The 121,896-nt window shown below is 41.3% G+C and overlaps 1 protein-coding gene, 1 long non-coding RNA gene and 1 other non-coding gene across 13 annotated transcripts; 1 reads left to right on the top strand and 2 right to left on the bottom strand.

Moving 5' to 3' along the window:
* Positions 1 to 1,683: 1,683 nt before the first annotated feature.
* Positions 1,684 to 110,489, top strand: LOC125748000 (uncharacterized). Of its 11 annotated transcripts, XM_049023755.1 has the most exons (12): positions 60,649 to 60,701; positions 63,959 to 64,007; positions 67,880 to 68,364; positions 70,118 to 70,219; positions 106,179 to 106,212; positions 107,950 to 108,021; positions 108,111 to 108,227; positions 108,331 to 108,557; positions 108,675 to 108,834; positions 108,929 to 109,032; positions 109,486 to 109,552; positions 110,369 to 110,489. In XM_049023755.1, exons 2-12 carry the CDS (start codon positions 64,004 to 64,006, stop codon positions 110,380 to 110,382), a joined length of 1,386 nt encoding a protein of 461 aa, XP_048879712.1. In that variant the 5' UTR covers positions 60,649 to 60,701; positions 63,959 to 64,003; the 3' UTR covers positions 110,383 to 110,489. The 11 variants fall into 11 exon arrangements, with proteins under 11 accessions (XP_048879710.1, XP_048879708.1, XP_048879713.1 ...); XM_049023753.1 differs by lacking the exons at positions 60,649 to 60,701; positions 63,959 to 64,007; positions 67,880 to 68,364 and adding exons at positions 1,684 to 1,936; positions 6,062 to 6,546 and having other exon boundaries at positions 108,150 to 108,227; XM_049023751.1 differs by lacking the exons at positions 60,649 to 60,701; positions 63,959 to 64,007; positions 67,880 to 68,364 and adding exons at positions 1,684 to 1,936; positions 6,062 to 6,546.
* Positions 29,781 to 29,863, bottom strand: trnal-uaa (transfer RNA leucine (anticodon UAA)). Its single transcript has one exon. It is a non-coding gene; the product is annotated as a tRNA-Leu (tRNA).
* On the bottom strand, positions 99,140 to 107,997 carry LOC125748026 (uncharacterized). Its single transcript, XR_007399436.1, has 3 exons — positions 107,888 to 107,997; positions 105,493 to 105,567; positions 99,140 to 100,871 (listed from the first exon to the last, which is right to left on the bottom strand). It is a non-coding gene; the product is annotated as an uncharacterized LOC125748026 (long non-coding RNA).
* Positions 110,490 to 121,896: the final 11,407 nt, after the last annotated feature.

Raw genomic sequence — 121,896 nt, 5'->3', positions numbered from 1 at the left:
AGGTCATGAGAGTCAAAGCCTCACCGTGGAGACACAGGATGTTAGGGTTATCTTCTTCTGAAGATACGCTGGAAACCAACCAGTCTCTGAACACAGAACAACACAGACAGCTGTGATGACTTTTTACTTGCTGCAAGGGAAGTCTGGTCTCGACCTTGAGGTGTTAGCCTCTCAGCCTGACACAGCCAACTTCAAAGGAGGAACTCCCCTCGCAGTGTCTTTTATTGAGGCACATAACCAGGATATGCAAATAACATTCAACATTGTTTATCACCATGTATGGGGTGGAAATATTCAAATAACACTTAAGACGTGTTATTGCTAAATTAAGATCAAGCTGCTGCAGGGTGTCATTTCTAAGAAATGGCATCTAGCAAAATGACAATAAAAAAAGTACATATTTCTCTAACATAGGGCACCAAGCTCAGGCATATGGCCCAACAGCAGCAGGGCAGTGTGAAGCTCTCGTATCCATAGAAACCTAGAAACGATGAGGAACATCGGTCACCATGGCAACACTCCTAACTTTTAAAATGTTGATTATTGAAACAACATCAATATAATTGCAAAAAGTGCCATAAGAACAGAATGTTGGTCACGTACGTATATTATTCCGAAAAAGTTGCAAAATTAAATAATTATCAAAGAAATCTTTCAATGACCCCTTTACAGAAATTCTTCTTTTCAATTATTGTCCCCCGGTATAAAACCAATTGGATACAGATCCTGTCTGAGCAGCAAGTTCACACTCTTACCTCCTGCCTTTGACTCCTGTGAGTTCACACTCAGAAGATGCTCTTTTATACCCGTCTGATTCCATGATGACATTCCTACTTCCTACTTGTTTGTATGACATACAGCTTATTCTACAAAATGTTACTGCCTAAAATATGTATACAGCACCTACATTGTAATTGTTTAGCTCACTTCAGTCCGTGTGCCAGTGTTCCTCAAATTCTGCTTTGAAGTCCAGCTAAAGGGATGGTCAGTCAGAGACTCCTGTTTCGCCACATGGTGTGCTCCACCACGTATTGCTGATTATTACGACTTCATTCCTTATTTAAAATTCATGCATTAATTCCTTAATGTTTAGAAAAGATCAACAATACGTGGTTGAATATGTGGGAGAAGCAGGAGATTGAGGTTTATGGAGATTCTTGAGAAGTCCACACACCTGCAAGGGAGTCATTATTAGATGGATTTACCCTTCAAAACTGATGACATCACTATGCCAAATAACAGGTGCATAGCTGAACAGCGTATTAACTGTCTGAAAAGGAAGTTCAAAAATAATAAGCCCTACCAGGAGAAGTACACAGCATTTCTCTCACAGATGATTGACAGCGGATATAGTGCCTAAAGACCAATTGGAGAAACTTCTTCTTGATTTGATAAAATAAATATAATGTTCACAGTAAGGAAAATTGTACACACACGCACACACACACACACACACACACACACACACACACACACACATATTTATATTTATAAATAAATAAATAAATATATAGTATATAGTATAAAATAAGGTAAATGTACAATTTTCCTAATTTATTAATACGTATACTTAATACGTATACTTATACATAAACGTAACTACAGGTAAATGCATTAATTGCGTATGAAAACTGAACTTTTATTTTGACGCAGTAAGTGAGAATATCAACCGGAAGTCTCTCCCTTTTTCTTGCCAGCTTCACACTGCTTGCTTAGACGCTGGTACGCTACAATCAAGATATAAAAATGACAAGATTGCAGAATTTAAACGCTTATTTAACTGAGCGTTTAATGGTGGCAGCTCGAGACATACTAGAAGTAGTGGGAAATACGATTTCGGAGTACCAGAAAGAAACTGCTCGAACGATTAAAGAAAACGAGGAACTCCGACGGAGGCTTCGGGAGATCGGGGTCCAAGCAAATCTTGAATTTTTTGGTAAGTAAATTATTCTAATTGTATTTAAATAAGCACTGGGAGAAGACGAAGCCAAACGCAAAAGTGGTTAGTTCTAGTAGACGCTATGGAAAGGACAGATTATAATAATAATTATTATTATTATTTATTGATCTTGTCGTTACTGTTTTATGTCTTTTAAAACTTATTCATCATGGAGGAAGGTGGACTGCAAGCTTATTTTCTCACTAAAGTTAGTTACTTCGCCTAATGCCACGGAAAAGTTAGGGCAGGCCCTGCATGGCTTCTCAGTTTTGCGCTGTTGAATATTTGCACTGAAGGTTAAATAAAATCCCTTCGCTTGATTATTTGACGTTAGTCGTATCGGTTCTGAGAATTGTGCTGCAATAATCAACATAATATTATTTTGTTCTGGTCCTTGAAAATGTGTATACTTGCATTCTGTTATGAATACACTGGCTAAACTTCGCAGGCATAAATATAATATTCGCAATATTTTGTAAATAGTTTTCCTTTAAGCTTAAAAAAACTGCTATGAATTACCTATACACATATTAAAATAGGTGATTTGAAGTTTGCTATCCAAATATCCTAAGCTACCATATCCAACTCAGCAAATATGGCCCTTTGGGGCCCGTGTGGGGCCACTGCGGGCAGCCCGCTGTGGGCCCCATTACCAGCGTGAAATGCGGGGCATGTGTGTTTTGGGGCCAATGTGAGGCCATTGTGGGCTGCCCACACTAAGCAGAGTGGACCCCATTGGGGCCCATTGTGGGCCCACAGTATGCCCACACTCTGGGTTGACCTACACATACACGCCCTGCATTTTTTGGCCTGCTGGATGCTAAATTAAGCCAAGTTAACTTGCCAGGCTGGTCTGTCTTTATGAAAGAATACCAGAATACCATCATGCCTTTATTTTCTAGTGTGATCTGAAAACACAAAACTTGTATACTGTATTTTCTAGTCACAAAATATTCTGTAATTTGGCCTTTACAATTAAATTCAAGATTTGATTTTGTTCCCTTTCTTAGGGTCTAATTGCATATGAACATTACATACTGTACCTATGACTGCTCTGCAGACCAGCATCTCCCTAAAGGCCATCTTCTGGCCAGAGTCCTGCCAGCACAACGACTGGGCCAGTGGGGTGGTTAGCAAACGCACAAGGATGCGTCTTGTGTAGGCAGATGGGTTGGGACCCCCAATTGTTGCCAGATACTTTACCTAAATTGAGGTATTAGTGTATTCACAAGACAGCAGCAAACTATAATGGAAAATGTAATAAACTTGTATATAATAAACATAATATATGCGTACTGTACAATAAAGTTAGCTAGAGAAAAGAAAATATTAAGAAAATCATAAGAGAAATTACTGTACAGATACCTTTTACGTCGTCTACAAGATGAAGCGTGCCTTTGAGCCCCTACATCAATATTGTTTTATGTGATTCGAAACACTGTAGGTAGATGTAATACATATGACCAACACCAGACATCAAAAATAAAAAGATGATGTGAAAAAAATGAATTTACTGGTGAGACGAACTGCTTGTGCGGAGATGATTAGTTTCGTTTAATTTTAGAAAGTGTCTTTTCAATAAATTTACAGGAACATATATGCTTCAGGTAGCCTAAATCATTACCTCTGCGCATTAATGTAGATGCGCATTTATAAAGGAATGTTTAATACTATATCTTACTTTATATTTAAGTACAGCCAGCGCAGGGCGGGGAATGTGTCCCCAATGACAACACAAAATAAATGGCAGAGCCAGAATAGTCTCTGACAGGATTGTTTTCTAACCCACAGCCAAAATGAGACGCAGTTTTAGATGATAATTGTGAGGATTCGCGGTGAGCGGGTAAGGCGAATGGGCAGGCAGGCGGGCAGGAAGCAGGCAAAATAAGGGAAAACTGGGGATTTATTGGGGAAACAGAGACCAGAAAACATCTGACATCGACTAACATCAATGACGGCCAAAAACCAAGGCAAGACATGGACTGAAATAGACAAGACTGGGCGAAAATAATCGGACACAGCTGGGCAAGATCATGGAAGCACACGTGGATAATCAGGGGGCGTGGCACACACGAGGAGCAGACGAGCCGGGCGTGACAGTAGATTAATAATTATTATTATTATCATTATTGTTACTAATTTATTCATGATAATCATCAATAATAAGAATTATTTATCTTGCTGTTGATAATAATAAAGTATTATTAATTAATTTTATTAATCACTAATAATAATTAATAATTATTTGCCTTGGTGACTGTGTGCGTTTCTAACTAAAAAGGGACTGTCAAACAAAACTGCTGCAGGCCCTGCATGGGCTTAATCACAGGGGGCCTGTGTGGGTTTAACCGACATGGGGGCCCCAAGGGGCAAAATTGCTGCAGGTCCTGCATGGGCTTACTCACAGGGGGCCTGTGTATGTTTAACCTACATGGAGGCCCCAAGGGGCAAAACTGCTGTGGGCCCAACGTCGGATTAGTGTGGGTTTGCCCTGCCCACACTGGCCCACAGTAAACCCACACCTGCCCATGCAGGGCCCAAATGGGCATGTTTGCTGGGTCACTCTTGATCGAGTTCAAATTTATTAAAAAATTTGCGAAACACTCGCAAACCAAGTTACTCGCAATCCAATGTTTGACTGTGTCACTAAACAAAACGGTGGTTTGTACACTGCAAAGTATCGATGGCGTACGACGGCGGTACTACTGCTATGCAGGAGCACTGAAGGGAAAACACACAGGAGCTATTCTGGATGACGGGCGGCCGGCACAGGCAAAACCCACCCTAATTGTTGCATGTTTATGTTTATTAAATTGCCATTAATATAGAGAGCTTCTTAGTATCTTTTGTCCTTGCAGTTTTTAAAACATCCTTAACAAATAAAAATGACTATATTACCAAATTAACGAGTCGGACTTTAATCGGCAAAAAGTACCGCCACTCCACCATCTTTTTACCTAGTTAAACCACAATATCTCCTATTGTAAAAGATGTGGCTGCTGTGCTGTGCCTTTGTTCACCGCCACTTCAGTACTTACTGCTTCCATTATTAACCAAAGCAGAAGCATGTGATGCTCCGCTAACCTAATTAAATAAACATGAAGATACGCTGAATTTATGCAGATTACATTACCATTTAAGGGAATCACCGTACGCGTCTCATTAATATTTTAGGGACACTGCTAATCTGCTTATGGAGCTGTGGGCGAAAATAATGTCGGTATAGTGCTGAAAAGCCGGCATCCATTATCTGAAGCCCTGCAATGACAAAATTAAATGGTAAATTTGAGTAGGAAAATTAATCATTTAGATTAATCGTCCAATCTGTAAAATAGTCGATAGATTAATCAATAAAAAAATAGTCGTCCACCTATATTGTTTGCCTCACTTCTATGTAACTTTGGACACAAGTGTCTTCTAAATAAATAAGACTAAATGCATCTTTGGTCTCCAGGTCACTGCAAAAACTGGCCTAGGGCCTCCTTATGATTAAAGCTGTTGGTCAAACTATTTCTCACTTTATGCGTGCTAATATTATGATACTTTCTGGATAATTCACACTAGTATATGGTATATGATGGTGTTAAAAATGTATGTTATGTAGGCTGCTGTAAACTCTGGAATCAAATAGAACCTAAATGGACTCATAGGTGTGGAAGTTGAGCACTAGGGAAATGGGGAAGAGTCCAAAAAATTACCCTTCATTTATTGACACCACTGTCGCTGGCCGATATGTGGCTGCATGCACATTAGGTTTCAAGTATGCCACGCATGCTCCAACAGTTAACAGCGCATTCACAGTACATTTTGTTTTTGTGGCATTAACCTATACTATATTGCCAAAAGTATTGCGACACCTGCCTTTACACACACATGAACTTTAATGACATCCCATTCTTAATACATAGGATATAATAGGGAGTTGGCTCACCCTTTTGCAGCTATAGCAGCTACAACTCTTCTGGGAAGGATGTACACAGGGTTTATGAGTGTGTTTATGAGAATTTTTGCCCATTCTTTGACCTCCCCAGAATGTATGGCTATGGCTATGCCATACTTACAGGATTGATTCATTGCAGAAGTATAAATCAGCCTTTATTATGTGCTCTCTCTCTTCTACAGATAGTGGCCACCCTGTAGCTCCCCCTGTCTCCATTGGATCGGCTCCTCAGAGTCCACAACCCCATAAGCCACAGTGTAACTCCGGCCTGGAGGAGGACAGGGAACCTCCGCAGACTGACATTAAGCAGGAATTCCTCGAGCAGCATGAGAGCAAACCAGAGCAGGGAGCCGTGGACCTGAACAAGCAGGCATCAGCCCTCACGTGTGCCGAAAATCCTTCTGAACACAGGATCCTCCAACCCTCACTTCCTTTTGAGGAGAAGACTGAAGAAGTGGGGTGTCTTCCTCTCATGTTACCGGACCAGATTAAGTCTGAGCTGGATGAACTGGATTACAATATACAAAAACAATCCATTGCCTCACAGCCACTAAACAGAGTAAATAATAACAGTAATACTGCTGAAAGTAAGAACTGTGCAGAAAGGAAATGGATGGACCGTGGTGGAGTAATGGCAGAGCCTAATGAACAGGACTCCAGTAGAGAAGTGAGTATAGTTTCCTGTCTCAGATGTGGCAGAACTTTCAGTAAGTTGACTGATCTCAAACTGCATTTGTTGGTTCACGAAAGTGAGAGACACTATATCTGCTCTACATGTGGGGAGAGTTTTAAAAAACAAGCGCAGTTAAAACTGCATGAGGGAACTCACTCAGGAAAAGAAAAAAACTGCTGCAGCGTGTGTGGGAAATCCTTTGCCTATTTGGGGAAACTGAAAGCACACCTGCGGATTCACACTGGAGAAAAACTCTTCGGATGCACAGTTTGTGGAAAACGATTCACCCAGTCAGGACACATGAAAGAACATCTGCGAATCCACACAGGGGAGAAACCGTTTGGCTGCCCTTACTGCGGGAAGCGCTTTATTCAGTCAAGTCAGTTTAAAAGACATCTAGCTATTCACACTCGTTAGTGACAGTAGGGTATTTGTTTGGGGCCCATTATTCCACCTCTGACTTTGCTGTGCTGGTCAACCCATTAGGAGAGATATACAGCCACCTCGGGTGCCATCTTCTGAGGGGACAAAAGAACATTTCATGGTAGCCATGTGGAACATGGTGCACACATGTTTGTGCGCATGTATCCTTATATGGTGAGATGACAATAACGAATGTTTAATCTTGTATGTGCCGGCTTTCTTCTGGCGGACACCTGCTGATCAGTTTTTTTTCTTTTTCTGAGTGATTAAAGCATATTGAATGTTAACGTGATTGGTTGGGAGTGTTGCATCACATGATGAACTTTATGTATCAAGAAAATAGAAGTGTGGGAAATCTTTGAGGTGTGGAATATGGGTTGTCACGGCTTCTCGCGTTTTCTTGCATTGCTTTCTAAGCCTCTCAAACTCTCCTCATGCTGTTGGCTAATTTTGAGTGAATTCTTTGACAGCAATCTGAGACAAACAAATTTCATGATTAGGTTGTAGCTTCTTAGATGGTAAATTTTAATCAATTTGCTCCTGTAAAATCCAGTCAATCCTACAATGTGCTTTGTATTATGTACTCAATGCTGCCAGTGTCTTTCTTTGCAGGTATAAAAGGCCAGGTGTTGTAAAATATTTGCTGACAATGGGGGCTCAGCCCCTGTATATATGGTAGGAAAGCTGCCGGTTTGAACCCTGGCTTTGGCAGAATTGTCACATGTCTGTGGACCCTGGAGCAAGGCCCTTAACCCCCAGCACCGGGGGGACTGTACACTGTGCTTTGACCCCCCCCCCCCCAAGCTTAATCTCACCAATGTGTATATAACTCATGAAGAGCAAGCTGAGATAGGCAAAAAGAGTTTTTCTCCTTGGGGTTTAATAAAGTATCACTACTGTGTTTACACTTACAGATTGTGTGTGTGTGCGTGCGCATGCGTGTGTGTGTGTGTGTGTGTGTATAAATGGTGTGAGTGCCTTTTGACGGGTTGGCACCCCACCCTGAGTTAGTCCTTGTCTTGCACCCGTAATGGCCAGGATAGGCTCTGCGCCTCCACAATCCTGTAGAGGACAAGCCGGTATGGATGGATGAACTTATGCCCTGTGCTGCCTGGAATAAGCTGCAGGTCCTCGGATCAGGTTAGGCAGTGGGAAGAGCGATAGAATGGTGCTGCAGTGGGTACCACTATTCCATTGTTATGTACAGTTATTGTTTCAGACATGTCCAAAGCAACATGTAGGTTCTAGGCCTGTCTAGGTCTACTGGTCTAGTGTCAAGAACTGTCTTATAAACTCTAGAGGTGTCCCTTGAGCGTCATTCTTCAGAGTCCGCAAAAGATGTCACCGTAACGGATAAATTTAACTTAATTTTAATTGTGATCCGTATTTAGTTTCACAAATTTTCCATGTACACTGACTATTTTCAAATCAAGTCTTGTGTTTTGTTTTAGTTGAGATTTTGTCAGTTTAACTCGGGTTTAATTTTAGTCTTTTTTTAGTCATATTTTTTTCAAATAGGTTAATGATACTGAAATGGATTTTGCTGCAGGTTACTTCTCCTGACTGTGGGGTCAGTCCAAGCCAAATCAAGCAGGGGCTCCATGGGCATCATTCCTGATTTTGATGAAAACTTGGTATTTTGATCATTATAGAGAAGTTTCTGTTTCTGGTTCACTTTTTTCGGATTTTGACCCCAAGCTGTGGGGTCACCACCACACCTACATCCAATATTCTTCTATATTTTTGTTATTTGAGGAAGATACTGTAAGCAGATGCAAAATCATTCTAAATAACCAATTATTTATTAACCACTGAATTTTCAGTGTTCTCTATAAGGATCAAAATACCAAGTTTTCATCAAAATCAGGAATGATGCCCATGGAACTTTTCTGGACATTGGTTGATTTGACACGGACTGACCCTGTGTAAATTCCCTTGAGAAGCAAGTGTACTGTATACATAAGCACACGTTACACATAAGCACACGTTACACATAAGCACACTTTACACATAAGCACACATTACACATAAGCATACTGTTTACATAAGCACACCTTATACATAAGCACACCTTACGCATAAGCATATTTTGCAGCCTGCAGAGGCCCTGTGTACAGTGTAGTGTCCCCCTCTCACTTTCCTTCACATTGCGCAGGCGCGCGGCGGCACATCGTAAACAAATACGTCTGCAGTGTGGAACTTTTATAGTCTGTAAGGGTGATGTAATGTTTGCATCCTGCGACACACGCAATGACAAAATACCTCGCAGGGGAAGATCGTTAAAATGCTTCAACACAACGAATTTAATACGACATTTAAAGAACAAACACTTGGCGGAATATGGTGAGTTTTCAAGGCTCACTGCAGAGAATGAAAAGACACCCGGAGCAGCAACAGTCAGACGGCACTTGAAGCAGCCTACACGTGCCAACACTCGTCCGTATGAGCCATGGTCAGAAGGCTAAGCAAATAACCCAAAAAATAATTGAAGTCATTGGGCTAGATGACCAGCCTTTCTTAGTGGTGGAAGACACCGGGTTCCGCCGACTGCTCTCTCACTTGGAGCCCCGCTAAGTTTTACCGGGACGTAAGTATTTCACAGACATAGCCCTGCCAGACCTCCACCAGACAGTGTACTCCCACATCGAACGTCTCCTTAAACAAGGTGCCTCATCCTCTGTAAGTTTCACGAGTGATATATGGAGTTCAGACGCCAGTCCTGTGTCGATGCTAAATTTATCAGCTCACTGGATTGATGCAGATTTTCAATTTCATAAAGCTGTTCTGAATGCCCAGGAGTTTTCTGGCTCCCATACTGAATGAATGAATGAATGAATGAATGAATGAATGAATGAAACCTTTATTGCCCCATTGGGGAATTTGTCTTGCAGTTAGGAGCCATAAATAACATAGAGCAACACTTAGGCATACAAACAAACCTAGCAATACATAAACTGACAAATAATTAAAGACATGCAATATAAAATGTATATAATTTAGAATGGAGGTGCCTGTCTGAATTCCACTTGTTTAGCAACTGAATGCTCCTGGGCACAAAAGATGTAATAGCTCTATTTGTTTTTGCATGTTTGCAATGTTGTGAGATATATTTGACTTTCTGCACTATTTATCCTGTTGAGAGCCTTAATGGTTTCAATCTGTTAAAGATTGTGTTATTGATAGCAGGTAAATTTAAGTGTTTTTCAGTTGTCCTTTTGACTGAATAGTTGCTGCATTGTGTCTGCAGGTTTCTGGATTTTTTCTCTTAAAGTAAAACATGTTTTTGTCTAAATTAAGGTGATTCTATGGTTCCTGTTTTTCCACATCACGTAGCCAGTAGCACTCATCATAACTAAATTGAAAAATTTACAGTCAGTCAATGTGATCAACAGTGATCGGCACTCATTGGTGATCGGTATCGGAATCGGCAGCAAGCATCCCTAGTTCTGATTTTAAGTTAAATTATTGACTGGGTTGTCTGTTTAATAATGGAAACTGTAGATGTGTTCTTAGTGTTTCATCTTTATTGTCTGCACAAGGTGTTACTGGGCAGGTTAAACTGAACATAACTGTAATTCTTTTTCAGTTGCAACCTGCCACTAATTTTTGAGATCTCAGTCTATACCTTCTTTCAGCATAGGGGGAGTGATGCTTTTGTGGTCCAAGATAATACAGTTATGGAGTTTTTCATTTATTTTTCAAATACGTAGGTGTGTGACATCCCAGTGGTTGGTGGATCGCAGCATGTCCTTTGTACGTCATTAATAGCGATGGTGGAGGAAAGACCCGCCTTCGCATCAAATGCTGCACAGGTACTGATGCTAAAACATTCAAAAATGTATATTCTGCATTAGTATTTGCAGTCCTTTCAGTATTTGTCAGTACAGGTTGTCTCCTCAAAGTAACCGAACACTGTATTATACATCGTACTTAATCACAGGAAATCTTTTACTTTTAGTTAATTCCATGAGAAACACAGTGAACAATGACGGATAGATGCAGTATTGTGTTCAGGGGCATAGTTAGGGATGAGTGGTCTTTACTATGGGGGCCGATGGCAAACAAATATAATATGAAAAGCTATTCATGACTTAATCCAATAAATACACATTTACTGGGGTGGGGTGGGGTGGGCAAAAAAACCTATTAAATAAGCCTAACGACGCCCCCGACTCTGTGTGTTCTCCTCAGTATGAAACCAGTTTAAACCATATAAATCTAAAACTGACAGACATAAAAACACTTATGAAGAAGAGTGCAGAGCAGAATTTGACCTCTTTGTCACTATGATCTTCTCATTTCAGTTGGACTTCCAGGCATCTGTAGCTCATGCATTAATCAATGCAGGTTCCATTGAGACGCACAAAAGAGAGAAACCCAGAGCAACCCCAGCAGCTCTGAAACGAAGACGTGTGTCTAAGGTGCCCCCTGAGATGAGATTCGGCCCTGGAAACCACTGGCCTCGGCTTACCGAAGCGAAAAATGCAAACAGGTGTCATGATCGCGCATGCAGACGAAAAACAAAGTATGTCTGCATGCAGTGTCTTGTTGCTTTGTGTCCTGGTTGCTTTGCCAATTTTCATAAAAGATAAAACCCATGTCCAGGAAGACCGACAAAGACACTGTTGCTGAATTTTGTTTGAAAGGATTATTTGGCAACATGAGGACATTTTTTTTCTTCCATTTTTTAAATGAAACATATGTTACATTTACAAACTTATGTAAAGTTTACAGAACAAACAGTAACTTCAACTCCTCAGTGAATGTAAGGTTATATTTTTATGTAGCAAATGGCAGTATATGTTAAAATGTTAAAATACTTGTTTTATAGCATGAAAATCAAGTTTGTTCATGGTTACAACGTAATAGATTCTATTCTGGTCATTAGTCTCTGAATAATGTTATTAATAGGATGTTATTAATACTCTGAAGGACAACATGCATTTGAGTGTTCAACGTAGCAGAGTGGATGTGTGAATTTTTTTTTTTGAAAATCCATGTCTACAAAATTAAGTGCTATTCATAAGTATTATCGAACCTTTAATAATTTATAAAATTTCACTGCAAACTGTTTTATGCCTGTTCAGTGGTATTCACGAAAGTTCAAAAACTCTGGTATGGATTTGGATGATCTGGGGATGCGTCATTTGGATTCAAGGGTGTAGATTTGGATATTGTGGGAGTACTGTTTGCATTTAGGGGGGGCGGGGGGTTTGGGGCTCATTTGGCCCCTTTCAACGCTGAAAACAAACTGTCACTCATGTTTGGATTTAAAGATGAATGATTCTACATTGGAATGTCATTTTACAGTGTATGTTTAAAGTTTTTGTTGATTTTTCCGCCAGTCGTCACAATTACGGTGCTATCGATACTACTTTGGTGTTATATAATAGTATTGAGATTTAAATTTCTTTACACTCTAATTGTTTTATTTCTAACCATGAGATTTCCTGGTGGTTTGGGTGAATCCAACTGTAGATATACCATAGATGATTTGCCAAGTAATAATTTAAAAAATTTGCTGCTTCTATTGCTCCTTGTTACGCCCTGATCGTGCTGTTCCTCCCATGTGCCACACCCCCTCATTTACTTCATGCGGAATCCTCCTGGTTATCAGCTGTATCTAGTCTTATCTAATTGATTCTGTGTATTTAAGTGCTTTCTTGTGAGTCTTTCCCCAGCCTGGTCATTAAAGCCACAACTTCGCTTGTTCTCCATGGTCCTGGTTGTGGTTACTCTTCCCTCTGGACTGCCATGGCTGTTTCCCTGCCCTGCACCAATGAATGCATGACACTCCTTGAGTTTTGTTTCCATAACATGACCAGTTTGATTCTGGGTGGTTTTTTTTCAGTAGAATTTGCTTATTATGGAATTTAGTGGCTTGAACCATTTAGTGGAAAGCTTAGTTGGACTCATTGTGAAAAAGTAATTGATTTTTGGTGTTGGGTAGACTGAGGCATCGCAGGAGCAGAGAGAGACAGAGACTCGCTTGCCGAGGAGAACACGCTCTTTATTAGCAGTTCTGAAAAAGACTACGTGAGGCACCCAACGAGCACCGAACCCATTACAGACAGGAAACGCAAGGTTGTCAGACGCCGGACTGCAAAATGTACACATGGTGGTAAGCTAATTACGCATGAGGATTGGGCCGAGTACACACAACACACGGGCGAACACACGCATGACAATAGGGAAATGTAACCATTAACAACAACAATACAACAAACATTATTTACAACTTGCACGTGAGGCATGCTGGGACATCCATCCGTCCATCCATCTTCCAAACCGCTTATCCTACTGGGTCGCAGGGGGGTCCGGAGCCTATCCCGGAAGCAATGGGCACAAGGCAGGGAACAACCCAGGATGGCGGGCCAGCCCATCGCAGGGCACACTCACACACCATTCACTCACACATGCACACCTACAGGCAATTTAGCAAGTACAATTAGCCTCAGCATGTTTTTGGACTGTGGGGGGGGGACCGGAGTACCCGGAGGAAACCCCACGACGACATGGGGAGAACATGCAAACTCCACACACATGTAACCCAGGCGGAGACTCGAACCCGGGTCCCAGAGGTGTGAGGCAACAGTGCTAACCACTGCACCACCATGCCACCGCATGCTGGGACAATACATTTTTACAATAGATTGATTTTTACAATAGATCTTTATAATTGCTATTCTGCAAGTTAAGAAAAGGGGTAAGTATTGTGATCAAGTGCCATTACAGACTGTTTTGGAAGGGAGGGTGGTTAATTGACGAAGACTCCTGCACTCACATACCTGGAGATAATGAGACTGATAATGAGACTGAGGTTTTAATGGGGGGAAGACTCATGTTTAGGGGGATATGCCAGAGAGAGAAACAGGTTGCAGGCCGCTGGGTTCGGATAAAGAGTAGACGAACACCAGCGGAATTACCCCAACTGCTTGCCGCTTATATTGGGCGTACGCATTGGGACCTGCTCTTCAGCGAGACAATGGCTGCGAAGGCATTGTGTACATTTTGGAAGTACGTTTTTTATCACGTGTATTTCCATGGTCAAGATAGTTTACACTACAGTAAATATTGCTTTCTTATATTTGCCGTGCGGTGATGAGCTTGAAAGGTTGCGATCTCAAATCAATAAACCAAACTAATTTCACGTGTGCTGTGCTGTTTCATCAGACCCCCTTAGTGTATGCGGGGGAATTGTGTGCTGCGAGGCAGTCAACGTTAACCCATTGTTTTATGAACTAATTAACAATACTTTATTATTTATTGCTTCAGTTTGCCTGATTCTGAGTGGAGTGTTCTAACCTACCGGACCAGACCGGGATATAATTAAAGGTAGTCTTAGCCTAACCTGTTGTTCACCGAGGTTCCAATATCGCCCTCTAGTGGCAAGTAAATATTTATTACCGTATATCCAGCAGTTTAAGTTGTCTTCTATTGTTATTAATGGAGTAAAATTTAGGTGAAACAACTGAGAGCCTGGAGGAAATATTTATGCCCAGGTACTTAATGTGACCAGTGGGAATAGGAAGAGGCTGGTTTTGAGCTGCAGTATTCCAGTATTCACCTCATATGGGGAAAAATGTTGATTTTGCCGTAATTAGTTTCTCTCAGTTCTCTTCCTTTTGCTGTTCAAAATTTGCTAAAATTGCTCTGTCTTTCATTATTGGTTTTTGTTCCGATGCGATGAACTCGGTGAAATGTTTCTATTTATAGTGTCCAGCGGTAGTTTCAGGGCTGACGATCAGGGCTGACGTTCGGGTATACCGGAGTAGATCAAACTATCACGCATACTATGGCATTGTAAGCCGGGGATTGTCTCTTTCGTTATTTTATTTTCGTTAGTGAGATTGACTTGCGCAGATAATATTTTGACTTTGTTTTAGTTCGTTTTCTTTCTAAAGCATTTCAATCTGAATTCGAGATTGGATTTCAGGTCTGAGTGTAGTAATTCCAGAACTGAATAAATCGAATCCAATCGAACAAAAGTATATACGTGGCCAACTGTCGCGGTGTTTTACACATTTTTCACCGTTTTCGGACACAGGATGTATAACCATAGCTAAGAAGAGAAATTAATATCGGTAGAAGGAAACCATGTGAGGTTTTATTTACGAAATTCAAAATTAGTACATTTTCACAAAAATGCATATTAAATATTAATTTTCCGGGACAGTCAACTAGGTGCCAACCCTAGTTATAAGAGAAAAGTATGCAGTTGAAGTATATATTCCGATATGGACATTGATGGTGAAAGTATGAACGATGTCTGGGAAGTGTGCGTTTCTACGCATGCTTATTGTAAGAAATGCTTTCAGATTGACAGCTGCTTCTTTTTCAAGGAGTGTTTTTTTATTAACAACAAACGCCGTATTTGCTGGCGTCAAGCCGATTCTGAGTACTCAAATGCTTTTTAAATGAGGAAAACACGTTTTTCTCTTTCTTCAAAAGTATGTAATTTGTTAAATTAAATTGATAATTGTAAAATTAATTCAATTAAATCATTTAAGAAGTCAGTGAGGTATTTGGTGTGCTAGCGGTAGAATCCAAAAATACCCTGGCATATTGGATGGTTGCTGCAAATACTGGAGTGTGTCTAGTATTAATAGTAATATATATTTTATATATTATTGGATGAGGACACGGTATCTGACCACTCTTACAAAGAACACGACTTCTGTGAGTTTGGCTTATAATATAAGGAGCATGTAAACATGCTAGGCAACAGTGCCACCTACTGTGACACCATTCTGCCCCATGGCTAGTCTTATTGTTCTAGTAACTTGTATTAACAATAAAATGCTAATGTTTTTGTATGTTTGTGTATAACATAATTTAACTGACAAACACTTCTCGGGTAAAGAGATTTGGTGAGAAATTTAATGGTAGTCTTTGGAAGACTTTGGCATTATGGAGTAGCTTACATCTGCTGTAAGGTAAGCCAAATCAAAATGGTAGCTTACCTAATTCGCCAATAAACTCTCATTCTAATCCTGAAAATCTTTAAAAGGTTGTAATTTCCATTAAATGGGGTAATATCACGTTGTGAACTTACTTATGCCTGTGTGCCTAATTTTTGAAAAGGTCTGCGTTTTGAGAAGCGTCATTATCAGTGATAATGTGCCCTCTACTGGTCATAACCATAAATAATAAGTTTAGTTTCAGAAAATCAGATATGCGTTAAAATGGTCTGTATCCTAAATTAGCACTGAGCAATACAAATGCAATAGAAAACTAAAGCTTGATGAACGTTTAATTTAATTTGAAGTTAAAATGTCCGCTCGTGTTTAATACGGTTAGTATTAAAACGGCATCTGTTTTTTTTTTTTTTATAATCGTTCCTTTTCAAGATTAGCTAGTGTATATATTTAAAATTATTTTACCGCCACTAGTTTGCATGAGCTCTGTAAACGCTTTCTGGTCCAATCATACAGATTTTTTTTATCTCTTGCAGTTTAAATCAATCGTATAATACTAAATCTCTTGGAGATGTTATATCCTCACATGGCTTCTCCTACCACTGCTATGCCGATGACACTCAACTCATCCTCTCCTTCCCTCCCTCAGACACTCATGTCTCCCTGCATGCTTGGTAGACATCTTATCCTGGATGACCGCTCACCAGCTAAAACTCAACACTAGTAAAACTGAGCTGCTTTACATCCCGGCTGACTCATCCCCCCTCCAGGACCTTGCGATCTCCTTTGACAACTCCCTGATCCGTCCTTCGGGTTCTGCTCGCAACCTTGGAGTTACCATGGATGATCGGTTGTCCTTTTCCTCACATATCGCCAGTCTTTCTCGCACTTGTCGGTTTCTCCTCTTTAACATCAGGAGGATACGTCCAATTCTTTCCACTCAGGCTACCCAGGTACTCGTCCAGTCCCTCGTCATGTCACGCCTGGACTACTGCAACTGGCTTCTAGCGGGTTTACCACTGCGCGCCATCTGTCCCCTCCAACTGATTCAGAATGCAGCTGCTCGACTTGTTTTCAACCTTCCCAAGTTCTCCCACACCACTCCTTTGCTACGCTCTCTCCACTGGCTTCCTGTAGCTGCCCGCATCAAATTCAAAACACTGATGCTCGCATACAAAGCCAAAAAGGGTCTGGGCCCATCCTACCTAAAAGACCTCATCACACCCCGCACTGCACCACGATCTCTCCGATCCTCCAGCACTGCTCGACTGGTCCCACCACCCCTCAAGGCACAAGGATGACACACATCTCGGCTCTTCTCTGTCCTGGCCCCTAGTTGGTGGAATGAACTCCCCAGAGAGAGATGCAATACCGCTTTTGTCAAAATGACAGGTCGGGTCAAAGGTCACGTTCAAAAGTTCAGTGGGCGGAGCTTATGTTGTGGTGGGTTGAGGTTGGTTGTGTAACTGACGCAATAGCATGTGGATTTAATTATTTATTTAAATATTTTTTTTTCTTCTTCCCCGGGGGTTGGTTGTGTAACTGATGCAATGGTATTTGGATTTAATTATTTATTTATTATTTTAAATTATTGTGGCTTAGGGGGCATGGGTTGGTTGTGTTAGTGATGCAATGGTATTTGGATTTAATTATTTATTATTTTAAATGCTTATTTTAAATGTTTATTATTTTAAAATGATATTGAGGAGAGTGCTTATGAGTGTGTATTATTTTAAAAATGATATTGATGAGAGTGCTTATGAGCGTGTGTTATTTGAATAAGTTATTATTATTATTTTGTGGGGCGCGGCCGGGAGTGAGCGTGGCTGGGTTACCTGATGGAGCGCGAGCGTACGGTGTGCGGTAGCGTGGTAAGGTCCCCGGGCTTCGGAGAATCAGCAAAGGACTTATTCACATACTGGTGCGGTAGCGCGGAAAGGTCCGCACGGCTTTGGATAATCCTCGGAGAGAGCGATGCGGGAGAGCTGAGAGGCGTGCTGCTGCGCGAGTCTGAGAGAAACTGTGAGAGACTGTGGGATAAAATGGTAAAGTTGGAGCAAAGAATGAGAGGAGGAGGTGCAGGGTCTATCGTCCAATAAAAACGCTCGGCGCTAGTTTTGACCGTGTGTTTTTTCCTCAAGCGAGCGTTTGTATCACATCGGCGTATGGCGCCAATTTGTAAAGGTCATAAGTCGAGACATACATCGAGTCTGTCAATTTGTCCGGCAGTAAATTCTGCAGGGCCGTGCCACCTGGCCATCGAGGCGCCCCCCTACCCGGCCACGCGGGTCATACATCGAGTCTGACACTTTTGCCCTCCAGTAAATTCTGTTTAAAGTTTTGTTTTCACATACGTCCCAAATTACAGATAATTTTCTTACACAGGCACGAGTAGCATCATCAAGGCCGTACCACCTGGTCATACATCAAGTCTGACAATTTGCCCGCCAGTAAATTCTGTTTATAGTTTTGTTTGTCATACATGACCGTGCAGATATGGGGTGACAGAGACAATTAAATTGTATTACGTCGAGCGGGGGGGGCTTTTCCTCCTCCTAGAGGCACAACGCCTTACCAAAGTTTGTACCAGCCAAAGAACCACAAGTTTCATCGAGACCTTACCCGGTAAGTATATTATTTCTTTTATTCCTGTTATAAAAATGCTATTCAATTAAAAAATAACATTCTAATAATAGGTATTCTCTTTTTTTTTTCTATGTATGAGAGAGAGAGAGAGAGAGAGAGAGAGAGAGAGACTGCGCCGACCGGTCAAGAGAAAATCTGCGAGAGAATCAACAGGTATGGACGGAGCAACACCCCCAGCGGCTATACCCGAAGCCTTATTAAATGAAATAGCCATTATCAACAATGCTAATAATGAAAATGATGCGGATTACTCTGCTCAACACGACTCGCCACCAGCGGCGTCTGCTGAAACACTGGCCCAGGACCCCTGTTTTCTCCCATCCTTAGAGACATTAACAAGCATGTTAAATGAAAGGGGTTCTGAAGCAGAAGCGGGGCTACCCCCCACCGACGAGGTCGCATGGTCCCCCGCGGATTCTGAATTGTGGGAGGCCTTGTCAGACGTTGAATTTCTTCTCGATGCTGAGGAGATTGAAAATGAATTTGGGCTGGGACAATTTGAAAATGTTCAACAGGAAGGTGGCGGTGCCGTCGGTGACGTGGATCCCCAGCCTGACGGGGTCCTTCATCGCCGCAGATTCAATAACGTACAGATTAGGCGGATTCTAAATATCCCGCGACCTAGAAACGAAGGCAATTTCCGCGAGTACTATGAAAATGTAATCGAGGGGTTTCAAAATATTGTGAATGAGGCGATTCCTTACGCCGTATGGGGAGCCTATATACAGGTCACCCTGCGCGCTGACTTTTTAAACGACGAGCTGTCGCAAATTGTACGGTATGGGGTGGGGGAGCTGACAGACTTGCAGCAGCTGCTGGATCGCCTGGTACAGTCTAATCAAGAGATTTTAAACGATTCCAACCTAGAAGTAATCGTAGACGTAATAAATATCCCACGCGGCGGTGCGAACAAACGTAAACTACAGACCATGTTAGCTTCAGAAATAATTTCTAAAAAAGCCAGACACATGTTTATCATTAATAACAACACCAACGCGTGTTTCGCCATAAACTTGGCGCACCTGCTGGACGAAAACTTTACTGTTGCCGAGGCTGAAAAGCTCGGCCTGGAGTTACAGGAGAAAGCGGGATTCACCCCCGATCACGCAGTCGCTTTGAATGACATTATCAATTTCGAGAAAATCATTGATTGCAAAGCAGTGGTGTATTATCAACAACCTTATTCAAACAATCTCCAAATTTACCAGACACCCACGCCTAGCGACGGTAGACGGGCGGTGTATTTCTTTTTACACAATCAGCATTTTTACGGCATTAAAAGCGTAAAGGGCTTCTTAGGCGTGGGGTACGTTTGCCCGAGCTGTTTCAAAGGGTACGATTCGCCTCACTCTCATCAATGCGAAAAATTTTGTAGCGTCTGTCAGACTAATTGCAGAGAAGGTGAAAGCACACCGGCGATACTATGTGAGCGTTGTAATTTCAGATGTTTAAATGACACCTGCTTTGAGCGCCACCGTACGCCTAGAGTCTGCCCAGTTAGGGGGGAGCTCGCTACCCCCTGTGACAAGTTCAGAAAATGCAAAGCCTGCGGGCTCAGATACTACCTCACTCCCGAGAACCCAAAACCGCACTCGTGTAAAGCGGAAAAATGTAATATCTGCGACGCTAAACTCCACACGGCCGTGTCAGACATATCCACCCCACATCTCTGCTATCTAAATCCACCCGAGAAGCCTAACATAGGGGAACGGGCCGAAAGGGGTGAGGGGCGTAAAAAGGCCACCGAATATGTGTTTTTTGACTTTGAAACATCTCAGAGGTCGGGTACCCATATCCCGGTGTACGTCTGCGCCATCTCCGATCAGAACGAGACAATGACCGCCGAGGGGCCCAACTGCGCGCTACAGTTTCTCAGACATTTCAGGGCGCCCTGTTATAGAGGCGTCTGTTTCATTAGTCACTACGGTAAGGCATTCGATAATTACATCATACTGAACGCGATGGTGAAGGAAGGCGTGGAACCGCGTGTGGTATCGCAGGGGAATAAAATCATTCTCATCCTGGACAGCCTGTTTGAGCAGAGGTACATCGACAGTCACTCCTTTCTAAGCATGCCGTTGAGAAAAATCCCCGATGCGATGGGATGCTCGACTCAGATGCGAAAAGGCTATTTTCCGCATCATTTCACAGACGTGGAAAACTTTAGTTACGTGGGACCCTACCCCCCTCCCGATCAATTTGGGCCCGATCAAATGTCCACCAAAGAACGCGACAAGTTTTATCAATGGTACGACGCTGTAAAGCACCAGACCTTTAATTTTCACAAAGAGATGATCGCTTACTGTAAGAACGATGTGGAGATTCTGAGAGAGGGCTGCTTGCGCTTCCTGCGGGAGTTTAAAACGCTCACGGGTTGCGATCCCTTCTCCGCGGCCACCATCGCTTCGGCCGCGTTGCTAGTTTACAGGACAAATTTCCTGCCCAGAGATACGATTGCGATCCCGGATGTATGGGATTACAGGAGGCAATACAAAAGTTATTCGAGCGTGTCCATCCAGTGGCTGGAATTCATCGGGCGCGCGCGCGGCATCGAAATTCGACACGCGCTGCGCGGGGGTGAAGTGAGTGTGGGGCGCTTTCACTTAGACGGATACGCCGAGATTGAGGGGGAGAAATGGGCTTTCGAGTTTCTAGGCTGTCAGTTTCACGGCTGTCCTACCTGCAACAACGAACACGATATCTGCCCCCTGACCCGCGAGAGCTTCGGTGCCCTGTACGTTAAAACAAGGGAAAAACTCGAGTCGTTGCGCCAAGAGTTTAATATGAACGTGGAATCCATCTGGGAACACGAATGGGCTCACGCTAAAACTCACGACCCACAGGTACAGCGTTTCCTGTCAGACTTTGAGCCCCCTGAGCCCCTAAGGCCGCGAGAAGCGCTGTTTGGGGGTCGGACGTCGGCCATTCGCCTGCGTTACGACGTCACGGGGCAAGAGCGCGTCCGCTACGTGGATTTCACGTCGCTGTACCCGTACACTCTGGCTAAATGTGAATTCCCCGTGGGGCACCCGGAAATCATTCATTCGAATTTTAAGCCTCTGAATGAATACTTTGGCCTGATCAAAGCCACGGTCAACACCCCGCGCGAGCTGTTTTTCCCCGTCCTACCCAGCAGACTGCCAAATGGGAAACTGGTGTTTACACTGTGCAGGACGTGCGCGATCGAGAACAGACAGGAGGGGGCGTGCGGGCATTCCGACGCAGAGCGGGCATTGACAGGCGTGTGGGTATCTGCGGAGCTCAATCTGGCTTTAGACAGGGGGTACTCGCTCGTTAAAATTCACGAAGTGTGGCATTTTCCCCAGACCAGCGGCGACCTGTTTAGAGATTACATTAAAACCTTTCTCAAAGTGAAGCAGCAGGCTTCGGGCTACCCCGACGACGCGACCGATGACGTGGGTCGCAGGGAGTACATAAAAAACTATCTCGAGCGTGAGGGGATCGAATTGGAGCCCGATCAGATAGTGTCTAATGAAGGGAAGCGGCAAGTGTCCAAACTTCTGCTTAACTTTCTGTGGGGTAAACTGGCGCAGAGGAGCAACATGCTCCAGATATGTATAGTGTCTGACCCGGGGGAATTTTTTTATTTTTTCTGCTCGGACCTGTACGAGATTTCCAGCTTCGCGTTTGTCAACGACGAGGTCGCCCTCATCCGCTGGCGTTTCAAGTCTTCCTACAAAGTGCCGCCGGGAAAGACTAACATATTCATAGCGTGTCAAACTACCGCGTGGGGTCGGTTGACGCTTTACAAAGAACTGGAAAGATTGGGGCGGAGGGTGCTGTATCACGACACCGACAGCATCGTGTACATAAGCAGGCCTGGTGAATATGACCCGACCTTAGGCAATTACCTGGGCGAGCTGACGTCCGAATTAGCCCCCGACGAATACATTGCTTCGTGGGGTGCGCTGGGACCAAAAAGTTACTGTTACCGACTCAACAACGGGAAAACACAAATGAAATGTAAGGGTATAACTCTAAATTACGAAACCTGTCAAAAGGTAAACTTTGACAGTATGATCGGATTGATTGAAAACTACATCGGAGGTTGTAGGAATAACCCCGCTATAATGACGCAGTACAACAAAATCGAACGCGACATGAAAAGCTTTCGCCTGTTTAATAGGCCTCTAGATAAAAAGGTCAGGGTCGTCTACGACAAACGCAGATTGCTGGCTAGCGGGGAAACTCTGCCTTTTGGTTACTGAAATGTAAAACTAGCAGCATCGCAAAAGGGCTTTTAAAGTTTTTTCTAAAAATCAAAGATGTTCATTTGTTTTAAAATGAAAAGTTTTTTTCAAAGATGTTTTTTAAAATCAAAGTAAGATGTACAAATGTTTTAAACTGAGAAATGTTCCTAGTAAGATGTTTTTAAAAATGAAAAGTTTTTTACAAAGATGTTTTCTAAAAATCAAAGATGTTTTTAAAATGATCATAGTATGATGTTTTTAAAATGTTCATAGTAAGATGTTTTTAAAAATGAAAAGTTTTTTCCAAAGATGTTTTTTAAAATCAAAGATGTTTTAAGATGTTTTTAAAATGTTCCTAGTAAGATGTTTTTTATTTTCAAACTTGTGTACTGAAATGTTTTGTACATTTATCACAAGAGTTTTTATTAAAAACTTACCCATGCACTCTGTGTCTGTGAAAGCTGACACCCCTCCAGCAGTGGTTTGCACGTGTGTGTGTGTGTGTGTGTCCTCGGAAAGATTTAAAAGATTAGGGCAGTATTTACCGTTTCGTCAGTGTGTTTTTTTTTTTTTTTTTGCAAAATGATGGGTAGCGGCGTGAGAGAGGTCGACTTTGATCACCGTTTAGAACTCCCGTTTACGGCTATAATCGCAGGGGCAAGTTCTTCGGGGAAAACCTATTTCACTAAAGAAATGCTTTTAAATCAGAGTCACTGTTTCATAGGGGGCCCCGTTAAAAAAATTGTGTGGTGTTTCGCTTCCCATCAGCCGCTTTATGATGAACTACGCGATCGGATCAGCGAAATTGAATTTATACAAGGGCTTCCCAAAAGCTGGGAGGATGAGGAGTGCTTCCCCTCAGGCTCCTTGATAATCAACGATGATTTGATGGACAGCGCGTCCGAAAACAAACTCGTGGCAGAAGCTTTCACGAGGTTCAGACATCACCGTCAAATCTCGGTCATCTACCTGGTGCAGAACGTATTTCACCAGGGCAAGTACAGCAGGACTATAGCCCTAAATACGACTTATTATTGTCTGTTTAAGAATGTGCGAGACAGAATGCAAATCAAAGTTTTAGCTCAGCAAATGTTTCCTTGGCAGAAAAAGTTTTTTCTAGATGCCTACCATGAGGCCACAGGGCCCGCGCACGGCTATTTATTGGTCGATTTGAGAGCCACGTGCCCAGAAGAGTTCCGACTCAGGACCGGATTATTACCGGGGTCGTTACCCATCGTCTTTCTACCGGCGAGCCATTGATTTATCACTACTAAGCTATGTCCGAACATCTCAGGAAACACCTGCCGACCCTTAAAGTTTTACAGAGGACGAGGGGGGTGAAACGTAAAAAGATTCTTACGGCTGACCCATCTAACGACATAATTTTGGCTCTCTCCGAAATCTGTCTCAATCTCATAAGAGGTCGCATACCTTTAACCGTAGCTCAATTTACCAAACTCAAGAAACAGAAAAGATTGATTAAACTTTTCGCATGTAAGAAAAACAGCGTCGCTAGGAAACGCGTGGCAATTCTTCAAAAAGGAGGATTCTTATTACCGCTCTTATCAGTGGCTCTGCCATTCGTTACAAGCCTGTTTGCCGGTAAGACGGCTAACTAGCCTTTTCCAGCAACATGAGCCAAGTCAAGAAAATGTTTATGCTCAGCCCCCAGCAACTGCGTACGCTGACCCAGAGGGCGACCCCGCATACCATCGGGGAATCGGCCCTGGGTGAACTCGAACACCAGATGCAGGGTTTAATAAATCAGCCGGCTATGCATCTGGATGAAAAAGTGAAGAGATACAACCAATTGCTACAGAGGTATCTGAATCTAGCCCGAAAAGAGGAAAATCAGGGGCGAGAAATTGTCCTTACAGAGCGGAAAGAAAAAACGGGGGAGGAGGAGGAGGGGAGACAGCCTGATGGCGGCGGCGCGACTGGGGACAAATCTGTACAGGAAGTTATCCAGCAAGTGGCGCCTAGGGCTAGAAAGAACGTGGGGTACATCTTGCATAAACTGCTCGATTCCGACGGGGCGGTACGTTGGACCCAGTCGGGTGAACTCATCATCAGAGATAGACCCATTAAAGGTTCCCATATTTTAGATTTGATGAAAACTTTATCGCAGCCTAAATCCCACGCCGGCGGATATCCTAAAGGCTGGGAACCCTTTTTAAACGTGATATCAGAATTAAACATCCCCCTCACGAGCGTGGGTAACATCCAAGCCAGGAAAGCCCTAAGTCATCTTAAAGATTACGGCGGAAGGGATCCCCCGCCTCCCTCCTCCCCTCCTGTGAAACAGAACCTCGGGAGACGTAGAAAACGTATTGTTGACGACTCACCACCACCGCTTGAGGGAACCCCTCACACACCGCGCGATTCCTCCCCAGAATATCGTTTATGGCCTTTAAAGGGTACTCCTTATGCTCCGTGGATAGATTACAACGATTAAGTGTTTTATATACGTGTGTGAAAAAGAATTAAAACGCCTGTAACGCGTCGGTTAATAAAATGTAAAATTTATTGAATAAAGGGTGTCACGTTTTTATTTTTTCCCCAACATGAATCTAACAAGCATAACAATCTTTAAATAGTTTTAACGAACATACATTTTGCGGCTTTGAAAGTTTATCGGCATTAACACGGCTAATACACTTGTGATATTTCTTGATAAACTCGGATACTAGAGCGTCGTTTTTCCTCAAGTCGTCAGAGTACAACATCATAGTCTCTTGAAATGAAAGTCCCTTGAAGCGCTGGTAGAGGAAAAAGGCGACGTGGGCCCCGCACGTGGAAGAAAAGTCATGTTGAACTTGACGCGTATTATACCTTATTTCGGTAGCGTGCCTCCCCAAGAAGCTCATAAAACTCTTTGGGTAGTAAGGGGAATCGGGGGGATAACCGTAAGAATCAAAGAAGGAGGCTTTACCCTCTTGGGGCTCCAAAATTATCCCGATCCAGTGTTCACCCTCTCTATTCTGGTCATGCGTGTTTGCGACCAGAAAAGCGGGCCTGGTCTCTATGCGGGTGGGTAATAAATCGCTAGGCCACACGCCTCCAAAAGCATCCCCCAGCAGGGGCCGTAAAACGCATTCCAGCTGGTGAGTGTTCATGATGATGATGATTAAAAGTCCACCAAAACCTGTCTCTTGGCGTTTATTTCAATCACGCTGTCGAAGCAGGCGTAGACGATGAGACTCATGGTTCGAGGTAGTGGGGCTCTGAACCTTAAATCCAGACGGCACGTGCCGCTGATGGCGGGTGACAGGGCACCGCCGTCCAGCTCGTCGTCTCGGGAGAGATTGAGAGCAAATAGCGAGTATCCGTTTTCAAAATCCTCGCGGTTGATGCATAAGGGCGAATCCTTTAAATGCCTGTTTGTAGCCAGGAAAAGGTTGTAAAACTCTCTGACCGACTGCCTCGCTCTAAAATCGGGCTGGAACGGTTTGCTGGGTATGTGTCGCCCGTTGACTGAGAGGCTCAGAAATTCCAGGTCACAATGCTGAAACCTGAACGGGTTTCTGTTTCGCGTGCCCACGAACGCGGCGTGGTCCACGATCCCCAAAACGATGTAGCGCGGTAAGTTGCCCAGGAAGAGGTTGTCCTGCGGGCAAACCCGCGATTGTGCGGGCAGCGTATAATTTTTAACGACTACCCTGCTTATAGGGTACAGGGCGTTTGCTTTCATGAGAGCGGCCGAGTGACCCAGTGACACCGCCGGGGAGACCTCCACTTTTTTCACAAACAGGCTGGCCCTCAGTATTTTCAGCTCGTAATCGGTGTCATTTCTACACATGAGACTAAAGTCGCTTTTAGCCTTTACAAACTTTAAGCGTATATCCACGTTGTTTAACAGCATTCGTTCGCTGAAAAAAATATCGGCGTGTATAGGACCCATCAGAGAAAACTCCTGAGAGTTTCTACAGAAGGCGGCTCGCTTCTGTAACCCCACGTTGGGGCCCTGCGCTGAGACGTCCACGCTATCCAAGTCGCCCCCGACGTCTTTGTACCAGAGCCCTGCCGAAAACTGACTCTCTAGCGTATCCGTAGAAAAATTGAGCAGGGTCTCTATGACTGACCTATAGGGGTGCGTGGCCGACGAAGAACTGATCAGGACGTCGTTCAGACTCACATCCAGCTGGGAGAATATGCTGTTTAGCGGGTACTGTATAATACCGCAGGGGTCGGCGTCAACCAGGGGGGCTCCATCGGCCCTAACGATCTTGAGCCTTAGATATAGCAGTGTAGAGTTGAGGTCCACATAGAAATTGCCCGACCCCGGTATTAGGAAATCCAAAACATCCTGATCGGTAATGGAATTTAATGGGTTGATTTCTACATAATTGGTCTGATCTATGGATAATTGCGTCATAGGGGCCGCAAACAGGTCCAATTCAGATTTGGTACATTCAGCCGAGAGCCGGTGAGCTAGAGCCATTCTTGTTTACGCTGCGTTTTCTCTCTCTTAAAATATGTCCCCGGGGGGTTTCCTGTTTCTCTTGGCGGATGGAGACTTGGGAATCCTGACGCCTCTGCCAGATTTTTTTTTCTTTTTTTTTTTATGACCTTGCAGCAGGGCTAGAGGTGCTTGGGCTCTCTTTCTACTCCCCCTCCGAGAGAGGAACAGCAGACCCGACCCTTCCTGCTTGGGGTCACCTGTGTTTGTAAAACGGCCGCTGACTACAGAGCTGACTAGATCCGATCCTATTCCTTTGACCGCCGATTTCAAATGAGGTTTCGCTATATCGACCCCACGCTTAAGAAAGGGTAAAACGAATCTAAAAGCCCTACTGAGCATGGAGCCCAAGCCACGCCCGTACATCACTGGGCCCCCCGCAAAACCGGGGAGCCCATGTCCCGCCTGACTGGTGTAATACATAATAAATCTCTGAGGATTGTGGTACGCCATGCTCCCCCAACACCTGCGCTTTCTCTTGTTTTGTTTTTTAAACGGGCCGAAAGTGCAGTTTGACGATCGTTTTTCCGTAGGAGAAATTAATCAGAGTATTCTGATCGTTCTTTATCTCGATATGCAAATTCTGCAGGCTCTGCTTGTTCACCGGTACGTACTGCAGCTTGTGGAACGGCAAAGTGACTACGTCGCCGAACGCACCGTCTATTTTAATGGTTCTGAGGAGCGGGACTACAAATTCCCCCACGTGCTGCGGTTCCACGATGTTACAGTAGACGTACATATTGTAGAATCCCGCGTGAATGTCGCCCGGGTAGGGTGAGGTCGACCCGCTACCTCCTCCTAGGTTATACCAGTGACCCGGCTCAAAGCCCAGCATGTAGGCCAGAGTAGGTTTAAATTGGATCTTGTATTTATGGTTTCCCGTCATATTAACCCTTCGTGTAATCTCGCTGTATGAGAAGGAAACTTCGGTACCTAATTTTTTTAACGTAGCGTTGATTTCTGTCACAATCTGTTTCAGAGATTCATAATAGCCCACTTTAATTTTCCGAGGAAAAAGGTAAGGTAGGTCCACTAAAGGATCGGCCGCCTCCGTATCCCGCAATTCAAAAGTATTTTCCGGGTGTGTAACATTTCGCCACGTGTAACAATACATGATTTCAGCCAGAGCTACTTCGTAAGGCCCCCGTAGCTCTATAGGTCGCGAGAGCATCACGGTGTAATCCGAACTCTGGTTATCGGGGAAGATGGAGAGACAAGAGTTTGACAGTAGCGTGAGGTAAAAAGAGGGGCGGGCGTCCATTTTCTTTTTTTTTTTCTTTTTTTCTCTTTTTTAAAAAATTAAACCTGTATCAAGTCCGACCGCGGTATCCACGAATCGAACCTCGAGGGCCAACCCTGCCAATGTACTAAAATCCACTTTTTCCCCTTTCTGTCGGTCTTTGAGCCTATAACCTTCTCGACCTTGAACGCGCATCTCGGAGATATTTTGACTTTCTGCAGCTCCGCTTCATAGAATGTTCCCTCGAGTATTTCACCGCTCACGTCCCTCAATTTATACACCGGTGGGGATCTGGGTACACGTTCGCATATGACAAAGTACTCGTCCGTAAATGTCTGCTCGTACTTTTTGTCAAATATCTGACTGTGCTTGGAGACTCTCACAGTGTCCCCTATGTTAAACTTAAAACGTGGCCGTGTGCTTTTTTTCTTCGGGGGACCGTATAGATTATCAAATACTAGATGAGCATTATCGGGCCTGACCTCGGCAGGTTTCATTTTAATAGCGCTGTGAAATGACTGGTTGTACCCCTTTATTAGATCGTCCAACACGTCCACATATCGCCGGGTGTTTTTAGCCGTAAAGTACCTGTACATCCTCTCTTTTAACGTTCGATTAAATCTCTCTACGATGGAAGCTTTAAGTTCACTAGCCGTAGTGAAATGGGTGATTTTATGAGTTTTTAAAAGTTTCTGAAAAGTCCCATTTAAAAACTCCTTACCGGCATCCGTCTGTAGCTTGAGGGGGACGCCCCCCTCGGTTAAAATAGAATCAAAGGCCTGGGTTACAGCCGCCCCAGTCTTGTTTCTTAACGCGCGAGCATAGGCTTTTTTAGAAAAAACATCAATCACCGTAAGGAGGTATTTTAACCCGTCGTTGTACGTGGCCAGCCCTTGCATGTCGCATAAATCGGCCTGCCACTGATACATGGCTCTCGGAACAAACACTCTGTTCCTGGGGAAATTCTTTTTAACCGGTTTATGTAAAGTATAACTGTCTTGCATAGACAGCCAGTCTCTGATGTCATCAGCAGCCACTTTTTTCCCCGTATCTTGCTGCACGGCTCTCTGCAGTCTGGAGACACCTCCGTATGACCCCGGTTGGCTGGGGTCATAGTACGAACTGCTCAAGACGCGAGCTGTAGTCTTGGCAACAGACATGCTTTTCACACACTGAGTGGGGGGAGAGCGGGGTGCGGCGTTTTATAGCTGACTGTGGATGGGGGTTGTTAAGAGACTGAGTGAACATCAGTGAAATTTTGTGTGTTTTTTCTACATTTAACCCATATTGTGTAGTTTGTTTTTTAATTATTATTATTTTACAAAAGAGTTTAGCTGGGGTGGGGATCGAACCCACGCGGACATACGTCCATTGGATCTTAAGTCCAACGCCTTAACCACTCGGCCACCCTGCTCAGCATTTTTACCTGTAATTTACAAAGACTATTACAACGGTATTCAAGTTTTAATTTTTTTTTTATTTTTGCAATTAGTGCATCTGCTTACGCCCCCGACTCTCCTTAAACATCGCTTGGTAGTAACCAGACTTTTCTTGAATCATCTGCATCCAAATCACAAACGGTATTCTCAGGCCAAAACAGTCGCATTTAGGCCACTGCCATATATTCACCATTCTCTTGTCCAGCTCCCCGGTCGCGTCCCACTTCATAATGGTGGTACGCTGTTTACGAGCATCTCTATAGTGCATCTCCATTCTTCCAGTCTCGACCTCAAGGTCGGTGCTCTCCTCCATCATCGGGGTAACGACAGTCTTCAAGTTTCCCCATTCCGTTTCGGAAAAAGTCACCAGATACGGGTCGTCTTTCGGGGGGTCTGGGCCGTCTCCGGTGACCTGAAAGACGCGCAGTTCCTCCGCAACGTTGTCAAAGAGGCAGACCAGTTTATTCCCGTTGGGCAGCTCCCAGATAGCCCTCGGGTCTTCCGACGGTCGCATCATAGGTACCCGTCTACGTGCCGTATGAATCTTCCTGGGAGCCCCCGGAGGCTGCATAATGGCCTCCTGCTCCTGTTGAGTCTTAGAAGGTGAGGTTGAATCTTTCATTTCGGAAGTCCCAGACATGTCTGTATTTTTTGAAAAGATAGAGTTGGCCCTGCAGCGCGAAGCTCCCTATATTCTACACGGCCTGCTCGTGGGGGCGTGGTACGGATGAAGATGATGCCTCTAGGAGGAGGAAAAGGCCCCCCGCTCGACGTAATACAATTTAATTGTCTCTGTCACCCCATATCTGCACGGTCATGTATGACAAACAAAACTATAAACAGAATTTACTGGCGGGCAAATTGTCAGACTTGATGTATGACCAGGTGGTACGGCCTTGATGATGCTACTCGTGCCTGTGTAAGAAAATTATCTGTAATTTGGGACGTATGTGAAAACAAAACTTTAAACAGAATTTACTGGAGGACAAAGTGTCAGACTCGATGTATGGCCCGCGTGGCCGGGTAGGGGGGGGCGCCTCGATGGCCAGGTGGCACGGCCCTGCAGAATTTACTGGCGGACAAATTGACAGACTCGATGTATGTCTCGACTTATGACCTTTACAAATTGGCGCCATACGCCGATGTGATACAAACGCTTGCGTGAGGAAAAAACACACGGTCAAAACTAGCGCCGAGCGTTTTTATTGGACGATAGACCCTGCACCTCCTCCTCTCATTGCTCCAACTTTACCATTTTATCCCACAGTCTCTCACAGTTTCTCTCAGACTCGCGCAGCAGCACGCCTCTCAGCTCTCCCGCATCGCTCTCTCCGAGGATTATCCAAAGCCGTGCGGACCTTTCCGCGCTACCGCACCAGTATGTGAATAAGTCCTTTGCTGATTCTCCGAAGCCCGGGGACCTTACCACGCTACCGCACACCGTACGCTCGCGCTCCATCAGGTAACCCAGCCCCGCTCACTCCCGCCCGCGCCCCACAAAATAATAATAATAATAACTTATTCAAATAACACACGCTCATAAGCACTCTCATCAATATCATTTTTAAAATAATACACACTCATAAGCACTCTCCTCAATATCATTTTAAAATAATAAACATTTAAAATAAGCATTTAAAATAATAAATAATTAAATCCAAATACCATTGCATCACTAACACAACCAACCCATGCCCCCTAAGCCACAATCATTTAAAATAATAAATAAATAATTAAATCCAAATACCATTGCATCAGTTACACAACCAACCCCCGGGGAAGAAGAAAAAAAAAAAAATTTTAATAAATAATTAAATCCACATGCTATTGCGTCAGTTACACAACCAAGCTCAACCCACCACAACATAAGCTCCGCCCACTGAACTTTTGAACGTGACCTTTGACCCGACCTGTCATTTTGACAAAAGCGGTATTGCATCTCTCTCTGGCGTCTGCCAAATACTGTAAATATATATGTGTTTGTTAATAACATGTCTATGCTGTCTGCACTGCAAACTTAATGTCTGTATATGTCTGCACTTCAGAAGTGATCACTGCAATTTCGTCACTGCAATTTCGTTGTGCAAGTAGCATCGGTGCTCCAGTACAAAGACAATAAAAGGCTTTCTATTTCTATCTCTATTTTAATTCTCCCTCTACACAAATGACCTCAGAGGACCTATCTGTTAAGCTCCTGAAGTTTACAGATGACATGATGGTCATCGGCCTCATCAGGGACAGTGATGAGTCTGCATACAGACCGGAGGCCGAGCAGCTGGCCCTCTGGGGTGGTCAGAACAACTTGGAGATCAACACATTTAAAACGGTGGGGATGATAGACTTCTGGAAGTGCCCCCCAGTACTGCCCCCCCTCACCCTACGCAACAGCACTGCGTCTACAATGGAAACCTTCAGGTTTCTGGGATCCACAATCCCCCAGGACGTAAAGTGGGCGGCCGACACAGACACAGTTGTCAAAAAGGCCCAGCAGAGGAGGTACCTCCTGCACCAGCTCAGGAAGTCCAACCTGCCTCAGGAGCTGCTGACCCAGTTCTACTCTGCAATAATCCAGGCTGTTCGCTGCAGTACAAACAGGACAGGAACAGACTACAAGGGACAGTCAGCCAACTTCAGACAACTTATCTGGCAGTGCCTCATGAATCGGCGAATGACATCACATGACCTTCAAAAGGAACGGGAAGCGTTAAGCGCAGTTGTGAAGTGCACTGCTAGGACAGTTCATATCTGGCTCCTAGAAGCAGGACTGACGTCCCATAAAGCAAGGAAGAAGCCCTTCTTTAATGAGAAGCAGGGAAGAACCAGGCTACAGTTTGCAAAAAATATATATTATTCACAGACGCACACCCATATGTAGAGAAATGAGTGAAACTCATTTTTCCATGGCTGTATATAATAACCAGCATCTTTACACTACGCACCTGTAAGGAAAAGTAGTGATGATGTCCCAATGTTCTTGGTTGATCGTTTGAATACAGACAGTGTTACAGATGCAGCCACCTCAATTTTCCCCTCCAAGCTGGCTGCCTGCCAAAACCCAGCCAAGGGGAGCAACCCCCCTCACCACTTACTATTCACTTGCAGGGTGTTACCAAATAAGGCAGAAGAGTAATATGTACTTTTGCACATAAAAGAAAGGCAGAAAGAAAAAATACACTGAAGGATTATTTTATTTTATAAAGTACTGAAAAATACAGCATGATAAGTTTCATTGTCATATACCACACTGTCCCTCATTGCTCGACAGTATCAGTCTTATTACTTTGTTTGGGCCTGTAATTATTGTATTGCACACATCTTGGGTCCGCCTCATCTCTAAAAGGGGAAGTAAAATTAGAATTTTGTCTAAATATAAGAATTTTACTTGCTTGGATTTTCATTTTTTGCAGAGGAGCTACAATACCTGATTTCAGGTAAATCACTTAAGCTTTCATTCCATCATCAGGGGGGGGATCTCGTTATAGTCAAGGTCCCACCCAGAACCCAGCAGGGACCAGTCATGGACCAGCCAAGGACCAGCCAAGGCCCCATCATGGAAACAGGGGAAAATTGAAGTGGCTACATCTGTAGCAATTCATGATCATGGGGGAAGTCTGGGAGGGAATGGATGTTCCAGTCGCCACCACTAGGGTGATAAGGAAGATAATTCAACTGACAGTGGCCAGAGAAGTGGCTGAGCAGCCATTTGCTCTCATGAGGAATCTCCGTCCTGTCCTGTCCTGTCCCGTCCTGTCCCGTCCCGTCCTGTCCTGTCCTGTCCTGTCCTGTCCTGTCCTGTCCCGTCCTGTCCTGTCCTGTCCTGTCCTGTCTCGTCTCGTCTCGTCCTTGTCTCAGGATCCTCACACTCCAGGAGGTCACTCTTTTTATGCAAATTCACATCACCTACACACAGCACCTTGTTGGTGAGGAACTTTTGGAGTATAAAGGGGGGTGAAGAACTGTCCTTAATTTGTATTTCAGCTGCCTTTCAGTACCCGGTGCATGTATACACTGTATTACATTATATTATTCTTACTGTTCAATAAACCACCGTTTTCCTGAAATTGTGGAGACTCTGCAAGTAGATTCCTTACAAACCTTTGCACTATGGCTCTCTGGCTTAAGTCTCTTCTGTGTATATTGTATCTAATTGTTTGTTTTTTGTAGTCCTGTTTTCTGCTGTGTCATGTTTAAATATACTGAGAGCAACGAAACACCAGAGAGAAATTGCATGTATGTGTCGAAATACTCGGCCAGTAAAGCTGATTCTGTTTGCCCTACCAGAAAGAACAGGACAATAGACCTCATGTGTGCTAATGGGTGACATGCATGTACTGCCACCCCATTCCTCCACTGGGGAATTCTGATCATAATCTGCCAGCCAATAGGTTTGTCACTATAGCATGCCCAGCAAGCACCCCCACACCTCCCCCATCGGACTTATGTTCTCCCATTCTTTTGGTCTTATGCATAGAGGTTTTTTTTTGTACGTGTAAGATGCTGGATACTTAATTTTCCCTCGGGATCAATAAAGTATCTAATGTAGTCTAGTCTAGTGTAGTCTAATCTAATGTTATCTAATCTAATTATTGTCAGTTTTGGAGAAAGAGCCAGGCTTTCCACCCCAACTCTGCACACACTATGAATTACGAGACAACACACTTTAAAGTTTTACTTGCACAAGGGTAACCACACTCTCTGCAGGATGAGCTACAAAGGAATGTGCTACAAAGGGTGGTCCCCCTTGGCCCCTTTATTTATAGTCAGTAGGGGAGGTGCAGGGGTCTTCTTACAAAGAAGATAAGTGGTGGTCAGTTGGTGGTCAACTTTTGAACACGTACTCAGGATACATGCAAGCTGAATGCTATGATTAATATAATCTAAAGTATGAGGTTAGAGGAAAACAAAATAATACATATACATGGTTACACTCATTGCTGATTATACAGAAATGATAACAAATGATTAATAACAATTTCTTCAACCTAACAGTCCCTCCTGTTTATCATGACAGTATGATGAGAAACATCAGTATTGTACAAATTGCAAAAATACTTTCAGCACAACCGTCATTCAGATCACATCATCATCATTATTAAGAGGGCTAGGCAAGGTTAGTAAATCCATTCGTTCTTCTGCAGCGTATAGCAGAAAAACAGAACTAAAAGTGTGTTGTATCATGGAACGGAGGAAGGGTAGAATACAAATGAAACAACAACAAAAGAGTAATAATGTAGCAAGAATGGGGAGTGAGAACTTTAACAGCAACTGCCACCAGGACCCGGTGAGAAACCAGTCCAACCATGAGGGACCGGCATGGGGATCCAGGGACATGATTTTCTGAAGTTCTCGCAGACGGTCCAAGGCTGCAATATCGGGAATATATGTACAGCAGGTATTATTCAAAAGCACGCACACACCACCTTGTGCAGCAGTAAGCATGTCTAAAACCATTCTATTCTGAATGACCATCTGTTTAATATCATCTATCTCTTCATTCTGTTGCTCATTTATTATGATGGAGTTATTTATGAACAGCCCCAAACGATAATCAATAGTTTCTAATCGTAACATATTCTTTGCTGTTCCTACCCAGGGAAAAAGAGACATTAATACTTTCTGGTCTGTAGACCAATGTTTAAACTCCTGGGGAACATCTGAACCCCAGACATTGTCATGAGGACGGAGAGGGGCGGTAGTGATGGTGGACCGGCGCCTGTGGATAAGTGCCGTGGATGACAGTGACACCAAGAAAGTATGATCTGACACAAAGATTGGAGCCCACACACCATACCAGTTATAGGGCAAAACAAAGTATGCGCCGGGTCCACACGACCAAGCCACTCCTTGCACCCAGTAGGTGCCATTACTACATCCACTAATGTTTAGCGGGGCACCTTCTCCATACCTTCTCATGGGGTATTTCCCAATGAGATGGGTGCCGTTTGATTGTTTATAACACATTGAATGATTAAAAGTTTTAGGGTCTTGGTTTAGATGGACAGATAAAGGAAAATATACGTTTGACACCTTAATAGCAAAATCAATCCAAAATTGTGTATCACATGCGCCGTTGTCCAAACCAGCAGTGTATGGATCTGTGTCACTAATCTTTATGTTTGCATGCTGATACCCCACACCTGCAAAGGAAGCTGCACATTTGGCTTGTGACTTATTCATAGGTTTCCCATATATAGTTAATCCATCGGCATGAGATGGCATATGAGTACAGACATAACAGTTAGTTAAATTGTCTTTCTTTGTTGTATCATAAACATAACGGTACCAGTAGTTTTGTAGGAAAGGATGGGTCTCATTTGTGGAGATAGGCCTCAGGTGGGAGCCGTCATGTGTCCATCTAGGTGGGCGAAACACCTGCTCTGGTGAGTGCAGAAGCAGACCAACAATTCCCATAAAGAGAATTACACCGAGAGTCACCTTACCGCATCCCCACCCAATCAGAGCCATTCTAAATGGAGTGCAGATCAGCTGTTTTCTTCACCGGGTTGAGACGTCAGTATCCTATTGATTGCTGCGCCTTTGTAGCGGACTTCCACTGCTACTCCGGAGGTGAAGAGGTCTCTGATACGGGCTTACAGTGACTCTTATGTATCCAGGAAGGTCGTTCTGCTATCTTCACAGCTGTTGGTGTTGTGAGGAGGACTTGATAAGATCCGTCCCACCGAGGAGTGCTCCACTCCTTTCGCAACAGGACCTTGACCAGGATCCAATTTCCTGGCTGCAGATTATCCTGCTGATTAGAAACAGAATTTACTGGCAGACTACTGGGGTTATGTTTTTGTTGTGATGATAATAGCTTACGCATCCAATTAGCCAACGTATTTTCTCTGTCTGCTTTCCCTATATCACTCATTTCGGTTGCTAAGGAAAACGGTCTACCATACACTATTTCAAAAGGTGTCAATCCTGCAGGAGTGGGAGTTATTCTCATCTATAATTTTACTAGGGACAAACATTCTGGCCACGGCCTTTTTGTCTCTTCCACTGTCTTTCTGAGCCTTGTTTTAATGGTGCCATTAGTTCTTTCCACTAAGCCTGCACTCTGAGGGTGATAAGCACAATGATTTTTGATCGTAAACCCGAGTGCTTGTGAGCAGAGGGACATGGTCTGATTTACAAAATGAGTCCCATTGTCTGATCTTATAATATGAGGTATGCCATAGGTAGGGAAATAATGGCCTACCAAACATTTTGCAACGGTCATTGCATCACAGTGTTTTACAGGGTATATCACTACCCATTTAGAGAAAGTATCGATAATGACTAGACAATACTTCTTTCCTTGTGACCAAGATAATTCAATAAAATCCATATGTACAACTTGAAATGGGTACTCAGCTGCGGGAAACTGGCCACGTTTTGGCCTTATGTTGCCCTGTGCATTATATTTACAGCAAATTAAGCACGCTCGACAAAATTGTTTTGCATAATCAGAAAAATTAATAGTATAAAAGTATTGTTGGATAATATGTACCATCCCTCCTGTTGAGACATGAGTATTTCCATGGCTCACTAAGGCAGCTGTTTTATATAAATTTTTTGGTAGGATGGGCTTGTCATTCATATAGTAAACTTTCCCTTGCTGTATTGCTCCTTTCTTGATCCAACTCTATTTCTGTTTTAGGAGCATGAGTCTGTGCATCACATAGTACATCACTGTCTATTAACAAGACATCTGTCAGAGTTAAGGTAGGCTGTTTTTGTGCAGAGCTTTTCGCTGTCATGTCCGCAAAACTGTTTCCTTTAGCCATTGCAGAAGCATCAGTTTGGTGTGCTTTACATTTGCATATTGCAAGGCAAGTTGGTAATTGCACAACATCTAACAACCTAAGTAGTAAGTTTGTATGAGTTAGAGATGTTCCTTGCGATGTCTTGAATCCTCTATTTTTCCACACTCTTGCATGGTGATGAACAGCTCCAAACACATATTGACTATCAGTGTATATAGTAAGTGTTTTTGAAGAGCTCGCATCCCCTAATTACAGCATAGAGTTCAGCCGCTTGTGCTGAACAAGCAGGGGGGAGTGCATTGGCCTCTAACACTTCAGTAGATGTACCTACAGCATATCCGACCTTGTTCTTCCCCATGTCATTTTTTGATGCTGATCCATCTACAAAAACAACCGTTGAGTCTGGTATTGGGGTCTGTAAAATATCTGCTCTGGGTTTAGTTTGTTCTTCCACAACTGCTTTACACGAATGTGGTTCTCCATCTTCCGTTCCGTTCCGTTTGCGTCAACACATAGGGTAAATGGTTGTTGATAATCTGGTAAGGCAAGTATCACATTTGTTTGTAGCATCATTTTTAAGTTTGTGAATGCCAATTCTCCTTTTTCCACTGAATTCTATCTTTTAAGGCCATGTCCTTTCCATAAATTAGGGTTTGCAGAGGTTGAACGAGTGCGGCATAATCAGGTAGCCATTCTCTGCAATAATTACAAAGTCCTAGGAAGGACATCATTTGTTGCTTAGTCTTTGGCTTTGGTGCCTCTTATATTGCCTGTTTTCTAGTTTCTAATAATGATCGGCCTTGTTGGGAGAGCTTGTGTCCAAGGTATGTTACTTCCTCTCTGCAATATTGTAACTTTTGTTTTGATGCTTTATGTCCTGTATCTTACAAATTCTGTAACACTAACAGTGTGGCTTTTTTGCAATGTTGTTTTGTATCTGAAGCAATTAATATATCATCTACATACAGTAGCACTTGGCTATGGGGTGGTATTTTACAGGAACTTATTGAATACCGTAGTGCCATTGTATATACATGTGGACTTTCTGAAAACCCTTGAGGGAGTCTAGTGTATGTGTATTTATGTCCTTTGTAAGTGAAACCAAATAAGTGTTGTGAATCAGGATGTAGTGGTACTGAGAAAAAGGCATTACTCAGATCCACTACTGAAAAATACTTCTTGTCAGGGGACAAGGAATTGAGCAAAAGGTGTGGGTTAGGCACAACTGGTGCAGCATGTTGTACTATTTCATTTACTGGCCTTAAGTCCTGCACCATTCTCCATTTCCCAGTGTTTCCCTTCTGCACAGGAAAGATAGGGGTGTTGCAATCACACTAATACCCATTTGTATCATCAGATCTCTTCCTAACAGATTGACTGGACATGAAGGGCTTATTAGCACCTGGGCATGACATTCTAACTCTGTTTCCTCATCTTTTATACTAACTGGATTTGTCAATTGATGACTTTCGGCTTGGCCTCCTGCAGTTTGTATATTTATGGAGGACGAGGAAAAGGTGACCCTTGGGGGGCTAGTGGTTAACACTGTTCTACAGGCTCCTGTATCGCATAGGCATTCATATATTTTTCCATTTATAATAAGCCTTTGTTTTGGCAGTTCTTCAAGTTGTTTTAGTGCTAGCAGCTGGCAAACTGCTTGCAAATCTATCTCTTCTGTCTCATCCTGTTTTTGCAGCTTATCTGGCTCCTTTGATGGTTCACAGACTAATTGTCACTGACTCTCTGTAGAATTTGGGTTGTCAATGGCCTTGGTTCTACATTGTCTGGCTAAGTGCCCAAGTTTTCCGCATGTCCAGCAAGTGATATCTTGCTGTAATAAATTTCGCTGATTGCTTCTAAAAAAAAAAGCACCTCTCCCCCTTCCTCGGCCTCGTGACCTTCTTCTGAACCCTCCCCTCCCCGGAGGATTCATGCGTCTGATTTCTGTTTTTGTGCTGTATGGGCGAGTTGGGCATATTCTAGAGCTTGCTGTACTGAACCAGTATTCTGATGTACCCAATGTTTATCTATGTATCTCTTCAGTTCAGGTTTTAGCCCTGTGATGAACGCACGTTTTAACTGTTGCTGATAAACTCCTCCATTTTCCTCATTATAAGGAATTCCTGAATTCCCTCTAAACACCACTCTCATCCTATCCATAAAATCCTCTGGCTCTTCTCCATCTTTTTGCTTACATTGCGCAATTCTGCCATGATCTGCTCGTCTCATAAACACTATCTCTATCCTTCCATGTAATTGCTGCATACTCTGCTTTCTACGTATATCTCTTAACTTACTTTGTTCCAACCAATCATCTGAATACTTATATTCCTTCTTCCTTTCCTCCAATTTTAAATTGGAGTTTTACATCTCCTTGTAATTTTAGGATATCCGGAGTGTGGAGTTTCCCTTCAAATCCATGTTTTTTCCTCCACCTCCGATTACTTATTTGTCCTGAACCTGGTTTATATCCTTCCATGAACTTTTCATCTCCCTCTAGATCAATCTGTTTACTCTGATTCTTTCCCATTTTTTTCATCTCCGTACTACACAGGTCCTGGGTGGAATTTCACTGGTACGAGATATGTGGGAGGACCCCAATACGGCCTTCTACTGCAAGGTGTTCGTGCAGCGGTATCGGTTTTCTGGGATGAAACCCGTCCTTGATCCCTCAATCACCAGTACTTCTTTCCCACCTGGCAAAATAAGAAATGGACTGACAGAAGCAACTCTAAGCCTCTATAATAGTCTTAGTCCAACCATTCACACAATACATGCATGTTCATACTTCGCTTAATTACGGCTAAGCCTAACCCGCTTAATTACGGCTAAGCCTAACCCAGTTAATTACGGCTAACCTTAACCAACGTCAATTGACCCGGTTATTTCACTGAATAACCTTGTTGTCTCACCTATCCCGTGTGCCTGTGTTCCGCCACCGAGGTCCGTCAGACATCACCAGAATCTGAATCTCAATAAAGATAAGAAGCCACAATCAACATTGTATAAACAAGATTATATAATTAGAAAAAGGGGATACGATGTTTTGTAAAGTTTGGTTATATTTTATCAAAACATTCATACTTTACTAGTCCTTTTCTGGACTATTATTAAAACAATATACACGAAAGAGAAAAGCTTGAAAACATTTACCAGGACTCTTTCCTGGAGATAATATCTTTATGATGAAGTCGTGTCTTGATAGTGGTGGACATTTAACAGAGTGACTGTTTTCTATACTGTAATACCTTGATTTTCAAACATAGTTTGAAAATAATTCCTTCCTTTAAATTATGGAAAATCCAAATGAGAATCAGAATTAACTTTTGTTACCTTATCTGGGTTTGCAATATGAAGTGATGAAAATGTCAGTGATGATTTCAATCAAAACGTGTTAATGCTACGGTTAAATTGCACAGTTAACGTGACAAGAATCACGTTCGGGCAAATAGAAACAGAAGTAATAAGATTTTTTTTCGCAATGATGTCAGGAAACTTCGGTTCTGACTCGAAGCAGGTTATCAGTATTTCCGGGCCGCACAAGAAAACTTAACGCTATCGGCCCATCTAACAAGCATGGCACAGTCATCAAGGAGATGCTATTGCAACAACAACAACAAATTTATTTTTATATAGCGCATTATCACAACATTACATTGTCTCAAAGCGCTTTACAGTATCCTCACCCAAAGCCCCCAGTGAGTAAGCCATAGGCGACAGTGGCAAGGAAAAACTCCCTAGAAGGAAGAAACCTTGAGGTGGACCAGACTCAAAGGGGGAGCCGGCAAGGATAGTCAAATAGAGAGAGTGCAGTGTTCCTTGGTGTTCTAACAGCAATGAAAAACATCCGTATTTGAGTTTCCATGATTTCCCTGTTCATGAAAAAATACGTGCTCTTTAGGTGAGGGCGATCAAAAGAGATGAGGGACCAACTTTCAATATTCTTCGTGGGATCACCTACGTGTGTAGTCGGCACTTTGCCCCAAAAGATATACATACGTACATCAGCCAGTGTACGACTTTGGATAAAAAAAGGGCAGTTCAGTCTAGATTCCACTGGAATGACCAGGGTATACTAATTATTTTATTACAGTTTCCTTTTCCATCCATCCATTATCGATCAATCTAAATATTTATTTTACATTTTCTTTTTAATACAGTTTCCATTCATACATATAAAACATCCAGGTATTGATTTTTGACAGCAATAACTTGACCTGTATAATACATAAATCATTTGAGATATTTACGGGACTGAAAATGTATCATTTATGCCTCCTGATGCAATGGCAAAGGATCGTGACTATACTTTCCATCCTTGTCCAGGTAAGCATTATATAATAAAATACGTTAAGGAATTACATACATATATAAATTTCAATTTATTAGTATTCAGAGTGGCTGTACTTGCTTGTTTAGTCTGGAACGTTTCGTTAGGGGAAGTACTTCTGCAATGTTTAACATGTTATAGCTGTATTCGTGGCAGATGCACCAGAGACCAGGTGAACGCTAAAGTACCTTTTCTTAAATTGATTAGCGTTGAGCTTTCTTGTATGCCAACTTCCAGATGCAGCTCTAGGGTAAACCGGAAATAAAGGCAAGTGCTGAAGTTACCTGACGTCACGTACGCCTGTTATAAGAGGGGAAAACGTCGTTCTTTTTGTCAGTCAACATTTGTTGTAAGTTGGTGTACTACGCACAAACTTTAACAATGACAGTAATGCATACTTTGAATGCTTATTTGACCGAGCGCTTAACGCTGGCCGCTCGAGAGATACTAGAAGTTGTGGGAAATACGATTTTGGAGTACCAGGAGGAAACTAGTCGACTGTTGAGGGATAACGAAGAGCTTCGGCAGAGGCTCCGAGAGATCGAGGCAAAAGATCTAATGTCGGGTGAGTACATTATTTTAATAGCATTTAATTGAGTTTTCTTGGGGATGACGAAGCCTAGAACTCAATAGATTGTCTCTTACGTTTGATATTGAACGCAGACTGCACACACAAACATTTATTGCATTTATTTCAAGTACTTTACAAAAACTAAAACCATTTCCAGGCGGGGAGGGGGGCTCTCTGTTTTATTTCAGTCGGACGCGTAACAGCACAAAGGTGACTAATATCACAATATCGTTCAGTTCTGTAACGATAGTCTTTACCCTCACCCCTTTCTGTGTAAAGTTAGTTTGGCTCTGCAGTCATTCACTCTCCACGTCATTACTTACAACTTTGCAGACCGAGCAATGCAAAATGTATTCACCACTCCAAACTCAGCTGGCTATAATATGTAAATCGGAGAAAATATAATTGTGCGAAGACCTGGGAAGGTGTGGTGACGATTTAATACAAAAAGCACACGAAAGATTTAGGAATCCTAATAAACCTTGAAGCCTACATCCAATCTCGGACGCCGAAGAAAACTCCGAAAAGCATACCATTTTGACTTGAGTAGGGAATGAGATGGAGGAAGATGTGAATTATGCGGTTAAGATATCGCAGAAGTGCTTGATGGACCGCCTCATTCACATATAGCTAAAGAAATATCTAAATGAGAAATATTTACCCATAAATAATTTATATTTACCAAAGTATTATCATTATATGTTAAGACATGAAAATGTGAATTACCCACGAGCTGCAGGTTCTCTGATCTAGACTATTGAATGTACATTCTTTACCTACATGCTTTCAATTTTGCGTTCATGTCATTTTTACTGGCACATTTCACTAATATTAATAAAGCATGGACATAAGTTTAATCAAAATGTGCAATAAATATGATCTGTGCACATTTCAAAACTTCTCTGTCACTGGCCCACTTGGCACTGACATGCATTCTGATATTAATCATGTAAGATGCCGCTTGCGGATAATGAGTACATGCGTACTTAGCTGATCTTCTTGTGTGGGTGTTGAGCAGGCGGTCTTTCCCTGTGGTCCAGGACACATTTACCTTCATACTACTATAAAGATGTGGCCATATATGTCCCAGACCACCTCAGAATGTGGTTTGAGCGATTTGGATCTCGATGCATTTTTGGTGCGTTCTCACCTGTATTTAGCACTGTTCACTTGTGATCGGATCACCCAGGACACGTTAGTACCACTACCAGGTGTGAACACAGCAAAAATTATAATATAAATAGTAATATAGTTAAAATCCTACACTGTACATTTGCAATTGCATTGTGAAGTGATTTTGCACATCTCTAATAATTAAGGTTTTCTGTTAAATCATCTCTCTTTCTCTACAGATAGCAACTATCCTGTTATTCTCTCTGTCTTCAGTGGAGCTGCTTCTCCCAGTCAACAACTCCATGAGCCACAGTATAATTCCGGCCTGGAGGAGGACAGGGAACCTCCGCAGACTGACATTAAGCAGGAATTCCTCGGGCAGCATGAGAGCAAACCAGAGCAGGGAGTCGTGGACCTGAACAAGCAGGCATCAGCCCTCACGTGTGCCGAAAACCCTTCTGAACACAGGATCCTCCAACCCTCACTTCCTTTTGAGGAGAAGACTGAAGAAGTGGGGTGTCTTCCTCTCATGTTACCGGACCAGATTAAGTCTGAGCTGGATGAACTGGATTACAATATACAAAAACAATCCATTGCCTCACAGCCAGTAAACAGAGTAAATAATAACAGTAATACTGCTGAAAGTAAAAACTGTGCAGAAAGGAAATGGATGGACCGTGGTGGAGTAATGGCAGAGCCTAATGAACAGGACTCCAGTAGAGAAGTGAGTATAGTTTCCTGTTCCTGGTGAAGAGCATGTGCTGATTCACAGATTGAGGCATCTAGCTATTCACACTCGTAAGTGACAGCAGAGCATTTGTTTGGGGCCCATTACTCCACCTCTGATATTAAAAGGTCTGTTGTTATTAATTGTCCCAGGTAGCAATGAATTACCGCTAAAGCAACTACATTTTTTCCTCATCTACTGCTGTCATTCCATTTCACCATTAAATGACATTGGAATTAAATGTTGTTTTTGTCCATTTTGAGCCAGTTCTCTTCATAAGCATTGACAGTTTCAAGGTTTGCTAGTTGAGAGGACTGTGGAATTTAGGTCTGGTAGATAATCTGCAGCTATCACTTATTTCTGATTATATAGAGCTTGTGTCAAATTAAGTTATGCAAATTAAGATCAAAGATGCTTGTAGCAATGCATGATTGATGTTTAATTCACCAATGGAAACTGGAGGCGTGTTCTTAGCGATTCATCTCCATTTAGTGGTCGCACCAGATCTCAGGCAGGTTAAACTGAACATAATTGTGATTCTTTTTTAGGTCCCACAAATGTTTATATCTTCTTTAAGCACAGGGGGAGTGAACCGCACAACAGTTATGGTGGTGTTTTCATTTCAAATACCTAGGTGTGTGACATCCCAGTGGGTGGTGGATCGCAGCATCTCCCTTGTACCTCATTAAGAGCTGAAAAGGGTGACAAACCAACCATCACATCAAAGGCTGCACAGGTAACGATATAAAATTTTTAAAAAAATGTATATTGTGCACTTTTATTTTTAGTCTTTTCGGTATTTGTCAGCATAGGAACGTTGTAATAGTGTTGAGCAGTGCCATCTCTGTGCAGCAATAGTAATGTAATAAGTAAATATAGTGCAAAGATGATATACACTGTGCAAAAAAAGTACACGGTACACAAATGGGATCCCCTGAACGTCCAAAGATTAGCATATTATAAATTATGTATAGAAAATAATAAATTAGTGATGGTATTTGTGTGTTGCCAAAATACTTTGAAGTTTGTGAATCGGCGACTGCTAGCTACATGCAAACAATATGTTGAGAAAATGGGTGGTACTGCAAATGGCCCATACACACTGAAAGCAAAATGATTTTGAGCTGCCATGTGTAAGTTATGAGAATATTGATAATTGTATGGTTCTTCAAATGTTATGCTGAAGCAAATGAAAGTGACTAAAAGCTGGGAGACTGTTTTCTGACTGGGTATGTGAACTGCAGTGGGAAATGCGGAGACAACGGTGTATTCAAGGGTAATTACAAGTATCATGCTTATTTTTGGGCTGCAGCAACTAATCAGTAATGAGTGTAATAACAGTTGACAATGAATTTTGTCATTGGTTGCATTATTCCAGTTTGCTGCATAAATTGATGTGCATTCCTAGGAAATAAAAAAAAAAAATGGTCTAAGCCCAAAATTGCAAAATATTACAATAAAATACTATTTTAATTGTGGGGGACCAAGCAGGCCAGGTGTAAGGGCACTGGAAAGTTTTTGAAGAACAAGATTTTTTTAATTACAAATGTTTGCACAAATAACACAGAAATGAACTTAGTTTGATTTTGTTCTGAACTTATCAAAAATAAACTTAAGTTGTTTGATTTCTCGTGTCAGCTTAACTGACAAACTCGCTAAAATGGACTAACTCCTCAACAGGACAAGGGGGTGTGTATATACCCACAAAGACAATCAGACAAAAGGGGGAGAAATATTAAACGATTAACCAAATGTCAAAATTATACCACCACTACACGACCAATTCAATATCATTACAAATCCAAAATAAATCTAAACATTAAAGAAAGAAATTAAAACCCAGCTTCCCCCACAACATACCACTAGCGTGAGGTGGTCCAATTTCCTGTTCCTGGAGGACTTAGCTTTTACCTTACTGCCACATTTTACCCCCCTGGCCAGGGCTTTCCCAAACGGTAAACACAAAAGGTAAGGAACTAAATAAACTGACTTAATGTGTACAAAATAAATGACAGTGCAAAAAAATCTAAATGTGCACACCTTTATCCAGAAACTTATGCAATTAGAAGTGTTAATAAAATAATACTAATAGACAAGTGCCAAAATGCATCAATTTAATAACTATTGTAATATCTAAAAATTACGATGCAGTGAGTAAAACGGAGAGTATGCTTTAATACTGTGTAACTGGTAGAGCAGCCGTCACAGTAATCTTCATAACGAATCGTGGCTCAGATAATTAGCAACCATTTGCATCACTTTTTGATGCTGCAGTGAAGTGTTTGAGGAGAGAGCTGGAAATACATACTCTTCTTGTAGAGGATAAAAAAAATACATGCAGTTTGGTTAAGAATACTGTTCAAATTCGCAAGGTTTTGTAAATATGTATTTATAGAATGCATTATTACAGAAACCGAAGTCACATCCATTTTTACATATAATTTTGCAAGCCTTGTCATTTACCATACCCACTAAAATCCCTTACAAAGTAATATTCCTCAAGTTACATTATTCACAGGAGTCTGGAATCACAAAATCTTTTCTCAGGAAGACAGTGTTTAAAGGTAAGTTGTATAATGCATCAAGAAGCACAATACAATTTTTCTTTGTAGTACAAAAAAAAAACGTACATAAATGCACTAAAAGGGTTTCGTTCCTTTGTCAGTTGTTGTATGGAGTTCAATCATTTAAAATGTTCCTAAAAAGGAAACCTATTCACAAGGTCTTTAATAAGACAAAAGTATTTAAATCAATTAAGCGATGGAATAATAGCTGCAGCCCTAGTTACCTGTTCGTTACTAGTTATGTAATGGAGGTCAAACGTGATGTACATTACAATGCTGATTGCACATATTGGAAATCTGAAGTCAGTTTCAAATATAGTGAGTGTTGGTTTCATTTTCATACTGAGGAGGAGGAACAGTAATATGTTGATTTTGCTTTTTAAAATATTGTCCCATTTTTTTTTTTTTGGTGGACGCATATGATAGTTGGCAAGTTTTTCTTTTTATGGCCTTTTACAAGGAACCTGTCCAATGACAGCTGCTTTTGCCTTCTTTTCGATTTTGCGAAATGTGGATATTGCTTTGTTGTTAAACAGTTTCATCACTCGCACTGCTGTGACCTTATTCGGGTGGTGCTTTTCTGCAAAATTTTGACTATACGAGTGAGGCACGCTAACAGACCGAGCATGGGAAATGATTACCCACAATCCCGCAGCAAGAGAGAGGGCGAGAGAGGAACCATCGGCTCAGTTGTGATTATGTGATGTTGGGCAGACAAAGCGTATACACAATACTCATATTGCAAGACCTCACTCGTTTTATCAAGTTAAAATGTATAAAATTTTTGCTCGTCTTGCAAAACACTCGCAAACCAAGTTAGAGAGTATAAGGATACCGGTTCTTTCAAAAAGATTTATGACATAAAGGTTGGGGGCGTGGTTGTGGTGGTACGATGTGATGTCATGGGAGAGGGATTTAATTATTTATTATTATTTTTCATTTATTAAAAATTATTTAATTTATTTTAAAAATTATATTTTTTTTATATTGAGGAGAGTGTGGGGTTTTTTTGTCGGGCGCCGCTGGGGGCTGAGCGGGGTGGGTTACCTGATGGAGTGTGAGCGTACGGTGTGCGGTACTGTGGTAAGGTCCCCAGGCTTTGGAGAATCCGCAAAGGACTGAGAGAGCGATGCTGTGTGTTTGGTGCGCTACTGCGGTAAGGTCCCCATGGCTTTGGATAATCCGCGGAGATAGCGATGCCAGAGAGCTGAGAGCCGTGCCACTGCGCGAGTCTGATGCCGGATAGCTGAGAGCCGTGCCGCTGCGCGAGTCTGATGCCGGAGAGCTGAGAGCCGTGCCGCTGCGCGAGTCTGATGCCGGATAGCTGAGAGCCGTGCCGCTGCGCGAGTCTGATGCCGGATAGCTGAGAGCCGTGCCGCTGCGCGAGTCTGATGCCGGAGAGCTGAGAGCCGTGCCGCTGCGCGAGTCTGATGCCGGAGAGCTGAGAGCCGTGCCGCTGCGCGAGTCTGATGCCGGAGAGCTGAGAGGACTCTGAGAGAATGAGACTCTGGGAGAAAATGATAAAGTTGGAGCAAAGAATGAGAGGAGGCGGAGGGTCTGACGTCCAATAAAAACGCTTGGCGGTAGTTTTGACCGTGTATGTGTTTTTCCTCACGCAAGCGTTTGTATTACATCAGCGTATGGGGCTGCACTTTTGTACATCGCGGTAGGTCATCCGGGTCATCTCTAATAACTTGGGCCCACACATCAAGTCGGACATTTTGTTTCCCAGTAAATTCTGTTTGAAGTTTTGTTTTTCATATATGACCGCGCACAAGTACAGAATTTTATTACGTCGAGCGGGGGGGTTTTCCTCCTATGGTAAAGAGGCACGAGTATCATCATCAACGCCTTACCCTACGTGCCATGCGGGCCATACATCAAGTTGGACATATTGTCTCCCAGTAAATTTCTGTTTGAAGTTTTGTTTTTCATGTATGACCGCGCACAAGTACAGATATGGGTTAAAAGAGAAACGCGGCAACGAACATAATCCATCCGCAGATTATTTTATGTCAAGCGGGGGGGGGGGGGGGGGGCGGGTTTCCTCCTATGGGAAAGAGGCACGAGTATCATCGACGCCTTACCCTACGTGCCACCCAAAGAGGTTTATCGTCGCCTTACCCAGTGAGTATATTATTTCTTTTATTCGTGTGATAAAAACGCTATTCAATTAAAAAATAACATTCTAATAATAGGTATTCTCTTTTTTTTTTCTATGTACAAGAGAGAGACTGCGCTGACCGGTCAAGAGAGAATCTACAAGAGACCTGAATCAGCAGGTATGGACGGAGCAACACCACCACCGGCTATACCCGAAGCCTTATTAAATGAAATAGACATTATCAACGACGCTAATAATGAAAATGATGCGGATTACTCTGCTCAACACGACTCGCCTCCCGCGGCGTCTGATGAAACAGTGGCCCCCCCGGATTCTGAATTGTGGGAGGCTTTGTCAGACGCAGAATTTCTTCTCGATGCTGAGGAGATTGAAAATGAATTGGGGCTGGGACAATTTGAAAATGTTGAACGGGAAGGTGGCGCTGGTGTCGGTGATGTGGACCCCCAGCCTGACGGGGTCGTTCATCGCCGCAGATTCAATAACGTACAGATTAGGCGGATTCTCAATATCCCGCAACCTAGAAACGAAGGCAATTTCCGCGAGTACTATGAAAATGTAATCGAGGGGTTTCAAAATATTGTGAATGAGGCAATACCTTACGCCGCATGGGGAGCTTATATACAGGTCACCCTGCGCGGTGACTTTTTAAACGACGAGCTGTCGCAAATTGTACGGTATGGGGAGGGGGAGCTGACAGACTTGCAGCAACTGCTGGATCGCCTGGTGCAGTCTAATCAAGAGATTTTAAACGATTCCAACCTAGAAGTAATCGTAGACGTAATAAATATCCCACGTGGCGGCGGGAACAAACGTAAACTACAGACCATGTTAGCTTCAGAAATAATTTCTAAAAAAGCCAGACACATGTTTATCATTAATAACAACACCAACGCGTGTTTCGCCATAAACTTGGCGCATCTGCTGCACGAAAACTTCACTGACGCCGAGGGTGAAAAGCTCGGCCTAGAGTTACAGGAGAAAGCGGGATTCACCCCCAACCACGCCGTTGCTTTGAATGACATTATCAATTTCGAGAAAATCATTGATTGCAAAGCAGTGGTGTATTATCAGCAACCTTATTCAAACAATCTCCAAATTTACCAGACACCCACACCTATCGACAGTAGACGGGTGGTGTATTTCTTTTTACACAATCAGCATTTTTACGGCATTAAAAGCATAAAGGGGTTCTTAGGGGTGGGCTACGTTTGCGCGAACTGTTTCAAAGGGTATGACTTGCCTCACAGTCATCGCTGCGAAACATTATGCAACGTCTGTCACACTAATTGTAGAGGTGAAAGCACATCTTCGATACTGTGTGAGCGGTGTAATTTCAGATGCTCAAATGACACGTGCTTTGAGCGTCACCGTACACCGAGGGTCTGCCCAGTTAGGGGGGAGCTTGCTAGCCCCTGTGACAAGTTCAGAAAATGCGAAGCTTGCGGGCTCAGATACTACCAAAGTCCCAAGAACCCAAAACCGCACACGTGTAAAGCAGTAAAATGTAATATCTGCGATGCTAAACTCCGCACAACCGAGTCAGACATATCCACCCCACATCTCTGCTATCTAAATCCACCCGAGAAGCCTAACAGAGGGGAACGGGCCAAAAGGGGTGAGGACGGTAAAAAGGCCCCCGAATATGTGTTTTTTGACTTTGAAACATCTCTGAGCTCGGGTACCCATATCCCGGTTTACGTCTGCGCCATCTCCGATCAGAATGAGACAATGACCGCCGAGGGGCCCGACTGCGCGCTACAGTTTCTCAGACATTTCAGGGCGCCCTTCTATAGAGGCGTCTGTTTCATTAGTCACTACGGAAAGGCATTCGATAATTACATCGTACTGAACGCGATGGTGAAGGAAGGCGTGGAACCGCGTGTGGTGTCACAGGGGAATAAAATCATTCTCATCCTGGACAGCGTGTTTGAGCAAAGGTACATCGACAGTCACTCCTTTCTAAGCATGCCGTTGAGAAAAATCCCCGATGCGATGGGATGCTCAACTCAGATGCGAAAAGGCTATTTTCCGCATCATTTCACAGACATGGAAAACTTTAGTTACGTGGGGCCCTACCCCCCTCCCGATCAGTTTGGCCCCGATCAAATGCCCGGCAAAGAACGCGTCAAGTTTTATCAATGGTACGACGGTGTAAAGCATCAGACCTTTAATTTTCACAAAGAGATGATCGCTTACTGTAAGAACAATGTGAAGATTCTGAGAGAGGGCTGCTTGCGCTTCCTGCGGGAGTTTAAAACGCTCACAGGTTGCGATCCCTTCTCCACGGCGACCATCGCTTCGGCCGCGTTGCTGGTTTACAGGACAAAGTTCCTGCCCAGAGATACGATTGCGATCCCGGATGTATGGGATTACAGGAGGCAATACAAAAGTTATTCGAACGTGGCGATCCAGTGGCTGGAATTCATTGGGCGCACGCGCGGCATCGAAATTCGACACGCGCTACGTGGGGGTGAAGTGAGTGTGGGGCGCTTTCACCTAGACGGATACGCTGAGGTAGAGGGAGAGAAATGGGCTTTCGAGTTTCTAGGCTGCCAGTTTCACGGCTGTCCTACCTGCAACAACGAACACGATATCTGCCCACTGACCCGCGAGAGCTTTGGTGCCCTGTACGTTAAAACAAGGGAAAAACTCGAGGTGTTGCACCAAGAGTTTAATATGAACGTAGAATCCATTTGGGAACACGAATGGGCTCACGCTAAAACTCACGACCCACAGGTACAGCATTTCCTATCAGACTTTGAGCCCCCTGAGCCCCTAAGGCCGCAAGAAGCGCTGTTTGGGGGTCGGACGTCGGCGATTCGCCTGCGTTACGACGTCACGGGGCAAGAGCGCGTCCGCCACGTGGATTTCACGTCACTGTACCCGTACACTCTGGCTAAATGTGAATTCCCCGTGGGGCACCCAGAAATCATTCATTCAAATTTTAAGCCTCTGAATGAATACTTTGGCCTGATCAAAGCCACGGTCAACACCCCGCGCGAGCTGTTTTTCCCCGTCCTACCCAGCAGACTGCCAAATGGGAAACTCGTGTTTACACTGTGCAGGACGTGCGCGATCGAGAACAGACAGGAGGGGGCGTGCGGGCATTCTGATACAGAGCGGGCGTTGACCGGTGTGTGGGTCTCTGCGGAGCTCAATCTGGCTTTAGACAGGGGCTATTCGGTTGTGAAGGTGCACGAAGTGTGGCATTTTCCCCAGACCAGCGGCGAGCTGTTTAGAGATTACATTAAAACCTTTCTCAAAGTGAAGCAGCAGGCTTCGGGCTACCCCGACGACGCGACCGATGACGAGGGTCACAGGGAGTACATTAAAAACTATCTTGAGCGTGAGGGGATCGAATTGGAGCCCGATAAGATGGTGTCTAACGGGGACAAGAGGCAGGTGGCCAAGCTTCTGGTTGACTCTCTGTGGGGTAAACTGGCACAGAGGAGCAACATGCTCCAGACATGTATAGTGTCTGACCCGGGGGTGTTTTTTAATTTTTTCTGCTCGGACCTGTACAAGATTTCCAGCTTCGCGTTTGTCAACGACGAGGTGGCCCTCATCCGCTGGCGTTACAAGTCTTCCTACAAAGTGCTGCCGGGAAAGACTAACATATTCATAGCGTGTCAAACTACCGCGTGGGGCCGGTTGACGCTTTACAAAGAACTGGAAAAATTGGGGCGGAGGGTGCTGTATCACGACACCGACAGCATCGTGTACATAAGCAGGCCGGGTGAATATGAGCCGACCTTAGGCAATTACCTGGGCGAGCTGACGTCCGAATTAGCCCCCGACGAATACATTGCTTCGTGGGGTGCGCTGGGACCAAAAAGTTACTGTTACCGACTCAACAACGGGAAAACACAAATGAAATGTAAGGGTATAACTCTAAATTACGAAACCTGTCAAAAGGTAAACTTTGACAGTATGATCGGATTGATTGAAAACTACATTGGAGGCTGTAGGAATAACCCCACTATAATGACGCACTACAACAAAATCGAACGTGACATGAAAAGTTTTCGCCTGTTTAATAGGCCTCTAGATAAAAAGGTCAGTGTCGTCTACGACAAACGCAGATTGCTGGCTAGCGGGGAAACTCTGCCTTTTGGTTACTGAAATGTAAAACTAGCAGCATCGCAAAAGGGGTGTTGCGCGTCTTTAAAAAATTCTTTTCAAAGATGTTAATTTGTTTTAAACTGAAAAATGTTCATAGTGAGATGTTTTTTAAAATCAACGTAAGATGTACAAATGTTTTAAAAATGAAAAATGTTCATAGTAAGATGTTTTTAAAATGAAGTTTTTCCAAAGATGTTTTTTTAAAATCAAAGTAAGATATTCATTTGTTTTAAAATGTTCATAGTAAGATGGTTTTAAAATGTAACTTGTGTGTGTTTTTATTTTTCAAACTTGTGTACTGAAATGTTTTGTACATTTATCACAAGAGTTTTTATAAAAACTTTTACCCACGCACTTTGTGTCTGTGAAAGCTGACACCCCTGCAGCAGCAGTTTGCGTGCGTGTGTGTGTGCGTGTGTGTGCGTGTGTGTGTGTGTGCGTGTGTGTGTGTGTACGTGCGTGTATGTACGTGCGCGCGGAAAGATTTAAAAGATTAGGGCAGTGTTTTCCGTTTCATCAGTGTTTTTTTTTTTTTTTTTTTTTTTTTTTTTTTGCAAGATGATGGTTAGCGGCGTGAGAACGGTTTGCTGGGTATGTGTCGGCCATTGACGGAGAGGCTCAGAAATTCCAGGTCACAATGCTGAAACCTGAACGGTAGCTGCCATATATTCAGCATTCTCTTGTCCAGCTCCCCGGTCGCGTCCCACTTCATAAAGGTGCTATGTTGTTTACCATTGCCAGCATCTCTATAGTGCATCTCCATTCTACCAATGTCCGGCTCAAAGTCGGGGTCGGTGCTCTCCTCCATCATCGGGGTAACGACAGTCTTCAAGTTTCCCCATTCCGTTTCGGAAAAACTCACCAGATACGGGTCGTCTTTCGCGGGGTCTGGGCCGTCTCCGGTGACCTGAGACGCGCAGTTCCTCCGCAACGTTGTCAAAGAGGCAGACCAGTTTATCCCCGTTGGGCAGCTCCCAGGTAGCCCTCGGGTCTTCCGACGCTCGCATCATAGGTACCCGTCTACATGCCGTACGAATCTTCCTGGGAGCCCCCGGAGGCCGCATAACAGCCTCCTGCTCCTGCTGAGTCTTTGAAGGTGAGGTTGGATCTTTCATTTTAGGAGTGCCGGACATGTCTGTATTTTTTAAAAGAATTAGTGTTGGCCCTACAGCGCAAAGCTCCCTATATTCTCCACGGCCTGCTGGTGGGGGCGTGGTACGCATGGTAAGGCCTCGTGCCTCTTTACCATAGGAGGAGGAGGAAAACCCCCCTCGACGTAATAAAATTATCTGTACTTGTGCGCGGTCATATATGAAAAACAAAACTTCAAACAGAATTTACTGGGAGACAAAATGTCCAACTTGATGTGTGGGCCCAAGTTATTAGAGATGACCCGGATGACCTACCGCGATGTACAAAAGTGCGGCCCCATACGCTGATGTAATACAAACGCTTGCGTGAGGAAAAACACATACACGGTCAAAACTACCGCCAAGCGTTTTTATTGGACGTCAGACCCTCCGCCTCCTCTCATTCTTTGCTCCAACTTTCATTTTCTCCCAGAGTGTTATTCTCTCAGTTTCTCTCAGACTTGAGCAGCACGGCTCTCAGCTCTCCGGCATCAGACTCGCGCAGCAGCACGGCTCTCAGCTCTCCGGCATCGCTCTCTCTGCGGATTATCCAAAGCCGTGGGGACCTTACTGCAGTACCGCACCAGACACACAGCATCGCTCTCTCAGAGTACTTTGCGGATTCTCCAAAACCCGGGGACCTTACCACAGTACTGCACACCGTACGCTCACACTCCATCAGGTAACCCACCCCGCTCAGCCCCCGGCGGCGCCCGACAAAAAAACCCCACACTCTCCTCAATATAAAAAATATAATTTTTTAAATAAATAATTTAAAATAAATAATAATAAATAATTAAATCCCTCTCCCATGACGTCACATCGTACCACCACAACCACGCCCCCAAGTGAACTTTTGACCCGTGACCTTTATGACCTTTAGGTCATAAATCTTTTTGAAAGAACCGGTATCCTTATACTCTCTCAAGTTACTTGCAATCCGAGGTTTTGCTGTAGTTTAATGCTTAAAGCAAACTTCACTAGACATGTCTGTATCGTTTACATTTCCATATGCCTCCTGTTGGGCATACCTAGTTAATCATCTTGCACATTCGCAGTCGACGCACACGGTTACCGCTAGACATCTGGGCTACACGTGCACCGACCTAAGCTGTCCACAAGAATGTCCCTGATGATGATATTAACATCACGTCCCCTCATCCGCAACTGACGGTGCACACAGAAAAATATGAATTGGCCTTGAGGAGACTGGCATACCAAGCAAATTCCCGTGCTGCTTTTTGTTGTCCAGCTGCCCCTGGGTGTAATCCAGTGGTGTTCATCAGATTAACTTCTATTCATGTGTATGTTGTGTTCTCAGAGTGAAGTCAGTGATGAACATGCAGGTGTCCCTGACGTAAGTTGCATATATTTTCCTGAGTCGTTCTCTGACAGTGTGTACAGACAACAAATGCTTCACGCTCCATTTGTGTTACCTTTATGGAGCCATTCTTCGTAGTGACTCTTTGTGCTTTTTGGAAATACTTTTAGTATGTTTTGACTGTTTAACCGGCTAACTTTGAGAAGTACTTACGAGACACACTCAAAGCATTATTTTTTTCATTGTATATAATGATGTCTTCTACAGAGAGTGCCTACTTCGCCATCAGTGTTCACTGGCCGAAGGGCTCCAAACTCAAGCAAAACAAGTGGGATGACCCCAGGAAGGATGACGCGTATCGTTACTAAGGATGTGATTTGTCTTCCAAATAACACTCCTTCACATGGTGGGAAGTGGAAGGTTCCAAGAGGCCGGGATAGAGAGATTCTTGGCATGAAAGGTCTGATCAGCAAAATGCACATAAATTCTACATGGTCCTCAGAGCGCGTCACATCTGAAATGAATACCCTCTTCCAAGATGCACTTGGTCAAAAAGAGGAAATAAAATTTACATTCCTTGAGGTAAATTGAATCTCATCTGTTTTGTGTGCAACTTGTCATAGATCTTAACAGCATCATAACTTGTCTTTGTGTTTTGTTTTGTAGCGTGTGCCCGGTGCACGCTTTCTTGCGATGCCAAGAAGATCATCAGATTTTTCATGGAATGGGTCGGAGGTTCTCTACCTCAGTGGGCGGGGTGCACTCTACGTTTTGTCAGAGTCCATATCTCCAAATGAGAAGGTACCTAGATGAAGAGTTTTATTGATTTGGTTGTACATTTATAGTGGTGTATTTAATGTGAACTTACCTGGGTTTTTTTGTATTTGTCAAAGGTTGCGTTGTCAGATATCAACAATGAACACACTTTACCGATGAAAAGAAGAAGAGGCACAGGCAAATATATATAGTTTTTACTGATTTCTTGTTTGATTTTGTTGTCTAGACATTCATCTTTACCTTGTCACTGTTACAGTACTAGTATTAATTTCATTCATATATTCTTAGTCTCACAGCTCAGGCTTCAGTATTTGATTTTCTTATCTTGTTCATGATAGCTCTGCTTAATAAGCAGTGACTTCCTGTAAAATAACCAACCAGAGTCCATTATTTCTGATGGCATGTAGGCCCATCACACCCAGCCAATGAAATTGGAACTGAAGTATTTTATTTGTTGGATTTATTGAACAAGGACAGCACAAAAGACAATGTTACATGTAAAAACAATGCAACCATTGTTTTGTACAGAGGTTTTCTAGCCAGAGGTTTTCTTGCTAATTTGCAAACCTAGTCCTTGGTTGGAATTTTAAAAATAGACTGTAACAGCAATTATCGATTCATTCACACACACATGCACATACACACACACACACACACACACACTCAAGAAATTAATGTAAATTAATTAATATAACTAATATAAAACATCAAGGTTCATAGGTTTGTTTTTGTTTCAGCCATTTTTTTCACCTGGGAGCTAAAGACCCTGAAATTTGGTAACAGTTTTATTGCTGATGGTAACTTATTCCAAACCTAAGGTCCTCTAAATGAGAATGAGGTTTGACCAAATGATGTTTTGTATTTTGCTGGTTTACAGTCTTCATTAGCTGCTCCTCTTGGGGCTCCTGTGCCTGCCGGCTTTTACAATCATTCTGCTCACCAACTCTGGGACAAGGCCTTTGAGGCATTTAAATAAAAAAAGTTTATAAAATTGTCAACTTAGGAGATTGTACTTCTCCTGTTTACTTGTTCTTCTGGTGCTACTTCATTGGTTTTTGGTCCAAGACTTTTAGGGCTTGTTTGTACAGATGCATCATGAGTTTTAAAGCAGATTGATCCTCTTGGTTCCAAACAATTGCACAGTATAAGAGGTGAGACAGAATCATGGCATGCAGGTACAACTGGGCAGCTTTTACAGGTAAATATGGTCTTATCAGACGGAAGCAGTCTTAATGGTTTTGGCCACTTTCCTGATGTGAGACTCAAATTTAAGATGAGAATCCAAAACAACACCCAAATATTAAAACTCAACCACTATTTCAATTTCTCTGGTCAATAACAATGAAATTATTACAGATTTTACGTCTGATTGTAAAACTATATTTTGTTTTTATGGGCAACATTAAAGGATAAATTGTAAGGACTCGTTTGTTATGGGTTGGTATGAGTTTCAAGTATAGAAATGTATCAGTTTAAAGAAATAATTTTTTTAGAGGTGAAATTGATCATTTTTGAGAAACCGTTTCCACATGAAAACGTTTTGCTGTATCTTTACTATCATTTCTTTTGAAATGTATTACTGAAGGTTTTAATGTAATTAAATGTAGTGGAAGGGATTCCTTGGCTAAAATACAATGTGTGCAAGAAAAGGTTAAATTATTAATAAAATGTTTTCTCTGGTTATGGTGCATGTTTGGCAAGTTTTGGTGAAAGCATCTGGTTATAAGCAAAATCAATGTAAATATACTTAACTATGGATTTATTTCCTAATTAGTTGATGTTGATGTATTTAGTCTGTGTTATTGTTTAGTGATGATAAAATATATATATTTTTTGTGAATATTTAAACATTTAGCTTTATAATGGTGAAATGTCACAGGAACACAGGCAGTTGTCTGAATGGTTTGTTTAAAAAAACTCTCATTTCAAGTTGACGAAGAAGATGCCTGCTGACGACGCATGCGGTTCTCTGGGTCGGCCTGAACCTGTTGGAGTCGAGTCTGCAGTCAACATCTATGTGATGACACTCGCCAGGAAGGCCAATGAAGGGAGGAAGTACAACAAAAAGCAGTACTGCTTGTTCTGCGATAATCCATACTCAAAAATCGCACAGCATATGGACCGAGTTTACAGAAATGGAATAGAGGTTGCTCATTCATGCCCTCCAGTTTCCCAGAAAATCCAAGGAGAGACGACAGAATTTAGATTGTTTGCTTGTTTGTGTGAAGGTGGAAATTTCATCCATAATCACCAAGTTCTGAAAGAAAGGAAAGATTCCTCGTTCCAGGCAAGTAATATCTACTTGTGCTAGTGTTTTCATAAATTAAATCCAATACATGTTTGTAGACTGAACTCAGAGCGCAAGTTTTATCCAAGTGTGCAGTATAATGGCTAAATGCAATTACACCCTGTTTAATTCTACTGCAGTTGTCACTAGCTGACCAGTTCCTGCAGTTCTTAGACATACTTGGCTTATATTCATCAAACATATTATGGTTTATATTTTTCTGAGGTTTCCAATAAAGAATGTAAATCTCTATTCTATGTGTGTTTATTTAACAGACACTTTTATCCCATGTGGCATACAGTTGGGGTTAATGACCTTGCTCAGGGGCCCAACTATGAAATTACTCTGCCAGCCGTAGGTCTGGCAAACCTTCCAAACACAGGCACAGCTGTGGATCCCTCCAGTATCAGTTGGCATCTTGGTTGCTTGTCTGCTTGATTTAATCTTTTCTTTGGTGGCTGTGTTTTGGTGGAAAGCCTTTTATAGGCTGGGTGTGCCATATTGTTATTGATCACAGGTTGGGATGGTGGGGTAGAGATTTTTTTTTTATTGGAAACAAGTCCTTATAAATGATGTTGTTTATACCCATGAACTAAATCTTGATTTAATCCATTAAATACATCTTGTGATGGTCAGGCATCCCATCCAAAATGTCCTCTACTTTGTTCCTGAGTTGGTTCCAGATCATCCCACAACCTGGTCAGAATAAGTGTGTTTAGCTGGGGGGGGGGGGGGGATTTCTTTTTTTAAAATTTTTATTTTACAAGAACATGTTACAATATATCAATACATAAAACATAAATCCCTGATGTTGCATTTATGTGGAGAAAAAAAGTAAACAAATAGTAAATTTAAGTGGATAAATATTTTTTTAATAAAATGATTGAAAATTCAATGGAAGGAGGAGTTTTTTCCCCCCAGAATGTCATATTCGAAGTGCGTTTGTTTCATCTGGCAGTCTACCATTGCTATTCCGAAGAAGGGCAATGTGGGCGGCATTTTCGGACTGTTCATAAAAACTACCACATTAACTTGCCTCCGAAAAATGAACTGACAAAGAGAAAGGTGAAGGAACTAAAATCCCAGTTCAATTAAAAAATGCTTTATTTATCCCAAAGGGAAATTAATAATAGTAATTAAAGAATACTCGGTATATCTATAAATAAATATATGTTTTGCATTTTTACAATTGGGGTGATCATTTTGACTTAGTCATTTATAAGTAGCTCGCAAGCTGAAAAAGTGTGGGCACCCCTGATCTAGATTCTTCTGCTAGGAGTTGCCTAGTTTCAGATATCGGCTATAGAAAAGTCAGGCTTCTCTTGAGTATAAAGGCAGTGGAATGACATTCTTTCTGTGGTGATTAAAGCTCCAGAAAAATACGTTCCAAAAATTCAACAGCAATTTTTCTTACCAGAAATCATGACCCGGTCATTTAAGATAAAATATGCTATAAAATATTTTACAGTTCTCGTACTTATTGTAATACATTATATGATGTATAGCGAAAGTACAGAACAGATTACAACGGTATGCAGGAATAATAAAAAAAATGCTGTAATAAACGACAGTGACATTAATACATTTATATACATTTTCCTTATTTTATACTCTTTTTTTCTGTGTAATTTTCCTTGTTTGTTAAAGGCATCAATCGCGTGTGAAAACCGAACTTTTATTTTGACACAATGAGCGGAAATAGCAACCGGAAGTCTTCCTTTATTCTTTGCCAGCTTCACACGGCCGAAAACCCTATTCTTATTTCAGACGCCATTTCTCAGACGCTTGTACATTACGTACAAACTTTAAAAATGACAGTATTGCAGAATTTAAACGCTTATTTAACCGAGCGCTTAATGGTGGCAGCTGGAGAGATACTGGAAGTAGTGGCAAAAACGATTTTGGAGTACCAGGAGGAAACTGCTCGAACGGTGAAGGAAAACGAGGAACTTCGGCGGAGGCTCCGAGAGGTCGGAGGACAAAATAATCTAATGTCGGGTGAGTAAATAATTTTATTAGCATTTAAGACGAGACTGAAGTTGGCTACTTATTCGCCAGCTTCTTATTCGCGTTTTCTGGTTCCCTTTAAATAGGGGATGTTGTTGCGACATAATACCCAATTGATGACATGTTATCTTGTCTATCAAACGGCATTAGAAATCTCGTGATAGATCAACTACTGCTATTGCCATATCCTGATTTTGAAGATATTTTGCTGTATATATTTTGAAATAATGCTTACTGTAATTGGTACTTTTCCCATTAAGACCTATTGAAAAGCAACGTGCGTTCTGATATAAGGGTGAGTATTGTTCCAATGGGACAATTTCTGAAAATTTGCTGTCTGGAAAAATTCTCTGTGTCTTGAATCCCAACTTGATACCGTTCTTCTAAATACATTAATGACCCTTGAACAGTGTATAGAAGAAAAAAATAAAGTATTACTAAACATATATTAGCTGTAAAGTGTAACATTTTCACAATACTCACCCTATATTATGAAATCAGTACCTTAGTGGGCAGTGGTGTCTTAATGCTTATGGAAGTGCACTTGTAATTGAAAGATTGCTTGTTCGAATCCCCGACCAGCAAGGCTGGACTGAGACCACTGATCACCAAATTCTAATTCTAAATTCTAATTCTAGACAGCAGTTCATCTCGTTAGTGTCAAAACTTCTATTAGAAAGCTCAATACCATGTGATAGAGCAACTGTTACACTAACTAATTCCTGAGTTTGAAGTCATTTTACTGCAGTTTTTTTTTTTTTAAATAATGCCTTCTGAAATTGGTACTGTTCCAATTAAGATCTATTGAGAGGCAATGTGTGTTCTGGAATATTGACATCAATTTATCTTGTGAATGCACAATGTATACTAGAAAGCTCAGTACCATCGGATAAAGCAACTAATACATTTTACTCTGTCTACAGTGTAAAAACTGTCTTGTAGAGATGTATAGAGGGCAAAAAAAATCTCTTGTCAAGTCATTTGTACTGTGTTGAAGCCATATAAAATGCATGTCTACACATGTTTTTTTAAACATGTTCTTTTATGCTGCCTAAACACAGGCACTTTTACTCTGTCTAGAGCAGGGGTGGCCAGTCTTATCCAAAAAGGGCCACTGTGTACGTGGGTTTTCAACGCAACTCCTTAATTATTTTACTAATTAGAGGAGTGATTTGCTGAAGAGAGGGTAAAAAGAGCCATGTGAAGACACATAGAAGGCTAAAAAATGTTCTTTCAAGACCCATTCTGTCTCATAGACAGCATCCCATACAGTTTCTCTTCTATTGTGCTTGGGAACTGTTTAGTCAGAACAAAAGTTTACATGCTTGTGAGCATTTCTACATTCCGATTGGTTGCCACTGAACCATGTCAAACTCATTTCCATAAATTTGACCGGAGCTCCATCTGAAAAGGCATACTTCCACACTGATTAGTGCGTCAAGATGGTACACGAGACACAGGGTGTTTCTCAACGCCAGGAATGCAAAGATTGTATTTGTGGTGTCAGTCTAGCCTTGCCTCCCAAGAATGAAGTTGGGACGTAATGAATCATGGGATTAGGCAAGAACAACATCCAGGTATTTGGACCATGTTGTGTACTTTTGTTCTTGAGTATTGGAACTGTCTTCATCATTGGAAGATGACCTAAAATGGGTACCCAAAAACACTCATTATAGTGTGTCTGAAACCATAGGGTGCATTGCTTAGTGCATAAAATATTCCTAGGTGGCATCCTACATCAGATTAAAATCCAAAGAGTGTGAACACTGTGCACTATTAAACCCCACAGTCCTAAATGTCACTTTTGAGGAAGTCAGGAGTGAACTTGAACATGCTAAGTGAGGGTAATATTGGTTTTAAGTGTGAGTACAGTATTTTATATTAGAACTCAGTCATAAAAAGTATGATAAATGTATTTGAATGTACTGATAAATGTACATGTTTTTTTTTGTACTTGTTACACAGGATGTCTGTCAATAAAGGTTAAAGTCTAGTAGTTCAAAAATAACGTAGTGTGTCTGGAAAGTGTATCATGTTTTTTACTTGCGCACTAAGGAGTCGCACTAAGTGTTCATTGCTGTAGGGTGTACTTCTTTTTAATATGAGTGCATTGGGTGTTTTTGGATGTAGCTGGGGCTTCTACTTCATTTTGATGTTCACACTGCCCAAATTGTGCCGTGCCCCTCCCACAGAGAGTGAGTAAGTTAGTCGCATTGACACTTTTGCTGTTTGCAGAGTGAACGTACCAACACACCCAAAACTGTAGCTTTGATTCTTATTGATGATACCATGTGGACATTATACTTAATGTTTTTCATATTTATATCGAAGATTAAAATGATTTATTGGGGCGGCATGGTGGTGCAGTGGTTAGCACTGTTGCCTCACATCTCTGGGACCCGGGTTCGAGTTTCTGCCTGGGTTACATGTGTGTGGAGTTTGCATGTTCTCCCCATGTCATCGTGGGGTTTCCTCCGGGTTCTCCGGTTTCCCCCCACAGTCCAAAAACATGCTGAGGCTGATTGGACTTGCTAAATTGCCCATAGGAGTGCATGTGAGAGTGAATGGTGTGTGAGTGTGCCCTGCGATGGGCTGGCCCCCCATCCGGGGTTGTTCCCTGCCTTGTGCCCATTGCTTCCGGGACAGGCTCTGGACCCCCCGCGACCCAGTAGGATAAGCGGTTTGGAAAATGGATGGATGGAAAATGATTTATTGTCATGTGCAGTGTCTACATGATGGAATTCCCAGTTTTTTTTAATCCTCCAGATGCTGCCAAAAAGAAAAACAAAAACAACAGTAAATAAGCAAATAAAATCTTAAAACCTGTCAATTATGAATAAAGGGCTGCAGGCTCATTTTCTAATGAATGTTAATTCAACTGTAACAAAATGCATAACAAACATATTCACTGTTTCCCCATTTAATTTAAACAAATGACTTTTGCATCACCATTTTTGATTACATTTGGGATGTGAATTGTAGTACCTTCCAGAGCTCAATGTTTTTGTTCATTAAAAAATAATCCCGTTTGGATATAAACACATTTTTCAGCCTAGAGCTGCAAATATTTGCTAATCTAGAATATAGGGCTGATTTAAAAAAATATATTCAGTTTTTGTACAACATTACCGTTACTGACATTTTGAAAGTGCCCCCATAATTCTGAGCTTTTGCTCAGAGAACCATATTGACTCATGCCCGCCATCTTTTCTGTTTACTTATGGGTGTATTGCATGTGTTTTTACTAGTGTGAAGAATCCTGGTGCCACGCTGTGCATATAATATCTTTTTGTATGTGTAAGTAAAGCCAACTTCATACTTCACTTTTCCGTAAGTGCTTTCAGGCACAGAATGGTCATACTTGTGGAATCCTGTGCTCATACTTTGACCGTCGCTATCGATTACATCAATAATTGAGTAATCGAATAGTTAATCTGATGATTCATAGAGTAATCGTTTTTTAATATATATAATGGATATATTGCATTTGGTGCGAGACAGGAAACAACCGGCTATTGCAAGGTCAGACACACTATCAGTTTAAGGCACCCCAGTTCACTTAAGCTGTATGTTTCTGGACAGTGGAAGGAAACCAGAGACTCCGCCAAAAAGCCGTGCCCACGCAGGGTGAAAGTGCAACTCCACACACAAAATGGCAACGTGCAGCAGCTGTGCTACCCACTCCGCCACTGTGCCTCCTTGTCAGGCCTGTACGATGTGTGCTGTTAATATGAACATGGCGTTTTCATGCACGTGCAATTATCACATCGCATGTACTGCAGTAGTGTGCTGGGTCAAACTATCAATACTTTGCGATTAAAATATTTTTGGTCAATCATAGGGAGGAAAATTTTGCTCCTTTTAAAATAATGTAGTGTTTGTTAAAAAAACAGTCTGAAGTTTGCTACTTTTGCCTGAGCTCTGCATGCGCTCACTGAGAATCATAATCATCCTCGTCCTTGCTGTTTAACTCGGTCATAGACTGCGCAGTATGTTTGAGAGAAATTACACAAAAATGAGTGAAGAGAACAAGAGCTGGTCATGGAAAGGCATTGGTTTTCCTCTGTGAAAATATTTTGTGTTTCATGGAGAGGATATTAAGCCGAAGCAACTGATTTGTGGAACTACTTTTTCTGTTGGCATGACTAAGGTCTACTACTAATTTGACGGACTTTGTTGGTAAATAAATTCTATTTGGCTATATAGTTAATTAAATGTTGCAAAAACATCAAATATCTTTCAACCCTACTCAACACATTATGTTCACCAAAATTATTTATATGGTTAATATGTGTTAGGTTGAAGAAACTGTTATTAATCATTTTGTTATCACTCCTGTATGATCAGCAATGAATGTAAATATGTATATATATTATTTTGTTTTCCCCTAGCCTCATACTTTAGATTATATTAATAATAGCATTCCCACCTTAGCAAAACCAGAACTTTCTCTCACCTCCCTATTCTGCATGACTCTTGCGCCTCCCACTGACTATAAATAAAGGAGTCAAGGGGAACCACCCTTTGTAACACATTCTGCTGTAGTTTGCATTGCAGAGAGTGTGGGTACCCTTGCAAGTAAAACTGTAACCTGTGTGTGTCTCATAAATGTGGAGTTGGGGTGGAAACGCCGGGCGCTTTCCCCAACAATATGTATCATATGTTTTAGCAGCAATTATTTTGACATAGAGGAATCATAGAATGCAAATTAAGCAGATTGATTTAAAATCAAATTGATGTCAAAGACTGGCCAGGCTACCCCAAGAGGCATAAATGGTGCATATCTATGGCTGACTTTGCATTATTTGGTAAGTCTGTCAAACCCTTTTTAAGTTTTTTTTGCATTGCTGTTGTGCTGCGGTGCATTTTCATAAAGAAATTAATGTTCATTAACCATGTTCTGATGATCTCACTCACTCACATGCATACACCTACCACTTATCATCAAATTTTCAAAATACTGGATCTGCAAAATAACGTTTATTGGAAATATCATGTACTGTAGTATAATTTTCAGACAGCATGAAGGTATGAAAGTCTCAACCCACCTATCGCGGTTCCTGCGATGTGAGAATTGCATGAGCATAATGCAATGTCATTATTAATATCGCCCAGCCATAATTATAATTGCTGGTTTGCTGTGCATTCAGAGCCTGCATATCACCTACTAGCAATAAACTCCATGTATCCAAAAACCATTTAATCAGTGTAAATTGTAACCACGTGAGTTATTTTTGTATCAAGCAGTAAAATCGGTGTAGCATGATATGTTAGATTTAATTTGCCTCTCTCGACATCGCATGTCCTTTGATGTCTTTGGGGATGCGCACATTGCAACGTACTGAAACCATATATATTGTGCAGCCATAGCTACTTGGTTCATTTTGTTGAAAAACATTGTTAAAAATATTGTATTAATTTCTAATTTGTTTTATTTTCTTGAAGGCCAGTACCATAAAATGAGGGTTCATATTTAATGGTTATTAAACTTCTGATTTTTATACCCAGCAGTGTTAATTTTGTTAATTTTTTTGTCATCGTTATCGTCAACAAACTTTATTTTCAGACTAAAACGAGACAATAAATAAAAATGATTAGATTATGACAAAGTGTATTGACACTTTCGTCAACGAATAAAAACGAGACGAAAATGTTTGCCACAGACGAGATACAATCAGAACTAATGTAGTTCGTGTAAGGCAGGGGTACTCAACTAAAATTAAGAGGTCCAGTTAGAGAATTTCTTGACGCAATGGTCCGGAAGATCATAATGTCTGACTATTTAGTGTGATATATATTTAAGTAGCCTAGTAGTTGTATCAACATTGCATGTAATCAATATCTGACTGTGTAATCAAATTAATTCAGTGCAATTCTAAAACTTTTTGACTATTTATTGTCACGTGACATAGAGTTAAAGATATTTGTATGACTACCAATATGTATAATGTTTTCTCATTTACTAGTTTAAGGACATTTTAAAAGTAGGGCTACATTTCAAATTAGGAGAAAATAAATAAAATTTGAAAATTGTGCATGTTTAAATAAAGTGCTTCAGCCATAAAACCCTAATACAGTTGTGTTTGTCATATATTTTAGTGTTCATGGATTTAAGTATCGGTTGCGATAATCCCACACGGTAATAACTTCTAAAATCAAGTGTTAAGTAATTTTAGTCGACTAAATCAGCTGTATATTTCTTGACTGTAATCTTATGATATTTATTCAACTAAAACTATACTAAAACCTAAAATAATTCAGATGACTAAATTATGACTGAAACAAAATATTACATTTTAGTCAAAAGACTATGACTAAAACTAAATCAAAATTTGTTGTTAATTTTTACACTACCACCCAGATAGATTTAGATTGATTTTATTCATAAACATTCACCTTCTGTTTTAAAAGCAGTATCATAAACCAAGAGAGTGTTGGTGGACATAGAACTTGAGTCATGTTCAAAAGAAATTAAAATTTTCATATTAGTTTAATCATTTTTGTCATTGCAGAAGGCATATAAGAGCAACAATATCATACCCTGTCCAGAGGTGCATACATGTATACCACAGGTGGTCTTTGGGTTTAAAAAAACTATACTTCCATGTGTGCAATAGAGATGTACAACACATTCTCCTCCAATTTCGAATTTTGCAAAATGATAGAATCATACCATTTAAAATGTTTATCAGAATATGATGCTGATACTAAAATATAAAACAACGTTATGCTACGGTCAGGATATGAACTGCACATATTCTCAGATATGTTATATTTGAATCGATCGAATATTTTTTGCAGTACTAATTGTGTTTTATGAACTGTAACTCATAAACGAACAAAGTTCGTTTCGCAGATCACATTTTTGGACAACTTTTTATTGTTAAAAATGGTAAAGGGCTTGGAATAACAGGTTAGTTCAGGTCAGTGTGTGCTACTTGTGCATTAAGCGTTGACCTGTTTCTTTATCCCCTTTGAGACAGGCACCGTAAAAGTGTAAGGTTTATAAAAAATGCTATTTTCAGCCTCAAAAGTTTGTGCATGGAGGGGTACACTGTTTTTTTATTTGCCGTATACTACTGCATGTTTGGACAGCATGGGGTCTGTTAATTTAATAGCAAGCTTTAATGATTACTTCTTGTGCTTAAATTTTCTCTCTTCTTCTACAGATGGCGCCCAACGTGTTGCTCCCCCTGTCTCCGTTGGAGCGGCTGCTCAGAGTCAACAACCCCATGAGCCACAGTGTAACTCCGGCCTGGAGGAGGACAGGGAACCTCCGCAGACTGACATTAAGCAGGAATTCCTCGAGCAGCATGAGAGCAAACCAGAGCAGGGAGCCGTGGACCTGAACAAGCAGGCATCAGCCCTCGCGTGTGCTGAAAATCCTTCTGAACACAGGATCCTCCAACCCTCACTTCCTTTTGAGGAGAAGACTGAAGAAGTGGGGTGTCTTCCTCACATGTTACCAGACCAGATTAAGTCTGAGCTGGATGAACTGGATTACAGCCCACAAGAACTCCCTATTTTCTCACAGCCTCTCAACAGAATAAACAATGGCAGTAATACTGCTGAAAGTGAAAACCTTGTAGACATGAACTGGATGGAAAGTGGTGGAGTAATGCCAGAGCTTAACGAACAGGACTCTGGTAGAGAAGTGAGTATAGTTTCCTGTTCTTGGTGTGCAAGAACCTTCAATCAGCTCTCAGATCTAAAAATGCACTTGCTAATTCACAAAGTTGACAAACCAGCACGTGTAAAGACGCATGAGGAAATTCAAGCGGCAAAAGCAAGAAATTGCTGCAGCGTATGTGGAAAATCTTTTCCGTATTTGGGGAAACTGAAAGAGCATGTGCGAATTCACACTGGGGAGAAACCCTTTGGGTGCACGGTTTGTGGAAAGAGTTTCAGTCAGTCTGTACACTTAAAAGTACATTCGCGAGTCCACACTGGGGAGAAACCGTATGGCTGCCCGTTCTGCGGGAAGCGCTTTATTCAGTCAAGTCAGATTAAGAGGCATCTAGCTATTCACACTCGTAAGTGACAGCAGAGCATTTGTTTGGGGCCCATTACTCCACCTCTGATATTAAAAGGTCTGTTGTTATTAATTGTCCCAGGTAGCAATGAATTACAGCCAAAGCAACCACCTTTTTTTCCTCATCTACTGCTGTCATTCCATTTCACTATTAAATGACATCAGTATTAAATGTATTGTCCATTTTGAGTCCGTCTCTTCAGAAGCAGGGACAATTTTATGGTTTGTCAATTGAGAGGACTGTGAAATTTAGGTCTGGTAGTTAAACTGCAGCTATCACAATACAATGTACTTTTTTATTTTTTAGTAAAGTCACCATGTTCTCAGACTCTTATTTTGGGTTGACCCGAGGCTGGGTTACACTACATAGTTCTGCCATGTAATCCGAGACTCAGATTTTATGATCAGTGAAAACTAGTCAGCATTGCCTTGGATTGATTTCTCATGAATTCTTGGACAGTGTGATTTATTTTATTTTTTTTGTCATAGTGCCGCCGGTATTACAAGGCGCAAAATGGTTTCTGTACTTAAGATGTGTAGTTTTTTGACAATTGGAGTCAATGACATTTGTTCATTATCTGACAATAAGGGGGGGGGGGAAATAAAAAAATATTTAATTTTACAAGTAGCTGTGTGGTAATGGTTATCTGTGCAGTCAATACTTTTTTATTATACTCATAATTACTATTTCAGCATTCTAAGTGTGCTCTCAACCCTGAAACCATTCATGCAAGATGGAACACTGTCAATTATGATTCACATATTAATATACTGAGGTGCCAAAGGTTATTCTTGGTGTCGAAATGCAGGGTTTATATACTTGTCATCGAACATGGGCAATCCTCTGCTCCAGGTTTTATGTGTTAATGATGATTTCTGTTCAAGTATGCTGGGAACGGTCTTTGATTTTGTGATATAAAGAGAGTATTTCATATTAGGTTATGCACCCGGATGTTTGTCTATCATTTATTAATGGGAACCGTAGACGTGTTCTTAGGGATTCATCTCCATTTAGTGTCCTCACCAGATGTTAGGCAGGTTAAACTGAACAGAATTGTTATTCTCTCTTAGTCCCGACAAATTAGAGTTCTCAGTCTATACCAGGGTTATTCAAATCACAGTCCTCAGGGTCTGAGCCCTGCTGATTTTCCAACCTTCCTTTACCTGTGAGCCAGGTGTGAAGCCTCTGCGGCCAATCAGAATCAGTAATTAAAGTAACTACCCGGGAGAACTGAAAACAAGGCCTGGGTTTGGAATCAAGGTCCAGATTTGAGGAGCCCTGGTCTATACCTTCTTTCAGCATAGGTGGAGTGATGCTTTTGTGGTCCAAGATAATACAGTTATGGAGTTCTTCATTTGCATTTCAAATACCTAGGTGTGTGACATCCCAGTGGTTGGTGGATTGCAGCATGTCCCTTGTACCTCGTTAAAAGGTCAAACAACGGAGGACAAAACCAACGCATCAAAGGCTTCACAGGTACTGATACTAAATAATTCAAAATGTATATTCTGCATTTGTATTTGCCGTCTTTACAGTGTTCGTCAGTATAGGAGGGTTGCAATACTGTTGCACAATTGCCCTGCGGTGCCATCTTGGTGCTGTAATAGTAATGTAGTAAGTAAATATAGTGCAAAATAGTGATAAAATGGTATATGTAGTGTAAACAAAACATACATAGTACGCAAATGGGATCCCCTGAACCTCAAAAGATTGGCATATTATAGAAATGATGTATAGACAATAATGAATTAGTGATGGTATTTGTGCGTTGAAAAGTACTTTGAAGTACGTGAATCAGAGACTGCCAGATACATGCAAACAATATGTACAGAAAATGATATTGGAAATGAGCCATACACACTGAAAACAAAATGGTTGTGAGCTGCCCAGTGAGGATGTTAATTATATGGTTCTTCAAATGTCATGCTGAAGCAAATGAAAGCGACTAAAATCCTAGAGGCTTCTCTCTATTTCTGGCTGGGGACATGAGCTGCAATGGAAAATGGATGCAGTGGTGCATTTAAGGATAACCACAAGTAAAAATCTCTGCTTGTTATTCAATAGTTTTTATGTGTAAGGGCTGCAAAAACTGCTTGATAATGACGGTAATAAAAGTAGCTAACAATGAATTTTGTCATTGTGTAGTTGCATTGTGGTTTGCTGCATAAATTGCATATAATGACATCACCACCTACCACCATCAACATTACTATATCAAGCCTGGTTCATACCGTTTCGGTCCTTGCACAGTTGTGAGTGCAGCCTCTTATATACATACTACATTTGTCCGTGAACATTGATTATTGTGGTTGGTGTATGCATACAGCATGCATACAGTATGTATACTTCTTGTATTTGTAGCAATATTTTGGGATTAATAAACTTTTTGTTTGAGAGGGATAAAAAATGTTTTGCCCGAGATTGAGAGTTGTTAAAGTTGTTACTATGTTGCTAGGCTAGGGTGGTAATATGGTATACCATGATATTTTGAAACCTTGGCAACAAAATAACGGCCAAGCCCCACATGTGTTTGGCAAATTTTATCCCCAAGATTTCAAAACACTGGAATGGCATCGCTTATGAAAATACTGTCAAAACGGTGTGTAAAGCAGTTTAACCCTTTAATTGCCTGCTCAACTAATGGGCCAACCATTTCAATGCTGATGTCCCTATAAACATGCCGTGTATTCCATCATAATACTGAGCTGGGCAGTCATTTCAATGCTTGGAGAGCATGCAATACTTGGAAAATACACCAAACAGGGTAACTACTTCGGTGATCCCACACGTAGAGGAACAACTTTGAATTTTCTAATCAGCTTCAAAACTGGATATTTTCGATTAAAATGTAGATTCAGAGGTGTTACTTAAGCAAATCCTTCCTCAAAAAATTGACAATGCATGAATAAAAAAAATCCAAAGGTAGAGATGCCAGTTTAAGGGTAACTCTATTACAAATGCTATTCAAAATATCTAAGGAAAGCAGTGTTTTCTGTTCATTTTGTTTATGTACCTCAAGGGTTTCCATCTCCTGGCGAGCTACATTCCTCCAGGTTCCCTATTCTACCTGATTTTGGATGAGCCACACGTGCTCCTGGTGTTTACCTGAGAACAGGTGTGGCTCAACAGAAGCCAGGTATTATAGAAAACATTTGAAAAATTAATTATTTATAATACTTAATATTTCAATAATATTTTCAGATGTTTCATGAAAGCATCTCAATGTCTGTTGTTGTATATATTATGTCGATGGACATCAGGACATTCTATGGCAAAAGGGTACGTCCTATACTGGCACTAGTACCCGCAAACCCTGCTATGTCTGATGCTGAAGAGTGCAGTGACAGTGATGATACCAAAATAGTAGACCCAGATTTCATTCCCACACTGGCACATCACTCAAACTCTGATTTTGAGTCTTTGGACTATGATGAAGACCGAGACCCAGATATTGAACCACCACCATCACACAAAAAAAGAAACTGGCTAAAAAACATAAAAACGCTCAATATGACAGAGGCAGAAGATGCATGCAAATCAGATCATGGAACACCAACCTGGAAAAAGCAGGACATTGAGTCAATGCTTGTTCCAGATTCCGCATTTGATTTCCCAGACAAAATTAAAACTCCACTACAGTACTTCAAGAAGCTGTTCACTGACTAGATGGTTCAACATATTTCTAACCACACTAAGCTGTACTCTGTCCAGAAGATTGGAGAGCCCATAAAGACTCATGAAATTAAATGTTTCCTGGTCATTCTGTTGGGCAATTGAAAACTCACATGTACATCCATAGACAATTACTGGCACCATCATTCACGGTACAGCCTGGTACCTAATATTATGCCTCATCCAAGCCTACAATGAAAACATGGAGTTGTTGACAAATCTGATATGCTTGTCCACCTGTACAAGACCCCCGTGAAATCAAGGAGGTGGAATTTTCCACTGGTCGGCTACATGCTTGAACCCTCTGTGTGAAATTCATGGCTTCTTTACAAGAGGGAATGTCAGCTGCTAAATGAGAAGCCAGTGCTTCTGAAGAATTTTCGCTTGAGTATAGCTTCCAGTCTGAAGCTCATCAACAAGCCCCGAATTGGCAGGCCACCATGTTCCTCACCTGCTGAGGAACCATAAAGCTGCAATGCAAGACCTTCCCAACCAACGCCAGATGTGCGATTTGATAATATTGCACATTGGCCCCTCCACTCTGACAACTGGGGCAGACGTAGCTTCTGTCCAAAAGGAGTGGTCCTGTATATGAACATGAACCAGAATTGTTTCTTCATATACCACCAGAACAAATGAAGTGCCATACAGAAAGGTGAGTCACTGAAACACTAGAGCTACATTACATCCAACATTTAATTTATTCTATTTTATTTAAGATACACAAACTCTCCTTCTTCCCCTCACACAGTCTGAAGCACCATGTTCTGTAGCGTGCTGTGACTTGTGAAAGGCTTCTCTCTCTCTTAGTTTTATCTTTTGGTAGACCTATTTTTCATGTTATTGTTACACTGTTTGCAGAATTATTAGGCAAGTGTGTATTTCACTTGTATCTTCTCAACTGACCAATACTTTGAGTCCAAATGAATCTCTAATTAAGAACCAACTGTTTAAAAACAGCAAAGTGTTCAGTATTTGGTCTGAATACTTTCTGTTTGGATAAAAACAGGAAAACATTGATACTTTCCTGGGCGGAATTGTTATTGCTATTAAAATGGCCCAAAGAGGACCTTACAGAGAGCATGCAAAAAAACAAAATAGTAAAGTACCAGTCAGAGGGATGCAAAATGATCGAAACTGACAGACTTTTGAAACACGATCATGTGTTTTGTTGCCAACAACCAAAGAGAACTGATGACATAAAGGCCGAACACATAAACTGCCAAAGTTCTGTGTCAAATTAAAGGGGAAACTCCCAGAAACTCCTGAGCATCAATTGCCATCATTTTTCAAAACTGCAGTCTGAACAGAATCTCCAGACGTTCTAGGTGCAGTGTGCTGCATGACATTCCTAAGGTCATAAACGCTGAAACATGGCCTCCACTCAATAAGACATGTAAGGTATAACATTAAGAATGGGCACGGACACATCTCAAGACTGGTGGTACAAAGGTTTTGGGGACAGATGAGATGAAAGTGTCTCTTGATGGAACAGATGGATGGGCCAGTGGATGGAGATCCTCTTCAAGCACCAACAAGGTGGTGGAGAAGAGATGACGTGGACTAGAATTATCAGTGATGAACTTGTCATACCTTTCGGACTTGCAGATTGTGTAAAAATTAGCCACAAGGTTTACTGCCAATTTCTAGAAGATACCTTCTTCAAACACTGGCACGAGAAGAAGTCCACAGCTTTCTAAAAGGTTATGATATTCCTGCAAGACAATGCCCCTCCCTATGCATCAAAGTATTTCATAGATTGGCCTAGAAAGGCTTGAAATGTGATTGCTTTATGGCCCGCCCCCCTTCATCACCTGACTCCACCCCATTGAGAACTACTGGGCCTTACCAAAGTGTGAGATTTACCATGGTAGCAAGCAGTACTTTTCTCAGAGCAGCATCTGGGAGGTGGTCCTAGATGGCTCAGCAAATGTAGGACAGGATCAAATTAAAAACCTGATTGGTTCAGTGGGCAACAGGCTCATGATGGTCATTAAGAAGAAAGTTGGCTATACTGGGCATTAAACTGGGTGAAGTGGGCTGTATAGAATGGCTGATAGCTTGTTACTCCTTATATATACTGAATAACAAAATTTGTTTTTCTATTGATGGTGAAGAGAGAAAATCCACTTTCTGATTGCCTAATAATTCTGCACAGAGCATCTTCCTTTTATTTTTGTTTGTGAAAGTCACAGAGCTCGGAAATGATGATTTTTTTCCTATGCTTTTTTGTGGATGTGCCGCTTAAAGGTTCTTTTTGTGTCCCTCTCTTGATGCTTGTGATGACAATTGTCTCTTCACACTCATGTGTCCCTCTGTTCACTGTTGGTGCCCAGTCGGTGTTGCCTCTGTGATACATAGTGGCTGGTTTACCTAAGAGCTGGTATATTGAAATGCATACGCTTACGCATCCTGTTTCTATGCAACCGGTGTTGCTGGTTATACTTGCATGTGGCATTAATGTAAATCCATCCATCCATCCATTTTCCAAACCGCTTATCCTACTGGGTCGCCGGGGGTCCGGAGCCTATCCCGGAAGCAATGGGCATGAGGCAGGGAACAAGCCAGGATGGGGGGCCAGCCCATCGCAGGGCACACTCACACACCATTCACTCACACATGCACTCCTACAGGCAATTTAGCAAGTCCAATCAGCCTCAGCATGTTTTTGGACTGTGGGGGGAAACCGGAGTACCCGGAGGAAACCCCATGACGACATGGGGAGAACATGCAAACTCCACACACATGTGACCCAGGCGGAGACTCGAACCAGGGTCCCAGAGGTGTGAGGCAACAGTGTTAACCACTGCACCACCATGCCGCCCCCTAATGTAAATCTGGAGGATTAAATGTTAAGTCCACTAGAGGGCAGTGCAATAAATCCATGTTGGTCAGCTTCAAAAAATTATTTGACAAATTATAAAATCAGCAGATTTAAAATTCACTTGAATTTGCTTAACATAGACCGTTAGTTACTATATTATGGAGTGGCATTCCCTTAACCCTGTTTTTCCCATTGAACATATATATTATAGTATACAATTTTTGTGTACGTTTTTCAGGAAGGCATTGGTCGCGTTGTGGGAGGACTGACTGCATTTTCTCATACAACAATTGTGGAAAGTAAGCTAAGCAAAATGAGTATGTGAAAGAAACAGGTCAGGCTACTCTGAGTGTCTAAATGGCACATATCTATAGCTAACCTTGCATTGTTGGGTGAATCCTTCAAACCTGAATGTTATCTTTTAAGTAGGTTTGCATGGCAGTCATGCGGTGGTCATATGCTTTGCAATGCTGATAGGTGACTGCATTTTCATTTTCAAGTGCTTCCATACAACTGATGCTTTCATTCTTTCGTTGGACTGTCATCCACTATGAGCCATCATTCTTCCACCATATTACAGAATAATCAAGAAGGAAATTTTTAATTGATGCTTTTTAATGTCGTCAGGTTTAATTGCGTAACTGTAAAATATTGAGTACATTATATATAATTGAAAATGTCATTATCATGTATCATTATCGGATTTTGAAATCCTTAAATATCAAAATCAGTATCAAATAATGCTATATCGGTCTGGCTGTAGCACCAATATGATGGATGATCGCCTTTGCTTGGTGTGGATGGTATAGTGTAACATCACATGCAACCCTCCTATAGATAGTCTCCTCAGAGTATCTGAATACTGTTATATATATCAGCCAAGTACTTTATCATGGGTAATTTTTGCTTTTGATTCACCCCATCTGTCTGCACAAGAAATACAATTAGCAATAAGTCATTACTGTTCATTCTCTTAAATTTATATTTTATAGGGGGGCGAATAACATGACACATATTTTTGTCTCTGAATCAATTATTTTATTTAATCCTTTAATACGTAACATACCTATAAAAATCTAAATTTGAAATTTGAAATGCACAAAAGTACAGCAAACAGCAGTAGATACAAGCTATGGAATGAATTTAACATTGTTGTGTAAAACCTCTTTAATATGAATATTTTCAATACATTCAAAAATTGTTTTGACATTTTTGTGATTCCAAATCCAAAAATGTCAGATGGGTTATTCTCATGAACTGATGCAATCAGATGTCCAAGTCCAATGTATGGGGGGAAATATTTTTTGTGTTTTATGATTGGTTCGCTTGTGAACACTTTTTCATGGGCTGTGGAAGGATTAGAGGTTACACTAAAAATCTCATTACTGTAACATGCCATAACTCTAACTCTATTGAATAAATATAACATTTTAAAAATAAAAAATGTGTATGAAAATGACATTTTAATTATAACACAATACTGAGGATTTTGTTTGATAAAACCGGTTTTACAAAATTTAACTGATCTGCTCAGAAAAACGGATACTTGACAAGAAATAAAAATATTGTTTCTCATTACCGTAACTTCAAAAAACTGCATTAATATTATCAAGTTTTTTTTCCACCCATAATGCATCACAAAGAAGGGAAGATTAAAGATGGACATAAGGTGAGGCTTTCTCTCATTATGTTAAAATTTTAGGGATGTTTTACGGGGTGAATCTCCAGGAGTTCCCACTTTTTGAAAAACATTCAACAAGTGAAATATTTTAATATGAGGTCATCATGACTGTCACAAGTTTTAGCAACATTAGCTTATTTCTCGTTACTGCGTAATTTCTTTGCCGCAGTGCTGAACTTTGCAGTTGTGGTAGAGATTTCATGCATTCTTAACTCATTTATAAGCAACTAAATATAATATGACCTGTAATAATGATAAATAACATTAATGGAACTCCAAAAACACAGTATATAGTTAAAGCATTACTCACTGATGAGAGGTTTTTATTGTAGCCGATTTATTTTTCTTGGGATTTGAGGTATATGCTACTCAGAATATAAATGCTTATTTAGGGACAGAGGTAATTTCATGTGTCTCTTAAGTAGTGCTTTCTTTTTTTGCATGATATGCATGGTCCATGTAATATTGTGTATCCTTTTAAAGATCGACAGATAAGGAGAGAATGAAATCTTCAGTGAGTGCTAGGGTAAAGAAGCACAGAGAGAAAATATACAGTGACCCGGACCTTCTAGAGCAGCACAGGAAAAAGGAGAGAGAAAGGTACTACAGGCACTTAGATTGGAACTTTAATATTTTGATTAATGGACTGAGGTTGACAGTTAAAGGAGAATTATCATTATAGGGACGAAAAGTTTAAGCCTCAGTGTGCATATCATTGAAACTGTAATGTTTAGAGAAAATGTAACATTATATTCCGGTGTAGTATTTTTCACTTTGCAAAAACAACCCTAATTTTGACATTAATGGCATGACAGGGAGTAAACAATGAGAATGTCTTGGGTGATATATATAATAAAAATATATTTATTAATGGCACCTATATCATACTGTAGCTCTCATGCTTATGTCACCTAAGTATATTATAGGAAACATAGTAGTTCCAATAAATTGTATCTCTGATTATTGTGTTTAATTTGCTTTGCCATAGATATAAACAGCGAAAGGAAAAGGGTCTCCTGAAAACAGCTGCACAACTGACTCCTACACAACATGAAATGCAAAAGAAAAGGTGGAGAGAGAATACAGCAAAATATGCAGAACGGAAGAAAATACAGCAAGCATTACTCAGTCTTACTCCTCCATTTCAGTTTGTGGAAATTGACATATAACCACTGCAACAAAGTCCCCCTACCTCAGCACCCATATATTTTGATATCTGAACAATTGTGTTCATGCCATATTCATTCTTTTGGGATACACATCGAGATGTATACAGACACACTCATGTATTTCAGTGCTTTTCCATTGCATCAGGTACCCTACTTTCGCGCTATACAAAAATACATTTGTTTGTTGTTGTTTCTGAGCCCTAGTATATTATCCAAAATATTTTTATTTCTTGTCATGTATCTGTTCTTCTGACCACATCACAGTTAAAGCTTGGATTCCCCCCATTGTTCCATGCATCCACTATTATTACTTTAATAACTATTATGACCTTAATAATTATTACTTTAATTGTTGTTTTCTGAGTTTGTGCTATTTGCATAACCAACAAGAAAATGTTTGCAAGTCACACCTTGAAATATCGAAGTACCAAAAAAAGTTCCCTAGCTGGACCAGTAGTTTACTGGGACTGGGACTTTTGGTACTAGTACTTGAACGGAAGTTAATCGAAAAGAGAAAGCACCACACCAAAAGTATGGCACCTGGTGCCAGGGACGGATTATGGGTTGTGTGGGCCCCTGGGCAAAACGTTCGCGAGGGCCCCCACCACCACCAGCACCACCACCACAATTCAAGGGCCCTTGGTAGCCAAACGCCCTCCCTATAGGGTCAGGGGCCCTTGTAGGCAGAGGATCAAAGAATGTAGGCCCTCTAAAATAGACAAACGAAAATACATTGTTGATAAGCGTTGCAAATTTTTTTGGGCTAGGGGCCCCATGGGCCCCCTGCACCCCAAGGGCCCCTGGGCAGCGGCCCCGCTGGCCCGGTCTGTAATTCATCCCTGCCTGGTGCAATGGAAAAGTTCCCTATGTAAACCTGTTCTGTTTTATATTATATTGTTTTATGGTATGAAAAACCCTGCTGCGGTGCTCATTACCATTACTTTGTGAATCTACATTTTTCTCTGGCTCATAAAATTACTTTATAGACTCAAGTTGTACAGCTCGTTGTCTAAATCTGAGGTGGTAAATTGGTTTTATTAAATTACCATTTTTTTCCCTGTAATAATCAGAAGAATTTTGTCAAGTCTAAGGCAAGAGTTAAGACTTTTTTTTTTCACAAAACTTGAACAAGATGTATATCTTATCATGCAAATTGTTTATTGGGGGTCACATGCAATTACATTGGAGGATTTAAACATTAGTTTTGTGTTTTATGTCACCTTAAAACTGTTACAGTAATGAGATGCAATAAATGGTTAAAAATCAATAAATCAGACCAACAAATGTTGTACACAAAAACAAGCTCCCATATTTCATTATGACATTAAAAAAGTACAAAGTTTAAACTCCAATCTGCATGTCCAAGCAGATGCCTGTTTAAATTGAAATGAGCTTGAGAAATGAGGTGGCTCATCTGCAGTTAATACTGGTACTTGCAATAAAATCTAAGTTTTTAATCCTATAAAGCAAGTTGTATCATATTTGATACTTGGTATTCTTAGATTGTCAATTACATGATAATAAAAAATAATAAAAGCAGTTGTATAGCATAGTTTTTGTTTTTTGCCCTCTGGTGGATTATCCATGTACTACATGCTGTAGAGGTCGGATAAACACTAAGTCAGAAAACGGTTGCTTTCATAAATGCTTATTTCTAATTTCCCAATTCTGGAAAACTTGCAGTAAGAATAGAATTTCTTTTTTCAGCAATTTCAAAATGATGGATTGGATTTACACAACTTAAATTTCCATATTTATAATAAAATTGTGTTGAAAATGTGGCAAAAATGATACCTCAGGAATATAATGTATCTGTAAATCTGTCCATAAATCATAGTACTGAACATAATCATTTGAATATTGCATTGAGTCACTTGCTAATCTATTTTAAAATAATTTCCCATGCCTTGACTCTCAAACTGTATGGAATGTTGAACAGGTCATAAAATTTACACTATGTAGCTTCCATGTTTTTTAGATTGCAAAAAAAAGTACAGTTTTGAAGAATTTGTTATGCATGATTAAGGGACATGGATCAGTTGGGGGAGAATGAGGATGATGATGATGATGATGATGATGATGATGACTATTTATGAGGAGTGGTCAAAGCTTATTTAGGAAAGCTCAGATAATCTCTCAGAAAATCATGCAATTTCAACCAATCCCCTTTGAGATTGCACAGCCTGCGCCCAACAAATGCACAGCAACTTGATTTAGTGGAGAAGCCATGCTGCTGTGCTGGCGATACATGGTAGAGAAGTATCAGTGAAGACAGTGACAGCTACAACATATTTTCAAACATGGAAATATTGTGGATGGATACGGTAAAAAGTCATCAATGGTGTAGTGGTACTTTGGCTGTTTTGACATGCAAACAACTGGTGCTCTGTAATAAAAACTATGGCAAAATCTAGTGCGAAATAAAACTGCAAGTACTGCAAAACTTAATTCACCACCTGAAGCATTACCATCCAGTAGAACATATGGAATGAAATGTCAAAGCTGTCCCCTTCAGCAAGCATCAAAGCAGTTAGGGACAATGCCCAGCAATAACCGATACTGTCGGCATTCTATAGTGTGTCATCATACGGCAAAAGAAAAAGGCCCAGAGACATCGTGATGTTACTTTCTTTACAGCAAAAAACAGGGTGTCACTGTGCACCATGAACAAGTGGGTTCAAAATATACGGGTCATTTCAGGCTTGCGGTTACATTTCATGTTCACTGGACTAAACTTTTTTTTGGTGGTAAAAAGTATAATTTAGTGCAGGGTTTCCCAAACCATGTGACGGCCGACTTTAACAATTCAAAATGCAGCCACAGCCCACATTAAATATCACCACACACACACACACACACAAGCTCACACTGAAGTTTCATTGCATATTATTAGCAGTACATGCACCAATCAGCAAGCATATCCGATCTGAATACAAATACCAACCTTCTTTGTATATTTGCAATGCTGAAGTGAAAGTACTGATTTGTTTTTTCGTAAAGATGCTCACTCGCCTAATGAGAGGGCTGGTGTTGTAATCCAAATGCCAAATGCTCACTGCTGTGCAGTAACCCTTCACATTCGCAAATTTGACATTCACGGTTTTAGCTATTCACAAGCTGGCTGTAAACAATTGCGCGGAAATATTTTCGGAAAAGGAAATCATAAAGAAATTTGACATGCAAAGTGTGCAGTACAGCACTCTAATAAATAAACTGTTTTTCTTGTCATTCAGGCTAGCAGACTTATAGGTTGAGCTTTGGGGTGTTCAAGTATTATTTTTTAATTTTCACGCTCATGGGGACGACCTTCCCTAACCCTCTCAAATGTGCATTTTCTCCTAACCTTTCATTGTAGTTTTAATGTCTCTGCTCTTCATTGGTTTCAAGTGATCCTGTTGAAAGCCATTGATCCATTTTCTGTTGGTTTTAGCTTGCTGTGAAGCTTCTCACTAATTGTTCTACAAAAGCTTCATGGAGACATTTAAAACACTTAAAAACTGTACCAAAGTGAATGGTACTTCTTGTTTTCTTATGCATGTTATACACACACAGTTCTCTCATCACTGTGACTTCGGTGATCAGCTGGGTTGAGGTCAGGCTTTTTAATACTTTTTAATCACAGTCATTTTTTAATGACTTTGTCAGTCAGTTTGTTTCTAATGATGTTGCATCATTATATTCTATTTCTGCGGCGATTAGTGCTTTTTAAAAATACAAATGTTTTGGGGTTTCCATGGACCCCAGTCAAAGGTATCTAGTTTTTATAAATGGAACTGTGTGTTTAGTTAATGTTCGCCATGGGTCCTAATGTAAACTATCACACAGTAACACAGATGCAGTAGCCACAGATTCCCACATGTACACTGTTGACAACTTGAGATATTGCTGTTCCAAAGGTAAGATGATGTTCAAAATCAGAAATACAGTAAATAACTTCATAATGAAATTTTATATAACAGTCAGATTTAATGTTTATGTTCCATTATGCAAGATAACGTTGTAAAATAGTATGCATGCATATGAATGCCACACAGTCAATGATCAAGACAGGGTGTGAATGTGGGAAAAAGGGACACTTTTTTGAAGTTGCAGAGGGGGATGGAGGGATTTTAGGCCTCCAAGATGTTTTTGGCTGTTTTTTTTTTTTAATAGATTTTAATTTGCAGTTCATTCAATTTAAGGTTATTTTTCATGTTCTGAATCTCCCTTCTTTCTGTATTGTTCATGGGTGCCATACCGACTCTCCATCCATAGCATCCAAATAATGCCAGATGGACATGGAACAGTTGGTTGTACCCTCAAACCAGCTTCCTGCATGGAGAGGCCATGATTTTTATTGTGGTTTGCAGTGGTTGCTTCGATTTCATTTGAAACTTCCGTTCTGTTGCATGGCCTTTGACCGCATCTTTCTGGGTGAAGTCTGCGTCCATGTCCACTCGGCCTTGGACTACATCCTTGCCTATCATGCTTCATAGTGCATTAAACCACCAACAAGCCACATATACAGCTTACTTCTTGTTATGTGTGTGAGCATGTGCTTATTGGTGTAGATATCTGTTTGCAAGAAGTGGATAGCTCATTGCAAGGATGGGCTTTCATTGTAGTTTTAATGTCTCTGCTCTTCATTGGTTTCAAGTGATCCTGTTTTGGTTTGGTTGTTATCAGCTGAGGGCATTTTTTTACCAATTTGCTTGATGTGGCACTTCCATTTGATAATTGTATTATGGACTGCTGTGTGTAGTGTTTTGCAAGAAGTCAACTGGCAATTGAAACTGTTTATGTGCAATGAGAAAACAGTTGACTGTTGTGGTTTTGTTCATATGGGATTGACAGTTGACTACATGTGTTGCAGGCATGTCTAAGCAACTGAGAAAAACTGCAATTTCATGACAATGTTTCTGTGCAATGTTGATAACCTGAAACATCAGCAGTTAATGAATCGCCATGTTCGCAAAAAATGTTATGGCATTTCGTTTGCAGTAAATTCACAGTTTATCGCTGTAACTCTAAAAGTGTAGAGTTCCTTTGTGTTTAAAATGAAAGTAAATTAGACAGCATAGACTGTCATCACTGATGTTGTCTGGTCGCATCACTGTCTGTCATCACGTGGCATGACCCGGGAAATGACACGCATTCCTGGGCAAAAATAAAGAAATAAATAATGGACCAGAATGATAATTGCAAGGCCTGGTTGCTGCAGCAAACATTTGGGGGAAAAGCTGGAAACAAGAAAATTCAATTATTTAGTCTTCTTATACGGAATGATAAAATCATGAAAAGATTTAAATGCTTGATATAAAATTCAAACTTACGCATGTCTAATTGTTTGAAACTTTCCTCTCTTTTGGCTATTTGCTGTTGAGACCATTATAATGTTATGGAACTTTAGTTTTTTTTTAGGTTTTTTTTTGTCCAGTAATGTATGTCAGCTCATAAATTATAACTTCAACAGCAATTCTATTGATGATATGCCTTAAATACATTTTTTATGTATTGAAATGGTTAGATACATACTTACTGTGAATGGGAGTGAATGGAATCTTGAAAAATTATCATTAATGCAAAAATGATCAGGGATTAATGTCTGATGCATTTTGACACTAAAATTGCTACTTTATAATGGTTTTAATTTCGAAACATTAATTGCATAATATATTTGCAAATGTGAATTTCTAGAAGGCATTACTACAGAAACACCCATTTAAAAAAAACTTGATTAAAATTCACATTAATTCTTGTGTCTGACAGAGTAGAAACAAGAGAAGGTGAGCCAACCAGGAGTATTTCAGTTTCGTTTACAATTCATTTGTAAAACCACAGGCAGCCATTTAGTGCTTGATTTCACAAAGGCAGTTAATTAACAAGCCAGGAGGCATAGATCTGATAGCGTGGACACTTACATATAATTGTGTGTTGGCATAGCAATGGAAATTAAGACCTAAGGGAAGCGCATAAAGGAAAAAAAGAATAGGTCCTAACACTGATTTCTGGGGAACACCCAGTATGAAGGACAGTGGTAGATGTGTGTGCCTCGATTGAGACATCAGTGATGGCCTCTAAGGTGGGATGTAAACCAGGAAAACACAGGATTGGCAGTAGCAATATCTGAAAGGCGGGAGAGCAAGATTCTGTGATTGACAGTATCAAATGCAGAGCTGAGATCAAGATGTAACAGGATGCTGGCTGCTCCAGAATCTACAGCCATGAGTAGATATTTGACAACCCTCAGGAGAATGGTTTCAGAACTGTGATGGGTTCTGAAGCCTGATTGAAATGGTAAGTACAGATTAAAGGCATTCAAGTGATCTTTGAGTTGACCAGCAACAACCTTTTCCGATATATTTGCCATAAAGCAGAGATTATAGATGGATCTATATGATGTTAACTGATGCGGGTCTAACCCAGGTTTTTTGAGTGATAGCAGCAGTTTTCAATATAGAATGAATAATGCTAGTAGCAAGGCTACAGTTTACAAAGTGGGAAATGGGTGCAAAAAATGCTAGAGTAATCGTTAATCGTTGTAGTAAGGGCAGGTCTAACTGACAAGTAGATGAGTTTGACTTCAAAATTAATTCTGCAACAGAAGTAGATGTTTTGGGAGGAGATTCTGAAAGAGATTGAACAGCAGGTTCTAGTAGCAAGTCAGAAGTGGGGAGAGGATGAGAGTCAGCAGAAAAACACTGATATAAGTTCCAATTTTGGATTGAAAGAATTTCAAAAATGAAGTAAAGCACTCAACCGAAGCAGCAGGGTTTTTAACACGAGGCTGGCAGACTCTATTCACAGTGGAAAGCTGATTTCTGGGCCTGCAAGCAGCATTGTTAATAAGAGAGGAATAATACGATGAATGGGCAGTTATAAAAGCCATTCTGTGTGCTTTAAGGTGTTCAGTATAGGCCATAGTATGGACTGTCAGGCTCGTATTCTTACAGAACCTCTATAAGCATTGACCAGCTTCTGTCATGGTACATAACTCTGGCATGTACACAGAGAAGCATTAGAAGTGGAGAAAAGCCTGGATTTTACAGGTGCCATATCAACCAAAACTTGACTATAGAATTATACAAAGTAAGCATCTGCATTGGCGATGTCAGATCCATCACATAATCAAGGTGAGAAACGGAACCAAACCTAACAAAATATAACTGATCAATGGAATTGGTCTTGTTTTGTGCTAGAAGCATATATCAGTAAATATGTGACACGAAATACTAGTGTCAGAACCGAACACAAAATCATTCTGAATACCAGACGAACAGGTGGGATCTAGAATATGACCCTTAGCATGGGTTGGAAAACCTACATGCTGTATATACTGAAACAATCCAATGTAGAACCTAGATTGGCAAGCAAGCGAACAATTGGAATCTACATGAAAATCGATGATGACGTAACAAACCGAAGTGAATGATTCGTTTAGCTCAGTAAAATATTCTCGGTGAAACTTAGGTGGTCTTTAGACTAGTGTATATATACAGAGTCCTGACTAGCAATTGTGTAAACATATATTCATAAGAACATAAGAAATTTACAAACGAGAGGAGACCATTTGACTTATCAAGCTTGTTTGCGGAGAACTCAACTAATAGCTCAGAATTGTTAAAATCTTATCTAGTTCTGATTTAAAGGAACCCAGGGTTTTAGCTTGTGCTACACTAGCAGGAAGACTATTCATACTCTAACTACTCACTGTGTAAAGAAGTGCTTGCTCAAATTCATTTTAAAATGTTCTCCTGCTAATTTCCACCTATGGCCTCAAGTTCTAGTACTTAAACTAATATTGAAGTCTATGTATTGAAGCCATTTAGCTGAACAGCATGCAGACCTGTTACAATCTTGTATATATGGATCATGTGCCCCCTTAGTCTCCTTTGCTTGAGGCTGAACAGATTCAGCTCAGCTAACCTCTCCTCATAAGACATTCCTCTAAGACCAGGAATCATTCTCTTCGCCCTATGTTGTACCATTTCCAAGGCAGCAATGTCCTTTTTTTGGTATGGTGGCTAAACCTGCACACAATATTGTAGGTGGTTACCAAGGAATTGTATAATCTTAGCATCACCTCCCTTGACTTAAACTCCACACACTTAGAGATGTAACCCAACATCCTATTGGCCTTTCTAATTGCTTCCCCACACTGGCGAGTGTGGGAAATTCCCTATATTCAAATGATGAGACATGGCGCAAATCGATGAGGATAGCCTTAAGACTGTCCCACAGCCAGACCACCACCCCTACCCTTCAAACAGGGTTTAGAAAAAAAGCTGTAACCACAGGGTGTAAGTAGGTTCAGCTGTAGATAGTCATTGAGTCTCTGCCAGGTTTCAGCAAGCAACAGAATTCCCAGTTGTTTAGTGGTGATCAGGTCATGTGGAGAAGTAGCTTTGTCCATTAAAAGCAACAGTTCAAAAGTGCAGAACGAAAATCTAAGTCAGAGTACCTCTCTTGAACAACTGATGCTGTTGTCCTCAGTAGGTGTCTCAACAAGCTACCAATTCTAGTTCAGTGTGTAGAAGATGGGCCTTGTAGACCGCATTGCAGAGAGGGTTACAGGAGAGATGTGCCTAATATCAAAATCACGTCTTGAAAAGCAACAAATATAAGGGATTTTTTTCTTTAGCATATTACAGTAGAATCTTGGAACTCAAATGCCTCTTAAGTCAACCATCTTGGACATCAAACAGGTCTGTTGAATTTATTTTTACTTGTACCTCGACCGAAATCTTGGAACTTGACCGTTCCGGATAAAACTTATATGTGTAGATGTATTCAGCTCCACCAATTCGGGTCAGTCGAGAAAAGGGACGACTGCATCCAAGAGTTACAGGGAGAGAGAAAAGATGGCCGATGATGTTTCTGATCATACTCTACTATCTGCTGAAAACTAGAGGTTATGCAACTCTTATGAAAAAAATTATGAAATATGAATTAAATCCAACATTACTTTTTTACTTAATGGATACCATTGTTGTACCTTATTCATTAATTTTTTGAGACCAATAAAAAATGGGTCTGGAGATTATATGAGCACTGGAAAAATGTGAAATAGAAGTAGGACAACTTACTATGAAAATATTATGCGCATTAAGGAAATGATTTACTATTTAGATTAATCAGTCGCACTGCATAACAGTTTTCAAGGGCATGGAGGGAAATCTTGGTGAAAAATCATCAAATTCATGTTTGTAGAAATTACTATGTACATAACAATCAAAATATTTGAACAGTGGCCAAAAATGTACTCAATTGCCTTTTCCAAATACTAATCCGTCATTGATCAGTGTGCTCCACAAATTATGCCACGAAATAGATTTCTGTACTCTGTATATAAGTATTCACAAAGTTGTTCACAAATAAACTTTGTCTAACATAGTATGGCAAATCAAGGAGCACCATGCTACATTTTCACCCCAAGGCGCCAAGTTACATTTTCTCCATGAAAGCATGAAGGCATCACTTTCTTTCATGCACAAAAATCAAAAGCAATGATTCATTTTGTACACAGAATTGCGTTTTGTGGATAGAAGCCTGAATTTATCTCATTACATGAATAAAAAATAATTTTGTTCACAAAATGCATTTTTGTCAATGAAATAAATTCATTTTGTGTACAAACATGCATTTCGTGAATGAAAGAAAGTTATTTTGTAGACAATAGACAAACAGGCGTGGATTGACCCTCGAGTAGTTCTGGAGTTTTCCTGGTGGGCCGGTCTTTTTAGGGCCAATCTGGTTTTCTCAAGGCTGGTGATCGCGATCAGGAAGCATACCACGGGGCACCCAGTGGCAGTTTTTGCCACCAGTCTAACACCGCATTTGCGTGGAGCAACAGACATCTGGGGCCCCCTGTTGGCCACAAACATTTACAATACAAAATATTAAATAATGTTCTTATATACGTGTTCTGATACACAGCTAGCTAGATGGGGCTTCTCACTATACTTGACAGCTGTTTGTTTAGTTTGTGAAACATCTGAGGGGGCTGTCGTACCAAGCAAATTCCCAGGCTGTTTTTCTTGCCTGTCTGGCCCTGGGTGTAATCCAGTGATGTTCATCAGATTAACTTCTACTCAAAGGTATATTGTGTTCTCAGAGTGAAGATGAGCATACAGGTTTTCCTGATGTAAGTTGTATATATTTACCTGAGTCAATCTCTGACAGTCTGTACAGACAACAAATTCACATTTTGTTTTACCTTCGTATAGCCATACTTTGCAGTAACTGGTGCCTTTTGAAAATACTTCTAGTATGTTCTGTCTCTCTTCTGTTTAACCGGCTAACTTTGACATGATGCTTTGAGTGTGTCTCTTAAGTACTTATTTTTTCAATGTATACAATGATGTCTTCTACAGATATTCCCTACTTTGCCATCAGTGTTCACTGGCCGAAGGGCTCCAAACTCAAGCAAAAGGACTAGGAAGACCCGAGCAGGGAGGGAGCGTATTGTTATTAAGAATGTGATTTGTCTTCCAAAAAACACTCCTTCACATAGTGGAAAATGGAAGGTTCCAAGAGGCCGGGATAGAGAGATTCTTGGCATGAAAGGTCTGATCGGCAAATTGCGCCTAAGTTCTGGATGGTCCTCAGAGCGCATCACATCTGAAATAAATTCCCTCTTCCAAGGTGCACTTGACAAAAAAGAAGGAAGTCAATTTACATTCCTTGAGGTAAATTGAATCACATCTCTTTTGTGTATAAGTTTGGTCATAATTTTGTCATGTAACTTACAGTGTCTTTGTATTTTGTGTTGTAGTGTTTGCCCGGTTCACGCTATCTTATCATACCAAGAAGATCATGTGATTTTTCATGGAATGGGTCTGAGGTTCTCTGCCTCAGTGGGCAGGGTGCACTGTACGTTTTGTCAGAGACCAATTCTTCAGATGAGAAGGTACCTAGATGAAGCATTTTATTGACTTGATTGTGCATTTACCTAGTATTTTTAATGCGAACTCACCTGGGGCTTTTTGTATTTGTCAAAGGTTGCGTTATCAGATATCAGCATTGAACACACTTCACCGATGAAAAGAAGAAGAGGTACAGACAAATATACATGAAAGTTTTATCACTGATTTCAGGGTTTCATTTTGACATCTTTACATTGTCACCATTATAGTATTATTAATGTCATTATTATGTTGTTAATAGTCTCCCAGACCTGTGATTTTTTTTTGGCTATAATGGCTCTGCTTAGATATGAAGGGGCTTCTTGATGTGTAAAATAACCAACCAGAGTCCATTATTTCTGAAGGCATGTTGGCTCATCACAATGTATTGACAGTGTCTGAAGACCATGTTTTAAGTGATTTAGTGGCTTGTCACATCCCAGCATTAGAGGATCCAGCTTTTGTGCTCAGTAAATAGGTTTCTATATGTGCCACCAGTCCAGCAAAAAATGATTTAGCTATAAGTTCTCGTTTAATGATGTGAAAAGATATATTTTACTGCTGACTGAATGTTTTGCTGCTAGTCATTACACATATATTTTAAAATATCCTTTAAATGTTTATTTCCCCTGTTAATTGTAGTAGTTCTATTTCCACTGTACAATAATAATTTGTGTTTTGTCAGTGTCACAATGGAATTGCAGTAAAATCCCATTGGGATTTTTATAGGTAGTGGTATCAATTATATGATTGCAGCTACTTATTTATTTCAGAAAACTTACAGTATTGTTCTTGTATTCATAAATAACATAAATATGATTTGTATTTCCTCTGATCATAAAAATGAGCAGTTATGTTCTGTGGGAAGGACAAGAATGGTGGAATTAGCTCCATATGATGACAGTGAGGATGAGATGGGACAGTGACAGTGACATGGATATGAATGGGAGCAGAAAGGGAGTATTTATGTGGCAGGTTTAGTCTGAGATTCAGACTGAATATTGATGTAACCCAGTGTAATTTTGCTGCGAAAATTAAGATTAACTTAATTTATCCCATGAAGAAAATGTGTATGCAAACAGCAGCAAGTACGCAGTGCACAGATGAACAGTGCACATAGAGCAAACAATTTCAAACAAACAGTGCACATAGAGCAAACAAATTCAAACAAACAGTGCACATAGAGCAAACAAATTCAAACAAACAATGCACATAGGGCAAACAAATTCAAACAAACAGTGCACACAGGGCAAACAAATTCAAACAAACAGTGCACACAGGGCAAACAAATTCAAACAAACAGTGCACACAGGGCACACAAATTCAAACAAACAGTGCACATAGAGCAAACAAATTCAAACAAACAGTGCACATAGAGCAAACAAATTCAAACAGTGCACATAGAGCAAACAAATTCAAACAAACAGTGCACATAGGGCAAACAAATTCAAACAAACAATGCACATAGGGCAAACAAATTCAAACAAACAGTGCACATAGGGCAAACAAATTCAAACAAACAGTGCACAGGGCAAACAAATTCAAACATACAGTGCACATAGGGCAAACAAATTCAAACAAACAGTGCACACAGGGCAAACAAATTCAAACAAACAGTGCACACAGGGCAAATAAATCCAAACAAACAGTGCACATAGGGCAAACAAATCCAAACAAACAGTGCACATAGGGCAAACAAATTCAAACAAACAGTGCACATAGAGCAAACAAATTCAAAGAGTACACAGTACAAAAACACAATAGTCAGTACTACTACTATGTGTGATATCACACCACAAGCCTTTTGTAAGGCGATTGATATGTTTGCACCAAAGTCCAAATCAATACCGGATCACATTTCTATTTACGCGATTTTCAGTCAAAGACAAAAGTACTACATGAACTACATCGTGAATATGGTCTTAGTGAGAAACACTACTTAGTTTATTAAGGAGTCACATTCCCCTAACCCTATTTGTCCCATTTGTTATTTGAATTTTAGTACATGATTTTAGTGAAGACAAGGTTGTGTTGTAATAGTATCCTGAAAAACACCATTGGAACATAAAGGAAAAACATACACATTTAACAACAACAACAATTACTGATGTTACTTATGAAATAAAAAAAGTAGCAGCATAATTGCACTATTACAAAATACTTTTCCACCGCACCAGGTATTTTCAGTCCTTTACTTTTTCCATTGGTAGAGTACCAGTACCTGTTTGTTACTTCACTACTTTGGGGTGGGACTTGAATGTCATTCTTTGTCAGTTGACTATGCAAATAGCCTGCCTCTGAAACACAATACAACCACTGTCTTGAAAAAAAGTTGCGAACTCAAAAAACAACAGTAAACAAAGTAAAAAACTAAATAAAAGTAATATTTATTTATGCTTGGCCAATGAAGAGATCTTAGCTTAAATTGTGATCTGGTCGGAAAAAGAGATACGACAAGATTAGGATGGCATGCCCAGGTGCAAATTATTAAGTATAATCTAGGACAGGACTGTATTAGAAAGCATCATTGTGTGACTTTGTTGTAATAAATATTGGGATATTTATAAAACAAAAAAACAGCAATGATGTAAATGATTATGATTGTCTCGGATAATATATGCAGAGCTCATGCATAAGCAGTGGAGGTAAACTTTGAACTGATTTTTAAACATACTAGATGATCTTGAAAAACAATAATCATCAATACCACTAAACTTGCTTAATTTTTTTTTCCTATGACAGAGTAAAAATGTTTTAGGGAAATAATCCCGTGTGATTCTCATGTCGCTGTTATTGTGCCTGGATAAAACTTTACTGACAGCCTTAACTGCCTGCAGCAGTAATAGTAAAATGTTTTTCGCAGTAACCCTGTAATTGACCTTGCTGCCGTGCACTTCCGTGTCTGCACGTGCACTTCTGTGTCTGCACGTGCACGTGACTTGGAATGTCATGGTGCACACTGGGAAATAGGGCTCCCCAAAGCCACTGTGTAATTCGAACCCTGCTGACTAGCTATGTAAGAATTACATGTGCATAACATGCAATGTTGGTATTAATATCACACATTTTTCAAATTATTCCTCCTCGTGTTATGATGTCATTTGGCCCCAGTAGCAGTTTTTGCGGCAGTGGAAAACCAGCACCATGAAGTACCAGAAGTATGGTACTTGGTGCAGTGGAAAAGCCTTAAAACCATGTATTAAACCTTAAATATTACAAAAGCACATCCCAGATTCACAAATTTGAATATAAGACCATGTGTGGTTATCCCAGATTCAAAAACAGGAGCCATTTAAAAACAATGTGGTTTATGTATTCACATAGAACATCCATCCATCTTGAAAATTCTTTGATAAAGATTTTTTTTCCCCTACGACAGAGTAACAGAGTAAAAATATTTTAGCAAACTTTGACCCCCACGCTATAATGTCCATACAGAAATGAAAGTAAGAAAAAGCCTTATTTAAAAATTTTAAGCTGACTAGCAATGTAAGAACTGCAACTGCATCATCCACCCTTATAGGATCCTACAGCTGTTTTTTAAATTCCATGCAAAATTCCCTGCTTCGTGTTGTGTTGTCATTCAGCGGCGGTACCAGTTCTTACACCAGTAGAGAACCAACATCCTGAAGTACTGTACTTTTGGTAGTTTATTGAAGTACCAAAAGTATGGTATCTGGTGCAGTGGAAAAGCATCCAAACATGGGGTGCTTCCTGGTGTGTTGTGGTAGGAACTGGTTTATTGTGACTCAAGCATCATCATAAAATTTTAAATATTGTTTTTACACATGTATCCAAAAATCAACAGGCACAATGCAGGGTCTCAGACACCATTCATGCATACAAACTGGCAAATCCAGTTTACCGTAGAATGTTTTTGGACTTTGGGGGGAAACCAGAGATCCTTGAGGACACGCGGTATAGAATATGAATGATTGTTTACACATAATCAAATTATATATTGCAGGAAAATGCATATATTTGATGGCTCGCAAGCTGCATTTTAATGTTTTTAAGGGCAACGTTAAAGGATAAATTGTAAGAACTCATTTAGTATAGAGTTCCAACTGTAGAAATATATCAATTTATTAAAGATTATGCATTTAAGAATTTTAGAAGAGAAATTGATCATTTCTAAGGAAAGCATTTTTTTTGTTGTTTTTGAGTTGCCATATGGTAACATCTTGCTGTATCGTCTTTTAAAACTGTTGTTCCTTTTGAAATTACTGAAGTTATTTAATGTAAATAAATGTAGTGGAAAGGATTCCATGGTTATAACATAATGCGTACCATAAAAGGTTAAAATATTAATAATAATAAAGAAACATTTCTCTTCCTCTGGTTGTGGTGCATGTTTGGCAAGTTTTGGTGAAAGCTCCTGATTGTAAGCAATAACAATTGAAATATACTTAACTACGATTATTTATGATGTAATTTCCCAATTAGCTTATGCTGTTCATGGGCTTAACCTGTCTTATTGTTCGATGATTGTAAAATATTTTTATTTTTTGTGAATATTTGACTGAACATTAACTCTAAAATCATGATATGATATCACAGGAACACAGACAATTGTTTAAATGGTTTCATTTTTGTTTTTTTTTTTATTTCAAGTTTATGAAGAAGATGCCTGCTGACATCATATGCAGTTCTCTGGAACAGCTAGAACCTGTTGGAGTCGAGTCTCCCGTCGACAACATCTCAGTGATGACACTCACCAGGAAGCCTAATGGAGGGAGGAAGTACAACAAAAAGCAGTACTGCTTGTTCTGCGATAAGCCATACTCGAAAATCGCACGGCATATAGAGCAAGTTCACAGAAATGAAGTAGAGGTTGCTCATGCCCTCCAATTTCCCAGAAAATCCAAGGAGAGGCGGCAGAATTTAGACTATTTGCGTAACCGTGGAAATTTCATCCATAATCACCAAGTTTTGAAACAAAGGAGAGGAGTCCTTGTTCCGCGCAAACAGTCGAGTAATACTGCTGAACTTCCGAAACATTATGTCCACTGTCTGAACTGCCATGGTTTGTTTCTAAAGAAGTATCTGTGGAAACATACGAAGAATTGCAAGCATTCAGATAGCTACCTTCAAGACAGGGAGGAGACTCATGAGGCACATTCCCACCGCATGAACTTTTTTCAGGAACCAGAACCTTTTTCAGGAACCAGGAACTTCTGTAATGTTGCCACCACTGGAACTCGGCCTGATTGTAGTTCCTCTGAGGCAGTTCTGGAAACTTTTTTTAGTCCCTACTCCAGACTTGGTACTTATTGTTCAACCACAAACTATTGGGGTGGGGCTCACAGTGATAACTTGCAGATTGGTTAATCAACTTAATCACAACCACCAGCGCTAAGTGCAAGTTACACCGTAAAATGGGGACAAGATACTTTTTGATTTTCTTTCTACAAATGAAAATAGTGGAGCAACAAAATTATTACATTGCCATGTACGACAGTCAGGCTGTAATTATGTAGTGTTTGCTTAATGTGTCATTTTTACTTTGATCATTTGTTTAAACATCTAATTTAGATTTACATTTTTCCCTCCAAACCCTTACTTTTTATTATTCACCTGGTAATTTTATCCAGACTAATGTACAGCCTGTTTATCTGTTTTTGCTTAGTCTGTTCGATTCATCTCCATCATTACAAAATCTTCCGTCTTTGATCCCGTGATCCTGGATAGGGTCATATGAGGTCCTGCCATTTTCAGAACTTCATGAGTTCTGGTTCCCAGAATGTTCATATCCAGTTCTCTGGAATTTCTATGAATGTTGAGTAATATGTCTGCAATGATACTACAAAGTTTGTGCAATTTTTCTACTACGTTGATATATAAATACACTGCTCAAAAAAATGAACACTTTGAAAATACATCAGATATCAATTAGGAAAAAAATCATGCAGGATTTCTATGCTGATGTAGACTGGGTAATGTGTTAGGAAGGAAAGGATGCCACATCGTTTGATGGAAATGAAATTATCAACCTACAGAGGGCTGAATTCAAAGACACCCCGCAAATCAAAGTGAAAAATGATGCGGCATTACAGTAACTCAGAATCATACTCAGTAGTTTGTATGGCCCCCACGTGGTTGTATGCATGCCTGACAATGTCGGGGCATGGTCCTAATGAGACCACGGATGGTGTCCTGGGGGGTCTCCTCCAGGTCTGGACCAGGGTATCACTGAGCTTCTGGACAGTCTGAAGTGCAACCTGGTAACAGCGGATGGACGAAACATAACGTCCCAGAGGTGTTCTATTGGATTTAGGTCAGGCGAGCGTGGGGGGCAGTCAATGGTATCAATTCCTTCATCCTCCAGGAACTGCCTACATGCTCTTGCCACATGAGGCCGGGCATTGTCGTGCACCAGGAGGAACCCAGGACTTACTGCACCAGTGTAGGGTCTGACTATGGGTCCAAGGATGTCATCCTGATACCTAATGGCAGTCAAGTGCCGTTGTCTAGCCTGTAGAGGTCTGTGCGTCCCTCCATGGATATGCCTCCCCAGACCATCACTGACCCACCACCAAACCGGTCATGCTGAACAATGCTGCAGGCAGCATAACATTCTCCATGGCTTCTCCAGACCCTTTCTGTCACATGTGCTCAGGGTGAACCTGCTCTCATCTTTGAAAAGCACAGGGTGCCAGTGGCAGACCTGCAAATTCTGGTATTCTATGGCAAATGCCAATCGAGCTCCATGGTGCTGGGCAATGAGCACAGGGCCCACTAGAGGACGTCGGGCCCTAAAGCCACCCTCATGAAGTCTGTCTCTGACCAAACAATCAGAAACATTCACACCAGTGGCCTGCTGGAGGTCATTTTGTAGGGCTCCAGCAGTGTTCATCCTGTTCCTCCTTGCACAAAGGAGCAGATACCGGTCCTGCTGATGAGTTAAGGATCTTCTACGGTCCTGTCCAGCTCTCCTTGATTATCTTCCTGTCACTTGGAATCTCCTCCTTGCCCTTGAGACTGTACTGGAAGACACAGCAAACCTTCTGGCAATGGCACGTATTGATGCACCATCCTGGAGGAGTTGGACTACCTGTGCAACCTCTGTAGGGTCCAGGTATCGCCTCATGCTACCAGTAGTGACACTGACCGTCGCCAAATGCAAAACTAGTGAAAAAACCGTCAGAAAAGATGAGGAGGGAAAAATGCCAGTGGCCTCCACCTGTTAAACCATTCCTGGTTTGGGGGTCGTCTCATTGTTGCCCCTCTAGTTCACCTGTTGATAATTTCATTAACGCCAAAGCAGCTGAAACTGATTAACAACCCCCTCCGCTACTTAACTGACCAGATCAATATCCCAGAAGTATAATAGACTCTGATTAAAAAGTGTTCCTTATATTTTGAGCAGTATAGAATTTTATTTGTAGATTCTTAGAATGTTACTTTTTTTAAGAATGTCATATTGTTTCATTGTCCTGAGAACATTTTAGTGTACATTTTTAATATGCTACTCAAATTACATTACTTGTAGGTCCTACTATATATATTCAGTATTGATACATTTTCTTGGACCTTTCTTAGTGCAGCTTGTAGATATTTTCTAAATGTACATTTGTTCTTGAAGCATGAAAACCATCAAGTAATACTTATATTTAGTCATTTAGCAAACACTTTTATCCAAAGTGACTTGTATGTTGGAATATGTAAGTATAATATGTAAATGCCTGGAAAATAAAAGAATGAGTAATATGGCTGATCCAAAGGTTTTTCTATATTTTAATGAAATACTTTCAACATCCAATCAAAATGTTTAATAAAAAGGAAAGGAAAAATTTAGGACTAAATACAGCTTTGGAGAAAATTAAGAGACCATTTTTAGTTTTACTAATTTCTTGATTTATGGGGGGTGCTTCTGTGTAAATTATACATTTTTTTGTAAACCCTAGCCTGGCTCTTCCCTGTTCCTTATTGATGAAGGGCTTCTTCCCTGCTTTATGGGTCTTCAGTCCTGCTTCTAGTTGCCTGTTATGAACTGTCCTGGAACTGCACTTCACACCACTTAATGTTTCCCATTCTCTTTGAATGTCACTTGTTGTCATCCCTTGATTTATGAGGCACTGCCGGATAAGATGACGATCATCTCTAGCATTAGAAATTTGCTTCTGCCCGCTACCTTGCTGGTTTTTGGTAAATGCCCATGTGTCCTGCTTCATCGTGTTCAAATGAACTGCTGTCTTAGAAATTTTGAGCCAGGAGGCAGCCTACCGCCAAAGGATTAAACCAGGATTTAACTATGCAGATTCTTAAAAAATATGGAGTGGTTTCTTGATTTTTTTTTTATATATAAACAAAAATATAAGTTCAACTATATATAATATAATAAAATTACAAGCTAAAAAACACCATTGTTTTCCAAGCCGGTCTCTTCAGGCGCACATTTAACCTAAAATTTAAAAAAAGCTCACTAAAAGTATCACTGTCTGGTAATGCACAGTATGCTACAAATGCAAAAGATTTGGTTAAAAAAAGAAACATTATTCCGTTTTCCCTGCCCCTCTGTGTGCAGCGTACTTCAGTGCATCGCCTATTATGTTCTCCGTATCCTTCAGGAATACAGAGGGATGGTGCTAAATATAAAGTTCTAAATGTAAATCAGCAAGAATATTTCAAGACCTCATGCAACTGATGAACTGGTATGCACCTAATAAATATATTCCAGCTACTTTAAGCAGTGTTGCCAACTACTGTCAATGGCAAGTAGCTAAAGCCTGGTCAAAATTTGAGAGGCATCTAGTTGCAGGAAGGGCCTGAGGCCCCAATACATCATTCCTGAAGGCGTAACTATGTTACAACAGGGTCTGTTCTTTACGTTACGCTACTGTGCCAGTCATTCTTTAAACGTGGGTGAGGTCTGGCTTAATAAATTATAAATTAACGATTATATGTCACACACGTGGCGGTGCAGTGGTTAGCACTGTTGCCTCAAACCTCTGCGACCTGAGTTCGAGTCTCCGCCTGGGTCACATGTGTGTGGAGTTTGCATGTTCTCCTCATGTCATCGTGGGGTTTCCTCCGGGTACTCCGGTTTCCAGTCCAAAAACATCCTGAGGCTAATTGGAGTTGCTAAATTGCCCATAGGTGTGCATGTGTGAGTGAATGGTGTGTGAGTGTGCCCTGCGATGGGCTGGCCCCCCATCCTGGGTTGTTCCCTGCCTCGTGCCCATTGCTTCCGGGATAGTTTCCAGACCCCCCACGATAAGCAGTTTGGAAAATGGATGGATGGATGTCAAACATGTCAAACAGCTCTCCTAACTGCCGACATCATGTCTTTATGTGAATAGTTGTAGTTCACATAAAAAGATCTCATATTAAACAAATCTGACCACACTTTTCTAAACTAACTGACTAGTAAATAAGTGTGAACGGGGTCTGGCACAGCCTCCGGGAAGTGCAGTATCTGTGTTATACAGTACTTAAGCTGAAAATGTACGTTATCATGCACGTTTTGTACGTGTGAATAATATTCAGCTTGTTAACCCGAAAAGCAGTACATGTTGACCCCTTTGGTATCCTGTAAAATGGCGTCTTATGGAATGACGTTTTGGGACTTGAGTGGTCTGGGTGCTGACTGGGGACACACGCCCTCAGATCCCCCCTGCAACGTGGTACTCATGCAAAAATCGCTAAATGTCACTAGATGACGTCATGTGCTAATTAGCATATTGGTGACGTCATTGCATTGTTTTTGCATTGTAATAGTCAGATAGTGACAGCTCTTCACATATGTTTGCTTATATCTTACAGTATACATGAGTACAGAGAGTATTTTAATATAACCAAATTCCCAATAAGCTATTCTCATGTACAGTTTTTTTCTATTTCTGTCAGCTAAGGATTTTCCAATAAGCCGCTAGATTTGTCGGTTGTCGACTTTTTTTTTAAGAAAGAAAAACAGTGTTGCTAAAGGGCTCTTTATAGTCACTTATTTCCACGACAAAGTTGCAAATTGGCAACACTGCCATTAAGGTCCATTTATTTTCCATACAGGCGATACTTGCATGTGCTAGCCCATGTTTCCAGTGTTCATTTGATGTGTGACACATGCGGGTCCCCACACCAAATAAACGCAATACATACTGTACGCAAATTATAATATCAGCAAAAATTGTGGGGTCAATGTAAGACCTAAATGTGGCGTGCCATTGATTCAAGGGCTTTACTGTGACTAACCAGATGAGCTGTTGCTTGCCCCTGTGTAATTACTCTGATGCCAGAATCATTACTACAAATCGCATAATCCAATAGAGAATGAATGGTCACGGCTGTTTGCTTATTGTAGGGTAATTGTTATTTAATTCCTTGCATTCATCACTGATTATTCATTAGAGTTTTCTGTAGCCTGCTGACAACTGTATTACACAATATACACATTGCCCAGCGCTGCAGAAAGTAAATTCTGGGCACCATTATTAAACGTTATGAAATAGATGATTTCTTCTTTTTCGTTAGTGTTGTTTTTCGATTCCTTTAATATACTTATAATAATGTTACAACGGCACTGATTGTTTTTGTTCAAAACGTTTGGTTTATTACATGTTATTTTATGTTTTGCATTTTTCAGGTTTGGTTCCGTGAACATTTGTAATCTCATATCCCAAGAACTTTTTTCAAGTTTGGTTCAATAATGATTTTATGTCCTAAGAACGTTTTTTTCAGGTTTGGTTTTAAATACGTTATATTAACATGTTCCCGTGATTTTCGTTTCCAGTTACTGTTCTGTACATCGGCATTTTAAGAATGCCAAAGGGACGTCGGTTATATGACATTACGGCAGAATTTTTAAGAACCTAATGGAAGCGTTCCTTGTTAGCTAGCCTCTCCCGGGCAACACAGGCAGTGTGTATACTCTGGGAAGAATTCCGGTCTATTCTGGAGCACATACAGTACATACAGACAAACAACACACACCACAAAGATACCAAACAGCCTAACTGCATGTCTTCAGACTGCAGGAGGACACCTGGGAGAACAGTCTCATTACACGGACTTAGTAGGGTTTGAAATTCCTCACCCTGGAGGTCTGAGGTAACAGTATTTCCCATTGAGCCTCAGTGCCACTCTGGGCAGCTTTTGGCATTTACCAGAAGAGGTTTGACGGAATATGTTTTTCACATTGCAATGCATTACTTCATAAATGATGCCAGAGTTAATGACGTGTCGTTACCAAAAATATGTGGGTTAATTTTTCTCACATTCTCTGTTCCCTAAATAACTTTTAAGATATGATACAACTTTATTTATCCTGAGCCATATTGTTGTGCTAAAGGCATTGCTCTCGCCATGTTTAAATATACCAAGAATAAAGAATACAATGTAGTACAATAATACAATATAAAAGGAATTAAAATACAAGTGGAAAAACGAAATGGTAAAATACAAAAAAAAGTAAAATGCAAGTATACAGGAAAAAGGATAAAAAAATATGAGAAAGGGTTTTAAAATGGTACTGTAATGTGCAAAATTGAACCAGACAAATAGTATCAACCGACATATCTCCTCTGGACAGGAGTGAGAGGAGCTGTACAGTCTGACGACCACAAGGAGGAAGGATCTCCTGTGACGCTCGGTGGTGATATTAGTCTCTTGCTGAAGGAGCTCTGCTAGCTGTTGTGGGTCAGCACAGGGCGTGAGATAAGCCTCGATGAGCCTGTTGGCCTCTGCTGCCTTCACCCTGCTGCCCCAACACACTACAGCTTAAATGGTGACACTGACCACTGCCGAGCTGTAGAACATCTGACCAAAGCCTCGGTTCTGGCCTTTCTGTGATTCTGTCCAGTCCAGCTTGCTGTCCAGGTTCCCTCCCAGGTATCTGTAGTGCTGTACTGTCCCCACTTCTGTCCCCTTGATGCAGATGGGTGTCTTGGCGGACTTCCGTGTCCTGAAATGGAATGTTATTTCATGTCACTGTATGCTGTGCATTGTATATAAATGAAGAGGTAGGTTATGGTTAATACAGTCTGGAGGTATATATGATTTAAAATGAAACTAAACATTTGTAGGACCTTATCTTAAAGATATGTTTTTACATTAAAAAGTTACATTAAATAAGTTGGTGATTCTTCTCCCTTCACAGCCACAAAACAGTTCACTTCTGCGTGCAACAGTTTACAATAGTCACAAATTAAAGTTTTTCAGTGTACATAAAACATGGGCAAACACAACCAAATTATAACAAACAGTACTTATCCAATTTCTGGTTTCCTTAACTTTCCCATGGCGGATAGAGAAAACCACTAAACATATTGCATTTTATCGATATTTTTTTAGTAAACCAAATAAACTTCCACCCAACTCATTACCAAACTTGATTAAACATGTAAACGAACAGATGGCTCAATTATAGTCCCATAGAAGTTGGAAGAGCCAGGAGTCATATCTTCCAAATCATTATAGCACAAACACAGAAACAAAAGAAAGTTTGTGCACAACAGCTTGCAAATGTGTGGAGATGTGCAATAAAAGACATGCCCTCCTGTGGCCTGGAAGATTAATGATCCCTGAAAACATTAACAAGGCCAGTTGCTCCCTAAATAAATAATACAAAATCAATAAAGCAAAATGATTTAACTCGCTATTCCACATTAATAGATCGGATTTTGCCGATGCAAATATGTTAGAAATCATGCACCCTGAGCAAGGACACCATGCAAGCCAAAATTCTGACAGGGCACTCTGACTGTGGTGCAGCTCCCTGTAATTTAAATTTTTTTTATATTGAAATTTTCCTCTGCATCTCAACCTGGAGAAAACAAATGGAATTCAGTGTTTTGCTACTTGTAACCTGTGACAGTGGTGGTAAAAACTCAAAAATCAGCTCCTCCCCTCTCTGTTTTTCTAAACACACGCTGTCCTGCCTTGTTCCCCCACAGCACGATCTCTCTCCTTGTAGGAAGTGGTCTTTCTAGGTTTGAGAGGGATTATTAAACACATTCAGAGTCATTTTTTTTTTTTTTTTTTTTTTTTTTTTTTTTCAAGATGGCGCCACGAGAGTGGCAGCTAGTTACAGCAGCTCTGACCACCTTCTATTCTTTTAACCTATCTTATCTATTTTCCTTGTTTTTTTCACCTTTTCTTTCAACTAATCAAAAGTATGCTAGTCAAAGGCAACTTGTGAACTTACTTTTTTGTTTTTTAATCATTTACGGACTGTTTTACCCGGTACACGGAGATTCTTCAAGCAGCGGCTTCATTGTTTACACTCGGGATCAGCTGTTAGCGCTTCGTAACCAGCCGATACACCCCAGGGAAAGACCAGAGATCCCCAGGGAGCTGCGGCGGAGGAGACGGGGCTGCAGAGCTGGAGTTAAGTGTCGAGAGCGGAAGAGAAGGTACAAACCATCTGTACCCTCGATCATTATGGGGAATGTTAGATCTCTCCCTAATAAGATCGATGAGTTAACGGCGCTGACAAGACTTCAGAGAGAGTACCGGGAGGTGAGCATGATGTGCTATACAGAATCTTGGCTGACACACCTCACTCCAGACTCACACGTAACTGTACCGGGATTCCACCTGGTGAGAACGGACCGAGATGGAAAGGAGACCGGCAAGAAGAAAGGTGGGGGGATTGTGATGTATGCGAACGAGAGATGGTGTAAACCGGGGCACATCAGTGTTAAGGAGCAATGCTGTACACGGGATGTGGAGCTATTGGCGGTCAGCATCAGACCATATTACCTGCCGCGGGAATTCACGCAAGTCATCGCGATAACTGTTTACATTCCGCCGACGGCAGATGCGGCAGCAGCATGTGAGACAATTCACACAGTGGTGTCCCAGCTACAGACATCACACCCCCAAGCCTTCTTTTTCATCTCTGGGGATTTTAATCATGTTTCCTTGTCCTCAACTCTCCCTACTTTCACCCAGTATGTGGACTGCTGCACCAGGGAACACAAAACACTGGACTTACTGTATGCAAATACTAAGGACGCTTACAGAGCATCAACCCTCCCCCCACTGGGTCGTTCAGATCACAGCCTGGTCCATTTGGTTCCCTCATACATACCTTTAGTATGCAAACGACCCCCCACTACAAGGTATGTGAGAGAATGGTCTGAAGAGGCGAGTCTGGCACTGAAAGACTGCTTCCAAACCACAGACTGGGAGGTGCTATGCAGCCCACACGGGGAGGACATTGACAGTCTGACGGCCTGCATAACAGATTATATCACCTTCTGCATGGATAACACTGTACCGACTAGGAAAGTACGGTGTTACTCCAACAACAAACCATGGCTGACTCCAGACCTGAGGACTCTGCTGGAGCAAAAAAGGAGGGCTTTCAGATCCGGAGAACGAGAGGAAATTAGGAGAGTCCAGAAGGAGCTAAGGAGAGAGATAAGGCGGGGAAAGAACAGATACAAGAGGAAGCTGGAGGAGCAGCTCCAGCAGAGCAACACAAGAGGGGTGTGGAAGGGACTTAATATCATCACCGGACGGAGCAAGGCGAGTGGAGGGGATCCGGAGTCTGGCGACCAGGATTGGGCTAATAGATTGAACCAGTTCTTTAACAGGTTTGACTCAGTAGCCCAACCCCCCCCTATCCACCAGAGCTCATCACACCTCCTTCACACCTCCCTGCAACCCCCCACAGTAGTCACAGCACCGGGGATATTGGCGGCACCTCATCTGCCCCCTTTGTCCCCCAACGGCCTTACTGCCCCTCCCCCCCATGCCGTTCAGCAGGAGTCACCCACCCACAACCTACACTGTGGCCTCTCCATCACAACTGACCAGGTGCGGAGTCAGCTGATGAAGATGAAAACCAGGAAGGCCGCAGGTCCAGATGGAATCAGCTCCAGACTGTTGAGGGACTGCGCAGGTCAACTGTGCCAGGTCATCACATACATCTTTAACCTCAGTCTCAGTCTGGAGAGGGTCCCCGTTCTGTGGAAGACGTCCTGCGTGGTGCCGGTCCCAAAGACAACGCACCCCAAGGAGCTGAACCACTTCAGACCTGTTGCCCTGACTTCACACCTGATGAAGACCATGGAGAGGATTGTACTTCACCACCTTCGCCCGCTAGTCAGGAGGGATCTGGACCCGCTGCAATTTGCCTACCAGCCGAACATCGGGGTGGATGACGCTGTCATCTACCTGCTGCATCGGGCCTTCTCTCACCTAGAGACGGCTAGGAGCACTGTGAGAGTCATGTTCTTTGACTTCTCAAGTGCCTTCAATACAATCCGGCCCTCAGTGCTGAGGGGGAAGTTAGAGGGAGCGGGAGTGGACCATCAGTTGTCTGCGTGGATTACGGACTACCTCACCAGGAGACCCCAGTATGTGAGACTCCGGGACTGTGTGTCTGAGGTGGTAGTCTGTAGCACGGGGGCCCCACAAGGAACAGTACTCGCCCCTTTTCTCTTCACCCTATACACTGCGGACTTCAATTACAACACGGACACTTGCCATCTACAGAAGTTTTCAGACGACACTGCCATTGTTGGTCGGGTGTCAGAGGGGAACGAGCTGGAATACAGGGGGGTCATCGATCGCTTTGTCAGCTGGTGTGAACTGAACCATCTTCATATTAATGCCAGCAAGACGAAGGAACTGGTGATCGACTTCAGCAAGAAGTCTTCTCCTACTACACCGGTGAACATCCAGGGTCTGGACATTGAAACGGTGAAGGAGTACAAATTCCTGGGTGTTCACCTAAACAACAAACTGGACTGGTCTACAAACACTGAGGCAGTTTACAAAAAGGGTCTAAGTCGTCTTCACCTGCTTAGGCGGCTAAGATCCTTTGGGGTGAACAGGACTCTCTTAAGGTCCTTCTATGACACTGTGGTAGCATCTGCTATCTTTTATGCTGTGGTCTGCTGGTGTGGTGGAATTGCAGAGAGGAACAGGGGGAAATTGGACAAACTGGTGAAGAGGGCCAGCTCTGTCCTGGGCTGCCCACTGAAATCCATCGAGCAGGTTGGGGATGAGAGGATGCGGTCTAAGCTAACATCCATTATGGACAACACCTCCCACCCCCTGCATGAGACTGTACGAGCTCTGAGCAGCTCATTCAGCAATAGACTTCTACACCCACAGTGTAGGAAGGAGCGCTACCGCAGGTCATTCTTACCAGCGGCTGTCAGACATTATAACAGTTTAGCGTGAGTATTTTTTACTCATATATGTTTAACTGACATATCACATGCTGTAACCAGGATCATTCACACCCCACCCCACCCCCGCACTTGTGTACATATCTCTGTACATTTTGTACATATCTCTGTACATCTTTATTTATTTCCAAAACTTTTGTACATTTGTATTTATATCTTTGTGTATCTACCTGCTCCTATTGTTCTATATTACGTTTTTGTGCAAGAGCTCTGTAACACCTAAATTTCTCATTCGTGGGATAATAAAGGTTTATTCTATTCTATTCTATTCTATTTCTGTTGAGACAACAATGTCCATCCATCTTTCTGACAGGGAGTGAGATCTCAGAGCGTAACACCTCCGGGCAACTCAGATGTTTTAGGTCACACCATCCCCACCTTCGCGTGCATCACTCTTCGTCCAACGTTGTCTTTGTGAGGACCTCAGTCACTGCTATATCTTGACTTTATAGCCTGAAAAAACACACAATTTTTAACTGCCATTTAATTTGAAACGCTACATTAAATCACTCAAACGTTACTGATGTCTTGAAATGTTTGCTGGTCGTACATTTCAGGCCTTAAGGAGTTACGGACCCTCCTTTTCTTGGAGGTGTATAACCAGTCTTTAAAAGCCATGTGCTGGTTTTATAGTATGATTTGATTCATTGTGTTCCGACGAAGCCCAGAACATCGAAAGTCACAAAAGTATGAAATAGTTACCAATTACGAATAAGATGAAAACGGGAATGGAAATGAAAAACGGGGCTGGTTTTACATCTTTAAACGGTTTACGTTTTACATAAGAAGCCTACCATTGACCGCATACTGCCACTGATAGGTCTCATCAAGCGAAACGCAAATATCAGCCGAGTTTCTTTGCAGCCTTTGTTGATCGTCCTTGTCGCACACACACACACAATCCTTCACACACAAAGATCCCTTAAAGCTATAGAAGCTTAGAGTAATAACTTTATTTTGTCAAACCCATACTATCATCATTTAATTATGAAATTAAACAATCATGGTGACTTGTTGTAAATGTAAATATTGCGTGTTAACATTTTCCTTTTCTTTTTCTTTAGTGTTTTTTATCTGGGAAATATGTCCTGCAAAATGGTGAGTATAGTCCTGGAAAATCTGCCTTAGATGTGAATATGTGCAGTAGCATATTATAGACGTATATATACAAAGACATTCACACACAAGCATTTATGTGAGTTCTAAATTCAATATTTTCAATTCAACAATCTTAACTACAAATAGATGGTACATAGCAGTTTTTGTTTTTGAAGGAAGATTGGCATCGGGGCTGTGGTACTTGGGGCTATAGACCTGAGTGATCACTCCTATCGAAACTACACAACTCCTTTGAGGAGGGGAGCATTGATATGCATATTGATACTTCAAGCAATAAAGAAGTTGCCCCCTTGTTCAAAGAAAACTGTAAGAATGGGCCAGTATGTTTGTAAGAGAAACTACTGTGGGTGCTCTCATGAAAATCCTTAAACAACACGGACATTCAGACCTCTCCTTAACAGCAAGAACCCTCTGATGGATGCAAGCAGGGTGAAATGGACACAAGGTATGGCAAATATAATGTAATGTGGCAGATTAACTATCAAAACACCTGAACAAATATCCCACAGCTGTGACTAAACATCTGCAGTCGCTTGATGTCTATAACAGTCTGACTTTGCCTGAAGGGCACATTAGCCGCCCGGGACGGAGTCACACGCCAGAAGCCAAAAAAAAACAGATACCCCCCCACCCCCACCTCCTTGGTTACAGTATGTCTCAGAATCATTTCTCTCTGCTAATCATTCGCACTGATGCTCTTCTGTGCCGGAGGCAGATATTAAAAACATGGGAGCAGCGTGTGGTTCAGTGGGTTATCCCACTGTGTCTGTGATCAGATGGTTGCTAGTTTAAGTCCCCGTGATGGCAAAGTGAGTTCACCATTGTGCCCCTGAGCAAGGCCCGATTGCTCCAGGGACTGGCTGTCCCTGTGTTCTCAAAAATGCACGTTGATTTCAATAAAAGCCTTTGTTATTTATACATTGATGGGTTGCCGCTATTAAAAAGTTCCAACAAATCCCTCTAGTACATTCTCTGTTCTATATATTTCTCACCGAAATGCATTGTCCCCCTCTACATCACCGCTGCTGCATCCAGACCAAAAAATGTTCACTTTGTCAATGATGCCGTGCAAGAATTGGCAGAAGTACTGTGAGATTATACATCAACCTGTGCTGCACCACTTGTGATGTTCCAGCCTAATGGTCAAGTGGTTGAAGTAGTGAAGTGGTTCTCTGGGTACTACGGATGTGATACATGCACTCAGAAGGGATTCTGGAACATTCAGATCTATCCTGACCTGGACAACCTTGACCTAAGGATAGATGATTCATTCAGGCAGCATTGGCAGCCAGAAGACCTTCAGGAAGAGCAGATCTTGCCTTTCTCTTTGGTATGGTCTCTATGATATGGTAATGTCCTTCCCAATAGATTACATGCATTAGTGCTGCCTGTGGGTAATGAAAAAGCTGTTGCTATTGTGGACAAGAGGAAAGACAGAACATCGAATGCCATTAGGGGACGCAGTTACTGTAAGTGACCGGCTGGAGAGACTAAAGCCAGTCCTTCCTGATTGCTTTGCCAGAAAGCAGAAAGACACTGATAATTGGAAGTCATCTGAATTCAGGCAACTTGTTCTCTACACCGGCAAAATTGCCTTGGCAAGAGCACTGCAAAATCAAAAAAAAAGAACATAGGTGGATTTCTTGGGATATACCATTTCATAGGGTTACCATTGTCATAATCTGTTTCTTTCCTTCGACATTTTCCCTGGATAAGATGAAGAGCCTGAAAGAAAGAAAAGAAGAATGATGTCATTGAGGAGGCTGACATTGGCTAAAACACCTGACTGTGAGTAGAAGTGCTAATTTCATTAAGGTTGCAAGACAAAGAGGGACATTTTAAAAACTGCGCCAACAGCAATGAGCCAATTTTCGCAGGTTACGGGGAATCTGGGTCCATAACTAATATATCCGCAGTTGCCACCATCTCAACTGAAATTTCTTCATGGCCGCATCCATCCACTTCCTCAGACTCAACCAACCAGTGGGTTCAAGGTACCAAGAAATTAAACAAAAAAAAAAACAACATAATTAATATTGCTTTTGGTTGTAAAAAAAAATAATATTCACAAAGATGTTTTTTTTTAAAATGGCACAGAAATTCCAAAACTGTTTGAAAATTTGGAAAGGCGAGTCCTCCTCAAGCTGGACAAGATGGAAGCCGACATGAAAAATGCAGTCGAGTCCATGTCACAAGCCGCAACCCATTCAAGCACATCCACCAGATCAGACATCACTGAACTGCTGGAAGAACCCTGTAAGACTGTGGAAGAACTGGAGCACCTGTGTAGCCAGCTGAAGGACGTAGAGTTCCGTAACAACATGGTAAACGCTGACAAATGAGCATGGCATTCTGTTATGAGCAGTTAAGACTATGCTTTAATGTACATTAACTGGGCTTGTGTGTTTTAGTAACTGTTGATAAATTTCTGTGTTTTGTAGATGGCATATCTTTGTCTCCAGGGTGGAAGCAGTTTGGGGGATGGCGTCAGGCGAATGCTGAAGAAAATTGGAGACAATTCCTTATGGGCCTTATACAGCTACAAAGGAAGAAAGGGGAAGCGAGCGTTTCAGCAGCTCCCAATCAATGACGTCATCATACGTACGTGTCACAGCTGTGTCTCATGACCTTCAATGGAAAATACGTATTTTAGCATTATCCAACAGAAATATTTGTATTCATGTATTATGTCAAGGTTCATGCAACAAAGTATACCCACAACAAACTTGTCAGAGTGTGGAGGACATCATAGGCGTGACGCTGAAACATGCCCCCGATCGTGAGAAAACTCACTATCCGGTAAATTCCGTCACATGATTGCTACTCGCCTGTATTTATTCAGCACCTTCAATATTTGATAAAATCTCTGTAAGTTGTCCTGGTGGACATGTCACCAATGATTTGAAATGTATATTTTGACAATCCAATGTAAAGTACTTTCTAAATGTTGCCTATTTGTATTTACAGTGATTAATTTGACTTGCAACATTTAAAAAAAAAAATGGTTTTTAGTTTTAATTAATAGGGTGTTGATTTTATTGATCCATCTGAATGTACATCACTTGGTGGCAGAGATGTTAACGAGATTAGTCTCGATCATGGATCCAATTTGACATTCCTATTTATCAAAAATGTAACCACCTATTAGTTTTTTTCTATTAGTAATAGATGTGACTAATTGGGAATCACCACTTGAACAGTTCAAAAACTGCATGTCTCATAGTTCCTTATACGTCTATGGTCTTCGTACAGACTCCTGGAGCCAGGGGGTCAGACAGCCTTGGTGGGATTAAGCTGCAAGAGATAGGCAAAGAACATGGTGAGCAAGTAGCAAGGACAGAAAGAAATATAAAAATAAGAAATATGAAAGCTATAAATGAATGAACGTAATTAACTACAAATTTACAAGGGAAATCTCTCAGGCTTAATATACATTTTCAAAGTAATCCCTATTTCAAACTTTGAAACCACAACATTTTTGTAAGAACCTAACTACTTTTCTAATATACATTTTAAAACTAATACCTTCTTTAAAATAACATTATGACGAGGACATCCCTTTAGGAGAATAATCAACTATGCACACACATGTAACAGTGCCGCAAAAGGGGCAAATCTTCAACCCTTGCGATACACAAGAAATAGGCAAAGGCAAGAACCTTAAAAGATACAAATTTTTATTTACCGAGTGTCACACACACACACACACAAAGACTGCACACTGGAATCAGACCTCAATTCAATAACCAGGATACACGACCCAGATTCAGAGTAATGAATGAGTATTACTGTCCCTGTCATGCTGCTAAAGTAAGTGTGTGTTAAAATAAGTCTCGATTTTCCTTTTTACACATCGTTCTAAAGCAAAAACTCAAATTAATGGAAAAGTAGTGTACACGTAAATAAATGATTATGCAAGTAACACCGCAAACTTCATGTTAAAATGTTAGGCACTGTATAACACTGAATCTGTTCTAAAATAAATAGCCTCAAGGATTAGTTTACTTAGATGTGTATATTTATATTATTTCAGTACTGCCTACTGGATAGTTGACTACTTGCATAAACCAAGAATTTCTAGTAAATAGGCTACGCTTTTTATCTCACTGTGTTTTGCTTACTCCTTCCCCGTTAGGCTCCTTCACCTGATACAGCATCATTGGACGAAGAGTGATGCACACAGGCACAAACTGACAATCTCAATTTTATATCAATATCAATTTTAAAATGCATAAATAAAATCAATGTTTTCGATACCTAGTGTTGTTATTCTTTTGGTTTAATTTATCCATCCATTTTCCATTTCCACGGGGAATCCGGAGCCTATGGTTGCAAGGCAGGGAACAGCCCAGGATGGGTCACCAACCCATCCGCACCTAGGGGCAATTTAGTAACTCCAATTAACCTCAGCCTGTTTTTGTTCACCACGAATGTTCCCTAAAAGTCCCTGAACATTCGCTGGATGTCCCTTGAACATCCAATTTGAAGGTCTAAATATCTTAGCGTGAATGTTTACTGGATGTCACATGAATGTCCCATCAGAACTACTAAAGAATTTACCATGAACTTTCCCTCAAAGTCCCCGCTGACATCCTATGGACGTCCCATGACAATGTCCTAATGGCATGTAAAGGACTTCACAAAAAATGTCTAGGGGACATTTGTCTGAATGTTCAAAAGACATTCTGGGAACTTTACTTTGTTAGCTGAGTAATACTTGGAGGACATTAAAGTGAAATACATCTGCCCCCCCTAACAGAGCAACTGGCCCTAGTTTGCCCCCCCCCCCCAACTGAAATAGTCTAGAACATCCACTGTCTCATTCAGAACTAAATTCACACTGTACTTGTATACGTTCATTCCAAAGTGAAGTTTTCAGCTAGGCATGTAACGATGAATCGCGAATCGGTTAAAAATCGATGTAAATGTATGATGATTTAAACCGGCTGATGTGGAAAATGAATCACTACTTTAGGAGTACTTCACAGTACCTTAACAGGAAAATATGGGTGTAATATTACATTTGATTTCGCGATGTCAGTTCGAAGTCAGATGTCACTGTGTATTCACGTCAAAGTCTTACGTCGGTTTTTGGTTTTCACCGAACACGAGATGGTGAGTGAATCTGAAACTGAAGTCATGTGGCACAGTGGTGCAATGGTTAGTGCTGCTGCCTCACAGCTAGAAGGTCCTGGGTTCAGTGCTGGGTCCTTTCTGTGTGGATGCTCCTGTGGGGTCGCACGCTCTCCCTGTGTTCGTGTGTTTTTTCGCCAGGGGTCCGGTTTCCTTCCACAGTCCAAAAGCATGTAGGATAGGTTGATTGGTGAGTCTAAATTGCCCCTCTAGTGTGAGTGTGTGAGTGTGAGTGTGTGCGCCCTGTGGTGTGTTGGCAATGCATTTTTTTCTTTTATTGGCAGTATTGACGATGCCAACCTTGGCTTTAAAACGCAACGATAAAATTAAAAATATAAACCACAAATTTTACTTTATGCCCATTTTTATTTTATTTTAGTTAGTGTTGGAGTTTTTAAAATTTCAGCTTAGTTCTCATGCTTTTAATTTAATTCGTTAATGATAGTAACCTTCCTGTGAACCGGACAGAGGCGTTGGATCATCGGACTGGTTATGTTTCCACCGACCAGTTGAGTACTCTGCTGCTCTTTATAAAGGTTGGTTGAAACCAAACTTAGGTCTGGATTTGTACTTTCTGGACCTGAACTTTCCCCCCCCAATGGATCCTTCACATCCCAAAAGTGGCGCTTTGTGACTCAAGGGTAAGAGTGGGAACAGCTAGTGATACAATATAAGAAATTATTCGTAGGCTGGAGCATCCCGTTTGACGATGCTTTCTGTTCGACCTCGAAGACTGTGTCCTTCAAAGGATGCAGCCCCTGAATTTGGACGCAGGCATAGTATGCAGTCAGTGCCTTTTGCCAGCCTTGAATACAAAATGAAACCGAAACTAAACTTGGGATTTCAGAAGCCCAAAGAGCGCAGAGAGCTAGAGAGATAAAGTTAAAAGAGGGCAGGAAACTGCTGAGTTTCTTTCATAAAGCCTTAAGTGCCAAACAGTAAACATGTTGCAGTAGCATAAGTTAGCTTGCTGGGGGAAGGGGTGGGGGGGGGGGAGAGGAACACACCTTTGCAGGGGGCCCAACATTTGTTGCTACAATCCTGGTACTAGAGGTTATTCTCTCCCTTCCTGCTGTTTATCTTGAAGGTGATTTTTAGTCACAGTCCCTGTAGTGTGAAGACCTGGCTTTATAGTGAGTAAATCCAACTTTCCTCACAGATTCTCCCATGTACCATTAGGGAGGTTCTGACTGCCTCTAGCTCTCCGACTGCTGTTGGGCACCTTCACCAGCATCGCTAAGCTTCTGTGACTTGTGCTGGCATCTTGTATGGCCCAAGGCTGCATTCTGTTTATCGTTTGTAAAAATACCTTAGGAAAGTGTCTTCCAGATATTGTAAATAAATGTAAGCATTCACAGGTTTTGCACAAAGCAGACGTGGAATAGCCTTGTGCTGGTGACCTGGTGGACAGTCCTGACCCTGTGAATGAAGGAAGACGAGATAGATAAATCCATCCCTGCCTTGCTTTGCTGTACTGGGCTCAATGTACAGCAGAGAGTTTGTCTCCCCACTCAAAAACTCACTTTGCCCCCTCCACCACGTTTAACGTTACTGGGAGCTAGTGAGTAGAGTCAAAAGATGGTACCTAGTTCATTAGCAGAACATGCTGCTTCAGCATCTTCTACATAGAACAACATGTATTTTTGATATTTGGTTTAGTAACTGATTGTGACCAGTAGGGGGCTGAAACCACTGGGCCTCTATGATGTGGCCTTGTGCTTTGCATCATCGCCTTTATACAGTGGGCCTGCTTGCTTGTTGTCTTTCATCACTGAGATTGTCTGGTTCAGGAGCTCCTTCCAACTTTTGTGATCCAAGTTACGTAGTATGGGATGTCAGGATTAGGGCAGGATAGGGTCACTTTCAAAGAGTCACATGCTTAAATTTCAGTCTACAGCAGAAGTGGCCCAGGGATGGCGTCATGGGGGGGGGGGGGGGGGGCATTCGGGAGTCAAGCCCCCTACTTATTGTCAGCCATTAAGGACATTTTACTTCAATTCTATGTTTTAACAAAGGCATTCATCCAAAAACAAATAGGTTATTATCTAACCCCCCCACCCCCATCAACAACAACAACTTTTACCCTCGCCTTGGGCTGGGGGGAGGGGGGGTATATTGAAGTTACTTTACAATATATGAATATATCAAAACAAGATGTAGGATGACACAGTACCCTTTATATCAATTTACTTTTATTGTGCTCTTTTAAATAGGAAACAAAAGTATTCCTGCTTGTAAGCACAGCTAAAATCAAATAAATTCGGTTAGCATCTCTGAAGGTAAGGATCAGTCTTACTTGGTTCATTTAGTTTTATAACACTGACAAACGGACTCACGGGTTAAAAATATCGTTGCTTGCAATATTTGTTTTACTTTGTTGAAGAGGAATAGCTTGAAATGGGGGTCTTTCCCGTTCTCACTTGCAGTGGTTGTCAGGCTTCTGTTTTTAAAGCAATTTACCAGATGGGTTTTAGATTTTAGAGTTTAGTATTTTTGTTCATAAACTGTCACCTTCTGTTTTAAGTCTGTCATACACCCACACACACACGTATTGCCATATTGGTGTCCTGTTTCATTAATTTTCATTCAAGCTGGATGAGTATATCGCCCAGGTCTATGTGTGTCACCAACCCCCTGCCCCCCCCTCATGTAATCGTGTCCGTCAGATTCCCTTTGATGTCAGCACTGCCATAGCCCTAAACTGATTGTGCAGTTTTAGGTGTTTTACACTAGAGGGCAGTATAGTATGAAATGATGTCTCTGTTTCCATTATCTTGTACTCCACTGCTTGGCCATAATCAGCTTTTGAGATATTGGATCTGACAGAACTGTGAATTCAGTTGTCAGAGAACTATCATGGTTAGCCTTCAAAGTACTTTAGCAACATCAATTTCCTTTATGGACAGCACATGGTTTTTTGCTGAGTGTTTGTCTTGCCCTGGCGCATACAAACGTCAAGACTGAGGGCCATTAGAGAAAAGTTCGTTCAGCCGAACAATGTAATATTGTGCAGTTGCCTTGAAAGATTTTGTATAACCTTTACAAAGAGGCTTTTTATTAAGTTTCTTTTAGAAAAGTATTATATTCTACGTCTATATTTGCAATTCTAAAAGGTATCTGCTAGATCAATGTTCTGGGCTATTTACTGACCATAAAATGCCACATTCTGCAAAGGTTTATTAACATATATGATGGCTTTAATATAATTTGTACTTAAAACTTTCAAACTGAGGAAACCATTAAAGGAACCAGAGGCCTTTTCGATGTCGTCAATAAAATACATTTCAGAAACTGTGGCTCTATTGGCCTGTTTCTTTCAGTTTCATTCAGGCTGGTTACGTATTTTCACAAGTTTGAAAGCACTTTTGGTGAACTTGGGAACATTCAGTAAATAGCACATAAATTCAGACCATTTGCAGTTTGTGACTCCATGCTGTGACTGATTGGCTTTTGGGATAAACAATTGTAGATTCCAGGCAAAATATATTGAAACAATTCTGCATACGCTTTCGGTTGTTTACCGGTCAAAGATAAACCTCTGAATTTTAATAATTCCTCATGAACACAATGGGAGAGGTTTGTGGCTCTGTGAGTTTAGGACCCTGTGCTTGTAATCAGAAGGTCACCCGGCACTTTTGGGCTGTTGACCTCCAGTCTCTCCAGGGTCTGGCTGACCCTGCTATCTGGTAGCTGTGAGATGGTCTGGGCGGGCCATCGACTGGGGAAAGAGCTTAACCCTTGGCAGCACGGTCAAACGGGTCAGCGCTCAATGACCAGTGATGCCGCTCTGGGTCTGTGGCATGCCGTTTGACCTGCTGAAACATGGGGGGATGAGATCACAGGCATATTCACTACAATGAATTCTGTGATCTTTGGTGCTGATTTAATTACTTTTTCCTTATATCCAAAAATTACGTTTAAAAACAATAACAACGACTACGTTTCCAATTTCCTTATCAGCAGAACCATATTTACTTTTCCATTATGTTTCTCCCATAACTAATAATTAACTTTATACCATGGAAGTGCTGTTAATTAAAATTATTTTCTGCGAATTTTCCTTGTGACCGTACTTTTATGTTATGCTTGAGAGTTAGTTTGTTTTATGTAAATAAGAAAATTTAGTAGGAAACCATAAAGGTCACTAAATACCTTTTTGCTGATGTCTGTGGGATTTTTGAGATGGATTTCTTCCTGTTGGTTGTGGGAAAACTACAATTAAATGTACATAGGTGTGTGATGCTGTTATAGCAAACCACAGAGAAATAACAGGGTTTTCTGAAGAACAAATATGAATAAATTAATCTCGTAAAATAATAAGGATTTTTGTAGGAAACTAGCGCTAACATTTTCTCAGCATGTTATCAAAAATAAGAGTGCTCCATGATTGTATGGTTAATGTGTTTTTATTTTATATCAGTTTTCTCTTGGCAGTTGTTGCCATGGTGATGAGATGCTGCTTGGTGAAGTCAGTGGGCCTACTTATCTTGAGGGTAAAATCCTTCTCTGTTTTTAAGATTTGAGGTATATTTTGTACAATGCTATAGTTTGCTTAATACAGTACAGCGTACAATACAAAATGTCAATATTCTCATCTGATGTGGCAATTTTCTCATTAAAACACGAAGAAGCGATTGGTATTCTGCTTTTCGGTGTTCTGTGAATCCAGGTAGATGCTTTCAATAGGATGCTCAGCATCATGTATCAGGGAAGTAGGAACAGTGTAGGACGAGGGAGACATCTGCCCCCAATATGTAATTTGGCTTCATTCATACCTCCAATAAATTACCTTCTGTTTCAATTATTAAGCTGTGCCTCCCCCACAATTTCAAACTCTCTCCTACATCGTTGTCATGTAGGAATATCAATCAGGGTTGTGTCTGAGTTCACCTTAGTTAAATCTGAGTGAAGACCATATGAGTCCAAATCAAGACCAAGTCCATCAGGGGGTCACCTGTGAGGTCAGACTCTGTTTCCTCAGTGCGGCCACACCCCCACACCTGGTCCACCCCCCTGTGATACTGACAGCTGTGCCTCTTTGTGGTTTTTTTTGCCTGACGTTTTTACACGGTTTACCCAGTTTCCTCAATGTGAGGAATTACCATGTTATTTTTAAAATATGCAAATCTTGCCTTTAGTTTATAACTGTGCCTATTTGTATTTGTGTTTGCAGTTTTAGTAATGAATTATTTAAAAACAAGTTCAGCGAGTACTAGTCTAGACCAAGTAAAAATGTGTGTGACAAGGCCGTATCCGTTCACATGTGAACGTGAGTACAGTACTACAGCTCTGATATGTCTTTGTTTACTTATTTTAGGCAAGATTAGCTGTTAATTTCTCTAATGCACAAATGCTGTCTTTACCCCGAAGTGGCGCTTCTTAACCGCTTATGGATCACACACAATCAGGAGAGACAGTTTCTCCAGGTAGAAGGAGGGCAGCAAAGTTGCTCTATTGCTCTCGACTCAAGGCCCCTGCAAGTCCCAGCCACGGATCACTTAGGTACGCGCTGTAGCTCATTGCTGCTGTATTCCTAATAATGCCATATTTCTCCATAAATGGAGAGTGAGACACTATGAGCAGAAGCAATTGACTGTCCTCTAAGGTCAATAAACCAAGATGGATCTGGGTCAGGTTATACACAACAATAATCATTTCCATTTGTGCTGATGACTTTGGGCACTCTATTACAATGTGATCTAATAGGCCTCTAAGGGGGCATCGTTGAGCCTGTCTGGTGTCGCCTTACTGCCGACATTTAAAACGCACATGAACGGAATCATTCGTAAGCCGCACCACCCTGGTGCAGCAAGTCACACTGCGACTCATGGACTCATCACCGTAACAGTACGCGTTGCATTAGCTCACTGGAACATCCGATCTCTGACAAATTCTGCCATACTGGCAGGGGCTTTGAAAGACCACATGGATATACGGTACCCAGGGGTGTAGTTGGAAATTCTGAGTCCCCTGAGAAAATGTCACCTTGCCTCCCCCAGTTAAATCTGAAGTAAGAGGGACACCATTCCCCAGGTCCCCCAGGATAATATCTGCCGTACATGACATGTGTACTGAAATACTGAATAAATCGCGTCTTTTCGGCATTCCAGTTTTGAAATATGGGACAGTTGCTTAATATGCAATATAATATGTCTTTCTCCTGCCCAGTTTTTCATATACTCTTGCGTCTTCGAGGCCCCTGTAAAGTGCTGGGCCCCTGAATCTGCCAGGATATCTGTCCCCCTAATGTGCTCATAATAGTATCTAAATAAGTGGTTTCCAGCCCTTTAAACCCGGTTTGCACTTGTTCCACTAGGTGTCATTCCATGGACTGAAGTTCCATACATTCTTGCAGAACATCATTTCACCCTCATTAGAACGGTAGAAAATTCTAGTAGTAACTCCTCCTTTATTCTCTACCAACTTCAATTACACAGAACTGATTCTGGCATGGTTCATATTTCATCGAGTAACTGTTAATGGATTTTATCCTGTTGTAGACAAAATGAACAGCATGTAAGTAAATCAAAAGTATGTTCTCGATAGGCTAACGAACAAGAACAAACGCTTATCTGACGGGGAGAGCAAAGGCTGCAGCTGATAAAATAATCCGATTCGGCTTTGCCATATCCCTGCTTCTGCATCGAATGGCTGCCTAGAGCTTTGTTTGCTGATGACATCGCTTAAATCGACTGCTATCGCTCCAATCACCAGTCAGCCGTCTGTTTCCATTAACAAATGTGTGCTTTCAGCATGGCCCTTCGCACGGACAGCTGAATGATGGGAGATGGAATGCCAACCAGGGGAAGAAAACGCAGCTCTCTCATTAAGCGTAGAGGAAAAAAAACACTGCTTCAATCGCGTAGGTGAGGACCAGGCGGCTCTCCTCTCTCAGCGCATCGGGTTAATGTCGCCATCTGGCTCAGAGTAATCCTGCTTTTTATTATTTGCTGTGCAGATTCACCCAGCTGACATCTATGCTTCCGAGGATGACATCACGCTCATTTAGTTAACAGCATTACAACATCGTTAACTGCTCTCTTTCTAACTTAGAAACGGTATCGGCAGCAAACAGCACCAGATGGTTTCGCGGCCCTGATCTCTCCTTCTCTTTCTCTATCATATTTTCCTAATGGTCAAGCAGAGCGTGGCTGCTATTCAATCTTCCACTTACAGCAGAGCTCCCCCCTCACCTTCTCGAGTGGCATCAGCTTTTATTTGGTGCACCTCTAATCACAGAAGACTCTATATGAGGCGATTTCGCTCGTTTCTCCATTCCGCCCTGCACTGATGTGGTGAGTCAATGCACCGTCCAGCTCATTGCCACAGAGGTCAAAGGATCAGCAGCAGCGGAGGAAAACCAAAACGGACACACAGATGCACGCACAGGGGAAGGATGTATCACACCTGATGTATCACACCTGTGACTCAGTGCCATGAGGAGCACAGCGTGTTGTCACGTCGCTGCACTCGCTCAAAGAACAACAATGGGCGTTGATCCCCAATCTCATTTCAGAAAAGCCATATTTCTGCCGGATTAGACTTCCACCATAAATCAGATTCTTAGCCCCCTGTGATGACAACAGTGCACGTTTTAAAGAACTTTGAAGGCTAAGGACTATCATAAAAAAACAGCTAGTAAGTAAGATAATATTCTTAAGTATCAGAAGATAGATGCACTCACTGGCCACTTTATTAGGTACACCTTGCCAGTGCCAGGTTAGACTGTTTTAATTCTTCATGCCACAAATTCAACAAGGTCCTTGAAACATTATTCAGAGACTTTGGTCCATGTTCATGTACTTGCAGTTCTCATTCCACCACATCCCTTGGGCGATATCTGGTGACTGTGGAGGCCATTTGAGTGCAGTGAACTCATTGTCATGTTCAAGAAACCAGTCTGAGATTATATGAGGTTTGTGACATGGCATGTTATTGTTCTGGGAGTAGTCATTAGAAGCTTGGTACACTATGGTCATAAAGGGATGGACATGGTCAGCAACAATACTCAGGTAGGCTGTGGCATTTAAGCGATGCTCAATTTGGACCAAGAAGATATCACCCATACATTTTCACTACTACTAACAGCCCAAATTGTTAGTACAAGGCAGGATGGATCCATACTTTCATGTTTTTTATGCCAAATTCTGACCCGACCATCTGAATGTCGCAGCAGAAATGTAGACTCATCTGACCAGGCAACATTTTTCCATTCTTCCATTGTCCAATTTTGGTGAGTTTGTGTCCACTTTAGTATCAGTTTCCAGTTCTTAGAATTTAGTGATTAACTGTCATTGTTGACACACCACAGCGCACAACAATGAAACATGTTCTCTGCATTTAACCCATAATTGAGAATGTGACATAGCAGGGGGCAGCTAATTTAGCGCTCGGGGAGCAGTGCTTGGTGGCAGTACCTCGCTCAGGGGACCTCAGTGGTGCCTTGCTGGTCGGGGATTTAAATCTGTAATCTTTCAATTACAAATGCGCATCCCTAACCATTAAGCCACCACTGCTCACTGACAGCGGGCTGACAGGAGTGGTACCCAGTGTGGTCTTCTGCTGTTGTAGCCCATCTGCTTCAAGATTCAACGTTCTGTGCATTTAGAGATGCTCTCATGCATACCTTGGCGGTAATGAGTAGTTATTTGAGTTACTGTTGCCTTTCTATCAGCTTGAACCAGTCTGGTCATTCTTCTCTGACCTCTGCCATCAACACAGCATTTTCTTTTTTGGCCCATTCTCTGTAAACCCTAGAGATGGCTGTGCGTGAAAACCCCAGTAGATCAGCAGTTTCTGAAAGATCCATAACAGCCTGTCTGGCACCTGCAGCCATGCCACGTTCAAAGTCACTTAAATCACGTTTCTTCCCCATTCTGGTGTTTGATGTGAACATTAACTGAAGCTCCTGATCTGTACAGGCGTTATTTTAAACATTGTGCTGCTGACATGTCATTGGCTGAAAAGGTATTTGTTTCAACAAGCACTGGAACAGGTGTACCTAATAAAGTGGCCAATGACTCTATTTTCCTCATTGACGAGTCATCAGATCAGATATGTGCTATAATTAACCCTGTGTTATATATGATGTCATGGTTTTTATCTCTTCCCATGAAGCAGACCACCCTGAGCCAGGGAGTAAGGTTTCCTACACAGTGTTCATTTAACTTCTTCCAAAAAACTATCCTGAGGTTATGTCTGGTCACTCATTGGAAGCTCAGCCTAGCAGCATTCACACCTGTTGGCTCCCAACACTTTATCTGCCTCACAAGTATATACATTTCGATAAAGGCGTTTGCCAAATGCTTAAATGTAAAGGAGTAAGAGATTTACGGTAAGGAGCAGTTCCTGTTTATGTCCTCTATGCCTGTCCTCTAAAGCAGTCCTGGGAAATACATGGCTTGCATCCCACATGCAGCCCTTAGTGCTATTTTTACTGAGCCAAAAAAAGAACGGATGAAGTTTTATGTTTAAAATGTTTGCAATAATGAATATATCATTAGATCTAACAAGTGTTATTGTAGCTTTCCTCAGACATGAAAACAACCATGATGAAATGGTCCCTGGTGACATGGTAAAGCTCTGGTTTGGCCCTCGATGGAAAATAACTGCCCCGGCCTGCTGTACAAGAACCCATAGCCTGTTCCGCAAGAGTACCGCCCATCAGCATCTTCATCATCAACCTGCTCATCGCCTACTTCCAGAGTATCATCAAGTTTCTGCATCATAGGTGTAAATAGATGCAAATAATGGGTCCCACTACATCATAGCACCTACCTGAAAGACTGATATGTCATATAGTCAGTGACAGCATAACCAAGCAAAAGTGGTTGGACAGACAGGAGGGACAATGGACAGTTTCCATGGAGAACATATCAGCTGTTGTGATCACTCTTCTTCTCCCTTTTCTCCTTTGTCAAATAGCACAATCAAACCCCTAACACAGACAAACCAAGCATCTGTGTGTCTGCAAGTGACCTTGGGTGACCATTGACTATCCGGTATCGTCGGCTGTGAGCGACGGCTGTGCTCCTGGCTTGGAGACGGTAAAGCGAGTCGGATCCACGAGGCATGTGTAACCCAAGATGCTAAACGGCGTTAACAGGAAATGTCATTAATCAGCAGGCAATGAGAATGCGCTTCCAGCACACAGCTGAAAAGGGCCAATGGACCCCAGCGGTGTTGGCGAGAAGGTTTCCCCTTTGGACTGGAGGAGACACACAGCTAACCCTGTCTGTCAGGTCTGCAGTTGCCAGCATGTAAAGAAGACTGAAGGAAATGAATTACAAATATCTGCCAGTACCTACTTAGCAACGCTCAACACCAGTGCTGCCATATTGTTTGACTAAACATTTCATAGATTCCTTGTTCCAAATCATTAAAATAGATCTGATGAACCAGTATGCTGTCCAAAATAGCTCTTTCTAAAACACATGCGCAGCATTTTCAGGCTTGTGCATTAGTGCTTTACATTTTTGTAATTGTGGCAGCCCCCAGGGATGCCGGAGAAGCGGAAAGCATTCGATGTAA

Source organism: Brienomyrus brachyistius, chromosome 8, assembly GCF_023856365.1.
Source record: "Brienomyrus brachyistius isolate T26 chromosome 8, BBRACH_0.4, whole genome shotgun sequence".
Classification (NCBI taxonomy): domain Eukaryota; kingdom Metazoa; phylum Chordata; class Actinopteri; order Osteoglossiformes; family Mormyridae; genus Brienomyrus; species Brienomyrus brachyistius.
Note: the sequence above shows the minus strand (reverse complement) of the source record. Positions and strands in the feature narration are given on the sequence as shown.

Coding starts and splice junctions, on each gene's coding strand:
- LOC125748000 (XM_049023748.1), top strand. CDS start 1,747: ATGACAAGATTGCAGAATTTAAACGCTTATTTAACTGAGCGTTTAATG. Junction 1,937..6,061: donor AGCAAATCTTGAATTTTTTG/GTAAGTAAATTA, acceptor TCTCTTCTACAG/ATAGTGGCCACCCTGTAGCT. Junction 44,375..45,011: donor AACAGGACTCCAGTAGAGAA/GTGAGTATAGTT, acceptor TCAAATACCTAG/GTGTGTGACATCCCAGTGGG.